Source organism: Anser cygnoides, unplaced genomic scaffold, assembly GCF_040182565.1.
Source record: "Anser cygnoides isolate HZ-2024a breed goose unplaced genomic scaffold, Taihu_goose_T2T_genome scaffold_42_1, whole genome shotgun sequence".
In the NCBI taxonomy this organism is placed as follows: domain Eukaryota; kingdom Metazoa; phylum Chordata; class Aves; order Anseriformes; family Anatidae; genus Anser; species Anser cygnoides.
The window spans coordinates 1026753-1157675 of NW_027103066.1; the positions used below are offsets into that span (position 1 = coordinate 1026753).

General features: G+C 45.2%; 6 protein-coding genes and 2 long non-coding RNA genes across 10 annotated transcripts; 5 read left to right on the top strand and 3 right to left on the bottom strand.

The window, feature by feature from the left end:
- Positions 1-290: 290 nt before the first annotated feature.
- LOC136789186 (ubiquitin carboxyl-terminal hydrolase 42-like) lies at positions 291-29840 on the bottom strand. Of its 3 annotated transcripts, XM_066989156.1 has the most exons (7): positions 29705-29808; positions 29483-29509; positions 18257-22072; positions 17696-17889; positions 17369-17488; positions 1733-1821; positions 291-1404 (listed from the first exon to the last, which is right to left on the bottom strand). In XM_066989156.1, exons 4-7 carry the CDS (start codon positions 17747-17749, stop codon positions 348-350), a joined length of 1320 nt encoding a protein of 439 aa, XP_066845257.1. In that variant the 5' UTR covers positions 17750-17889; positions 18257-22072; positions 29483-29509; positions 29705-29808; the 3' UTR covers positions 291-347. The 3 variants fall into 3 exon arrangements, with proteins under 3 accessions (XP_066845257.1, XP_066845256.1, XP_066845255.1); XM_066989155.1 differs by lacking the exon at positions 29483-29509 and having other exon boundaries at positions 29723-29840; XM_066989154.1 differs by lacking the exon at positions 29705-29808 and having other exon boundaries at positions 29483-29681.
- LOC136789178 (ubiquitin carboxyl-terminal hydrolase 42-like) lies at positions 10074-13165 on the top strand. The gene is given in 5 exon segments (XM_066989150.1): positions 10074-10109; positions 10564-10877; positions 10879-11034; positions 11036-11275; positions 12061-13165. Coding segments are annotated over 5 exon segments (1851 nt in total).
- On the top strand, positions 26486-29017 carry LOC136789189 (uncharacterized). The gene is made up of 2 exons (XR_010828047.1): positions 26486-26873; positions 28619-29017. It is a non-coding gene; the product is annotated as an uncharacterized lncRNA (long non-coding RNA).
- Positions 29841-44595: 14755 nt separating the features above from the next.
- LOC136789182 (uncharacterized) lies at positions 44596-72490 on the top strand. Its single transcript, XM_066989151.1, has 7 exons — positions 44596-44727; positions 45827-45878; positions 46010-46179; positions 51006-51200; positions 51396-51422; positions 58837-58968; positions 72359-72490. Exons 1-7 carry the CDS (start codon positions 44596-44598, stop codon positions 72422-72424), a joined length of 774 nt encoding a protein of 257 aa, XP_066845252.1. The 3' UTR covers positions 72425-72490.
- Positions 51892-54423, bottom strand: LOC136789192 (uncharacterized). The gene is made up of 2 exons (XR_010828049.1): positions 54036-54423; positions 51892-52290 (listed from the first exon to the last, which is right to left on the bottom strand). It is a non-coding gene; the product is annotated as an uncharacterized lncRNA (long non-coding RNA).
- Positions 72491-72690: 200 nt separating the features above from the next.
- LOC136789191 (junction-mediating and -regulatory protein-like) lies at positions 72691-77891 on the bottom strand. Its single transcript, XM_066989158.1, has 5 exons — positions 77650-77891; positions 77408-77434; positions 76879-76941; positions 76540-76671; positions 72691-73485 (listed from the first exon to the last, which is right to left on the bottom strand). Exons 1-5 carry the CDS (start codon positions 77701-77703, stop codon positions 73168-73170), a joined length of 594 nt encoding a protein of 197 aa, XP_066845259.1. The 5' UTR covers positions 77704-77891; the 3' UTR covers positions 72691-73167.
- Positions 77892-83497: 5606 nt separating this feature from the next.
- LOC136789183 (syncytin-2-like) lies at positions 83498-85101 on the top strand. The gene is given in 4 exon segments (XM_066989152.1): positions 83498-83953; positions 84391-84560; positions 84562-84815; positions 84818-85101. Coding segments are annotated over 4 exon segments (1164 nt in total).
- Positions 85102-96656: 11555 nt separating this feature from the next.
- Positions 96657-101978, top strand: LOC136789190 (junction-mediating and -regulatory protein-like). Its single transcript, XM_066989157.1, has 5 exons — positions 96657-96888; positions 97104-97130; positions 97597-97659; positions 97867-97998; positions 101053-101978. Exons 1-5 carry the CDS (start codon positions 96835-96837, stop codon positions 101368-101370), a joined length of 594 nt encoding a protein of 197 aa, XP_066845258.1. The 5' UTR covers positions 96657-96834; the 3' UTR covers positions 101371-101978.
- Positions 101979-130923: the final 28945 nt, after the last annotated feature.

Below are 130923 nucleotides of genomic sequence, written 5' to 3' on the forward strand. Positions count from 1 at the left end.
AGATCATTAACGATGGTTAGCTCTGGAATATGTGCAAGTAAAAAAAAAAATGTTTTAACCTAATCCAGAATGGTGTGCAGATGTGATTCGAACTACGTGGTCCAAAGCTAGTGCTCTGACACAATTCAGCAATATCTTTCCTGTCTTCACTGATCAACCTAATGATCCCCAGTCATGATCCCCAGCCAGATTATGCTATCTAAATAACTTAGAAACTATGAAAAAAACCCAAAACAAAACATGAGAAGCACCCAGAAAAGAATTAGGAAAAAAAATGCTGAGTATGCTGGAATCCCTGCTTACTTGGATTCCTTCTCTCCCTGTTTATCTTCAGACTTCTTTTTCTTCTAGAACTTCTTATATTTTTTCATGTTTTCACCACCTAAAAGCTCCTTTTCTACCTTTCTGCGTTTCCTTTCTATTTCACTTTCACTACCTTCTGCATGAGCATATTGTCTTTTTCTGTTTCCTTCTTTTGCCTTTTTCTGGCGACAGTTCTCCAAATGAGCTGACACAGGTGGAAGTGCATGTCTCTCACGCGAATGTTTTCCAGAATGTTGCTGAGCTACTGAGCAACGATGTGAGTCTGCTCTGGGTGTGCTAAAGTGATGTACATCTTCCTCTCTCAAGAGGGAACCGTGAGGCCATCTGCTTTTGTAATGATAACGCTTATGTGACCTGCTGGAGTAAGTCTGAGTCAATTTGTCAAAGTCTTTATCACCGTGAGAGAACTCTCTCTCTCTACTGGCTCCTGCTGCATGAGGTGAATAGTAATCCTTGTAATATCTACATTTTTCCCATTTCCGTGGTTCATCTTGATAGTATCTTTCTCTGCTCCAACTTCTTTCCCCTTTGGAATGGTAATATCTAGTGCTATCATGTGCTGATCTTCCTCTGCTTCGAGATCTGTACTTTGAATATTTTACTGGTCTTCTGCCATTATCAGGGCTGTTCCTTTCACTATGGAAAGATCTGTACCTGCTTCCCTCCCAATACTCCTGCTTGTGACGCTTTTGCTTAACAACTTCCGCACTCCGAGAGCACCTTCTCTTGCTGGAATGACCATCTTTTTGACTCTCCTTCTCTTCAGTAGGAGAATGTTCCCTCTTTCTCGGGTAATGCTCTTTGTCAGTTTTTTTTGTCTCGTCCTTTGTATCTTGGCATCTATCTGTAATAGCTAAGGAGGAAAGGTTTTTAGAACTACATTCAGTGTCAGACTTTAGAGAGGAAGTTTGCCGCAATTTCTCACCAGTCTCAGAAGACTCTTTGATGTAGAAAGCATTTTCTTTTGAAATCAGTTCATGTTCTTCTGATCTTCTTGGTTTCTCCTTGTCTCCACGGTCATCACATTGGTACTGTTCAAGGTATTCATCATTCTCAGTAGATTTCGGAGGTCCCGGGACACTGCACAAAATAAAAACACGTTTCCGTCTCCCTCCACCTGCTGCTCTGAGAAAAGAGGGGTGGGGGCGACGGGGGAACAGCCAATGTTTCTCCAGATAATGGAGAAAAATGGAAAAACATTCTATGAAGAAACACAAGTTCTCCGTGAGGCACCAACCTGCATCAGAGTGATATGCACAGTGCTGATCATTAGTTCTGTTCGTAACACTGCCCATACAGTACGGAATTCTACTGATTTAAATCCTTCCCTTTAATAGTATTAGTAGACAGATAGAACCGCAATGAACTTCCATAAAATCTTGTCTTAATCAGACTGTGCTCATTTTACCTTATTTCCTCTGACAAGCTGTTCAACTGGCTGGCTGTGAGGGATTCCATGATGACTTCTCGAGGGACTGGAGGTATAGCTCCAGGCATCTGCAATTAAAACGCACAAGTCAGCAGACAGAAAAAATTCTGTTTATACTGAGGACTAGTCTTGTCAGAATTTCTACATTAAATGCTAAGCAAGACCGCTTTGGGTTGTATGCATTATCTACACTTCAAAGATAACCCCAACTCACCTCCCAAAATCTACTTTATGAAACTTAAGAATTTTGATCTCAGCTCAGCTTAAGCTGACAAGTTCTAATGTCAGCTCAGCTCTGCAAATTCTAATGGCATAATATCTCAAAGTGTTACGATCAAATTTGTGCTGTGTTTTCTCAGCATTTCACCTGAATTAGGAACATGATAAACACTCCCGAATACATCATAGGTGAGAAATTCTCGATGGAGCAAACTACTATGTTTCAAGCAATCCATTTGTTTTAGAAAAGAACATCTCAGAAGGTTTAACAGGTTCAACTTGGCAAGTGGAATCATCAAGTTTCAGTCCGTTTTCTTCAGATTCATTAATTAAACTAATAGCACCGTTCAGTGGAACAGTTTTTGGCAGCTCATGCTGGGATCTTCCTTCATCAGCATTCTGACAGGAAGAATGGGAATTCTGCAATGTACAGACTACCTTTCCAACCAGAATTCCACATTGCATTGCAATTCCTTTTAAATAAGCCCTTTGACTCCTCCTCAGATTTTCCTGAAGATTCTGCACCGTAAGGGACTGTATTATCAGAGCTGAGTTTAGGATTTCCATTCACTGTTGGCTCCACAAAGATTTCAGCAGAAACTCTTTTTTTTTTTTTTTTTTGTATTTGCTCCATTTGCTTTACCGACTTTGTGATTGTGGATGAAGGAACAGCCTTGTAGAGATCTTCATCCTCCACAGCACTGCTAAGACAGTCAGGCTGTGACACAGTCTGACGAGCAGGCAATTCATTGTGAATACTGATGGTGATCTTCTGGTTTTCTGACGTATCAGTAATTGAAGGCCTGGTAATCGCCTGTTTTTGAACACAGGCCATTGGTGGTGCTGAAGATGGCCTTTTTAGGGTGACACCAGTGGTATTTGCATCCTCTTTTATGGATCCATTTCCATTTAAATGACTTGAATTCTTGAGGACTAGTCTTGTCAGAACCAATGACGGTGATTCGAGTCAGAGGTGTTTTTGCTTTGCGAAAGATAGCCAAGTACCTGACTCTGCAGAGTTCTGTAATTAATTATGTAATTAAAAGACCTTCGTGTGCTTTCCGACTCGGGGTGCTTATTGGCGCGGTGCACTGGGCATGAACCCGCGGACAACATCTGTACTCAGTGTGATGCCTACAGACAATCCTTTCCTGTTGGGACCTGCATATTTTTCTGTGCATTCAACACAAACCCTTTGGCACAACTAGTTCCCTACGCAGCTGCCAGTCCACCACTCAGTTGCACTTCTGAAGAGGAAAAGCTATTTCCATCTAACGTAGGAGCACATACTCTAAATGTCACTTAGCTGGTCATTTACTGCAGGACAAGATTTGAAAACTGTTGTTGAGATTCTGTTGGGTTTCCTGCTTACAGAAAATTTAAGTGCTAGATCGCCCTCTACTCCACTTTGTAGTGCTGCATTTAATGGAGATTCAAATAATTTCATTTGCTCCTCCGTTTATGGACAATGAGCTGAAGGAACAGGTACAGCACATTAGCCTGGAATGCCTTCCCTCCCAACCAAAGTAAACTGGAGCTGTAACTAACACAAGCAGAAGCAAGGCTTCCACGTTTTCAGCTGAATAAAGTTCCAACAAAGTCATCCTCTGGGATTTGAAGCTTACTTCAAATTACATGCCAACAACTCTTTTCCCTGAAAGGTCTTGCCAAGTTCTTACGTCATAGTAAAGTGTATACCTATAAAATTTACAGTTAACGTCTTCACTTAGTTTGTCCAATTTTTGCATTATCGCTCAGCTGTGTGCTCATTTATAAGTTGATGCATGTATACAAGCTGCTGATCAAGTCCTATGTCTTGTTTGCAATTCTTCGTTTCCTTGTTGCCAGCATATTGTAAAGCGGATCCCTGCTGCTACTTGCTCTAGAAGAAAAGGAATCATCGTTTTGGTTACCAAATACCCGCTTCTGAAAACTAGAAGTGTTTTGTTCTCTCTTCCCTTTGAATGACTCCACACCTCTCATCAGATAATGGATTGCTGACCTAGAATCAGAGAACATCCCAAGGTGGAAAGGACTCACAATAATCCCCGAGTCCAACTCCTGGCTCCACACAGGACCACCCCAAAAGCAGACCCTACGTCTGAGAGCATCGTTCAAACACTTCTTGACCCCCGTCAGGCTCGGTGCCATGACCACTGCCCTGGGCAGCTGTCCCAGTGCCCGAGCGCCCTCTCAGGGCAGCACCTGAGGCGCACGGGGCTCGGCGGGGCGGCCCGGGAGGGGAGGAGGACGGCGGGGCGAAGCGGCGGCTCCCTCAGAGCCGTCTCCCCGCCGCCTCGCCCGCACGTCGGGGCTTTTTCGTGTCGGGGCTTTTTAGTGTCGCGCCCTCGGGCTCTCGCCGCGGGCGACGTGCTGCTCCCCAGCGCGGACACCTTGCGCGCGGGGCCTGCCCGCGGCGGCGGCGGGAGGGAAACCCCAACCGCAAAGCCCTCCCGGCAGGGAGAGCTCGGGGTGAGGGCCGATCCGGCACCGACAGTAAAGACACACCGGAGGAAACGCTCTGCTTGTAGCCGTGAGCACCGCGGCCAGGTTAAAAAGGCGTCACGCTGGAGCTCCGAGTTGGGCGGCGTTCCGAGGCCGTCGTGGCAGTTGTGGAGACGGCCTCGGCTGAGGTGGCGGCTGCTGTCGCTGCTGTCCCCTCTGTCCCCGCTGTTGCCGCTGTTCCCGGCGCCTGGAGACCCCCGGCAGCCCCCTGTGACAGGACCTGTGGCCCCGGGGAGCAGGACCTGTGGCCCCCTGTGCCCGCCGCCTCGTCGGCCATCCCGGCAGCGATCCTGCCAGCACAGAATAGCTCACTGGCGTTACGTGCGTTTCAGGGTAAAGTGACGATTAACTTCTATTTCCTCGCTTGGGTGCTGCTTTATTCTTTAACGAAGCTTCAGGTTTAAAGGTTAAACTCAGTTATGTCAAGGTTAAACTCAGTTTCGTGAATGGCATCTTGGACAAAATCTTAAGCTGTGATTGACTCTCTGCTTAACAGAGGCCAAGCGTGTACCTACCGAGCAGCAGGTCATAAGTGATAAGCCCTCACAAATTAACTTGCTATCACAAAGTGACGCCCAGAAAAAGTGTATTCAAAAGCTAGGCTCATTATAGAATCACAACAAACCCATCATGACTGGTGCAGTAGACAGTGCGGTAGAGGGCGAGCCCTGGAAAGACAGAAGTAAAGTAGCAGCGAAATGCAGGTACCTTTGTGCACACGAAACAGAAAAGCGCAGGCAGTAAAGTAATAGTGTTCCATTGCTAACGCGAGCAACAATTATATATAAATCACAACCATTATCTATTAGATAATAGGTAATAATTAATAGATAATTGCAAAGCTCCAAAAATGCAATAAATAACTGATTCCCCTCAGAGAATGTCATTTACATTTTTATATTAAAAAGACTCCAGAGTTGTAATGGATTAAAATCCTACGAAAGTGAAAGAAATGGCATCAGCCACTAGTTCTGCAGAAGCTAAAAGTAATACTGATAGAGTTTGGATGGAAATTTTTACTTTGTGTGTTTAGTTTGGGGATTCCTTTTAAATCATTCATACCAGCAATTTAGTTCTTAAAGGCTGTTTCTTTGAGATTAAGTGACAGGACTTCTACTACTCTTTTCTTCTTGGAATGCTTCTTGGTATTCTTACGTCAACCAGAACCTTTGTCTCTGTCGCAGATGAGAACAATGACCACGGTTAACAAGCCCAAATCTTCAAATTCTAAAAAGCCATCTTCAAGGCGGTCTGGCAAATCCAAGAAACCGAGTACTAAAAAACTGATGTCACGCACCGCAAACTGGGGCCGGATACCACCTGCAGAAGATTCAAGCCAAGTCTCCGTGGCCCAAGGATGTGGAGGTGCTATTTATTGTAGACCCTCTGAAAATTCTAAGCCTTTTGCCCTGTCCTGGTTCCAGTTAGGACAGAGTTAATTTTCCTCATAGTAGCTGGTAGGGTGCTATGTTTTGGATTAGGATGAGAAGAGCGCTGATAACATGCTGATGTTTTAATTGTTGCAGAGCAGTGTTTACACCAGGCCAAGGACTTTTCAGCTTCTCGCTCTGTCCTGCCAGCGGGCAGGCTAGGGGTGCAGCAGGAGCTGGGAGGGGACAGACCCAGGACAGCTGACCCAAACTGGCCAAAGGGGTATTCCATACCATCTGACGTCATGCTAAACAATATATAGGGGTGGCTGGCCGGGGTGGGGGGCCGGCTGCTCGGGGATAGGCTGGGCATCGGTCAGCGGGTGGTGAGCAATTGCATTGTGCATCACTTGTTTCTTACACATTATTATTATTAATACTATTATCATTATCACTATTATTATTATTGTTATTATTATATTCCTGTCTTAATAAACTGTCTTTATCTCAACTCACTGGCTTCACTTTCCCGTTTCTCTCCCCCATCCCAGAGAGGGAGGGGGGAGGGTGAGCGAACGGCTGTGTGGTGTTTAGCTGCCAGCCGGGTTAAACCACAACATGCCCAAAGAGATCTAAGTAAGCGTGCGCTTTATCCTGCCTCCGTTTTCTTCAAAACAAAAGTAGAAAATGCAGTTCTTACTTGTTGCACTGATAGAGAACGGGACTACTGTGAATAAAGACTTCCAAAGCGATTCCCCTAAGGCAACTGAAGTGACTGACGTTACAGAAATTAATTTTGATATATTTACAGTCGACAGAGAAATATGGGGAGCATTTTGTAATGCACAGATTCATCCGTGTCTTTTCTGTTTTGCAAAGAAAAGTGTTTGATTGTTGCTATTCACAGCTTCCATTATTCACAGGTTTTTGAATGCTAACATTGCTCAGGAAAAGATCTGATATTTGTAGGGGTACCGTCATTCCTAGTTATTTGTTTTTACATTGTCCTTGCATTTATTACCATATAATTTCAAGTCTAAGTTTGTGGTTTAAGTTATAATAAGGAAAAAAGCAGTAGTTGAGGTAATCAGGTTAAAGATTATAGATGGAGAGGAACTTGGCGTTAGATACTAAAAACAGGATGGCAGTTAGCCTTGCCTTAGAAAAATTAAAATGGTTGACTAAACTTTTTTTTCCCAAAACGTTGTGTTGACCAGCCAATTTGAATTTGGCGGTATTAAAGCTGTCTGCAATAAGTTTTTCTGTTTTGGATTGTAGCTAGTTCCTCTAGGTGCTCCCGCAGAATAGTATTTTTACTATACCTATATATACTTTACATATTTACTATACCTATATATACCTGATGCCTTTCTTAGAAACAAACAAACAAAATCTCTTTTTAAATATAACTTTCTTGCAGTTGTTAATGATGGAATTGCTCCGCCACAAAGGATTCTTTTTCCACCTGAGAAGATACGTATGGATTGGCAAGAAACACAAAGTGTTGGAGTTGGCCTGTACAATCTTGGCAACACACGTTTTCTTAATGCTACTCTACAGTTTTTGACCTACAAAAAAAAAATCCAGCTTTTTTTTTTACTTTTTGTTTTTTTTTTTTTGTCTTTTTCTTTTCTTCCCTGCTATTATAGGTTTAAGAATATAGAGGAATGCGCTGATGGAAGCCATGTAAAGAGTCTCCAAATTTGCATTGGGTTTAAGCTGAAAGAATTTTATGTCTGTTTTGATGTTTCTACGTATGTGAGAAACAATTGAACTTTTGTCTAAGATGGTTTGGCAAAACAAGTTGTTAGTCAAACATCCCCTCAGAAAAGCACAGAGTGCCCGGCTCAGTTCTGTAGGATTCATGCCTGACCCCTCTAAATGAAAAATGCAGTATCCACTTCTTGTTTTTGGAAACTAAGGAAATTAGGGTGTTGAATCCAGAGCGTCCAGTAGGTTATTAAAGCAATTTAATCCCAGGTTCGTCTTAGCCTGCGGATCCTAGAAAGCAACATGCAGTGTATTCAGGATTCTCATAACTGATGTCTGAGGAAGAGAAAGAACTGTAATAGCACCTCACATCTGAATTGCATGGTCCTTCCTTAATGTGCTCTTTGAGGTGCGATCGGTTCAGTCACACATAAAGCCAGAATTTTCCGTCTTTTTGTGAGTTTAAAAGGAAAGGCCTTGCACATGTACAGTACTTTTTCCATTGCTGATAACTGTTATTAGTCTTACATATAACTCACTTTTAATATATTTTTTTATATTTTATAACTCCCTGGTAATACGCTTTCGTGAGAGATTCCTGTTCCCGCTATGCTCTGAGTTGTTGGGAAAACTTACCTTCTTCTCTGTATTAACAAACGTGACATGCAGTGCATGGGTTTATGAAAAGAAAAAAACAAACATATTAGGCAAGTAAATATTATTCAAATAGCATAAGCATGCGTGAGACATTGAAATGAGTTTGTTTTGGGGGCGAAAAAGAAGATGCTTTCAAACACTTGCCTCTGCTTGTTTTTGAGGTGTAAAAAGATGGTTCCTGCATCCAAGAGATTTACCATACACCGTTCTTCCAACGTTCTCACAATATTACTGAAAAGATTTGCAGATTTCACAGGTGGAAAGATCAACAAGGTATATTTACCGCTGTAATGCAACTTTGTCATCATGTAATGGGACATCCCCCAAAGCTGAAAGTTGTTAATATTTTCAGACAATAATTGTAGACTAACGACTGTGGCTTATTCTTTCTCTTAATATCAGTAAAGTTCCTGCTTGACAAGAAGCATATACTTTCCTCTGAGAAGGCTAATTCGTCAGAAAACAGTTCTCTGGAACTTCTAGTATTAAACGTTGCTTATGGGAAGACTTATTTTTAGTGAATCAAGAGATATATTCATATAATTCCAGTCTCTGTTTTTTGAAAGTGTTTTTCTCTGCCTAGTCCACGAAGTACTCTGATATAATTTTTCTATCTTCTTGGTCTCTCTTTAGGAGGTAAAATATCCTGAGTATTTGGACCTCCGAGCCTACATGTCTCAATCAAGTGGAGAACCACTCATCTACACCTTATAAGCGGTGCTGGTGCATCATGGTATCAACTGTCGCACAGGACACTATGTATGATACATGAAGGTAGAAGTCAACATCATTTCTAACAGGGTAAAAGTTGTGCTGGCAAACCAGTTAAAGTGTTACTAGTAGTACTGTTTCTAGGGAAAAAGATTTCATTATATGTTTATTTGACACGTGTGTATTTTATTCCTATCTGTGATTTCATTTGGAAAACATGCAATTCATCTAAAGATATCGTTGTCTTTATTTGCAGGCTGGTAATGGACTTTGGTATCAGATGAATGATGCAAAAGTAGTCCGTACTGACATTAAAAGAGTTCTTGGTCAGCAAGCTTACTTACTTTTTTATATCAGGTAATAACAAATATTAAAATGTGTTCAGAAGAGATTTACTCTCCTGTTATTGATACTTTTCTTTTTGCAAGTGTTTTTCTTTCTCTCCCAGGAAAAGATTATTGTTTATCTAATTCAGTTCTGTCTAACCTGAAATTCTCTGTCATTTATTATCTTTTGTTGCTTGGCCTTAAACTGCAGCACTTGTGTAAATTGCTGTATATGTGTTATCTGTAGCTGGCTAATTTAGAGAAGGAGAGAAATGAAGGTCATCTGTGGTGTAAGAATGAATTATCGCTCTGAAAGTGATAGTCATAGTAGGAAGACTGTTACCTACTTTTCAGTTTGTAGTCTTGGCTAAGTCTTCTGTAGAGAAGGCTTCCATATCGTATGAACTGCTCCTATAAAATTATAGGATGGGATTTAATCCAAGAGTAGGCTGAAAGAAAAACTAAACTGAGATCACTGCTCTTTTCTGAAGGCGCTATGATTTGACGCTCGGAGAACGTGCTTTTCACTTAGCAGCACCATCTTATCCCTGTTCGTTCCCCCCTGGTCAGCGGGGGGCTAACAGTAAGCAGGCTGGATTTCTGGGACCACGACTTCCTCCTCATATGATTAAGGCAATTTAGGGAAGCGGGAGGGCAGATAATGGCACCAAACAGATAGTGGGTTTGGGATTTGGTGTGGGGTTTTTTGTTTGGTTTTTGGCATCTTCGTTTTGTTTTCCTTCCCACGCTGCAGCTTCCTTCACAGCCCTCATGCTACGGCCAGAGTCATTCAAACAGTGGTTACTGCTAAATTGCGCAGCCATGCGACTCCATTATTTATACCTCCTAGACAGCTTTGTAAAGCACAGAGAGCTACACTCTTTGACAATTTAAGTAGAGTGTAGTAATCCTCGAATCATTTAAAAGAGGACTTGTTTTTCCTATCGACGTCATTTTAGCTAAGACAGGGAAACCAAATTGTCTTATTCCTGAGCACCAGAACAATTATTCCAGGCTTTTTGGGGTATGTTTAAAGGGGAAAAGCAATATATTTGGGAATAGCTTTAGGTAATGTTAAGTTGTTTGGATGGTTTTCAAAAATGATGTTAATTTGATATCAATATGCAGTAAACCAAAAGCAGGAATTAAATGCACTTATGGGACTTGCATTTATCTTTAAAGGGCAGTGTTTTTTGCTTTTTAGGTGTTAAGACCATTTGTAGAAATACTTAGTAGGAGAATGACATGTTTAAAAATGTTAAATGCAGTGTTTGCATTAATCCATCTTGCAATTTCTTCTTTTTAAATACAGAATTCAAGTCGTTTAAATGGAAATGGATCCATAAAAGAGGATGCAAATACCACTGGTGTCACCCTAAAAAGGCCATCTTCAGCACCACCAATGGCCTGTGTTCAAAAACAGGCGATAACCAGGCCTTCAATTACTGATACGTCAAAAAACCAGAAGATCACCATCAGTATTCACAATGAATTGCCTGCTCGTCAGACTGTGTCACAGCCTGACTGTCTTAGCAGTGCTGTGGAGGATGAAGATCTCTACAAGGCTGTTCCTTCATCCACAATCACAAAGTCGGTAAAGCAAATGAAGCAAATACAAAAAAAAAAAAAAAAAAAAAAGAGTTTCTGCTGAAATTTTTGTGGAGCCAACAGTGAATGGAAATCCTAAACTCAGTTCTGATAACACAGTCCCTTACGGTGCAGAATCTTCAGGAAAATCTGAGGAGGAGTCAAAGGGCTTATTTAAAAGGAATTGCAATGCAATGTGGAATTTTGGTTGGAAAGGTAGTCCGTACATTGCAGAATTCCCATTCTTCCTGTCAGAATGCTGATGAAGGAAGATCCCAGCATGAGCTGCCAAAAACTGTTCCACTGAACGGTGCTATTAGTTTAGTTAATGAATCTGAAGAAAACGGACTGAAACTTGATGATTCCACTTGCCAAGTTGAACCTGTTAAACCTTCTGAGATGTTCTTTTCTAAAACAAATGGATTGCTTGAAACATAGTAGTTTGCTCCATCGAGAATTTCTCACCTATGATGTATTCGGGAGTGTTTATCATGTTCCTAATTCAGGTGAAATGCTGAGAAAACACAGCACAAATTTGATTGTAACACTTTGTGATATTATCCCATTAGAATTTGCAGAGCTGAGCTGACATTAGAACTTGTCAGCTTAAGCTGAGCTGAGATCAAAATTCTTAAGTTTCATAAAGTAGATTTTGGGAGGTGAGTTGGGGTTATCTTTGAAGTGTAGATAATGCATACAACCCAAAGCGGTCTTGCTTAGCATTTAATGTAGAAATTCTGACAAGACTAGTCCTCGGTATAAACAGTATTTTTTCTGTCTGCTGACTTGTGCGTTTTAATTGCAGATGCCTGGAGCTGTGCCTCCAGTCCCTCGAGAAGTCATCATGGAATCCCTCACAGCCAGTCAGTTGAACAGCTTGTCAGAGGAAATAAGGTAAAATGAGCACAGTCTGATTAAGACAAGATTTTATGGAAGTTCATTGCGGTTTTATCTGTCTACTAATACTATTTAATGGAAGGATTTAAATCAGTAGAATTCCGTACTGTATGGCCAGTGTTACGAACAGAACTAATGATCATCACTGTGCATATCACTCTGATGCAGGTTGGTGCCTCACGGAGAAGTTGTGTTTCTTCATAGAATGTTTTTCCATTTTTCTCCATTATCTGGAGAAACATTGGCTGTTCCCCCGTCGCCCCCACCCCTCTTTTCTCAGAGCAGCAGGTGGAGGGAGACGGAAACGTGTTTTTATTTTGTGCAGTGTCCCAGGACCTCCGAAATCTACTGAGAATGATGAATACCTTGAACAGTACCAATGTGATGACCGTGGAGACAAGGAGAAACCAAGAAGATCAGAAGAACATGAACTGATTTCAAAAGAAAACGTTTTCTACATCAAAGAGTCTTCTGAGACTGGTGAGAAATTGCGGCAAACTTCCTCTCTAAAGTCTGACACTGAATGTAGTTCTAAAAACCTTTCCTCCTTAGCTATTACAGGTAGATGCCAAGATACAAAGGACGAGACAAAAAAAACTGACAAAGAGCATTACCCGAGAAAGAGGGAACATTCTCCTACTGAAGAGAAGGAGAGTCAAAAAGATGGTCATTCCAGCAAGAGAAGGTGCTCTCGGAGTGTGGAAGTTGTTAAGCAAAAGCGTCACAAGCAGGAGTATTGGGAGGGAAGCAGGTACAGATCTTTCCATAGTGAAAGGAACAGCCCTGATAATGGCAGAAGACCAGTAAAATATTCAAAGTACAGATCTCGAAGCAGAGGAAGATCAGCACATGATAGCACTAGATATTACCATTCCAAAGGGGAAAGAAGTTGGAGCAGAGAAAGATACTATCAAGATGAACCACGGAAATGGGAAAAATGTAGATATTACAAGGATTGCTATTCACCTCATGCAGCAGGAGACAGTAGAGAGAGAAAGTTCTCTCACGGTGATAAAGACTTTGACAAATTGACTCAGACTTACTCCAGCAGGTCACATAAGCATTATCATTACAAAAGCAGATGGCCTCACGGTTCCCTCTTGAGAGAGGAAGATGTACATCACTTTAGCACACCCAGAGCAGACTCACATCGTTGCTCAGTAGCTCAGCAACATTCTGGAAAGCATTCGCGTGAGAGACATGCACTTCCACCTGTGTCAGCTCATTTGGAGAACTGTCGCCAGAAAAAGGCAAAAGAAGGAAACAGAAAAAGACAATATGCTCATGCAGAAGGTAGTGAAAGTGAAATAGAAAGGAAACGCAGAAAGGCAGAAAAGGAGATTTTAGGTGGTGAAAACATGAAAAAATATAAGAAGTTCTAGAAGAAAAAGAAGTCTGAAGATAAACAGGGAGAGAAGGAATCCAAGTAAGCAGGGATTCCAGCATACTCAGCATTTTTTTTCCTAATTCTTTTCTGGGTGCTTCTCATGTTTTGTTTTGGGTTTTTTTCATAGTTTCTAAGTTATTTAGATAGCATAATCTGGCTGGGGATCATGACTGGGGATCATTAGGTTGATCAGTGAAGACAGGAAAGCTATTGCTGAATTGTGTCAGAGCACTAGCTTTGGACCACGTAGTTCGAATCACATCTGCACACCATTCTGGAATAGGTTAAAACATTTTTTTTTTTTACTTGCATATATTCCAGAGCTAACCATCGTTAATGATCTGTGTACCAACCAGGACCTATGGTCCTTCAATCTGAGGGCTTAAGTTTGCTGCATCTAAAGGAAGTTACATGTGCACAAAGTACCACAAAATAGCTGACATGCGGCAAATCATCCCCTGTGGTAAAATAAATAAAGTTTCCTATATGCAACAAGTGCCACATCTTTTTTTCTCTTTTTAACTTGCATGTTTCTTTCAGACTTGATGATTTGTATTTCTCTGCGCTCCACTTTGACAATGCCAGTCGCAAGCGTAACAAAAAGAGGAAAAAGGAGAAACATCAGGAAAGTGAAAGGCTTCTTGGAATACTTAGATCCTTGTTTCCAGAAGAAAACCCGGGAGAAGAAGGAAGAATCCCATCCTCCAGATGGCTCTTTATGAGAGCAATGCAGAAGTGAGGGCAGTAAACAACCTCACAAGGAAGGGAAGCCTTCCAGTGCAGGTGAAAGCAAGAAATACAGCTCCATCGCATCCAGCGAGTATATTAAAGGTAAGCGGCTGCAGCATGTTTATGGGATTCCTTTTAGATTAATCTAGAGATTATTTAAAACAGTCTTTAAATGCTTGATGACTGAACAGTCTGCTGGATATTAAAATATGTTTTGAAAAATATGTTTCAAGTGTTGTTTTTTCAGCTATGTGGGGAGAACAAATACAGTGGCTATGAATATTTTGGCTATTATTCAGAACAGCATGCGGAGGGATATATAAAATATGTAATATGTAAAAATATGTAATATGTAAAAATCCAGCTTTTTTTCTACTTTTTGGTGGTTTTCTTTTGTCTTTTTCTTTTTTTCCCTGCTATTATAGGTTTAAGAATATAGAGGAATGCGCTGATGGAAGCCATGTAAAGAGTCTCCAAATTTGCATTGGGTTTAAGCTGAAAGAATTTTATGTCTGCACAAATTATGATACTGTCATACTTCTTTGTTGTTCTACCTCAATATACATCTAATTGTTAGACTGCTGGATTTGTTCCCAGTATTGATGACAAAGCCCACTATAGATGCTGTCTGCGTTACTGGAAAATGATTTGTTTCAAAGTAAAATGACTTCCAGGTGAGGTAAATGCTGAGCATGCTCTTCCTGCCTCCTTCTTCACAGTGCTCATAGTAGATCGCTTACGTATGTATTAGTCAGATTCTCTTATAAACTCCTAGTGCGTCTCTGGAATTTTGAATTTACAGTGACTTTACGCTCTTCTCTCTCGCTCCTCTAGGCGGTTTCATCTGTTACCAGAGCTCTAGAACTATTTGTGAAACCTGAAGAGCCGGATGGAGAGAATTGCTACAAATGTAGCGAGTAAGATTATTACTAATTATGTCTTAATACTAGATATTAGTTTTACGTATTGCATGACTTAGAGCATAAGTTATCTTTTAACTTCATTTAGAAATAAGGAGACGCAGCTTTGTTGTTGTTGTTGTTGTTGTTGCTTCATTTTGTAGTAGTGGTGAGCTGAAGCAAGGAGCTATGGAGAATGATTTGGAGTGGAAGGCAGCAGCAGGTTCCTGTGAGTTGAGAATGTGAGCTGGCTCTGTGGTAATTAATGTTAGCAGCCTGTGCTGGCTCACTAAGCAGCGTCTTGCACAGCTCTTGAGCTGTGAAACCTGTCGATGTGGACTAATGTCTGAAATGAGCTCCCTTAAGCCTAACCCGTGCACAGGGAAAGCCTGTTGAGTTCAGGCGATCTCTATGCTGATCAATATGTAAGATGTTTCTACGTTTGTGTGAAACAATTGAACATTTGTCTAAGATGGTTTGGCAAAACAAGTTGTTAGTCAAACATCCCCTCAGGAAAGCACAGAGTGCCTGGCTCAGTTCTGTAGGATTCATGCCTGACCCCTCTAAATGAAAAATGCAGTATCCACTTCTTGTTTTTGGAAACTAAGGAAATTAGGGTGTTGCATCAAGAGCGTCCAGTAGGTTATTAAAGCAATTTAATCCCAGGTTCGTCTTAGCCTGCGGATCCTAGAAAGCAACATGCAGTGTATTCAGGATTCTCATAACTGATGTCTGAGGAAGAGAAAGAACTGTAATAGCACCTCACATCTGAATTGCATGGTCCTTCCTTAATGTGCTCTTTGAGGTGCGATCGGTTCAGTCACACATAAAGCCAGAATTTTCTGCCTTTTTGTGAGTTTAAAAGGAAAGGCCTTGCACATGTACAGTACTTTTTCCATTGCTGATAACTGTTATTAGTCTTACATATAACTCACTTTTAATATATTTTTTTATATTTTATAACTCCCTGGTAATACGCTTTCGTGAGAGATTCCTGTTCCCGCTGTGCTCTGAGTTGTTGGGAAAACTTCCCTTCTTCTCTGTATTAACAAACGTGACATGCAGTGCATGGGTTTATGAAAAGAAAAAAACAAACATATTATGCAAGTAAATATTATTCAAATAGCATAAGCATGCGTGAGACATTAAAACGAGTTTGTTTTGGGGGCGAAAATGAAGATGCTTTCAAACACTTTTCTCTGCTTGTTTTTAAGGTGTAAAAAGATGGTTCCTGCATCCAAGAGATTTACCATACACCGTTCTTCCAACGTTCTCACAATATCACTGAAAAGATTTGCAGATTTCACAGGTGGAAAGATCAACAAGGTATATTTACCGCTGTAACGCAACTTTGTCATCATGTAATGGGACATCCCCCAAAGCTGAAAGTTGTTAATATTTTCAGACAATAATTGTAGACCAACGACTGTGGCTTATTCTTTCTCTTAATATCAGTAAAGTTCCTGCTTGACAAGAAGCATATACTTTCCTCTGAGAAGGCTAATTCGTCAGAAAACAGTTCTCTGCAACTTCTAGTATTAAACGTTGCTTATGGGAAGACTTATTTTTAGTGAATCAAGAGATATATTCATATAATTCCAGTCTCTGTTTTTTGGGAGTGTTTTTCTCTGCCTAGTCCACGAAGTACTCTGATATAATTTTTCTATCTTCTTGGTCTCTCTTTAGGAGGTAAAATATCCTGAGTATTTGGACCTCCGAGCCTACATGTCTCAATCAAGTGGAGAACCACTCCTCTACGCCTTATATGCGGTGCTGGTGCATCATGGTATCAACTGTCGCTCAGGACACTATGTATGCCACATGAAGGTAGAAGTCAACATCATTTCTAACAGGGTAAAGCTTGTGCTGGCAAACCAATTAAAGTGTTACGAGTAGTACTGTTTCTAGGAAAAAAGATTTTCTGAAATAATCCCAAACTTGAAAATGGGATCTTGTATAAAATCTTAAGCTGTGATTGACTCTCTGCTTAAGAGAGGCCACACGTGTACCTACTGAGAAGCTAGGTGATAAGTGTTTTTGTACACTTATAAGTGGTCATTTTGTAAAGAGACTGCTGAAAAATCTGAACAGTGCTGCTGCAGAACTCTGAATGGGGGGATAGCAACTGTCTTAACTGATCTGGAATCTTGAGTTTACTTTTCAGTGGACAGGAGGAGAGTCTCTCAAGGCAAACAGAGAGAGAAATAACACTCGATACTCATGTCAACATAAATTTAATTTAATAATTAATAAATTAACAAACTAATAAATTAACAAATTAATAAATTAACAAATTAATAAATTAATAAATTTAATTTAGGCTAGTACAGCCTGTTCATTAACCCCTTGCTCCAGCAGGTTTTAGCAGTCTATTTAGCGGTTATTCTGCATCTGTTGAGAAAATATTGTCGGCATCTAATAAAAGAAAATCTTGCTAAGACATACCTAAGGCATTGATTTTATTTCCCTCTCCTTCCTCCCACCCCCTCTCCTCGTAACAGAAACCAGTGTAATTTCAAAGCAAATGAATCTATCCTGCAAAAGCACAATCAGCACACCTACAGCACTGCAAAATGCTTTTGTTGATTTATTTTGAGAACACATCTTTAGGCACTCACATCAATTTCCATGTGTCTGAATCGGCAGACATTCCTGAAACAACGACCCTCCTGCCACAGCGTGCAGACTGTCTCGTTCCCCAGAGCAGCTTCGCAGTGGCGGAAGGAACAGTTGTCTCCCTGTAACCAAAAGGAAACCAACAAGGAAAATATAGTACAGCCTCAAAAACGTCCATGCTACTGCCTCAGGTTGCTACAATTGAATTCAGAATCTATCTGGTTATCAAGTTAACCAAAGACCAGTGTGCCTCCTCCTCCTACTCTACCCCTTCCTGAAAAAAATGGAAAAAAAAAAAGAAAAGCAAAGCAAAAGAAACCCAGCCATACCTTGGTACAGGTAGAATAGAAATAGAAGTAGCAATCGTCTCCTTGTTTAGACATGCCGACAAGCTCTGATAACAAGCTCGGGTTCTCTCCACAGGGACTTCCTCTGCTCTTGGAGAGAGCTGTCTTCACCCTTGCTTGGGCTGAAAGTCTTCTACTGGCTTGTGATCAGTGAAATCTTCTTTTTAAAAGTAACCCTAAAGAAAGTACCAACAAGTGAAAAATAATGAGTAACAAGCATTTTTCCAGCTTTCTTCTGTTCATCAAATTAGTCTCTTGAGGAGAGCAATGCCTTGAAATCAGCTGTTACGTGAACTAACACAATATTAAATTAAAGTTCTGTAAAGCTGCCAGGAGCTTTGTCAGCAAGTGTTCTCTTCCACGTCCTCAATAATATGACTTGGAGCACATCTGGAAGCCTGAAAATGGAGTCACTTCTTAAAAAACCACCTGATCATACATGCAAGGCAATGATCAACTATGGCTACGAGTAACTTCTACAGAACGCAGTATGACGCATTAAATAGCATGTTCCAGTCACTGTGGGTCTTCGAGTTCACCTACCTGGACAACCTCAGCAAAGTTATCGATCTTCAAAGACTTCCAGTTAACTTCTCCTGTAGGCCGAACCAACACTGAATCCTTGAATTAATAATAAAGGGGTAGGAAGAATTTGCCTCCTCACTTTGCCAAGGGAACCTCTCATCCACAATTCAAACACAGGATGTGCTTTTAAACAGCTTATAACTAATGGAGGAAGCAAGTCCATTTGAATACTCTCTCAGACTGGAGACAGCCAGGGTTAGTTAGCTCTTCAAAAAATAAAAACAAAACAAAAAATCCACAAAACAAAACGAAAACAAAAAAAATCCAGTGCATTTAGAGATGAACTCGTGATTCAAAGTGGCTGCAAAAATGAGGATCCATCTTCCACAGCCAGACAATTTAACTTTTTTTTTTTTTTAATTCAAAATTCAGTATGTTCCAATCTCTGGTCTTCAAGATTTCTTCACCTATTAAGAAAACACAAAAACCTTTCCCCGTCTTTATTACCTGTACAGCAAAAAACACACCAGTGCATAGAAATACACAAATGTGCATACGCATACACACATATGTGTTTAGACACACACGAGGAGCGAGTGATAGAAAGTTAGCGAGAGCGACAGTGGAAATCAGAATTTTTGCCTTTTTGACGCAGAGAGCGCGTAAAAACTCTCTCATTTTGAGGGAATTAGAAAAAAATGGAGGATCTACAAAATATTTTGATGAGTATGCCTTCGAGGCTAATGCTTTATAACATGAGTGATCTGGGGGCCAGCACACAAATATGCACAGTATATGTTGTATGATATCCATATCGAGAACAACTCGTAGCCCTGATCAGACACGTAGAGTTGCAATCAATTAACAGCAGGAAGACAGCAGATCAAGGATACAGCAAGCTTTGAGAGGCAGGGGAATGCTCACTTTGCCAGTGGCATGGCTGCATGGTACCAAGAATTTTGAATTAGTTTGATTTTTTGGAAGCAATTTGTTTTCTTTCTGCGCTGTAGCAAATACCACAGGTTTGCCATCACGTGCTGTTCCCTAATCCATATATCCATCATCATCCATTGCTGCAAGATCATGAAAGGTTAGAAAAGATGACTTAGGTCCAATTTAAAAGCCAATGATTTTTCAATGACCAGAGCTGCAACAGATTTTATTTAGCCACAAGCAGTTTTTTTTTTCTGATGTGAAGTCAGATGTTTTGATTTTTTTTTAAGACACTAGATGTCATAAAACCTGCAACCAGACCAGATAAAGTTCAAATTAGAGTGATTCTGAATCCTTTCATTAAAATGCTGCACATTTCTGTGCAAATTATTTCTGACTCTTCTGGACAAAAGCGGATGAAATAGTTCTTACAAATTAATAATAAAAGGTTGGAACCTTTTACTCACACAAACACTAGTGAATTTTCCAGGAAATAGTTTTTTGGCAGGGAATTTTCCCAAATCTAAACTAAAGAGAGGAAAAGGTGGGTTCTCATATCAGTTATTGGTTTTGACTGCTTGACAAAGGGAATAAAAACAGTAGTTAAGTGCAAGGTTTCCTTCTCTTCTTTAGTATTGAGAGGAATCGTCACTTCTGACCTTTAGCACCTTCAGAAACACACTTAGTGCCATGCAGATTCCTCTGCATCTACTTCTAAAAATTACTGGTGCTCCTTAGCATGGAAGTTTGACTTGAAATCTTTTCCAGATTTAGCTCTTTTGAATGCCCAAGGAGCTCATCACTTTGCTTGTTGCCTTCCATTTTCCTGAACGGACCCAGAACGCTGTTCAGGATATGAATGGATCTGGTCTAAGGGATGGGAAGAAAGCAAAAACCAAGGATGCCTCACAGCCCTAAATGCCATAAAAAGCAGTCTCATTTTAAAAAAGATCTCAAAAGCTTTTTTTTTTTTTAAACTGACATCTGCTAACATGGCAATCCAAGTGCTGAACAGAAACCAACTGAACTAGCCCCTGAAAGCCTGAATAAAAATGAGTAACTCTGGTGCACTCAGCAGGTCTGTAATAGAAGTTGGCAAGATTTTTAGATTTCTTTTTTCTCCAGGGTGCTAGTAAAGTTTTTGCGTTACGAGATTTTGAACTCTTTTAGTACAAAAGAATTACAGATGCACTACAGTCATGGTAGCTGGGGGTCTGGAAATACATGCCAACAAGTGTCATAAATTTTGCCTTTGCCGAAGGAAGATAAATAGTCCAAAGAAAACCTGTCTAGTTTGTTTTACAGGCTTGTCTTTCTCAGTATGGAACAAACTGACCTCCCTGGTCTAACTTTCCAGTTGGCTATTCTGCCTTTCTCCTGGAGAGAAGAGCAAGAAGGGAACAAAATATTTTTGCACTCCAAAAAATGCATTAGAGAAGGATTATCACACCTACCTAAGGGTACTTTCTTGTTTGTTTATAAAGCACAAAGTATTTCTCTTGGACAGTCTCTGTTGCTGGCCTGTTTTGTGCCTTCCATTTATAATAAAGATATTAAAGATGCTTACCCCATTTTGTTTTTTTTCTAGAACAGTGTAAGCGGACAGTCGGATGACAAACAAGAAAGAACAGCATAAACTCCTTGTTCTGACCCTGCTTTTTAATCACCCAGCATCACCCCGGCTGCAAAACAGTCTCCGCTGATTTACCTGCTTGTTAAAGCACCCCACAGGCTGAAAGTGTTGTGTGCTAGGTGTCAAATTATATTTAACGGTGCATAGGTAAACCATTCATCTTCCCATGGTAGAAGCACAGAACAGCCTCCTGCTAACACAGCTCATCCTTGCTGTAACTGCTTTTAAACCTATTTGTTGGTAAGAAAAGAGCTCAGTACACCAACTTCACAGGGCAAAAATTCACATGGAAGAGCAGAAAAACCAAGAAGTGCTTCCTGAACTTCATGTTACCAACAGCACCACCGGATTTAGATCCTGGCCTGGCATCCATTTACAGTTAATGTGAAAAATGGTTATTTGTGAAATACATCACGTATTGTTTCAAGCTACAAAAAACTCGCTCCCACAAAGGAAGGACTTTTGACCTCAGCATGCAACCCCAGTTACAAATAACTTCCTATCTACCAGCGGGCCGCGTTCCCCTGGCACTCAGTCACTCTGCAGCACGGCAGCCACCTTTGTTCTAAGGATGGCAAATTCTACTTAGAAACGCTCTGTACAAGAGTGATGTTGTCCCCTTTTAACACGATCTGGCCTGCAGCACAGAGAAGGGAAAGAGGGGATTAGAGAGAGCCCAGAACCTGAGAATACAGCAGGTACAGCTGCTCCTTGCTGGCCCAAGCAACTCTATTTGAAGACGTGCCACTTCAGGGACCTGGATTATGACAATCTCAAGATCAAATCAATCTGTTCCTGAACGCGCAGATTGTCCTGGTGTTTCTGTAGCTGTCAAAGAACAATCCTGAACTGAGGCACTCATCTGATCAGACAGTGCTTCAGCACAGATTTGTCTTCAGCTTGACACATCGATATGAAGAGGAAGCAATTCTTCAAAGCAACCTCTCAAGCAGGTATTACATGTTTCAAAGACCAGAACTGGTCTCAGGCAGGGACAGATTCTCCTTCATTCAGCAAAATCAGCAGCTCAAAAATCATCAGGGACAGAGATGTAGCCAGGAATTGCTCACTGAACTTCAACATCAAGGCTCATCACATGGTTGGTACCTCTCAGTGCTGCTACCTAGAAGGCTCACCCGGGCAGGTTTCATACCGCATGTCACTCGGGTTGCACAGACACACGACACACCCAGCTGTTTCCTTGATTTTGTCTTGGAGTGAATCTCCTCTGCGTCGTCCAGCACCAAATTCATGTACTCGTCAAAGCCCTAGAAATCAGCAACAGTGGCAATTAGTTCAGCAACAACACAAACCATTGTCAGCTTTGCTGACCCAGGCTGGACAATGAAGACTAATTGTTAGAGAAGCACGATTTCTTTTTTCCCTTGGGCTAGTTTTTCTTGACAAGAAAAAATAGGATTGTGAATGAGGGAAAACAAACTAACGAGGTAACAGGGGGTCGTGCTGACACTCATGATGATGCAGCCTTCTATCCGCATGTTCACTTGCTCGTAAAGCCACACCTGGATCCTCGACCTCTGCAGAACGAAGGAGGAGAGTAATCGGGAACACAAATGTGATAAATTAGCGGCTGTTTGTTCATTGTCTTTAAAAGGAATTCAGAGAATCTGCTGAGAAGATAAGGTTTTGCAATTTATGACCTTGTTAAGGGGGAAGACTAAGCAAGTAGATAGTGGGGAGGGGGTGTTGGATAAACGTCCTTGGTAAAACAAAGACTCTGTGAAATACTGTTTGCTGCTTTACTACCCTTGAACACGAGCACAAGGCATGATCATTGAAAGAAACAGAACGAACTGCACAGCTTCAGAAGATTCAACAAGTCCTGACAAGCCAAACTTGGATGCTGACAAGCCGAACTTGGATGCTATAAAATGGCGACACTGAAAAGGGAAAGTTGCGTGCTGTGATGGAGCGGAGACTCCCCAGCCGCCCAGCGCTGTTTTGCTTGTACCTGCTTACTTAATTAATAAATTATCTTCGATAGACCAGAAAATTGCGTGGTCTCGCTTATAACAAATTTGGTGCCGTGACTCGGATGAAGGCAAATTGACTGAGGACCCTTTCGGGGGAGGCGCCCCGCCGATTTCGGCGGCCCCTGGAACGGAAAGCTTCACTCGAGCCCTTCACCGACGAACCCTAAAATTAGGCACAAGCAAATAAAACCGGTAACCCCAAGCAATCTTTGTGCACGAAGACCGAACGAAGACCCACGGGGTGGGTAAGTATAGGCCGGTGATCCGTTCGGTTGGGGTTGGTGATCCCGGAGTGCGTCTGTGTGAGACGTCCAATTGCGGACGAAGTGAGTGCGGACCCCTCAGTAGTGCGGTTCCCACATCCCACGAGGGACTGGGCCACGACAAGGGGGAAGCGGCTGTGTGTGTGTGAAGGCACTCCGGAAGATGGGACAGAAGAAGAGTAAGCCTTCTGGTCCCATGGGTGGGGTAATGCCTAGTGCTAGGTTGCCCCCTATTCCCCCAGATAGTCCACTGGGGTTAATGATTAAGAATTGGAGTGATTCCCCTTTTAGGCGGGGAAAGGATAAAGTAAAAATGATTCATTATTGTGTTGAAGTTTGGGAAGGTAGGCAAATTATTGGCCCATATCTAGGTCGTTTGAAGACTGGGTTTGTCAAGCCTTAAATGTTTATGTAAATGCAAAGGAACCTTTTTGTTTAGAGGAGAGCGAATACGTGAGCCTTTGGATTGGCTCAGAGAATCGAGTTAATCTGTACCCTCTGTACCCTTTAAAAGAAAAAGGAGGGGCAAAATTACCAATTGTGGAGCAAGAGATAAAGTACCTGGGTCACCAGTTAAGTAAGGGGACTAAGAAGTCAGACCCGGGCAGAATCAGTGGAATATTGGTTTTAGCGTCCCCGCGAACTAAAAGGCAGGTACGGCAACTGTTAGGATTGACCGGATACTGTAGACAATGGATAGAAGATTACAGTGGAAAGGTTAAATTTTTATATAACAAGCTGAATAAGGATGGATTACTCAAATGGACAAAAGAAGATGAGGAACGACTGAACAAGTTAAAGGAGGAACTAGTACGCCCCCCAGTGTTAAGCTTACCAGATTTAAGGAGGCCGTTTTGTTTTTTTTGTGAACAGCGCAGAAGGCACGGCATACGGAGTGCTGGCCCAAGAATGGGCAGGGAGTAAAAAACCTGTGGCCTATTTGTCTAAATTATTGGATCCGGTTAGCCGGGGTTGGCCAAACTGTTTGCAGGTAGTGGTAGCTGCTGCCTTGTTAGTGGAAGAAGCACAGAAGATCACTTTTGGGGGGGAAATCAAAGTAATATCTCCACACAATATATGCGGGGTACTGCAACAGAAGGCAGAGAAATGGATCACTGACGCCAGATTATTAAAATATGAAGGAATTTTGATTTCCTCTCCAAAATTAACATTAGAAACAACCTCCCTACAGAACCCTGCTCAATTTCTTTATGGGGAACCAAATGAGTCCTTAGGACATGATTGCCTCCAAAATATAGAAGAGCAAACGAAATTGAGACCTGATCTAGAGGAAGTGGAATTACCCATCGGTGAACAGATATATGTGGATGGTTCCTCGAGAGTAGTCGAGGGAAAGCAAAAATCAGGATACGCGTTAGTAAACGGGAAAACATTTGAGATAGTGGAATCTGGACCTTTGAGCCCTAGCTGGTCCGCCCAAGCTTGCGAGCTATATGCCATATTGCAGGCCCTAAAATTGTTGAAAAATAAAAGCGGTACAATATATACAGATTCAAAATATGCTTATGGGGTAGTACATACATTTGGTAAAATATGGGAAGAAAGGGGGCTCATCAATTCACAAGGAAAGGGTTTAATACATCAGGAATTGATTACCCAGATTTTACAAGCTATCAGAGAGCCCAAAGAAATTGCCGTAGTACATATAAAAGGGCATCAAAAAGGCCTCACCCCTCAGGTTAGGGGTAATAATCTAGCAGATCAGGAGGCAAAAAGGGCAGCATTAATGAGTATAAGAATTATAAGAACGAAGGAAGATTGCCCAGACTGTGGGAAATACTTAATACGTATACTTAATAGTTAATATATAATAATTAATATAATAATTAATAATATAATATATAAATAATATATAATAATACTTAATATAATACTTAATACTGTGGGAAAGACTTAAAGGAATTTCCATGTTATGATTGCTGGAGTGAATGGGGAGTTGATGGGATTGAATGCAATTGTTCTGAGGAAGAAAGCCCGCCTTATAAAAACTGCTACAAGTGCGGGCCGGCTAACTCCCTGTGGTCGAATGGACCCATTCCCCTCCCCTTACTCTGTTTCACTATTACAGAAGAAGACAAGATGACACAAATGGGGGTTCAAAAAAAAAAACGATAAAGGGAAATGGGTACTGCCTGATGGACGGGAAGTGTTACCAAAATCAGTAGCTATGAGGGTGCTACGGAGATTTCATGAACAGATGCACTGGGGTACTCAGGCGTTGGTGGATCAATTTGCCACATATTATATGTGTATAGGGATTTATAATATAGCAAAGAGGATCGTAAATGATTGCATAACTTGTCGGAGGGTAAATGCTCAACACATGAGAAAAAGGGTCCCGGGAGGAGGGCGAGAATTGGCACATTGACCTTTTGCAAAGATTCAATTAGATTTTACTGAACTTCCAAAAACGGGGCGATATAGATACTTATTAGTTATTGTAGACCACCTCACAAACTTTGTTGAAGCATTGCCTACGGCAAGGGCCACAGCTCAAACTGTGGTAAAGATATTATTAGAAAGCATCATACCCAGATATGGGGTAATAGAAGCAATTGACTCTGATCGAGGCCCACACTTTGTGTCAAAGGTATCCCGAGACACGATGAAGACTCTGGGAATTAAATGGGAATATCACACTCCCTGGCATCCTCAGAGTTCGGGAAAGGTAGAACGAATGAATGGTGAAATTAAAAAGCAACTAACAAAGCTTATGATAGAGACAAAAACCTCCTGGGTGAAATGTTCACCGCTTGCAATATTGAATATCCAGACATAGCCCCGAGCCGATGTCGGAATCTCACCTTTTGAAACGCTGTATGGTATGCCTTATGATTTAGAGATGCCATCTGATCACCCCCAGGTACAGGATATCCAATTAAAACCTTATTTAATACAGCTTATGAACCGACGGAGGGAGTTGCAAGCGAAAGGCTTGGTGGCTAGATATAGCAATCCATAGGATACAACCTGGAGATAGGGTTCTAATTAAGACATGAAAGGAAACATCTTTAACACCGCGGTGGGAAGGCCCCTATGTTGTTTTACTTATCACAGAGACGGCTATCCGGACGGCTGAGAAGGGGTGAACGCATGCCAGTCGCGTGAAAGGACCGATCCAGAAAAGCGAATGGGAAGCGGTCGCAGGCCCTGATGACTTAAAGCTCACGTTGAAACGAACTCGATAAGTATGGTCTAACTGTCTATGTATCGTAAAAAAAAGGGGGAGAGGGGACCCTGTTTGATCAGAAAAAGGTCGGGGTTACCTGAGAAACTCCCCTGAAGAACACTGCTGCTGCTGAGAAGAACCTGCACCTTGTAGTTCGCTGCAACCGAACTGACGAGCGAGGCAGAGAGTGAAACGGTGGGGAATTACGTGGCCAGGTAAAGAACTCTGGAAAATGGGCCCTAGCCTTTTTTTTTTTTTGCGATACATAGTAATGGGTACGATTGTTTACACTGTTCCTGGGTCTGCGCACCCTCACAAACCTTTTAAATGGAGCCTGATTAGATGGGAAGATCACCATGTTGTTCAGCAGATAACTACTGCTGGGGGACTGATAGGGGAGGCATCATCTATATAAAGAAGGAAGACACTAAGAGTCCCCAACGGGTGGGACCAAATCAGAAACTGTCGGGGAGTGTTTTGAGGATTCAGCCTACACAAGCTTTTAGAATGCTAACTCCTTGTTGTGGTTTAACCCGGCTGGCAGCTAAACACCACACAGCCGTTCGCTCACCCTCCCCCCTCCCTCTCTGGGATGGGAGAGAGGAACGGGAAAGTGAAGCCGGTGAGTTGAGATAAAGACAGTTTATTAAGACAGGAAAATAATAATAACAATAATAATAATAGTGATAATGATAATAGTATTAATAATAATAATGTGTAAGAAAACAAGTGATGCACAATGCAATTGCTCACCACCCGCTGACCGATGCCCAGCCTATCCCCGAGCAGCCGGCCCCCCACCCCGGCCAGCCACCCCTATATATTGTTTAGCATGACGTCAGATGGTATGGAATACCCCTTTGGACAGTTTGGGTCAGCTGTCCTGGGTCTGTCCCCTCCCAGCTCCTGCTGCACCCCTAGCCTGCTCGCTGGCAGGACAGAGCGAGAAGCCGAAAAGTCCTTGGCCTGGTGTAAACACTGCTCTGCAACAATTAAAACATCAGCATGTTATCAGCGCTCTTCTCATCCTAATCCAAAGCATAGCACCCTACCAGCTACTATGAGGAAAAATTAACTCTGTCCTAACTGGAACCAGGACACTCCTAATAGCCCTAAACCACTGGAGGTTGCTAATAAATCAGTAAACCCGGAGTACAGGATTAGAAATGAAGGAGTGACTGGGAATAACATATGGAGAATCATGAATGCTAGTTGTTGAATCAAACAAATCCAGATGTGCCTAGACCTTGCTGGTTATGTCTTGATATAAGGCCCCCATATTACGACGCCACTGGGGATCTGGGAGAGACCACCCGTTCAAACGAAACCGATCCCCCACAATGCAATTGGGGAAGGGATGTAGGAATAACATTAACGGAAGTAACTGGGAATGGCAGATGCGTAGGCACGGTCCCTGGTGAGAAGTTCCATCTATGCAATATTACAGAAAATGTTACACAATTAGACAAAGAAAAATGGTTAATAGCAGCAGATAACACCAGATGGGTATGTTCGTCTCTGGGGGTAACTCCATGCTTATCTTTGAAATTGTTCAACTCGTCTCATGATTTCTGTGTACAGGTAGTAATTATCCCAAGGATTCTTTACCATTCTGAGGAGTATATGTACATCCAACATGCTATGGCAAAAAACCACTTAAGGAAGAGAGAGCCTATTAAGGCTGTTACTTTAGCCACTCTGATGATTCTGGGGGCTGCAGGAGCCGGAACTGGAATTACCTCTCTGGTAAAACAAAGCCAAGAATTTACCTCTCTACGCATTGCTGTAGATGAGGATTTGGCCCATATCGAGCAATCTATATCAGCTTTAGAGAAATCTGTGCGATCCTTATCTGAAGTAGTACTACAAAATCGTAGGGGATTAGATCTGATTTTTCTACAACAAGGAGGACTGTGTGCAGCCCTAAGAGAGGAGTGTTGTGTATATGCTGATCATACTGGAGTAGTAAGGGACACAATGACTAAATTGAGAGAAGGGCTAGAAAAACGAAAAAGGGAAAATGAAGCCCACCAAAACTGGTACGAATCCTGGTTTAATTACTCACCTTGGCTCACTACACTGCTATCAGCTATAGCAGGACCTTTGTTGCTGCTCATATTTACACTAACTTTTGGACCATGTATATTCAATCAAATAATCACGATTGTAAAAAACCGATTAGAGGCAGCTCACCTTATGCTTGTGCATGCGAAATATGAATCTCTTGAACAGGAGGAGGATGACGCAGAAACTTTAATATTGAGCAAACAAGTGCTTCAAAAATTCATCAATGAACAAAATATGTTAGAAAAAGAAAAAGGAGGGATTGTGATAAATTAGCGGCTGTTTGTTCATTGTCTTTAAAAGGAATTCAGAGAATCTGCTGAGAAGATAAGGTTTTGCAATTTACGACCTTGTTAAGGGGGAAGACTAAGCAAGTAGATAGTGGGGAGGGGGTGTTGGATAAACGTCCTTGGTAAAACAAAGACTCTGTGAAATACTGTTTGCTGCTTTACTACCCTTGAACACGAGCACAAGGCATGATCATTGAAAGAAACAGAACGAACTGCACAGCTTCAGAAGATTCAACAAGTCCTGACAAGCCAAACTTGGATGCTGACAAGCCGAACTTGGATGCTATAAAATGGCGACACTGAAAAGGGAAAGTTGCGTGCTGTGATGGAGCGGAGACTCCCCAGCCGCCCAGCGCTGTTTTGCTTGTACCTGCTTACTTAATTAATAAATTATCTTCGATAGACCAGAAAATTGCGTGGTCTTGCTTATAACAACAAACACCGCGAGCAGTTTTGTTCTCTCTCGTGTGTTCAGAAATACCCGCTAACCATAGCCGCTAGAGCTCCCAAACACTCCAAGGAGCAACTCTCAGGGGCAGTTTCAATTAACAGTCTGACATTTTAGAGTGTTATATGACTGGGTGAATACTACACGTTTGCTGAAGAACACGTTTCCAGTCACGAGGGAACACTCCTGCACGCCCGGCTGCACGATCCCACTCCCGTTAACACGAGGGGGAAATGCCGGGCTGCGCAGCAGCCCCTTGTACCCACCAGCACGCTGCACAGCTCTCCATTCCCCACAAACCTGCCCCGAGCAACGGGTGGGAGCCGAAAACTCAGCGAGGGGGATCCCCGGACCCTCCCCGCTCCCCCCCCCCCCCCCCCCAAAATACCCATCCCCATCCCCTCCCTGTCCTCTCCCCGCGCTACTCACGCTCTGCAGGTAGCGGAAGATGAGGTTCTGGGGCGCTGCGTGAAGGGCTCAGCATGGGGACAAGAGCGCCAGGCCCAGGACAAGGCCTCAGGACAAGGCCTCAAACACTGCAACGAGGCCCCAGGGCCCCGGGACAAGGCCTCAAGGCCCGGGCCGAGTCCCCTGAGGCCCGGGCTGCCCCCCACCCGCTCCCCCATCACCCCCCGGCCGCAGGAAGGCTACGATGGGCTGCACCATCACCTTCTGCACCTTCTGGCCCTGCCCGCAGTAAGCCATGGCTGCCGCCACCTCGCTACTCCCGCCGCCCCTGCTCTGCCGCCGCCAGAAGCCGCTGAGGCCGGGCGGGAGCGCGCAAGGGACGCTGGGATGCTGGAGGACTGCGGGGGGCCGCTCTAGCAGGCCGGGAGGACCGCATCTCTATGGTCGCAGGCAGGGGTCCCTTCAACAGCTTTATTGGCAAGCAGCAAGGCTGGGGGGGGGAGGGGGGCAAGACAGCCTTAAATAAAATACAAATATAAAAAGTATTATAAATGGCTGAGCCCCAAATAGGATTACAATCAAAGTTTATAATTTATTAAACGAATAGAGGCAAGCAAGCAGCGCTGGGTGCGCCGGGAGTCTCTGCTCCCCCAGGACGCACACCTGTTACGTAAGGCGGCTGGTTTTGATGCTCCCAGGCTAATACATATTCATTACTACTTCTAGAAGAGGCAGGGTTATTAGAATTGGTTTCCGGAATCCGAAACCCTCCCAGGGGCGCCTGCGTATCAGTCTCTGGTGGTCTCTCGGGGGTTGCTCGGGCTGAAGGCTGGTTGTCTTCCTCCCAGGCTTTTGTCCTTCAATTGTCCTTCAGCTCCCCCTTCCTCCTTCTTTGGTAGCCTCTGGGCCGGATTTCAGAAACTCTAGCAACATCCCGTGCAGTAGTCAGCACTTTTCCCTAAAAACCCCTTTGTTCTCTTATCACCTAGACCCGGGCCTCAATGTTAACCCTTCAAATCCCTTAGTGACACGAATTGCTGGACCATTCCTTACAAAAGGAAGGATAAAATATGTACAGGAGCAATGGCACACGCGAAAGCCCAGCGCCGCGGGCAGAGGCAGCGAAGGTTGACGGCAGAACAGTGCTCGGTTTGAACACGGAGAGGGAAAGCGAGGGGAAGGTGGCCGAAGCCGGCCGCAGTCTCTGAGCTCTCCTCCTCCTGAATTGTTTTCTATCAAAGCCATTTCTGTCTGCGTGCGGGCACCCGGAGCCGGCAGAAGTCCCCGTGAACTCCTTCGGCAGGACGGAGGGCTGCGTGGGCTCCAGTGAGAGAGGGAGTTAGGAGAATCTTATCAAGTAGAGAGAGCGCTGACGGCATTAAACTAGGATGCTACTTAGTATCTTTGCTAACTATGGCGCATTGTGCCAATTAACTAAAGCAAGAAGCCTTGGGCCTCTTACCAAGGTCAGTCTCCTAATAAGAGTGAGCCTATCTTAAGAAACTGGTAGAAACTGGTCCTGCAGATGGACAATTCCAAGGAGCAACTGAGTCTGTGCAAAGACAAGAGGTCAACTAGCGGTGACGAGGAAGAGTCATCAATCTTCATGCCCACGACCCCCGACGACCACCACCAGAATACACTGCGCAAGCACAGATGGGAGGAGTTTATGGAAATGAGTCCTTGGAACTAAGTTTAATAAGAAGCGGGGACAGGTTATGAATATGTATAGGCGGATTGTGAAACTTCATGCATATGTAACACTTTACTGCATATAACCAAGGCAAGTTGCCGCGTCAGGCGCGCACGACTTTGGCAGGACTACCTCCCGTGCTGCCCAGCGCTGAATAAACATACCTACTTTACAATCTCACTGATTGTGGAGTCCGTTTTCCGCAAGTCACCAGCAGCAGTTTCTTCCGCAGAGGTTTTCCCAGAGCCGCTTCAAAGCTTCCCTCGCAGAGCTGGGGCGTCGCAGGGGGTCGTCAAAGCACACACACACACACACACACACACACACAGGCGTTGTTGTCCAAACAGAAAGTATTTACAACAAATTCGACAAGCGGTTTTCCTCTGCCAGCAGCAAATGCCTGAGGGCCCCTACAGCTTCACAAATCATAGCACAAAGAGCCTAAAGTTCCTCTAGAATTTAAGAAAATAATTCAAAATAGATCTGCTAGGGGAAAACGATCGCTGGTGGCAGGGTACACAATACACCCGAGTCTCAGCTCTCCTCCGCAGGGTCAGTGCCCACGCCCAAGTGCGACGCTGATGGCACCCGAACATTTGCTGTAGCAGGCAGCAGAGCCAACAGCTCAGGGGAGCAATTTTAAAAACCAAGAGGCACTTAAACCAACCCTTAATTGACCCAGTTACTGCAGGAGAGTCCCGACTACTCACCCTGGAGTCCTACTGTCACCAGCAAAAAGCACCAACCAAAGCTTGGGGGAACTTTGGTACAGCACAAGAGAAGGGAGTGGGGGTAGCGTAGCCGTATCGCAGAGCTGCTGCTTTTCACACCATTTTATCATCCCTGATAATTGAAAGTAAGGCCGGGTGGGCTGACCCCACCACCACCACTCCTGGCAGCATGTTTGGTCCACAACGCTAGAATAATTATTCTGCTCCCTCCCGCCCCTACAGCTTCATCATCTGAAAAGATTACAGTCAAAACAATGGCATACACAAATAAAAGTCAAGAGTTGACATAGTAACTCCGGGATTTGGGTATCAACTGTCCGAGAAATCAGAACACTGAAGCTTCACAATGTGCCCAACATCGAGTTGTGCCAAGGGGGGAGGAAGGAAGAAGCTTTACGTTTAAGCCTTCAGAGCATCGCTCCATCAGTACGTCAATTCACAGCCACCACAGAGTGCCGATGGACATCTTTCTGTGCCAAAAGAAACAAGTGCTTTGTCCTCTTGATATCAAAGGTAGCCACCTATAGTTACGGAACCATGCACAAGACCTTAACTCTGACCAGCAGGGAAACTTAGGACAACTGAGTGCAGATCCTGCCAATTTCTACCAGTTCAAACTGTGCTTTAAGTCTCATTGCAAAGCCTCAGTTAGTGTTGTGGTTTAACCCGGCTGGCAGCTAAACACCACACAGCCGTTCGCTCACCCTCCCCCCTCCCTCTCTGGGATGGGGGAAGAGAAACGGGAAAGTGAAGCCCGTGAGTTGAGATAAAGACAGTTTATTAAGACAGGAATATAATAATAACAATAATAATAATAGTGATAATGATAATAGTATTAATAATAATAATGTGTAAGAAACAAGTGATGCACAATGCAATTGCTCACCACCCGCTGACCGATGCCCAGCCTATCCCCGAGCAGCCGGCCCCCCACCCCGGCCAGCCACCCCTATATATTGTTTAGCATGACGTCAGATGGTATGGAATACCCCTTTGGACAGTTTGGGTCAGCTGTCCTGGGTCTGTCCCCTCCCAGCTCCTGCTGCACCCCTAGCCTGCTCGCTGGCAGGACAGAGCGAGAAGCCGAAAAGTCCTTGGCCTGGTGTAAACACTGCTCTGCAACAATTAAAACATCAGCATGTTATCAGCGCTCTTCTCATCCTAATCCAAAACATAGCACCCTACCAGCTACTATGAGGAAAAATTAACTCTGTCCTAACTGGAACCAGGACAGTTAGAAAAAGGATCACCTCGGGGTATCCAACAAGAAGAAGAGTTTTAATTTATTTATTTTTTTTTAAATATACCATAGGACTATGCAGTTCAATCATCAATCATCTTGGAAAGTTCAAGGAGGAGGTCATCCTCATCCTTCCCTGGGTCCAAGTCGAGTTCGGCTTCCAGTATGCCGTCTGAGAGTTCCCAAAGTAGCATCTCAAAATCCTCGTCTACAGATAAGGGCGCGTTGCCTGTGGAACTCAGCCGGCGTGTCCTTGCTTCTTCTAGCTGGGCAGAAGCTGAAGTCAAGCTTGAGAACGCCATCGGCTCCACAGATTCTGCCTGGCTTCCAAGATGTGCTTCAGGTCTTGGCAGAGCAAGGAAGAGAACAATCAGTATATGCCATTTCTTAACGGGAAATCCCTTTTCTGCAAACCAGCTCTTAAAACCGTAGCCAACCCCTCCTGCACTTCAATCTTACACAGGGATTGTTATTCAATTAACCCAGGGCTACATTTAGAGCCCAATATATTAGCAGGTACATTTTTCAGCTTGGGGGTTTCTCTGTGAAGCCAGAGCTCCTGGAGTCTAGCAAAGATGGTTCAGTTTTTGTAGCAAGAGGCACTTTGCCACCTTTATTAATTTTCCTGTAAAAATGTTAAGAAGTCTCCATCTGCAAATATCTGTTTACTAAGTTAGTCATTTTTCCCATGCCACACTCAGCAGAGTTTGCTCCCCAGTACAGGAAGCTGATCTGCATCCATCGCTTCCCTCTGCTCTCCCTGCAGTCCTGTCACCTTGTATGTTTGTTCGGGTGGCATTCTTGAGGACCAAAAGGCAGAGGACACTACTCATCATTTATCACCTCACAAGGAAGTAGAAGAACTTCACCTCGTCCTCATTTAGGTATTCAGACAGACCAAGAAGTCACTGGAAAGCTGTACCGACTTGCAGCGTTTAAAGAAAGAAAGTCTAATTAAGCATTCCTGCTAGCTGCTAGAAAGTGATTTCACGTGACTTATTCCTCTGATGGATTTGGGCTTTAATTATCTCAGAACCCTCCTTTTTTCCCCACATGTGACAGAACTTATGTTTCACTGGGGATGTACACTGATTAAGAAAAAGAACAAGTTGTGGTCATCACCTGTTTTGGGGATTTTCTTCAAGTCTAGTGGCTGGGACGTGCTCCAGCATGGCTGGAACAGCCTAGAAAGCAGCAAAACAGTATTTATGACCCATGGGTAAAAGGTTCCTTACTAGCTTTTTCCTCCATGCTGCTTCTCCTCTGGCATTGCGGAGCCTTAGCCAAAATACAAAACCAAGGTGCTCCTGAAGAAAGTTAATATTCACTTGGCGGTTACTAATGATCTTGTGTCTTTTAAGAACACAGCATTAATGGACAAAATCCTCCACACCAGAGAAATCACAGAATCACAGAGTACTAAGTAAATAGTGCCATTAATCTAATAAATATGGAAGGGTACTACAAGAATTCTGTAGGCAGCTACTGGATTTAAAAGGAAACAGAAGGCCTGTAGAACATTTGAGCTTTCCATCTTTTCTCCTAGAGGAGGGTACAAATTTTACAAGGGATCCATTTCTGCATTAGCCCCTGTCCTTACCACAGCTGCTTTTTTGGCTGGAGGTCCCATTGTGTCAGCATCAGAGGCAGTCCGTGGTTTCACAGCTGCTACAGCAGAGGGAAAACTCCCAGGTGCCTTACGTTTCAGTGCCTTCTTCTTGGGGGAAGCAACTTTCCCATCCCAAGGCTTCGCAAACATGTTAAAGTTGGCTAGAGTAAAAGGAAGAGAGAACTGATACAGTCTTGCTCTGCCTCATGAAAAATCCACGTTCTCTTACTCATTTCCACGGCCCCTCTACATAGTTAACTGTATTTGGCCAGCAGAATTACACTGCCATTGCCTGGATTCTCAGCAATATCTTCCACATAGTAAACTCTGTCTACCAACAATCCCTACAAAGGAACAAAGAAACTGAATAGCTACAGTAAATCATAATCCAGGACGAGGGAAACTCAGACACAGAGCGATCCCAAGTGCAAGCAATACTCTAAGACATTGTATGAAGTCTAGTAAGATTCACAAATGCTGACAGCTTTTGTATTTAAAGTCTTGCTCCCTCTAGGAAAGGAAAAGCAGCAAGTATAGTAAGACAAGAGAGTGTATGCAACTGTTGTACCAGCTTCCTCTCCCCTGCAGTGATGTCCCACAAAATTTATTAAGTTGTTCTACAAAGTCCAAATTTGTAGAATCATATTCTAGTCTCCCATTCCTGACCTAACATCTGGCTGGCAGGAGAAGAAATGAAAGAAAGCTGGGTACTTGTTTTCTTTGTGTGTTTATTTCCTCGTGTCCCATGAGACAGAGAGAAAAAGGCTACAATGTGCAATCCATGCAGCCTTTAAGCCCTCCTTATCTCCCTCACACAAGCTCATTTTACAAAGGTGATATAATCTTAACAACGAGGCCTTTGATCCTCTGTCATTTTTGACAGAAACTGGCCCCCCACATTAAGACGCTGATGCATGCTTTAAAAACACATACACGTGTCAAGTTAAGCAACACATGCCAAAGACGAAGGTGAACTTGAACTCAACACAGGGAGGACTCCATACCATAAACAGATGGCAGAAAAAAACAGAATACCAAAATTAGACTAAAAAGCCCCTCAATGTGTTAATTTTCTAGTGGGAAATACAGAATACCATCACGTAATTAATGAAAACAGACATGGTTGCATATTCTGGCCCTTCCTTGCCTTTGAACTTTGTAGCCTTAAACTCTTTTATCCTCTGCATTGAAGGAAAAAGCAAAGCAGATCCTGAGCAAATGGAACTTGCTCAATATGGGAAGCACCTCACCGGGGCAGGTATTAAAGCATCTTATTACCTGATAGCTTTGTGTTCCATAACGATTTCTGCCCTGCTGGGGCAGGTCCAGATTGTGCTGGGGGAGCTGGCACATTTCCTCCACTCTGCTGCATCCGCAGAGCTTTCTCGCGCTTTATTTCTTCCAAGGTTTTAACACGCACTTCTCCTTCTGGCTTGACTTTACCTGCCGGCTCCTTCGACTGCACTTTGCTGGGCCCGGAAAGAGTGAGCACACTCTGCTTCTTGGGCTCACCCTGAATTTTTGCCCCTGCGCTGGGATCTTTGGTTTTACCATGGCATTCATGCCCATCTCCATGGGGCACCCAGGATCATCTGAGGAACACCCAAGCACCTCCACACAGCAGCCATGCACCTCCCTGGAGAAAGCATGCGTCTCCCTGGGGCACAGAAGCGTCGTCTTGGAGCTCCAGAACATCTCCCTGCATTGTTCAAGCATGTCTCTGGAGCACCCAAGCGGCTTCCCACATCCCCAAGCATTTCAGCAGGTCACTCAAGCACCTCCCTGGATCCCACAGGCATCTTCCCCAGGTAGCCAGGCTTTTCCCAGGCATCTCCCAGAGCACTCCAGCATCTCCACAGGACACTGAAGCACTTCCCTCGTGAAGCTAAGCACTTCCGTGGAGCACCCAGGCATCACCCCAGGGCACCCAAGCACCTCTCTTAAGTTCCCAAGCATAGCCACAGGGCACTAAAAAAATCTCCTTGGATGACACAAGCATTTCCTCAGAGCAAACAAGCATCTCCCTGGAGTGCCCAAGAGCCTCTGGAGTGCCCATCCATCTCCCCAGGATCCCAACTATTCCCCTGGTGCTCGCAAGTAATTCCCTTTGCACCCAAGTATAAAGTCAGGGGAAAAAAGGGAAATCGTCCCAGGGCACCCAAGCACATAACCATAGAACGCAAGCTCTCACTTTGAGCACTGAAGCATCTCCCCATGCTATGCAAGCACCATCCTGGAGCACTCAAGCATCTTCTAGGACACAGTCTTAAACTACCAGAGGATTCATTTCCATTAGATATTAGGCATGTTCCTGGAGCACCCAGGCATGTCCCAGGGCAACCAAGGTTGAAATGGAGATTCCAGGGTGCTCCAGGGAGGTGCTTGAGTGCCCTGGGAAGAGCCTGGTGTGCCCAGGGAGCTTCTTGTCTCCTCCAAGGCTCTGCAGGGCTGATCCAGGGAGGTGCTTGTGTGCCCCAAGGCCATGCTTGGTTTCCAAAAGGAGGAAATTGCATGTTCCAGGGGGATGCTTGGTGTCACCCAGACACTGAGCAGACCTGGGGAGATGTGTGTGCGCCTCAGGAGGTGCTTGGGTTCCCAGGGGAGATGCTTCGGTGCTGCAGTGAGATGCTGGTGTTCTGTCGGGAGGTGTGTTGGTCCTCCAGGCAGATGTTTGGGTCCCCTGGGGAGATGCTTGGGTTCCTCATGGAGGCGTCTGCATATTCAAGGGAGGTGTTTGGGTGTCCTGGGGAGAGTCTTTGGTGCTCCAAGATACTGCTTGTGCGCCCCGTGGACAGATTATGTAATGAGCAAGGGAGGAGCCTTGGGGCTTTCGGAAGGTGTAGGGGTGACGTGGATTGATGCCCGTTTGCCCCAGGGAGATCCTGGGATGTCCAGGAAGATGCTTGGGTGACCAGGGAGATGCTTGGGTGCCAGATGGAAAATGCTGGCGTCCCCTCGGATGATGGCTGGCAGGAGCTTGTGCATCCCACAGAAGCTCTTGGGTGCCAAGGGAGGTGCTTCCCATCTCCAGTGAGATGTTTGTGTGCCCCAGGTGGTGTTGTGGAGCCCTGGGGAGATGCTTGCGTTCTCCACTCAGATGCAGGAGTGCTGTGGGAAGAATCTTGGGTACTCCGGTGAGGCGCTTGGGTGTTCCAGGCAGGTGCTTCTGTGCTGCAGGGAGATGCTTGGGTGATTGGGCAGAACTTTGTGTGATTAGGGGATAACTTTGTGTGCTCCAGGGAGGCTTTTCTTGTGCCCCAGGGGTATGCTTATGTACCCCGGGTAGATGCTTGTGTGCCCTGGGAATATCTTCGGGCTCTCTAGGAAGATGCTCTATTCCTCTGGGGTCACTTGGGTGCCCCAGGATGTGCATGAGTACTGCAGAGAGCAGTTTGTGTGCTCCAGGGAGGTGCTTGAGTGCTCCAAGAGTGTTGTTGAATTCCCTGAGAAGGTGTTTGTTTGCCCTTCTGAGGTGCTTGCATGCTCCAACGAGACTGCTGAGTGCTGGAGAACGATGCGTGGGTGCTGTGGGGATATGTGTGTTTCCTCAGGTGAGAAGCATTGGTTTACTGGAAACAAGCTTGTGTCCCCCTGGGAAGTGCTTGTGGACCACAGGGAAGTGCTGGGGATCCCCAGGAAGATACCTGGATGCCCCTGGAGGTGCTTGTGCACCCTGAGGAGATGCTACATTGCACGAAGGAGATGCTTGGGTGCTTTCGAGACATGCCTGGGTGCCCCTGTGTTGTGCTTTCTTGCTCCAAATCGACGCTTGGGTGCTCTGGGAATGTTCTTGGGTGCCTCCAGGAGAAGACTGTGTGCTCCTGGAATGTGCTTGAACGCCCTGAGGAGATGCCAGCATGCCCTGGGAAAATGCTTGGGTCCCCCAGGGAGATCTTTGGTCTTCAAGGGAGGTGATTGCGGTCCCCAGCAAGGTGTTTGGCTGTCCCAGGGAAATGGGACGCAGGAAATGTGTCACCCAGGCGTCACAATGGGCAGCGGGGCAGCGGTGGCTGTGTCACCCAGGCATCACAGTGGGGCCGTGACACGGCAGCCCAGTCGTGATAAAAGGCCCCTGGTTGCGGGCAGGCCCCAGTCGGGATGGAAGCCCCTGGCAGCAGGCAGCAGAGGGCAGAGCAGGGTGTGTTCTTGTGTGCCTTTGGGAGGTGCCTGGGGCCGTGGGAAAATGCTTGGTTACCGTCAGCAGCTCCATGGGTCCTCCAGGAAGGTGTTTGTATTCCCCAGAGTGATGCTGGTGCACCAGGAAGGTGTTTGGCTGACCCAGGGCAATGTATGCTTTCTCCAGAGAGCCGCTTCATTGCTGGAGTGATATTCCTGGGTGCTTTAAAGATATTCTTGAATGACCTATGCAGATGCTTTTTCAATGCTCCAGGGAGATGTTAGAGTGCTGTGGGGAGGTGCATGGGTCCTCCTGGAAGATGTTTGGGTTCCCTGGGGAGATTAGTACCTCAGGGGTATACTTGGGTTCCCGTGAAAATGCATTGGAACTCCAGGGAGATGCTTGAATGTCTTGGGGACATCCTTGAGTTGAAATCTTGAAATGTGTTGGAGTTCTCAGGGGACACTCTAGGATTCCCCGGGGAGTTGCTTGGTTGTCCAAGCAGAAACCTCTTTGCTCCAGGCAAGTTCTTGAATGTCCCGGGGAGATGCTTGTGTGCCCCAGGGAGATGCCTCAGTCCCCTCTGGAGATACTTGGCGGCTCCAGAGAGATGCTTGAGTGCTGTGCAGAGATGCTTGTTTCCACTGGGAGCATACTGAAGTTCCTCAGAGAGGTGCTTCAATGGGAACAGTAATGGTTGGCTCCTGCAATGGTATGATTTTGTTCCTGCTGGGCATGTTCCTGTGTCCAAGAGAGGTGCTTGGTTATACCAAGGAGATGCCTGGGTTGAACAATGCAGGGAGACGGTCTGGAGCTCCAAGACGACGCTTCTGTGCCCCAGGGAGACGCATGCTTTCTCCAGGGAGGTGCATGGCTGTTGTGTGGAGATGCTTGGGTGCCCCCAGGTGATCCTTTGGTGCCCCTTGGTTTGCTCACGGAGAAAAGATGGAGGCTCAGAATGATGCTTGGGCTCTCCAAGTATGTGCTTGGTTTCCCCAGGGAGATGCCTGGGTGCCACAGGAAGATGCTTGGGTGTTTCAGGAAGGTGTTTGGGTGGCCTGGGGATATGCTTGGGTGCTCCCAGGGAGGTGCTTGTGTTTCCAGGAAAATGCTCTAGGATGTCCAAGTATGCCTGGGGCAGACGCTTGGGTGCTGCACAGAGATGTTTGCATGCTCCAAGAGACACCAGGGTGGCTTGCTGAGAGACTTGGGTGCTCCAGGGAGGTTCTTGAATACCCCACGCAGGTGACTGGGTGCTCTGGGGAGATCTTTGGCTGCCTCAGCAAATTGCTTGTGCAGCACGGGGAGGTGCTTGTGCGTACCAAGGATGTGATGGGTGACACAGAGTGATGCTTGGGGATCCTGAGGATCTACCTCTCCTACCTCAGGGAGAAGTTAGGGTACTCCAGAGAGGTCTCTGCATGCTTCACAGAGGTGCTGTTTGAACGACTGAGATGCTGAAAGAACTTGCTTGGGAGCTCTGGAGGGACGTCAGAGTACCTTGGGATGTGCTTGGGTTCCCTGGGGAGATGTTTCAATAATGCTGCAGTGGGGTGCCTGAGTGCTGTGGGGATATGCGTGGGTCCTCCAGGAAGATGCTTGCGTTCTCGGGGGGTTATGCTTGTGTGCCTCAGGGAAATAGCTGTGTTCCTGGGGAGATGCTTTGCTGCTGCTGGGGAATCGTAGAATCATAGAATATCCCAACTTGGAAGGGACCCATAAGGATGATCAAGTCCAACCCCTGGCACCGCACAGGTCTACCCAAAATGCTTGGGTCCTTAAAAGGGTCATGTTTGGATGCCCTGCAATGATGCTTGGGTGCTCCAGAGAGATGCCTGGCTGAGCCAGGCAGAACCTTGTGAGCTCAGGGTGATGTTGGGATCTCCTGGAAGGTGCTGGAATGCCCTTGGATGATGCCTCACAGGTAGAAGGTAGTGCTTAGGTGTCCTGAGGAGATGCTTGTCTACTCCAACACAAGGCTTGTGTGCCCTGGGGAAAATCTCGGTGATTTCAAGAGGTGCTTATGTTCCTTGGGGAGAGGCTTGGGTGTCATGGAGAGTGCTCCAGGAAGATGCTTGTATTCCCAAGGGAGACTGGTTCTTTCCCTAGGGAGGTTCATGTCTTCTCTAGGGAGGTGCCTGAATGCTCCTTGGACATGCTCGTGTACTCTGGGGAGCTGCTTGGGTACTCCTAGTACAATAGTTGGGTGGTCTGGGGAGATGCTTGGGTGCTCCCAAGATGGGGAATGGTCTGGGGAATGTTTGGGTGCACCTTAGAGCACAAAAATCTATCCCCTCATCACACAAAGTTCTGCCCCAGGCACCCAAGCATCTCCCTGCAGCACAGAAGCACCTCCCTGCAACACCCAAGCATCTCATTGCACCTCACACAGGAACCTTCCCACCACAGTCCTACATCTGACTGGAGAACCCAAGCATCTCCCCAGGGCACCAAAACACCACCTGGGGCACACAAACATCTCACTGGAGATGGGAAGCACCTCCCTTGGCACCCAAGAGCTTCCGAGGGCTGCACAACTACCTACCAGGGTCATTCAAGTATGTCCCCGTGCTCATGCACGCATCCCCCAGGGGACACAGATACCAAAGAGCAGGAACCAAGCATCTCCCCACACCACCCCAGCATCTCCCTGGAGCCAAGCATCACACAAAAAGCACCCCAACCATCTCCCTGGAGCACCCAAAATCCTCCCTGGAGAAACAAAGCTTTACCCTGGATCAAACTAGCCTCTCCCTTGGGCACACAAGCACATCTCCTAGGGTACACAAGCATCCCCAAATAGCACTCAAGCATTTCTCTGGAGCCACCAAGAAACAGTCAGGATCACCAATCCATCTTCCTGAGACATCCAAAAAAATCTCTGCATCACCCAGCTGTCTTCTTGGAGAAACCAAGCAGCTCCCTGCACACCCAGGGAGCATCTGGACACAGCAGCTAAGAAGCCTGGGGAGCATACAGATTGTTCTTGGCATAGCCAAGAACTTCCATCGAGTAAGAAAGCAGCTCCTGAGTCCCGCGGGCATCTTCTGAGGCACCCAGGCATCATCTCTGCACTGGGATGAGCACACAAGCATCTCCTCCCCACGTCGGTTCCTGGACCATTCAGGCTCGCACTGCACTTCAGCCCCTGCTCCATCGCGCACTCACCTCCCTCTCCTGCCCTGCTCTGCCCTCTGCTGCCTGCTGCCAGGGGCTTCCATCCCGACTGGGGCCTGCCCGCAACCAGGGGCCTTTTATCACGACTGGGCTGCCGTGTCACGGCCCCACTGTGATGCCTGGGTGACACAGCCACCGCTGCCCCGCTGCCCATTGTGACGCCTGGGTGACACATTTCCTGCGTCCCATTTCCCTGGGACAGCCAAACACCTTGCTGGGGACCGCAATCACCTCCCTTGAAGACCAAAGATCTCCCTGGGGGACCCAAGCATTTTCCCAGGGCATGCTGGCATCTCCTCAGGGCGTTCAAGCACATTCCAGGAGCACACAGTCTTCTCCTGGAGGCACCCAAGAACATTCCCAGAGCACCCAAGCGTCGATTTGGAGCAAGAAAGCACAACACAGGGGCACCCAGGCATGTCTCGAAAGCACCCAAGCATCTCCTTCGTGCAATGTAGCATCTCCTCAGGGTGCACAAGCACCTCCAGGGGCATCCAGGTATCTTCCTGGGGATCCCCAGCACTTCCCTGTGGTCCACAAGCACTTCCCAGGGGGACACAAGCTTGTTTCCAGTAAACCAATGCTTCTCACCTGAGGAAACACACATATCCCCACAGCACCCACGCATCGTTCTCCAGCACTCAGCAGTCTCGTTGGAGCATGCAAGCACCTCAGAAGGGCAAACAAACACCTTCTCAGGGAATTCAACAACACTCTTGGAGCACTCAAGCACCTCCCTGGAGCACACAAACTGCTCTCTGCAGTACTCATGCACATCCTGGGGCACCCAAGTGACCCCAGAGGAATAGAGCATCTTCCTAGAGAGCCCGAAGATATTCCCAGGGCACACAAGCATCTACCCGGGGTACATAAGCATACCCCTGGGGCACAAGAAAAGCCTCCCTGGAGCACACAAAGTTATCCCCTAATCACACAAAGTTCTGCCCAATCACCCAAGCATCTCCCTGCAGCACAGAAGCACCTGCCTGGAACACCCAAGCGCCTCACCGGAGTACCCAAGATTCTTCCCACAGCACTCCTGCATCTGAGTGGAGAACGCAAGCATCTCCCCAGGGCTCCACAACACCACCTGGGGCACACAAACATCTCACTGGAGATGGGAAGCACCTCCCTTGGCACCCAAGAGCTTCTGTGGGATGCACAAGCTCCTGCCAGCCATCATCCGAGGGGACGCCAGCATTTTCCATCTGGCACCCAAGCATCTCCCTGGTCACCCAAGCATCTTCCTGGACATCCCAGGATCTCCCTGGGGCAAACGGGCATCAATCCACGTCACCCCTACACCTTCCGAAAGCCCCAAGGCTCCTCCCTTGCTCATTACATAATCTGTCCACGGGGCGCACAAGCAGTATCTTGGAGCACCAAAGACTCTCCCCAGGACACCCAAACACCTCCCTTGAATATGCAGACGCCTCCATGAGGAACCCAAGCATCTCCCCAGGGGACCCAAACATCTGCCTGGAGGACCAACACACCTCCCGACAGAACACCAGCATCTCACTGCAGCACCGAAGCATCTCCCCTGGGAACCCAAGCACCTCCTGAGGCGCACACACATCTCCCCAGGTCTGCTCAGTGTCTGGGTGACACCAAGCATCCCCCTGGAACATGCAATTTCCTCCTTTTGGAAACCAAGCATGGCCTTGGGGCACACAAGCACCTCCCTGGATCAGCCCTGCAGAGCCTTGGAGGAGACAAGAAGCTCCCTGGGCACACCAGGCTCTTCCCAGGGCACTCAAGCACCTCCCTGGAGCACCCTGGAATCTCCATTTCAACCTTGGTTGCCCTGGGACATGCCTGGGTGCTCCAGGAACATGCCTAATATCTAATGGAAATGAATCCTCTGGTAGTTTAAGACTGTGTCCTAGAAGATGCTTGAGTGCTCCAGGATGGTGCTTGCATAGCATGGGGAGATGCTTCAGTGCTCAAAGTGAGAGCTTGCGTTCTATGGTTATGTGCTTGGGTGCCCTGGGACGATTTCCCTTTTTTCCCCTGACTTTATACTTGGGTGCAAAGGGAATTACTTGCGAGCACCAGGGGAATAGTTGGGATCCTGGGGAGATGGATGGGCACTCCAGAGGCTCTTGGGCACTCCAGGGAGATGCTTGTTTGCTCTGAGGAAATGCTTGTGTCATCCAAGGAGATTTTTTTAGTGCCCTGTGGCTATGCTTGGGAACTTAAGAGAGGTGCTTGGGTGCCCTGGGGTGATGCCTGGGTGCTCCACGGAAGTGCTTAGCTTCACGAGGGAAGTGCTTCAGTGTCCTGTGGAGATGCTGGAGTGCTCTGGGAGATGCCTGGGAAAAGCCTGGCTACCTGGGGAAGATGCCTGTGGGATCCAGGGAGGTGCTTGAGTGACCTGCTGAAATGCTTGGGGATGTGGGAAGCCGCTTGGGTGCTCCAGAGACATGCTTGAACAATGCAGGGAGATGTTCTGGAGCTCCAAGACGACGCTTCTGTGCCCCAGGGAGACGCATGCTTTCTCCAGGGAGGTGCATGGCTGCTGTGTGGAGGTGCTTGGGTGTTCCTCAGATGATCCTGGGTGCCCCATGGAGATGGGCATGAATGCCATGGTAAAACCAAAGATCCCAGCGCAGGGGCAAAAATTCAGGGTGAGCCCAAGAAGCAGAGTGTGCTCACTCTTTCCGGGCCCAGCAAAGTGCAGTCGAAGGAGCCGGCAGGTAAAGTCAAGCCAGAAGGAGAAGTGCGTGTTAAAACCTTGGAAGAAATAAAGCGCGAGAAAGCTCTGCGGATGCAGCAGAGTGGAGGAAATGTGCCAGCTCCCCCAGCACAATCTGGACCTGCCCCAGCAGGGCAGAAATCGTTATGGAACACAAAGCTATCAGGTAATAAGATGCTTTAATACCTGCCCCGGTGAGGTGCTTCCCATATTGAGCAAGTTCCATTTGCTCAGGATCTGCTTTGCTTTTTCCTTCAATGCAGAGGATAAAAGAGTTTAAGGCTACAAAGTTCAAAGGCAAGGAAGGGCCAGAATATGCAACCATGTCTGTTTTCATTAATTACGTGATGGTATTCTGTATTTCCCACTAGAAAATTAACACATTGAGGGGCTTTTTAGTCTAATTTTGGTATTCTGTTTTTTTCTGCCATCTGTTTATGGTATGGAGTCCTCCCTGTGTTGAGTTCAAGTTCACCTTCGTCTTTGGCATGTGTTGCTTAACTTGACACGTGTATGTGTTTTTAAAGCATGCATCAGCGTCTTAATGTGGGGGGCCAGTTTCTGTCAAAAATGACAGAGGATCAAAGGCCTCGTTGTTAAGATTATATCACCTTTGTAAAATGAGCTTGTGTGAGGGAGATAAGGAGGGCTTAAAGGCTGCATGGATTGCACATTGTAGCCTTTTTCTCTCTGTCTCATGGGACACGAGGAAATAAACACACAAAGAAAACAAGTACCCAGCTTTCTTTCATTTCTTCTCCTGCCAGCCAGATGTTAGGTCAGGAATGGGAGACTAGAATATGATTCTACAAATTTGGACTTTGTAGAACAACTTAATAAATTTTGTGGGACATCACTGCAGGGGAGAGGAAGCTGGTACAACAGTTGCATACACTCTCTTGTCTTACTATACTTGCTGCTTTTCCTTTCCTAGAGGGAGCAAGACTTTAAATACAAAAGCTGTCAGCATTTGTGAATCTTACTAGACTTCATACAATGTCTTAGAGTATTGCTTGCACTTGGGATCGCTCTGTGTCTGAGTTTCCCTCGTCCTGGATTATGATTTACTGTAGCTATTCAGTTTCTTTGTTCCTTTGTAGGGATTGTTGGTAGACAGAGTTTACTATGTGGAAGATATTGCTGAGAATCCAGGCAATGGCAGTGTAATTCTGCTGGCCAAATACAGTTAACTATGTAGAGGGGCCGTGGAAATGAGTAAGAGAACGTGGATTTTTCATGAGGCAGAGCAAGACTGTATCAGTTCTCTCTTCCTTTTACTCTAGCCAACTTTAACATGTTTGCGAAGCCTTGGGATGGGAAAGTTGCTTCCCCCAAGAAGAAGGCACTGAAACGTAAGGCACCTGGGAGTTTTCCCTCTGCTGTAGCAGCTGTGAAACCACGGACTGCCTCTGATGCTGACACAATGGGACCTCCAGCCAAAAAAGCAGCTGTGGTAAGGACAGGGGCTAATGCAGAAATGGATCCCTTGTAAAATTTGTACCCTCCTCTAGGAGAAAAGATGGAAAGCTCAAATGTTCTACAGGCCTTCTGTTTCCTTTTAAATCCAGTAGCTGCCTACAGAATTCTTGTAGTACCCTTCCATATTTATTAGATTAATGGCACTATTTACTTAGTACTCTGTGATTCTGTGATTTCTCTGGTGTGGAGGATTTTGTCCATTAATGCTGTGTTCTTAAAAGACACAAGATCATTAGTAACCGCCAAGTGAATATTAACTTTCTTCAGGAGCACCTTGGTTTTGTATTTTGGCTAAGGCTCCGCAATGCCAGAGGAGAAGCAGCATGGAGGAAAAAGCTAGTAAGGAACCTTTTACCCATGGGTCATAAATACTGTTTTGCTGCTTTCTAGGCTGTTCCAGCCATGCTGGAGCACGTCCCAGCCACTAGACTTGAAGAAAATCCCCAAAACAGGTGATGACCACAACTTGTTCTTTTTCTTAATCAGTGTACATCCCCAGTGAAACATAAGTTCTGTCACATGTGGGGAAAAAAGGAGGGTTCTGAGATAATTAAAGCCCAAATCCATCAGAGGAATAAGTCACGTGAAATCACTTTCTAGCAGCTAGCAGGAATGCTTAATTAGACTTTCTTTCTTTAAACGCTGCAAGTCGGTACAGCTTTCCAGTGACTTCTTGGTCTGTCTGAATACCTAAATGAGGACGAGGTGAAGTTCTTCTACTTCCTTGTGAGGTGATAAATGATGAGTAGTGTCCTCTGCCTTTTGGTCCTCAAGAATGCCACCCGAACAAACATACAAGGTGACAGGACTGCAGGGAGAGCAGAGGGAAGCGATGGATGCAGATCAGCTTCCTGTACTGGGGAGCAAACTCTGCTGAGTGTGGCATGGGAAAAATGACTAACTTAGTAAACAGATATTTGCAGATGGAGACTTCTTAACATTTTTACAGGAAAATTAATAAAGGTGGCAAAGTGCCTCTTGCTACAAAAACTGAACCATCTTTGCTAGACTCCAGGAGCTCTGGCTTCACAGAGAAACCCCCAAGCTGAAAAATGTACCTGCTAATATATTGGGCTCTAAATGTAGCCCTGGGTTAATTGAATAACAATCCCTGTGTAAGATTGAAGTGCAGGAGGGGTTGGCTACGGTTTTAAGAGCTGGTTTGCAGAAAAGGGATTTCCCGTTAAGAAATGGCATATACTGATTGTTCTCTTCCTTGCTCTGCCAAGACCTGAAGCACATCTTGGAAGCCAGGCAGAATCTGTGGAGCCGATGGCGTTCTCAAGCTTGACTTCAGCTTCTGCCCAGCTAGAAGAAGCAAGGACACGCCGGCTGAGTTCCACAGGCAACGCGCCCTTATCTGTAGACGAGGATTTTGAGATGCTACTTTGGGAACTCTCAGACGGCATACTGGAAGCCGAACTCGACTTGGACCCAGGGAAGGATGAGGATGACCTCCTCCTTGAACTTTCCAAGATGATTGATGATTGAACTGCATAGTCCTATGGTATATTTAAAAAAAAATAAATAAATTAAAACTCTTCTTCTTGTTGGATACCCCGAGGTGATCCTTTTTCTAACTGTCCTGGTTCCAGTTAGGACAGAGTTAATTTTTCCTCATAGTAGCTGGTAGGGTGCTATGTTTTGGATTAGGATGAGAAGAGCGCTGATAACATGCTGATGTTTTAATTGTTGCAGAGCAGTGTTTACACCAGGCCAAGGACTTTTCGGCTTCTCGCTCTGTCCTGCCAGCGAGCAGGCTAGGGGTGCAGCAGGAGCTGGGAGGGGACAGACCCAGGACAGCTGACCCAAACTGTCCAAAGGGGTATTCCATACCATCTGACGTCATGCTAAACAATATATAGGGGTGGCTGGCCGGGGTGGGGGGCCGGCTGCTCGGGGATAGGCTGGGCATCGGTCAGCGGGTGGTGAGCAATTGCATTGTGCATCACTTGTTTCTTACACATTATTATTATTAATACTATTATCATTATCACTATTATTATTATTGTTATTATTATATTCCTGTCTTAATAAACTGTCTTTATCTCAACTCACGGGCTTCACTTTCCCGTTTCTCTTCCCCCATCCCAGAGAGGGAGGGGGGAGGGTGAGCGAACGGCTGTGTGGTGTTTAGCTGCCAGCCGGGTTAAACCACAACACTAACTGAGGCTTTGCAATGAGACTTAAAGCACAGTTTGAACTGGTAGAAATTGGCAGGATCTGCACTCAGTTGTCCTAAGTTTCCCTGCTGGTCAGAGTTAAGGTCTTGTGCATGGTTCCGTAACTATAGGTGGCTACCTTTGATATCAAGAGGACAAAGCACTTGTTTCTTTTGGCACAGAAAGATGTCCATCGGCACTCTGTGGTGGCTGTGAATTGACGTACTGATGGAGCGATGCTCTGAAGGCTTAAACGTAAAGCTTCTTCCTTCCTCCCCCCTTGGCACAACTCGATGTTGGGCACATTGTGAAGCTTCAGTGTTCTGATTTCTCGGACAGTTGATACCCAAATCCCGGAGTTACTATGTCAACTCTTGACTTTTATTTGTGTATGCCATTGTTTTGACTGTAATCTTTTCAGATGATGAAGCTGTAGGGGCGGGAGGGAGCAGAATAATTATTCTAGCGTTGTGGACCAAACATGCTGCCAGGAGTGGTGGTGGTGGGGTCAGCCCACCCGGCCTTACTTTCAATTATCAGGGATGATAAAATGGTGTGAAAAGCAGCAGCTCTGCGATACGGCTACGCTACCCCCACTCCCTTCTCTTGTGCTGTACCAAAGTTCCCCCAAGCTTTGGTTGGTGCTTTTTGCTGGTGACAGTAGGACTCCAGGGTGAGTAGTCGGGACTCTCCTGCAGTAACTGGGTCAATTAAGGGTTGGTTTAAGTGCCTCTTGGTTTTTAAAATTGCTCCCCTGAGCTGTTGGCTCTGCTGCCTGCTACAGCAAATGTTCGGGTGCCATCAGCGTCGCACTTGGGCGTGGGCACTGACCCTGCGGAGGAGAGCTGAGACTCGGGTGTATTGTGTACCCTGCCACCAGCGATCGTTTTCCCCTAGCAGATCTATTTTGAATTATTTTCTTAAATTCTAGAGGAACTTTAGGCTCTTTGTGCTATGATTTGTGAAGCTGTAGGGGCCCTCAGGCATTTGCTGCTGGCAGAGGAAAACCGCTTGTCGAATTTGTTGTAAATACTTTCTGTTTGGACAACAACGCCTGTGTGTGTGTGTGTGTGTGTGTGTGTGTGCTTTGACGACCCCCTGCGACGCCCCAGCTCTGCGAGGGAAGCTTTGAAGCGGCTCTGGGAAAACCTCTGCGGAAGAAACTGCTGCTGGTGACTTGCGGAAAACGGACTCCACAATCAGTGAGATTGTAAAGTAGGTATGTTTATTCAGCGCTGGGCAGCACGGGAGGTAGTCCTGCCAAAGTCGTGCGCGCCTGACGCGGCAACTTGCCTTGGTTATATGCAGTAAAGTGTTACATATGCATGAAGTTTCACAATCCGCCTATACATATTCATAACCTGTCCCCGCTTCTTATTAAACTTAGTTCCAAGGACTCATTTCCATAAACTCCTCCCATCTGTGCTTGCGCAGTGTATTCTGGTGGTGGTCGTCGGGGGTCGTGGGCATGAAGATTGATGACTCTTCCTCGTCACCGCTAGTTGACCTCTTGTCTTTGCACAGACTCAGTTGCTCCTTGGAATTGTCCATCTGCAGGACCAGTTTCTACCAGTTTCTTAAGATAGGCTCACTCTTATTAGGAGACTGACCTTGGTAAGAGGCCCAAGGCTTCTTGCTTTAGTTAATTGGCACAATGCGCCATAGTTAGCAAAGATACTAAGTAGCATCCTAGTTTAATGCCGTCAGCGCTCTCTCTACTTGATAAGATTCTCCTAACTCCCTCTCTCACTGGAGCCCACGCAGCCCTCCGTCCTGCCGAAGGAGTTCACGGGGACTTCTGCCGGCTCCGGGTGCCCGCACGCAGACAGAAATGGCTTTGATAGAAAACAATTCAGGAGGAGGAGAGCTCAGAGACTGCGGCCGGCTTCGGCCACCTTCCCCTCGCTTTCCCTCTCCGTGTTCAAACCGAGCACTGTTCTGCCGTCAACCTTCGCTGCCTCTGCCCGCGGCGCTGGGCTTTCGCGTGTGCCATTGCTCCTGTACATATTTTATCCTTCCTTTTGTAAGGAATGGTCCAGCAATTCGTGTCACTAAGGGATTTGAAGGGTTAACATTGAGGCCCGGGTCTAGGTGATAAGAGAACAAAGGGGTTTTTAGGGAAAAGTGCTGACTACTGCACGGGATGTTGCTAGAGTTTCTGAAATCCGGCCCAGAGGCTACCAAAGAAGGAGGAAGGGGGAGCTGAAGGACAATTGAAGGACAAAAGCCTGGGAGGAAGACAACCAGCCTTCAGCCCGAGCAACCCCCGAGAGACCACCAGAGACTGATACGCAGGCGCCCCTGGGAGGGTTTCGGATTCCGGAAACCAATTCTAATAACCCTGCCTCTTCTAGAAGTAGTAATGAATATGTATTAGCCTGGGAGCATCAAAACCAGCCGCCTTACGTAACAGGTGTGCGTCCTGGGGGAGCAGAGACTCCCGGCGCACCCAGCGCTGCTTGCTTGCCTCTATTCGTTTAATAAATTATAAACTTTGATTGTAATCCTATTTGGGGCTCAGCCATTTATAATACTTTTTATATTTGTATTTTATTTAAGGCTGTCTTGCCCCCCTCCCCCCCCCAGCCTTGCTGCTTGCCAATAAAGCTGTTGAAGGGACCCCTGCCTGCGACCATAGAGATGCGGTCCTCCCGGCCTGCTAGAGCGGCCCCCCGCAGTCCTCCAGCATCCCAGCGTCCCTTGCGCGCTCCCGCCCGGCCTCAGCGGCTTCTGGCGGCGGCAGAGCAGGGGCGGCGGGAGTAGCGAGGTGGCGGCAGCCATGGCTTACTGCGGGCAGGGCCAGAAGGTGCAGAAGGTGATGGTGCAGCCCATCGTAGCCTTCCTGCGGCCGGGGGGCGATGGGGGAGTGGGTGGGGGGCAGCCCGGGCCTCAGGGGACTCGGCCCGGGCCTTGAGGCCTTGTCCCGGGGCCCTGGGGCCTCGTTGCAGTGTTTGAGGCCTTGTCCTGAGGCCTTGTCCTGGGCCTGGCGCTCTTGTCCCCATGCTGAGCCCTTCACGCAGCGCCCCAGAACCTCATCTTCCGCTACCTGCAGAGCGTGAGTAGCGCGGGGAGAGGACAGGGAGGGGATGGGGATGGGGATGGGTATTTTGGGGGGGGGGGGGGGGAGCGGGGAGGGTCCGGGGATCCCCCTCACTGAGTTTTCGGCTCCCACCCGTTGCTCGGGGCAGGTTTGTGGGGAATGGAGAGCTGTGCAGCGTGCTGGTGGGTACAAGGGGCTGCTGCGCAGCCCGGCATTTCCCCCTCGTGTTAACGGGAGTGGGATCGTGCAGCCGGGCGTGCAGGAGTGTTCCCTCGTGACTGGAAACGTGTTCTTCAGCAAACGTGTAGTATTCACCCAGTCATATAACACTCTAAAATGTCAGACTGTTAATTGAAACTGCCCCTGAGAGTTGCTCCTTGGAGTGTTTGGGAGCTCTAGCGGCTATGGTTAGCGGGTATTTCTGAACACACGAGAGAGAACAAAACTGCTCGCGGTGTTTGTTGTTATAAGCAAGACCACGCAATTTTCTGGTCTATCGAAGATAATTTATTAATTAAGTAAGCAGGTACAAGCAAAACAGCGCTGGGCGGCTGGGGAGTCTCCGCTCCATCACAGCACGCAACTTTCCCTTTTCAGTGTCGCCATTTTATAGCATCCAAGTTCGGCTTGTCAGCATCCAAGTTTGGCTTGTCAGGACTTGTTGAATCTTCTGAAGCTGTGCAGTTCGTTCTGTTTCTTTCAATGATCATGCCTTGTGCTCGTGTTCAAGGGTAGTAAAGCAGCAAACAGTATTTCACAGAGTCTTTGTTTTACCAAGGACGTTTATCCAACACCCCCTCCCCACTATCTACTTGCTTAGTCTTCCCCCTTAACAAGGTCGTAAATTGCAAAACCTTATCTTCTCAGCAGATTCTCTGAATTCCTTTTAAAGACAATGAACAAACAGCCGCTAATTTATCACAATCCCTCCTTTTTCTTTTTCTAACATATTTTGTTCATTGATGAATTTTTGAAGCACTTGTTTGCTCAATATTAAAGTTTCTGCGTCATCCTCCTCCTGTTCAAGAGATTCATATTTCGCATGCACAAGCATAAGGTGAGCTGCCTCTAATCGGTTTTTTACAATCGTGATTATTTGATTGAATATACATGGTCCAAAAGTTAGTGTAAATATGAGCAGCAACAAAGGTCCTGCTATAGCTGATAGCAGTGTAGTGAGCCAAGGTGAGTAATTAAACCAGGATTCGTACCAGTTGTGGTGGGCTTCATTTTCCCTTTTTCGTTTTTCTAGCCCTTCTCTCAATTTAGTCATTGTGTCCCTTACTACTCCAGTATGATCAGCATATACACAACACTCCTCTCTTAGGGCTGCACACAGTCCTCCTTGTTGTAGAAAAATCAGATCTAATCCCCTACGATTTTGTAGTACTACTTCAGATAAGGATCGCACAGATTTCTCTAAAGCTGATATAGATTGCTCGATATGGGCCAAATCCTCATCTACAGCAATGCGTAGAGAGGTAAATTCTTGGCTTTGTTTTACCAGAGAGGTAATTCCAGTTCCGGCTCCTGCAGCCCCCAGAATCATCAGAGTGGCTAAAGTAACAGCCTTAATAGGCTCTCTCTTCCTTAAGTGGTTTTTTGCCATAGCATGTTGGATGTACATATACTCCTCAGAATGGTAAAGAATCCTTGGGATAATTACTACCTGTACACAGAAATCATGAGACGAGTTGAACAATTTCAAAGATAAGCATGGAGTTACCCCCAGAGACGAACATACCCATCTGGTGTTATCTGCTGCTATTAACCATTTTTCTTTGTCTAATTGTGTAACATTTTCTGTAATATTGCATAGATGGAACTTCTCACCAGGGACCGTGCCTACGCATCTGCCATTCCCAGTTACTTCCGTTAATGTTATTCCTACATCCCTTCCCCAATTGCATTGTGGGGGATCGGTTTCGTTTGAACGGGTGGTCTCTCCCAGATCCCCAGTGGCGTCGTAATATGGGGGCCTTATATCAAGACATAACCAGCAAGGTCTAGGCACATCTGGATTTGTTTGATTCAACAACTAGCATTCATGATTCTCCATATGTTATTCCCAGTCACTCCTTCATTTCTAATCCTGTACTCCGGGTTTACTGATTTATTAGCAACCTCCAGTGGTTTAGGGCTATTAGGAGTGTCCTGGTTCCAGTTAGGACAGAGTTAATTTTTCCTCATAGTAGCTGGTAGGGTGCTATGTTTTGGATTAGGATGAGAAGAGCGCTGATAACATGCTGATGTTTTAATTGTTGCAGAGCAGTGTTTACACCAGGCCAAGGACTTTTCGGCTTCTCGCTCTGTCCTGCCAGCGAGCAGGCTAGGGGTGCAGCAGGAGCTGGGAGGGGACAGACCCAGGACAGCTGACCCAAACTGGCCAAAGGGGTATTCCATACCATCTGACGTCATGCTAAACAATATATAGGGGTGGCTGGCCGGGGTGGGGGGCCGGCTGCTCGGGGATAGGCTGGGCATCGGTCAGCGGGTGGTGAGCAATTGCATTGTGCATCACTTGTTTTCTTACACATTATTATTATTAATACTATTATCATTATCACTATTATTATTATTGTTATTATTATTTTCCTGTCTTAATAAACTGTCTTTATCTCAACTCACCGGCTTCACTTTCCCGTTCCTCTCTCCCATCCCAGAGAGGGAGGGGGGAGGGTGAGCGAACGGCTGTGTGGTGTTTAGCTGCCAGCCGGGTTAAACCACAACAAGGAGTTAGCATTCTAAAAGCTTGTGTAGGCTGAATCCTCAAAACACTCCCCGACAGTTTCTGATTTGGTCCCACCCGTTGGGGACTCTTAGTGTCTTCCTTCTTTATATAGATGATGCCTCCCCTATCAGTCCCCCAGCAGTAGTTATCTGCTGAACAACATGGTGATCTTCCCATCTAATCAGGCTCCATTTAAAAGGTTTGTGAGGGTGCGCAGACCCAGGAACAGTGTAAACAATCGTACCCATTACTATGTATCGCAAAAAAAAAAAAAGGCTAGGGCCCATTTTCCAGAGTTCTTTACCTGGCCACGTAATTCCCCACCGTTTCACTCTCTGCCTCGCTCGTCAGTTCGGTTGCAGCGAACTACAAGGTGCAGGTTCTTCTCAGCAGCAGCAGTGTTCTTCAGGGGAGTTTCTCAGGTAACCCCGACCTTTTTCTGATCAAACAGGGTCCCCTCTCCCCCTTTTTTTTACGATACATAGACAGTTAGACCATACTTATCGAGTTCGTTTCAACGTGAGCTTTAAGTCATCAGGGCCTGCGACCGCTTCCCATTCGCTTTTCTGGATCGGTCCTTTCACGCGACTGGCATGCGTTCACCCCTTCTCAGCCGTCCGGATAGCCGTCTCTGTGATAAGTAAAACAACATAGGGGCCTTCCCACCGCGGTGTTAAAGATGTTTCCTTTCATGTCTTAATTAGAACCCTATCTCCAGGTTGTATCCTATGGATTGCTATATCTAGCCACCAAGCCTTTCGCTTGCAACTCCCTCCGTCGGTTCATAAGCTGTATTAAATAAGGTTTTAATTGGATATCCTGTACCTGGGGGTGATCAGATGGCATCTCTAAATCATAAGGCATACCATACAGCGTTTCAAAAGGTGAGATTCCGACATCGGCTCGGGGCTATGTCTGGATATTCAATATTGCAAGCGGTGAACATTTCACCCAGGAGGTTTTTGTCTCTATCATAAGCTTTGTTAGTTGCTTTTTAATTTCACCATTCATTCGTTCTACCTTTCCCGAACTCTGAGGATGCCAGGGAGTGTGATATTCCCATTTAATTCCCAGAGTCTTCATCGTGTCTCGGGATACCTTTGACACAAAGTGTGGGCCTCGATCAGAGTCAATTGCTTCTATTACCCCATATCTGGGTATGATGCTTTCTAATAATATCTTTACCACAGTTTGAGCTGTGGCCCTTGCCGTAGGCAATGCTTCAACAAAGTTTGTGAGGTGGTCTACAATAACTAATAAGTATCTATATCACCCCGTTTTTGGAAGTTCAGTAAAATCTAATTGAATCTTTGCAAAAGGTCAATGTGCCAATTCTCGCCCTCCTCCCGGGACCCTTTTTCTCATGTGTTGAGCATTTACCCTCCGACAAGTTATGCAATCATTTACGATCCTCTTTGCTATATTATAAATCCCTATACACATATAATATGTGGCAAATTGATCCACCAACGCCTGAGTACCCCAGTGCATCTGTTCATGAAATCTCCGTAGCACCCTCATAGCTACTGATTTTGGTAACACTTCCCGTCCATCAGGCAGTACCCATTTCCCTTTATCGTTTTTTTTTTTGAACCCCCATTTGTGTCATCTTGTCTTCTTCTGTAATAGTGAAACAGAGTAAGGGGAGGGGAATGGGTCCATTCGACCACAGGGAGTTAGCCGGCCCGCACTTGTAGCAGTTTTTATAAGGCGGGCTTTCTTCCTCAGAACAATTGCATTCAATCCCATCAACTCCCCATTCACTCCAGCAATCATAACATGGAAATTCCTTTAAGTCTTTCCCACAGTATTAAGTATTATATTAAGTATTATTATATATTATTTATATATTATATTATTAATTATTATATTAATTATTATATATTAACTATTAAGTATACGTATTAAGTATTTCCCACAGTCTGGGCAATCTTCCTTCGTTCTTATAATTCTTATACTCATTAATGCTGCCCTTTTTGCCTCCTGATCTGCTAGATTATTACCCCTAACCTGAGGGGTGAGGCCTTTTTGATGCCCTTTTATATGTACTACGGCAATTTCTTTGGGCTCTCTGATAGCTTGTAAAATCTGGGTAATCAATTCCTGATGTATTAAACCCTTTCCTTGTGAATTGATGAGCCCCCTTTCTTCCCATATTTTACCAAATGTATGTACTACCCCATAAGCATATTTTGAATCTGTATATATTGTACCGCTTTTATTTTTCAACAATTTTAGGGCCTGCAATATGGCATATAGCTCGCAAGCTTGGGCGGACCAGCTAGGGCTCAAAGGTCCAGATTCCACTATCTCAAATGTTTTCCCGTTTACTAACGCGTATCCTGATTTTTGCTTTCCCTCGACTACTCTCGAGGAACCATCCACATATATCTGTTCACCGATGGGTAATTCCACTTCCTCTAGATCAGGTCTCAATTTCGTTTGCTCTTCTATATTTTGGAGGCAATCATGTCCTAAGGACTCATTTGGTTCCCCATAAAGAAATTGAGCAGGGTTCTGTAGGGAGGTTGTTTCTAATGTTAATTTTGGAGAGGAAATCAAAATTCCTTCATATTTTAATAATCTGGCGTCAGTGATCCATTTCTCTGCCTTCTGTTGCAGTACCCCGCATATATTGTGTGGAGATATTACTTTGATTTCCCCCCCAAAAGTGATCTTCTGTGCTTCTTCCACTAACAAGGCAGCAGCTACCACTACCTGCAAACAGTTTGGCCAACCCCGGCTAACCGGATCCAATAATTTAGACAAATAGGCCACAGGTTTTTTACTCCCTGCCCATTCTTGGGCCAGCACTCCGTATGCCGTGCCTTCTGCGCTGTTCACAAAAAAAACAAAACGGCCTCCTTAAATCTGGTAAGCTTAACACTGGGGGGCGTACTAGTTCCTCCTTTAACTTGTTCAGTCGTTCCTCATCTTCTTTTGTCCATTTGAGTAATCCATCCTTATTCAGCTTGTTATATAAAAATTTAACCTTTCCACTGTAATCTTCTATCCATTGTCTACAGTATCCGGTCAATCCTAACAGTTGCCGTACCTGCCTTTTAGTTCGCGGGGACGCTAAAACCAATATTCCACTGATTCTGCCCGGGTCTGACTTCTTAGTCCCCTTACTTAACTGGTGACCCAGGTACTTTATCTCTTGCTCCACAATTGGTAATTTTGCCCCTCCTTTTTCTTTTAAAGGGTACAGAGGGTACAGATTAACTCGATTCTCTGAGCCAATCCAAAGGCTCACGTATTCGCTCTCCTCTAAACAAAAAGGTTCCTTTGCATTTACATAAACATTTAAGGCTTGACAAACCCAGTCTTCAAACGACCTAGATATGGGCCAATAATTTGCCTACCTTCCCAAACTTCAACACAATAATGAATCATTTTTACTTTATCCTTTCCCCGCCTAAAAGGGGAATCACTCCAATTCTTAATCATTAACCCCAGTGGACTATCTGGGGGAATAGGGGGCAACCTAGCACTAGGCATTACCCCACCCATGGGACCAGAAGGCTTACTCTTCTTCTGTCCCATCTTCCGGAGTGCCTTCACACACACACAGCCGCTTCCCCCTTGTCGTGGCCCAGTCCCTCGTGGGATGTGGGAACCGCACTACTGAGGGGTCCGCACTCACTTCGTCCGCAATTGGACGTCTCACACAGACGCACTCCGGGATCACCAACCCCAACCGAACGGATCACCGGCCTATACTTACCCACCCCGTGGGTCTTCGTTCGGTCTTCGTGCACAAAGATTGCTTGGGGTTACCGGTTTTATTTGCTTGTGCCTAATTTTAGGGTTCGTCGGTGAAGGGCTCGAGTGAGGCTTTCCGTTCCAGGGGCCGCCGAAATCGGCGGGGTGCCTCCCCCGAAAGGGTCCTCAGTCAATTTGCCTTCATCCGAGTCACGGCACCAAATTTGTTATAAGCGAGACCACGCAATTTTCTGGTCTATCGAAGATAATTTATTAATTAAGTAAGCAGGTACAAGCAAAACAGCGCTGGGCGGCTGGGGAGTCTCCGCTCCATCACAGCACGCAACTTTCCCTTTTCAGTGTCGCCATTTTATAGCATCCAAGTTCGGCTTGTCAGCATCCAAGTTTGGCTTGTCAGGACTTGTTGAATCTTCTGAAGCTGTGCAGTTCGTTCTGTTTCTTTCAATGATCATGCCTTGTGCTCGTGTTCAAGGGTAGTAAAGCAGCAAACAGTATTTCACAGAGTCTTTGTTTTACCAAGGACGTTTATCCAACACCCCCTCCCCACTATCTACTTGCTTAGTCTTCCCCCTTAACAAGGTCATAAATTGCAAAACCTTATCTTCTCAGCAGATTCTCTGAATTCCTTTTAAAGACAATGAACAAACAGCCGCTAATTTATCACATTTGTGTTCCCGATTACTCTCCTCCTTCGTTCTGCAGAGGTCGAGGATCCAGGTGTGGCTTTACGAGCAAGTGAACATGCGGATAGAAGGCTGCATCATCATGAGTGTCAGCACGACCCCCTGTTACCTCGTTAGTTTGTTTTCCCTCATTCACAATCCTATTTTTTCTTGTCAAGAAAAACTAGCCCAAGGGAAAAAAGAAATCGTGCTTCTCTAACAATTAGTCTTCATTGTCCAGCCTGGGTCAGCAAAGCTGACGATGGTTTGTGTTGTTGCTGAACTAATTGCCACTGTTGCTGATTTCTAGGGCTTTGACGAGTACATGAATTTGGTGCTGGACGACGCAGAGGAGATTCACTCCAAGACAAAATCAAGGAAACAGCTGGGTGTGTCGTGTGTCTGTGCAACCCGAGTGACATGCGGTATGAAACCTGCCCGGGTGAGCCTTCTAGGTAGCAGCACTGAGAGGTACCAACCATGTGATGAGCCTTGATGTTGAAGTTCAGTGAGCAATTCCTGGCTACATCTCTGTCCCTGATGATTTTTGAGCTGCTGATTTTGCTGAATGAAGGAGAATCTGTCCCTGCCTGAGACCAGTTCTGGTCTTTGAAACATGTAATACCTGCTTGAGAGGTTGCTTTGAAGAATTGCTTCCTCTTCATATCGATGTGTCAAGCTGAAGACAAATCTGTGCTGAAGCACTGTCTGATCAGATGAGTGCCTCAGTTCAGGATTGTTCTTTGACAGCTACAGAAACACCAGGACAATCTGCGCGTTCAGGAACAGATTGATTTGATCTTGAGATTGTCATAATCCAGGTCCCTGAAGTGGCACGTCTTCAAATAGAGTTGCTTGGGCCAGCAAGGAGCAGCTGTACCTGCTGTATTCTCAGGTTCTGGGCTCTCTCTAATCCCCTCTTTCCCTTCTCTGTGCTGCAGGCCAGATCGTGTTAAAAGGGGACAACATCACTCTTGTACAGAGCGTTTCTAAGTAGAATTTGCCATCCTTAGAACAAAGGTGGCTGCCGTGCTGCAGAGTGACTGAGTGCCAGGGGAACGCGGCCCGCTGGTAGATAGGAAGTTATTTGTAACTGGGGTTGCATGCTGAGGTCAAAAGTCCTTCCTTTGTGGGAGCGAGTTTTTTGTAGCTTGAAACAATACGTGATGTATTTCACAAATAACCATTTTTCACATTAACTGTAAATGGATGCCAGGCCAGGATCTAAATCCGGTGGTGCTGTTGGTAACATGAAGTTCAGGAAGCACTTCTTGGTTTTTCTGCTCTTCCATGTGAATTTTTGCCCTGTGAAGTTGGTGTACTGAGCTCTTTTCTTACCAACAAATAGGTTTAAAAGCAGTTACAGCAAGGATGAGCTGTGTTAGCAGGAGGCTGTTCTGTGCTTCTACCATGGGAAGATGAATGGTTTACCTATGCACCGTTAAATATAATTTGACACCTAGCACACAACACTTTCAGCCTGTGGGGTGCTTTAACAAGCAGGTAAATCAGCGGAGACTGTTTTGCAGCCGGGGTGATGCTGGGTGATTAAAAAGCAGGGTCAGAACAAGGAGTTTATGCTGTTCTTTCTTGTTTGTCATCCGACTGTCCGCTTACACTGTTCTAGAAAAAAAACAAAATGGGGTAAGCATCTTTAATATCTTTATTATAAATGGAAGGCACAAAACAGGCCAGCAACAGAGACTGTCCAAGAGAAATACTTTGTGCTTTATAAACAAACAAGAAAGTACCCTTAGGTAGGTGTGATAATCCTTCTCTAATGCATTTTTTGGAGTGCAAAAATATTTTGTTCCCTTCTTGCTCTTCTCTCCAGGAGAAAGGCAGAATAGCCAACTGGAAAGTTAGACCAGGGAGGTCAGTTTGTTCCATACTGAGAAAGACAAGCCTGTAAAACAAACTAGACAGGTTTTCTTTGGACTATTTATCTTCCTTCGGCAAAGGCAAAATTTATGACACTTGTTGGCATGTATTTCCAGACCCCCAGCTACCATGACTGTAGTGCATCTGTAATTCTTTTGTACAAAAAGAGTTCAAAATCTCGTAACGCAAAAACTTTACTAGCACCCTGGAGAAAAAAGAAATCTAAAAATCTTGCCAAGTTCTATTACAGACCTGCTGAGTGCACCAGAGTTACTCATTTTTATTCAGGCTTTCAGGGGCTAGTTCAGTTGGTTTCTGTTCAGCACTTGGATTGCCATGTTAGCAGATGTCAGTTTAAAAAAAAAAAAGCTTTTGAGATCTTTTTTAAAATGAGACTGCTTTTTATGGCATTTAGGGCTGTGAGGCATCCTTGGTTTTTGCTTTCTTCCCATCCCTTAGACCAGATCCATTCATATCCTGAACAGCGTTCTGGGTCCGTTCAGGAAAATGGAAGGCAACAAGCAAAGTGATGAGCTCCTTGGGCATTCAAAAGAGCTAAATCTGGAAAAGATTTCAAGTCAAACTTCCATGCTAAGGAGCACCAGTAATTTTTAGAAGTAGATGCAGAGGAATCTGCATGGCACTAAGTGTGTTTCTGAAGGTGCTAAAGGTCAGAAGTGACGATTCCTCTCAATACTAAAGAAGAGAAGGAAACCTTGCACTTAACTACTGTTTTTATTCCCTTTGTCAAGCAGTCAAAACCAATAACTGATATGAGAACCCACCTTTTCCTCTCTTTAGTTTAGATTTGGGAAAATTCCCTGCCAAAAAACTATTTCCTGGAAAATTCACTAGTGTTTGTGTGAGTAAAAGGTTCCAACCTTTTATTATTAATTTGTAAGAACTATTTCATCCGCTTTTGTCCAGAAGAGTCAGAAATAATTTGCACAGAAATGTGCAGCATTTTAATGAAAGGATTCAGAATCACTCTAATTTGAACTTTATCTGGTCTGGTTGCAGGTTTTATGACATCTAGTGTCTTAAAAAAAAATCAAAACATCTGACTTCACATCAGAAAAAAAAAACTGCTTGTGGCTAAATAAAATCTGTTGCAGCTCTGGTCATTGAAAAATCATTGGCTTTTAAATTGGACCTAAGTCATCTTTTCTAACCTTTCATGATCTTGCAGCAATGGATGATGATGGATATATGGATTAGGGAACAGCACGTGATGGCAAACCTGTGGTATTTGCTACAGCACAGAAAGAAAACAAATTGCTTCCAAAAAATCAAACTAATTCAAAATTCTTGGTACCATGCAGCCATGCCACTGGCAAAGTGAGCATTCCCCTGCCTCTCAAAGCTTGCTGTATCCTTGATCTGCTGTCTTCCTGCTGTTAATTGATTGCAACTCTACGTGTCTGATCAGGGCTACGAGTTGTTCTCGATATGGATATCATACAACATATACTGTGCACGCTTGTGTGTATAGATATGTTTATCCTGTACGCATGTACATATGTATGCATATTTGTGTGCTGGCCCCCAGATCACTCATGTTATAAAGCATTGGCCTCGAAGGCATACTCATCAAAATATTTTGTAGATCCTCCATTTTTTTCTAGTTCCCTCAAAATGAGAGAGTTTTTACGCGCTCTCTGCGTCAAAAAGGCAAAAATTCTGATTTCCACTGTCGCTCTCGCTAACTTTCTATCACTCGCTCCTCGTGTGTGTCTAAACACATATGTGTGTATGCGTATGCACATTTGTGTATTTCTATGCACTGGTGTGTTTTTTGCTGTACAGGTAATAAAGACGGGGAAAGGTTTTTGTGTTTTCTTAATAGGTGAAGAAATCTTGAAGACCAGAGATTGGAACATACTGAATTTTGAATTAAAAAAAAAAAAAAAGTTAAATTGTCCGGCTGTGGAAGATGGATCCTCATTTTTGCAGCCACTTTGAATCACGAGTTCATCTCTAAACGCACTGTTTTTTTTTGTTTTTGTTTTGTTTTTTTTTTTTGTTTTGTTTTGTTTTTATTTTTTGAAGAGCTAACTAACCCTGGCTGTCTCCAGTCTGAGAGAGTATTCAAATGGACTTGCTTCCTCCATTAGTTATAAGCTGTTTAAAAGCACATCCTGTGTTTGAATTGTGGATGAGAGGTTCCCTTGGCAAAGTGAGGAGGCAAACTCTTCCTACCCCTTTATTATTAATTCACGGATTCAGTGTTGGTTCGGCCTACAGGAGAAGTTAACTGGAAGTCTTTGAAGATCGATAACTTTGCTGAGGTTGTCCAGGTAGGTGAACTCGAAGACCCACAGTGACTGGAACATGCTATTTAATGCGTCATACTGCGTTCTGTAGAAGTTACTCATAGCCATAGTTGATCATTGCCTTGCATGTATGATCAGGTGTTTTTTTAAGAAGTGACTCCATTTTCAGGCTTCCAGATGTGCTCCAAGTCATATTATTGAGGATGTGGAAGAGAACACTTGCTGACAAAGCTCCTGGCAGCTTTACAGAACTTTAATTTAATATTGTGTTAGTTCACGTAACAGCTGATTTCAAGGCATTGCTCTCCTCAAGAGACTAATTTGATGAACAGAAGAAAGCTGGAAAAATGCTTGTTACTCATTATTTTTCACACATTATATTTTCACCCACCCTGGCAACCCCCAGCGGGCCCCCGGGCGCCCCGGAGCATCCACCGCGGCAACCCCCGGCGGGCCCCCGGGCGCCTAGGCCGACCCACCCCGGCGACCACCAGCGGGCCCCCGGGCGCCCCGGAGCATCCACCGCGGCAACCCCCGGCGGGCCCCCGGGAGCCCCAGAGCTCCTGTTTTTCAGTTATCCCCCTATTTGCATACTGACACATTTTTCTCTTTCTCCTGCTACTGCACTTAACCTGAGCACCAAAGCTTTCCAGTACAACCAGGGACTTTCAGCATAAAAGCATGTTTTGAACAGAAGAAGGCAGCACCAGCAGGCTAACAGGGGTGAATTGTCTTCATTCTTGCTTAACCTTCCAGTTTAGGAGTAATGAAATCAAAACAAAAGCATTAATTATTACCTTCCTCTGTAGACAGTGTCACAGTTCTCACCACTGTCCGGACATTTTCCTTTTCCGGAGCAGGAAAAATCAGAATCGACGGGAGGAAGAGAAGATCTTGAAGGACCTTCTGTTCAGAGCAAGCAAAACATAAGGAAGTTTACCAAACATAACAAACTATCGCAAAGAACAAAGAACTTTAATTATTCATTACTGTCAAACATACAGTGACCAGAGCATGTAAATAAGAGAGGTGACTAATTTGCCTCTGGTTGCCCTTGGAATTCCCATCTAGAATACCAGCCGGCTGAGAATCAGGTTGCTCGATGCCCCCAGCTAAAAATGGAGGTCTCTCCCTCAAGCAGCTCCCAGCCACCATCACCTGCCATTCTGAAGCCAATAAAATTTCACTTCTTTGGCAAATAGTTGTATTCACCAAAGCATAGCCAGCTACCCGGTATTACTGGGAGAATTTTTTTTTTTTTAAAAAAAGAACATCAAACAGGATGAAGGTGAACAGGGTAAGAAAGCAGGGAATATTAACTCACCACCATGTCTCTTAGTTTTTTCCTTCATTTTCTGCGATTTGATTTCTTCAAGTGTTTTTATTCCAAAATTCAGACCGTCCTCTGAAAACAGAAAACAGTTAATGAGACTAAGGCTTAGAGGCGCTCACTGAGGACCACAGATCCTCAGGCTTCTTAGTGCTCAGGAACTTTCAGAAGTATTTAGAATAAACCCCGTCAACACTCCTCACAAGTGAAAGAACCATAGAATCAATGGCATTTTGCCCCTCCTTTCACCCTTCAGGGTAAAAATTGTAGTTTTAATTTTAATCCATTTACACGATATTAGATCCCTCTATCGTTAGATATGGCTTTCAACAGTGGTTGCCAGGCTGCACGTGCAGCCATTTAAACTCCATGCTGTGGCCCTGTTTTGTTCTCCAAAAGGAAAGAAAAGGAGTTCACCTTTCTGACCCAATGGGCACATGATGGTATTAGGTAGAAATGAGATCATGGAAATAACCGAGTCCATTCAGCACCCCTACATTCTGTTGTGTTTTTACGCCACATTGCTTTCGAGTTAATTGTCAAGTTCTCCTTCCGATTTATCCTACTACAGGTGCCGGAATACCTTGTTTAGCAGTAGTAGCACTGGCTTTCCGAGTGGAAATCATCCGTAATCCATTTTGGCCTTCCTCAGCTGGTTGCTGGACGGGAGTTTTAGTTTCTTCTCCTTCCTCAGAAAGCTGGTCTGAAGGGGAAAAATCTATTCAGTTATGCATAGACCAGATTGTTCGTGATTATGTAGCTCATGCAATGACACTCCAGTCCATGGTTCCTATAAAAAAGCTTTTTTTTTTTTCTTTTTTTTTTTTTAATACAGCTACACTGACCTGATGAACTCGTAAGTAGACTACCCTAGGACAAAACATCTTGGACTCTAGATTCTCTCTGCAGCTTTAACTACTACACAACATATTACTCTTCAGACAGAAGAAAAAGGAATTTCCTTCCTAGTTTCACATAGAGCTTTACACAACAGACCAGCTAAAGCCAAGAGTGGTTCTAAGCTTTCCTCCAACATTTCAGGTTCTGTCCACTGACCGCCAGACGAAGCCACCAGCGACCTGACCAGACTGCCTGCCCTATCGCTAGTCAGACCTCAGGTCATCTGTGATTTATACATTCATTTACAGCACAAAGTCCTTCCAAGAACCAAAACATGCTCACCATCATCATCTTCGTCATCATCTGCAGCATTGATTACAACTGGAGGGTGTGTAGGGCTTGGGACATTTTCCGAGTTTTCCACTTTCATCACCCCCCTTAGCTATGGAGAGGCATTGGACCGGACAGAAAGTTTGTTTTGCTGCAGTGACATCTGAGCCACTTTCAAATCATCGTCCGCGGACTCAGGCAGACTTGGCAGTGTAGCTAGAGGAAGAGGAGGATCATCAGTAATATGGCAGTTTAAAACTTTGACCACAATGCACGAAGATGGTAGGTAAGGCAGATATAACCTGCACAGACAATTAATTCAGCATCTCCTTTTGCCCATCCCGTCACTGTTTACACCGTGAACAATGACTTCCCTTCAAACAACAACACATCTCCCTACCACCCAGCAGAAGATGAAACAACAGAAAGCAAACTGCAAGGCAAATATCACACAAAGCAGAGAGAAGCTGAGCATGAAAGCAGAAAACAAATACCAGCAGTACACCAGCAGGACACTTGGTTTAGCTGACCACCTAGGACTGCAGACCTTTTCCTGCACTCACAAATGAACGGTTACCTGATGTCTCCTACAGTATTGGCACCCACTAAGTAATATTCAAAATTAATTCCTCAATACTTAAAGAAAAGGGACCTAAACTCACTCTTGCTTGGTGGTAAGAAGACTCCATCGATGTAACGTCCCTTTGTGTGATGAAAAGCACAGTTGGCTTTCTGACAGCCTACTGGCTGGTTCTCCCAGTAGCAGGGAATCTCACTGCGCTTTTTATGAAGACAGAAAGGAAGACAAGCTCGTGATAACATGCACCTAAGGTTTGCAAAGAGATGCACAGTTCCGGATCATGACCGCGATAGGGCTGTCACAATACAGTGCTGAAACATCATTCCAAAGGTCAGTTTATCACTTAAGTATAGTATTTCCGGACATAGTCACAAAGTTTGCAGAAGCCGTAACCACTATGCACGTTTAGCCTTGTCATCATTCAGTTTGAGAAGACAGGCACTCTCAGACATCAGTTTAGGGTGGGTTAAACTAATACACCTAGGATTATACTAGGATTATTCAGAGGGAAAAACAACATCTTAAATTGCCTAGGTTAACTCTATCTAGAACTACTTCTTGGAGACTTCGTTCTCCTGCACCTTTAACTTTCCCCACTGCTTCCTGCCCCAGGCAGCTAGAACAGCATTATCTGAAGGACTCCAGGACACAAGAGACCTGATAGATCATTATCAAGCCTGCTCTCAGGAGGCTAGTACAGCCTGTTTATTACCCCCCTGCTCCAGCAGGTTTTAGCAGTCTATTTAGCGGTTATTCTGCATCTGTTGAGAAAATACTGTCGGCATCTAATAAAAGAAAATAGGTACAGGTAGAATAGAAATAGAAGTAGCAATCGTCTCCTTGTTTAGACATGCCAACAAGCTCTGATAACAAGCTCGGGTTCTCTCCACAGGGACTTCCTCTGCTCTTGGAGAGAGCTGTCTTCACCCTTGCTTGGGCTGAAAGTCTTCAGTGAAATCTTCTTTTTAAAAGTAACCCTAAAGAAAGTACCAACAAGTGAAAAATAATGAGTAACAAGCATTTTTCCAGCTTTCTTCTGTTCATCAAATTAGTCTCTTGAGGAGAGCAATGCCTTGAAATCAGCTGTTACGTGAACTAACACAATATTAAATTAAAGTTCTGTAAAGCTGCCAGGAGCTTTGTCAGCAAGTGTTCTCTTCCACATCCTCAATAATATGACTTGGAGCACATCTGGAAGCCTGAAAATGGAGTCACTTCTTAAAAAAACACCTGATCATACATGCAAGGCAATGATCAACTATGGCTATGAGTAACTTCTACAGAACGCAGTATGACGCATTAAATAGCATGTTCCAGTCACTGTGGGTCTTCGAGTTCACCTACCTGGACAACCTCAGCAAAGTTATCGATCTTCAAAGACTTCCAGTTAACTTCTCCTGTAGGCCGAACCAACACTGAATCCGTGAATTAATAATAAAGGGGTAGGAAGAGTTTGCCTCCTCACTTTGCCAAGGGAACCTCTCATCCACAATTCAAACACAGGATGTGCTTTTAAACAGCTTATAACTAATGGAGGAAGCAAGTCCATTTGAATACTCTCTCAGACTGGAGACAGCCAGGGTTAGTTAGCTCTTCAAAAAATAAAAACAAAACAAAACAAAAAAAAAAAAACAAAACAAAAACAAAAAAAAACAGTGCGTTTAGAGATGAACTCGTGATTCAAAGTGGCTGCAAAAATGAGGATCCATCTTCCACAGCCGGACAATTTAACTTTTTTTTTTTTTTTAATTCAAAATTCAGTATGTTCCAATCTCTGGTCTTCAAGATTTCTTCACCTATTAAGAAAACACAAAAACCTTTCCCCGTCTTTATTACCTGTACAGCAAAAAACACACCAGTGCATAGAAATACACAAATGTGCATACGCATACACACATATGTGTTTAGACACACACGAGGAGCGAGTGATAGAAAGTTAGCGAGAGCGACAGTGGAAATCAGAATTTTTGCCTTTTTGACGCAGAGAGCGCGTAAAAACTCTCTCATTTTGAGGGAACTAGAAAAAAATGGAGGATCTACAAAATATTTTGATGAGTATGCCTTCGAGGCCAATGCTTTATAACATGAGTGATCTGGGGGCCAGCACACAAATATGCATACATATGTACATGCGTACAGGATAAACATATCTATACACACAAGCGTGCACAGTATATGTTGTATGATATCCATATCGAGAACAACTCGTAGCCCTGATCAGACACGTAGAGTTGCAATCAATTAACAGCAGGAAGACAGCAGATCAAGGATACAGCAAGCTTTGAGAGGCAGGGGAATGCTCACTTTGCCAGTGGCATGGCTGCATGGTACCAAGAATTTTGAATTAGTTTGATTTTTTGGAAGCAATTTGTTTTCTTTCTGTGCTGTAGCAAATACCACAGGTTTGCCATCACGTGCTGTTCCCTAATCCATATATCCATCATCATCCATTGCTGCAAGATCATGAAAGGTTAGAAAAGATGACTTAGGTCCAATTTAAAAGCCAATGATTTTTCAATGACCAGAGCTGCAACAGATTTTATTTAGCCACAAGCAGTTTTTTTTTTCTGATGTGAAGTCAGATGTTTTGATTTTTTTTTAAGACACTAGATGTCATAAAACCTGCAACCAGACCAGATAAAGTTCAAATTAGAGTGATTCTGAATCCTTTCATTAAAATGCTGCACATTTCTGTGCAAATTATTTCTGACTCTTCTGGACAAAAGCGGATGAAATAGTTCTTACAAATTAATAATAAAAGGTTGGAACCTTTTACTCACACAAACACTAGTGAATTTTCCAGGAAATAGTTTTTTGGCAGGGAATTTTCCCAAATCTAAACTAAAGAGAGGAAAAGGTGGGTTCTCATATCAGTTATTGGTTTTGACTGCTTGACAAAGGGAATAAAAACAGTAGTTAAGTGCAAGGTTTCCTTCTCTTCTTTAGTATTGAGAGGAATCGTCACTTCTGACCTTTAGCACCTTCAGAAACACACTTAGTGCCATGCAGATTCCTCTGCATCTACTTCTAAAAATTACTGGTGCTCCTTAGCATGGAAGTTTGACTTGAAATCTTTTCCAGATTTAGCTCTTTTGAATGCCCAAGGAGCTCATCACTTTGCTTGTTGCCTTCCATTTTCCTGAACGGACCCAGAACGCTGTTCAGGATATGAATGGATCTGGTCTAAGGGATGGGAAGAAAGCAAAAACCAAGGATGCCTCACAGCCCTAAATGCCATAAAAAGCAGTCTCATTTTAAAAAAGATCTCAAAAGCTTTTTTTTTTTTTAAACTGACATCTGCTAACATGGCAATCCAAGTGCTGAACAGAAACCAACTGAACTAGCCCCTGAAAGCCTGAATAAAAATGAGTAACTCTGGTGCACTCAGCAGGTCTGTAATAGAACTTGGCAAGATTTTTAGATTTCTTTTTTCTCCAGGGTGCTAGTAAAGTTTTTGCGTTACGAGATTTTGAACTCTTTTAGTACAAAAGAATTACAGATGCACTACAGTCATGGTAGCTGGGGGTCTGGAAATACATGCCAACAAGTGTCATAAATTTTGCCTTTGCCGAAGGAAGATAAATAGTCCAAAGAAAACCTGTCTAGTTTGTTTTACAGGCTTGTCTTTCTCAGTATGGAACAAACTGACCTCCCTGGTCTAACTTTCCAGTTGGCTATTCTGCCTTTCTCCTGGAGAGAAGAGCAAGAAGGGAACAAAATATTTTTGCACTCCAAAAAATGCATTAGAGAAGGATTATCACACCTACCTAAAGGTACTTTCTTGTTTGTTTATAAAGCACAAAGTATTTCTCTTGGACAGTCTCTGTTGCTGGCCTGTTTTGTGCCTTCCATTTCTAATAAAGATATTAAAGATGCTTACCCCATTTTGTTTTTTTTCTAGAACAGTGTAAGCGGACAGTCGGATGACAAGCAAGAAAGAACAGCATAAACTCCTTGTTCTGACCCTGCTTTTTAATCACCCAGCATCACCCTGGCTGCAAAACAGTCTCCGCTGATTTACCTGCTTGTTAAAGCACCCCACAGGCTGAAAGTGTTGTGTGCTAGGTGTCAAATTATATTTAAGGGTGCATAGGTAAACCATTCATCTTCCCATGGTCGAAGCACAGAACAGCCTCCTGCTAACACAGCTCACCCTTGCTGTAACTGCTTTTAAACCTATTTGTTGGTAAGAAAAGAGCTCAGTACACCACCTTCACAGGGCAAAAATTCACATGGAAGAGCAGAAAAACCAAGAAGTGCTTCCTGAACTTCACGTTACCAACAGCACCATCGGATTTAGATCCTGGCCTGGCATCCAGGATGCACGGTCTGCAAGCACTGCTGCGATGTGGAAGTGCCAAGGCAGGTTTTTGGCCTGCCCTGACTAAAACACTTTTTTTTTTTTCTTTTACAAACAATACAAAGAGTGTGCCAGGTATGCTGTAATGCCCGTGTGCCTGGTCAATAGAGGATATCCAAACAACAGAGGCGCTTGTCCTAATTTCTGGCATGAAAACACTTTTACAGCATTCTTTTCACAAAGAAACCCCTCTCTATCTTCTCCAATGCTCCAGGACCTGCTGCAGCTGCAGCGGCTGCGCTGGTACAACCCGCATCTTTGACAAATCTTTTCAACAGTTCTGCTTTACCTCGGCACAGTTGAGGTCACTCCTCTTCCTCTTCCAGCTGAGGAAGCAGCTTGCAGGCTCTGCCACACGGTCGGTGCAGAAGCGAAAGCTGGGAACACAGCAGTCAAACTCTCACTGCTAACGAAGCCACCAGGGCAGAGGGCTGACACAGACCCGCCAGAGGCGAACCGTACCCGCTCTCCCTCCCGGCTGCGAGGCTCGCCGCAGCAGCCCCGACCCGAAGCGCTCACAGTGCTTTCCTTGGTGATGTCACCGATGAGTCAGAGTCCCCAGATGAGCATCTGCCTTGCCACTCTTTAATGTTGGTCTTGTTTTTTGTTTGTTTGTTGGTGTGTTTTTTTGAAACATATGCAGGTTATGGTAAACCTTCAGGTAAACCACAGATCAATGGGGAAGAAGTCCCACACAAGGGAAGGCCGTGCTTTTCTTCCAGGCAATGGCGCATGCTTTAACATGCTGCATTCGACAAAGAAGCTCTCTCCATTTTGCGCAGTGACAACAGGCACAACTGCAACACACGCAGGTGAAGGCAGCACCTGCAGTTCCCAAACCCTTAACCAATTTTTAGATAGCACCAATTTTTATGTAGTGGCTTTCCCTTCATCCATAACCCCTTTTTTCCTTTCTTTATATCGGGTGGCTCTCCTCCATTGTTCTCTCTGTCATTTTCCTCCCCAGTGTCTGAGCAGGCACTGGGAATCATTTCCAGAGGAAGGGTACTGCTGAAGCTACAACATTTACTCTCAGGGAAAAGAGAGTATGTGAAAGAATACAATTTTTTTTTTTTTTTTTTTTTGTGATCAGAAAAACGAGGGGACTGGTTGTCCCAAGTCAGCTGGGGAACTTCTCTTTGGTCGATGCATCAAGCAACTCAGCTCTCTTGGGGAAACTTAAATAGAACAGACAGATCTCCAAACGGATAAAAAAAATGAATCAAACGATAAAAACCCAGCCGACACATCTGATACCCCAGCTTATTGAACAGCACAAGGGTTTAATCTACAGGCTCTGTCCAAAGCAGCAAGAAGTGACAGATTTAATCCAAACCAGTTGCCCGCTCTCGCTCTCTGATCTGGAGATGTTATTTGATAAACCTGTCACTGCAGCAACAAAGGGCTGCAATTGTATGCAAAATCTCCAACACCCTCCTTAGCACCCTGCTAGCTCAAGGACTCTGTGGGGCTTCCGTGCCCTGGACGAGTCCACCCTGGCCACATAATGCAGATGTAATGGTCAAGAAAGCACATATCGTTATCGAAACTTATCAGATCCACAGCAAAAAGAAAAGCCCACGCTTCTATATTTCTCCTCCTTCTCCATTCACAGAAGGAAGAGACTGAAAACAAGCAGATTTGTGGTTTGCAATTGCAGTTAATGTGAAAAATGTTTATTTGTGAAATACATCACGTATTGTTTCAAGCTACAAAAAACTCGCTCCCACAAAGGAAGGACTTTTGACCTCAGCATGCAACCCCAGTTACAAATAACTTCCTATCTACCAGCGGGCCGCGTTCCCCTGGCATTCAGTCACTCTGCAGCACGGCAGCCACCTTTGTTCTAAGGATGGCAAATTCTACTTAGAAACGCTCTGTACAAGAGTGATGTTGTCCCCTTTTAACACGATCCGGCCTGCAGCACAGAGAAGGGAAAGAGGGGATTAGAGAGAGAGCAGAACCTGAGAATAATCTCGTGTTTTCAGAAAGTATTTCGTGTGGTTGAGCAGGGTTTTGCCCATCACGCAGAGTGCAGGCCGCCTGGTATTACACGTTTCAAAGACCAGAACTGGTCTCAGGCAGGGACAGATTCTCCTTCATTCAGCAAAATCAGCAGCTCAAAAATCATCAGGGACAGAGATGTAGCCAGGAATTGCTCACTGAACTTCAACATCAAGGCTCGTCCTTTCCATATTATTATTAGTAGTATTCCTGTATTTTTCTTTTGTCCCACAGATCAATCAACTCTGCAAAGGTGGAGGGAAGCAGCTGGAGAGAACAATTAAAGAAGATGCCACATAGTAAGGCAAACATTAAGGTAGAGAGATCTGTACCACGTGGTAGCCTCACCTCCTGGATTCGTTTGCGGGACTGCTGCAGTGACTCGCAGAAAGCTGACTCCACAATCAGTAAGATTGTAAAGTAGGTATGTTTATTCATCGCTGGGCGGCACGGGGGGGTAGTCCCACCAAAGTCATGCACGCCCTAACGCGGCAACTTGCTTTGGTTATATATAGTAAAGAGTTACATATGCATGAAGTTTCCCAGTACGCCTATACATATGCATGACCTGTCCCCGCTTAGTATTAAAATTAGCTCCAAGAAGTCATTTCCATAAACTCCTCCCGTCTGCACTTGCGCAGTGCCTTCTGGTGGTGGGTGCTGAGGGTCATGAGGATGAAATAAGATGTCTTCATCAGAGTTGAACTTTTCACCTCATCTCCTTGCGCATGCTCTCTGAGGCCTTGGTCACAATCTGGGCCATAAGGTTGGTTTGGTCCGGTTCTCGGGGTCCGAGGGGCTCCTGTTATCTCGAAGCCTTGCATGTTTGGCATTCTTTATCTTGTCCTTTTGTGAACAGTCCTCCTTATCTCTGAGCCCTTGGTCAAAGTCCGAACCATAAGGTTGGTTTGATCTGGTTCTTGGGGTCCCAGGGGCTCCTGCTATCTGGAGGCCTAAGCGCAGCACAGGCACAGTACATCGCAAATATAGCACATATTAAGCAATGAGTGTTGCCTACATATTCATTCTTAATCAATCACTCTCTAATTTCTAATCCCATGTTTCAGTAGCACCTCCTCGTACCCCTTTTGTCTCAGCTCACTCAGGCTCTCATAATACTCTTCAGGATTGTCAGCCTCAGCGAAGAGCACCTGCAAAAGTATCTTCCAGCTGCAGGTATTCAAGCTGTGGACCAAGTAAACTTGCAGCTTGTAACAGAGCGCATCCATCTCCTGCTCAGATCGCTCCGGGGTTCCGAACAGCACCGTCCACATGCCCGAGGGCTCCTCGGGGAACACAGACAGGTAGTGCTCCAGCTCCAAGTTCACCGAGCACAGCTGCTGGTACACTGCCCGCAAGTCCTGAAAAGAAAAGAGACCGGCTCAGCTACACCCCTCCTCCGCGGACTCGGTGTCGGGAGCGGCCGGCTCGGCTGCCTGTAGCAACGAGGGCAGCAACGAGACGGCCGCCGCCTCCTTCCTCAGCTCCAGCACTTCCATTTCTTCGGCGGCACCTCCCGCCCTAGGGCCCCGCGGCGGTCTCTGGGCTGGGCTGCTCTTGGCGCGCAGCTGGCTCTTGGGCAGCACCTCGGCCCCCATGCCCCGCTCGGCGAGGGGACGCGAGGAGTTACGCGGTAGGCCGGAAGAGTCCGTGCCCGAGGCCGGGCTCCTGCACACCGTGGGGCTGCTACCTTCGGGGGCGACTCTAGACTCGGGGCCGGCCGGCCTGCTGCGGCGGAGCTCGTATGAGCCACTGCGCTGACACTGCACCGTGCAGTTGGGGCAGGCGATGGCGAACTTGCCCTTGATCTCGTTCCAGGCCACGATGAAAACAAACTTGTACTTCTCCCGCTCCTGGAAGACGCAAGGCCTCATGGCCACCCAGTCAGCCTCTAGCATCTCCTCCAGAGCAAAGACAGACATGGCGATACACGGCTTCTCCCCCACACCCCTCCCGTCCCATCAGCCGCCCCCGCCTACCCTGCTACACACCAGCCAGCCACGACCCCATGCAGCCCCGCTTCACTGACCACCATCAGCCATCTTAGCGGAAAGGAAGCCAAGGTAGGATGCACTGAATCCCCACTGAAACGACGAGAAAGAAAAAAACAAAGCCGAAAACCTCTCCACGCAGTACCCGCCACACGCCCACTGCCAAGAAATCCCACTGCCACCTCCGGTCACCCACCCGCCGCCACAGCAGACAACGCCTAGCTTCCCCCACGCGAGTACTTCACACAAATCGTATGGGGCAGAATCTATTTACAAGCAGTGGTGACGCTGCGGCAACTCAGTGCTGCCCCCGCCCAGCAGCCCTCCAAGGCCCCACCCCTTCGCCCTGCCAGCCACCTTCCACATGGACTGGCGTCCAGCCACACTTGTGACCTTCCGCCCTCCCTCCTACAGGGGTGAGTGGAGGGAGGGTAAGTGTCCCGCCTCTTCCTTTGGACGTATAATACGGGTCGTTCAGCTACTGGACGTAGCATGCTGGGAAGGATATGGAAGGGTTGTGGTCGCCAGTGGGTGGGGGCAGGGCGTGGTGTGGTTGCTTGCTGTGGTTTAACCCTGGCAAGCAGCTAAATGACGTACAACCACTTACTATCTCCTCACAGGGGGATGGGGGAGAGAATCAGAAAAAAAGTAAAAGGTTGAGATAGAAACAGATAAATAAGAAAGAAAAAGAAGGGAAAATAATAATTATATATATACAAAGCAAGTGATGCACAATGAAATTTTTCACCACCCACTGACCAATGCCCAGTCAGTCCACCCCTGGCCAACCCCTCTAGTTTTTATTGTTCAGCATGATGTCATACGGTTGAGAGAGGGAGTTGGGAATTGGGAGAATCTTATCACGTAGAGATAGAGCGCTGACAGCAGTAAACTAGGATGCTACTTAGTGTCTTTGCTAACTATGGAGCATTGTGCAAATGAACTAAAGCAAGAAGCCTTGGGCCCCTTACCAAGGTCAGTCTCCTAATAAGAGAGTGAGCCTATCTTAAGAAACTAGTAGAAACCGGTCCTGTGGATGGACAAGAGCCAAGGAGCAACTGAGTCTGTGCAAAGACAAGAGGTCAACTAGCGGTGATGAGGAAGAGTCATCAATCTTCATGCCCACGACCCCCGACGACCACCACCAGGAGACACCGTGCAAGCACAGATGGGAGGAGTTTACGGAAATGACTCCTTGGAACTAATTTTAATACGAAGCAGGGACAGGTTATGAATATGTATAGGCGGATTGTGAAACTTCATGCATATGTAACTCTTTACTGCATATAACCAAGGCAAGTTGCCGCGTCAGGCGTGCACGACTTTGGTGGGACTACCCCCTGTGCTGCCCAGCACTGAATAAACATACCTACTTTACAATCTTACTGATTGTGGAGTCCATTTTCCGCAAGTCAGTTTGGCGAGCCAGGCAGGAGACTCTCTGCTCGGCTGCGGAGCGGACGCCCCTAGGTGCACCCCGAGTATTTTCCTCGGAGGAGTCTCCACTTTCAGCCGCTCACCGCGGGAGCAGACAAGGACCTCCTGAAGCCGCAGACAAACGGTATGTTTTACAGTACAGGAAGCGCCTGCAAGTCATATGTGTGGCCGGGGCAGCTGGTAAATCGTGCAGAGACATCTGGCGTGCAGCATAGTCCCCATGTGGGAGGAGGGTACCCTACAGGCTGAGCGATAGAGTGGTCATGGGAGATTTGGTGACCGATGGAGTAGCCGCTAGCGATCTTGGGAGTAGATCGAGCAAATCCAAGGTTACCGCTGCATCCCAGTTTTGGGAGCCAGGATGGACCTGCTAATGACTGTATACGAAGCAGGAGAAGGGTAAGCGGGCCTCTCAAAACTGAAGCACAGAGAAGGGAAAGAGGGGATTAGAGAGAGCCCAGAACCTGAGAATAATCTCGTGTTTTCAGAAAGTATTTCGTGTGGTTGAGCAGGGTTTTGCCCATCACGCAGAGTCCTGTTCCTGCCAGCTGCCCCACACTTACAAGTCCCACTCAGGCCACCGTCCCCGTTCCAGCAGCACGCTCTCCCTGCTGAAAACCCCAGCACTGGGCGCACATCGTTGCTTCTGTCCACCAGCAGGTGGTAAATAAACACTGCCGCTACTGTGGCTCCCTGCTTTGACTCAGAGATCACAGCAAGTGTGAGAATTGCCGAGGGCCACTGGCTTTAGATGTAGCTGAAAGGAGCTGTGACCAGACTCCTCCAGCCAGTGCAGGCCACCCGGTATTACACGTTTCAAAGACCAGAACTGGTCTCAGGCAGGGACAGATTCTCCTTCATTCAGCAAAATCAGCAGCTCAAAAATCATCAGGGACAGAGATGTAGCCAGGAATTGCTCACTGAACTTCAACATCAAGGCTCGTCACATGGTTGGTACCTCTCAGTGCTGCTACCTAGAAGGCTCACCCGGGCAGGTTTCAGACTGCGCGTCACTCGGGTTGCACAGACACACGACACACCCAGCTGTTTCCTTGATTTTGTCTTGGAGTGAATCTCCTCTGCGTCGTCCAGCACCAAATTCATGTACTCGTCAAAGCCCTAGAAATCAGCAACAGTGGCAATTAGTTCAGCAACAACACAAACCATCGTCAGCTTTGCTGACCCAGGCTGGACAATGAAGACTAATTGTTAGAGAAGCACGATTTCTTTTTTCCCTTGGGCTAGTTTTTCTTGACAAGAAAAAATAGGATTGTGAATGAGGGAAAACAAACTAATGACGTAACGTGGGGTCGTGCTGACACTCACGATGATGCAGCCTTCTATCCGCATGTTCACTTGCTCGTAAAGCCACACCTGGATCCTCGACCTCTGCAGAACGAAGGAGGAGAGTAAACGGGAACACAAACACCGCGAGCAGTTTTGTTCTCTCTCGTGTGTTCAGAAATACCCGCTAACCATAGCCGCTAGAGCTCCCAAACACTCCAAGGAGCAACTCTCAGGGGCAGTTTCAATTAACAGTCTGACATTTTAGAGTGTTATATGACTGGGTGAATACTACACGTTTGCTGAAGAACACGTTTCCAGTCACGAGGGAACACTCCTGCACGCCCGGCTGCACGATCCCACTCCCGTTAACACGAGGGGGAAATGCCGGGCTGCGCAGCAGCTCCTTGTACCCACCAGCACGCCGCACAGCTCTCCATTCCCCACAAACCTGCCCTGAGCAACGGGTGGGAGCCGAAAACTCAGCGAGGGGGATCACCGGACCCTCCCCGCTCCCCCCAGCCCCCCCCAAATCCCCATCCCCTCTCCGTCCTCTCCCCGCGGTACTCACGTTCTGCAGGTAGCGGAAGATGAGGTTCTAGGGCGCTGCGTGAAGGGCTCAGCATGGGGACAAGAGCTCCAGGCCCGGGAGAAGGGCTCCAGGACCGGGACAAGGCCTCAGGACAAGGCCTCAAACCCTGCAACGAGGCCCCAGGGCCCCGGGACAAGGCCTCAAGGCCCGGGCCGAGCCCCCTGAGGCCCGGGCCATCCCCCACCCACTCCCCCATTGCCCCCCGGCCGCAGGAAGGCTACGATGGGCTGCACCATCATCTTCTGCACCTTCTGCCCCTGCCCACAGTACGCCATGGCTGCCGCCGCCTTGCTGCTCCCGCCGCCCCTGCTCTGCCGCCGCCAGAAGCCGCTGAGGCCGGGCGGGAGCGCGCAAGGGACGCTGGGATGCTGGAGGACCGCGGGGGGCCGCTCTAGCAGGCCGGGAGGACCGCGTCTCTATGGTCGCAGGCAGGGGTCCCTGCGCCAGCTTTATTGGCGAGCAGCGAGGCTGGGGTGGGGGGGAGGGGGGGCAAAACAGCCTTAAATAAAATACAAATATAAAAAGTATTATAAATGGCTGAGTCCCAAATAGGATTACAATCAAAGTTTACAATTTATTAAACGAATAGAGGCAAGCAAGCAGCGCTGGGTGTGCCGGGAGTCTCTGCTTCCCCAGGACGCACACCTGTTACGTAAGGCGGCTGGTTTTGATGCTCCCAGGCTAATACATATTCCTTACTACTTCTAGAAGAGGCAGGGTTATTAGAATTGGTTTCCGGAATCCGAAACCCTCCCAGGGGCCCCTGCGTATCAGTCTCTGGTGGTCTCTCGGGGGTTGCTCGGGCTGAAGGCTGGTTGTCTTCCTCCCAGGCTTTTGTCCTTCAATTGTCCTTCAGCTCCCCCTTCCTCCTTCTTTGGTAGCCTCTGGGCCGGATTTCAGAAACTCTAGCAACATCCCGTGCAGTAGTCAGCACTTTTCCCTAAAAACCCCTTTGTTCTCTTATCACCTAGACCCGGGCCTCAATGTTAACCCTTCAAATCCCTTAGTGACACGAATTGCTGGACCATTCCTTACAAAAGGAAGGATAAAATATGTACAGGAGCAATGGCACACGCGAAAGCCCAGCGCCGCGGGCAGAGGCAGCAAAGGTTGACGGTAGAACAGTGCTCGGTTTGAACATGGAGAGGGAAAGCGAGGGGAAGGTGGCCGAAGTCGGCTGCAGTCTCTGAGCTCTCCTCCTCCTGAATTGTTTTCTCTCAAAGCCATTTCTGTCTGCGTGCGGGCACCCGGAGCCGGCAGAAGTCCCCGTGAACTCCTTCGGCAGGACGGAGGGCTGCGTGGGCTCCAGTGAGAGAGGGAGTTAGGAGAATCTTATCACGTAGAGATAGAGCGCTGACGGCATTAAACTAGGATGCTACTTAGTGTCTTTGCTAACTATGGTGCATTGTGCCAATTAACTAAAGCAAGAAGCCTTGGGCCCCTTACCAAGGTCAGTCTCCTAATAAGAGAGTGAGCCTATCTTAAGAAACTGTGAGAAACTGGTCCTGCGGATGGACAAGAGCCAAGGAGCAACTGAGTCTGTGCAAAGACAAGAGGTCAACTAGCGGTGACGAGGAAGAGTCATCAATCTTCATGCCCACGACCCCCGACGACCACCACCAGAATACACTGCGCAAGCGCAGATGGGAGGAGTTTACGGAAATGACTCCTTGGAACTAATTTTAATACGAAGCGGGGACAGGTTATGAATATGTATAGGCGGATTGTGAAACTTCATGCATATGTAACTCTTTACTGCATATAACCAAGGCAAGTTGCCGCGTCAGGCGTGCACGACTTTGGTGGGACTACCCCCTGTGCTGCCCAGCACTGAATAAATATACCTACTTTACAATCTTACTGATTGTGGAGTCCGTTTTCCGCAAGTCAGTTTGGCGAGCCAGGCAGGAGGCTCTCTGCTCGGCTGCGGGATCGACTGCGGAGCGGACGCCCCTAGGTGCACCCCGAGTATTTTCCTCGGAGGAGTCTCCACTCTCAGCCGCTCACCACGGGAGCAGACAAGGACCTCCTGAAACCGCGGACAAACGGTATGTTTTACAGTACAGGAAGCGCCTGCAAGTCGTACGCGTGGCCGGGGCAGCTGGTAAATTGTGCAGAGACATCTGGCGTGCAGCATAGTCCCCCTGTGGGAGGAGGGTACCCTACAGGCTGAGCGATAGAGTGGTCACGGGAGATTTGGTGACCGATGGAGTGGTCAAGGGGTATTTGCTGACCGATAGAATCAAGGGGGATTTGCTGACTGATAGAGTAGCCGCTAGCGATCTTGGGAGTAGATTGAGCAAATCCGAGGTTACCGCTGCATCCCAGTTTTGGGAGCCAGGACGGACCTGCTAATGACTGTATACGAAGCAGGAGAAGGGTAAGCGGGCCTCTCAAAATTGTGACAAGGTTATCTGGGTAATATTTGCAGCTGCTGGAGGGATACTAATTGGAGCGTTGATAATTGTATGTCTTATTTGTGGATGTCTGGGTATCTCATGTTGAAAGCATTTGTGTATGTGTTTGAGACAAAGTATTGTTGTGAAGTGAATTACTCCACAAGGAACACGGCCGGAGACGATCCAAACAAGTTTGGTTATTGTTTTAAGTGATATATTCTTGTGGTATGAGCGAGAAGTGCAAGGGGCCTCTCTGTGTGATTGCGTGATTGTGCTGTGTGAGTGAGACGCAGCATTGCTGCGAAGCGAGTGCGGCGTTCCGATCCGCGGTTCCGTATTCTCTGCGAGGGGAGCCGCCGGAGACAAACGAAATGCATGACAGACCGAAAAGAAGTGCTGTCTTATCCAAGTGTTGATTGGTGGTGCCCAATATACGGGCCCGGCGGTGCATCTCGTAATCCTATTTCGTTCTTAAATGTTTTGAGTCTGACAAGGAGGAAGGTGGGAGCATGATCTAAGTAACAGTTTAAAAGTTTTGGTATATTCGCAGTGGTGTTTGGTCAGTTTCCCAAGTATGGGGGGAGGGGGGCCCACTGATTATCAAAGCGGTAGAATGGAGAGTCACTTCTTTGGTAGTTCGGGCCTGAGCCCTGGGAATTTGGTAAGAAGGGGGAGAGCGAATTTGTTTAGGCCTCAATACCTTTTAAACCCCCATCTTGATGGATACACAGGAGTGATTCCTTGTTTTGTGTGGGCTTACTAACAAAGTGCATGAGAAAAATTGGCATTCGTCTTGAAATTCGGTCCTGTTGAAATGTAAATTTTGTGGAAAAGGTGTTATTGTTTGTCTAGAAGACGGAAGGCTGAGTGCTTCAGGTGTTTTCCCGAAGCCCTGTGGATTTATGATTGGAACGGGGCTCATTAAGAATCTGAAATAGTAAAGTTTGTATGTGGAAAGAAGAGTTTAATCCCAGAGAATTGGGACATCTGGGAAGAAGATTCGGAAAAGATAGTAAAAACCTGCAATAAAAAGGTTTGCGTGGAAACTGAAACAAGGGACAGTAACTAATAAGGAATAGTAATAAATAAATAAATAAATAGGAATGGGAAATCAAGGAAATGGGTAATATCCAAAACAAAGCCGTTTTAAAGAAAGCCTCATTGGGTGCATATTGGCACATTGGAAAGATATTGTTAGAACTGGGGGCTCAGAAAGCAAGAGGACTTTCATTAAGTATTGCAATCAATGGTGGCCACTATATAAGCTAAATGGCCACTTTATGGATCAATCGACTATAACAGTGTCTTGCAATTAATGTTGTTTTTGAGGAGAGAAGGGAAATAGGATGAAATGTTGTATACTGATATGTTGTTTCAGCATCTTGGAGGGAAAAGGTATGGAATTAAGTCGGCCCCTGACTGAGCCTTCGGTGCTGGCATTAGAAAAGTACAGGCTGGAGAAAGATAAAGGAAGTATTTAAAGGGTTGTTGAAGGTGTTAAAGGTGTGGCATGTAGTATTTGACAGAGCTGTTTGAAGCTGAATGAGCAGGGAAAGAGGATGTAGGAATGTTAATAGTTTCGTCTCAACCCGAGGCTGAGATCTCAAAATCACAGGCGTGAGCCCTCTGGGGCGGAGGGACCGTGATGGGTCCGAGAGAGTTGTCATAGAAACAGAAAAGCAGCTAACTCTTAAAACAACCTGAGTTCCTGTGTGAGCTCAGATTGCCAATGGCACCGCTCAGGGAACTGTCAACGATTGCATTCCCCTAACCGACCCCCCCACTGAGACCCTAATCACCCCGGAAATACCAAAATCTGGTTAAACTGGGAATTGAGAATCTGTCCCAACAAGGTCCAAAAGAAACCCCTATGGAGTTTTTGAATTTTTGGACCAACTTTGAAATGCAATGAGGAGAAAAAAACCTAAAACAAACAGACAAAAATTTGGACCTGGCTTCAGAAAACAAACAGAGGCAATTGGCTAGCCTCTTTCTAGGGCAATCGGCCCCTGATATCAGAAAGAAATTGTCTTAGGCTGCAGGACAAACTTACAACAGTCAGGAATGACGGGGACCTGGGGCATCTACCCTAGCAGGTCCACCAGTTGAAATAAAGCTAGGAAACGAAGACAGAGGCTTGAATTTTTGTTGGTTACGGGAGCTTCTTTCTCTGTGTTAATTAGTCTGTAAATGTAATAGGAGCAACTGGCCAACAGGAAAAGGTGGTGTTTTTTGTTTTTTTTTTGCAATGCTTGAAATTTAAATTGGGAAAAATGGTTGGAATTACATACTGAGAAAAACAGTCAAGTTTGGTTCATGGTACTAGATTTAAAGGGTGCCTTTTTCTGCCTGCCCGTGGCAACTGAAAGCCAGAAACTCTTTGCCTTTGAATGGGAAAAATCCTAATAGAGGACGGAAAACTCAGCTTACTTGGACAGTGTTACCACAGGGGTTCAAGAATAGCCCCACCATATTCGGGAAATAACTAGCCTGTGATCTTGAAGCTTGAAAGTCCCCTTCGGGAAAAGGGGACACTGTTGCAATACGAAGAAGAAAAGGAATGTGTATAACGGACTATTAGGTTACTAATTTTTTTCGGCACTAATACTGTGAACCCAGCCTCTTTCCTTAGTAACAGAGTTTCCAGATTACCCATTCATGATTGCATCAAGACCATGGACACCATATACTCCAGCTGACCAGACCTAAAGGATACACCCCTAGAAGATGCGGAGGATTGGTATATAGATGGCAGCAGCTTCGTCCGCCACGGACTTCGCCTCACAGGATATGAGGTAACAAACATCAGCCCAAAAGGTGGATATCATCGCCTTGATTAGAGCTTTTGAGCTGGCAAACATTTGGACAGATTTGAAATATGCCTTTGGTGTGGTGCATGCACACAGGGCAATTTGGAAGGAGAGAGAGGACTTTTATCTTCCTCAATTAAACATGCAGAAGAGATACTGAAATTACTCCAAGCGGTGTACCTGCCTACTAAAGTTACGTCAAGCAGGGGATACTGATAGCGAAAGGGGAAATAGATTGGCTGATGCAGGAGTCAAAGGGGTGGCAGAACGGGCATCTGAGAGTCAAATTCTGGCACTAGTACCAAGAACAGAAAATCGGGCATTAACAAGAGCTTTAGAAAATGAAGTAGAATATTCTAAGATGTAAATGGAAAATGTTACCTGCAGGTTTAACGTCAATAAATGACGGGAGAATTGTGATACCATATTAAATTGAATGGTAATTGTAGAACATAATAAAACATGCTGGGGAGCTGAAGTAGTATAAGAGTTTTTAAATAGAAAATGGATAGGGCCTAATTTGTATACCATTGTTAGACAGGTATAAAAGTAATCAAGCTCCAAACAGTGGCAAATTATTTTTTTTGAACTCCCAAGAAAAGGGGGGTATCAGTATTTACCGGTATTAACTGACACCTTTTCAGGATGGCCAGAAGCATTCCCAACTAGAATAGCCAAGGCTCGGGAGGTAATTAAGATACAAGAAATAATACCATGTTTTGGAGTTCCAGCAACTCTATCCTCTGACAGGGGACCACACTTTATCTCAAGAGTGGTACAAGAAATTAGCCGCCATTTGGGTATAGACTGGCAAATTCATACTCCAATATCGCCCTCAGTCGAGTGGCCAAGTAGAAAAAATGAACCACTTAATCAAACAGCAAATTGTGAAACTGGGAGAAGATGCAAATTTGGTCTGGCCTCAGTCTCTTCCTTTAGCCCTTTTGCGTATACCAAGGGCAAAGGAAGGGTTAAGCCCCTTTGAAATCTTATATGGACGACCCTATGGAATACAAAGAGGGATATCCATGCAAGCTGGGGATGAAATTATGACCTCCTATATGGTGGCCTTAGGTAAACAGCTCGATGAAATTGGACAGCATGTGAGTGGGACTCGGGGTAGAGGGTTTGATGGACCAGTGCACAATATACAACCTGGAGATTATGTGTATGTAAAGTCTCTTGCAGAGAAGACCTTGAAACCACAGTGGGAAGGACTGTTCCAGGTCACAGCGACAAGAATCAAGGAGCAGAATGCCTGGATCTATCACACCAGAGTGAAAAAGGCACCCAAGACCCCATGGAAGGTTACTCAGGTGCAACCTGGAAGGTTACATTTCTCACAGTCTTAATGGTATCATTGGTCAAGGAAACTGAACAGTGGGTGCACAATACCTATGTGAAACTCACCCAGGCAGTGAGTGATAGTTTCAACCTTTCTGACTGTTGGGTGTGCACAGTGCTGCCTAGAGGCAACCTAGAATTCCCCGTATGGGGCATACGCAGTATGAATTGGACATTGACCTTTGCGCACCCAAGAAATGGAACATGTCTGTTTGGCAAGGATGATCGTGAACATCTAGGGGAGAGATTTGAACTACTCCCACATGAAAATCTTAACATATACACCAGATGCTTAAACGATAAAACCTCATGCGTAGGTACAGGTCCACTTAGTTATTTAGCCCAGGAACCTGACAACTGTAGTATGGCAAAATATGTAGGCTTACTAAAATTAGAGATTATGGTGTAGGTGTCAACGAACTCAGGATCTCACGGCCTCAATTTTCTCACGCAAATCTGCAAGCTACAAAAAGGATTCTATTGGCTATGTGGAGATGATCATGCTAGAAAAAGCTTACCCTTAAATTGGAAGGGTCATTGTATTGGGGGCTATCTTAGCCCTCAAGGGGGTGTATTCAAATAACCCCTTCGTGATGAGACCCACGAGATTCCATAGTTTTGTAAGGTGGTTGATTCCATCTCTGGGAATAAGTGAATTAGAAAAAGCTGTCATAAATATCTCAGCCACAGCTGATGCTCTTTCGGCATTACAGGAAGAAATTTCCTCCCTACACAAAGTAGTGCTTCAGAATAGGATGGGATTAGATATACTTTTAGCCAAGGAGGGAGGATTGTGTACAGTCATAAACCAAACTTGCTGTGTATATGTCAACAAAAACAGATTGAGACTGACCTGGAGAAGATTTGGGAAAAGAATAAAATTTTGCATGCAGTAGCTCAGGATGATACATCCTGGGGATTTACAGACTTGGTAGAAAAATTAACTTCCTGGTTGCCAAACCTAACCTGGCTGAAACAGCTGTTAATCACAGTAATCGTGGTCGTGGTTTTGTTCATGGTTCTTTGTGTAGTGATCCGATGTACCTTATGGTGTTTTAAGAGTAACGGAAACTCCTACAGTGAGTGGAAAAAACCAACTCAGACGGAAACTGGAGTCTAACAAATATTTTGAAAGAGTGACAGATAGAGAAACACTATATAGAACCTAGAAATAGTAAAAGAATTTACTAACTTTTTAGAAAAGGGGGGACTGAGAGAGGGAGTTAGGAGAATCTTATCAAGTAGAGATAGAGCGCTGACGGCATTAAACTAGGATGCTACTTAGTGTCTTTGCTAACTATGGAGCATTGTGCCAATTAACTAAAGCAAGAAGCCTTGGGCCCCTTACCAAGGTCAGTCTCCTAATAAGAGAGTGAGCCTATCTTAAGAAACTAGTAGAAACCGGTCCTGTGGATGGACAAGAGCCAAGGAGCAACTGAGTCTGTGCAAAGACAAGAGGTCAACTAGCGGTGACGAGGAAGAGTCATCAATCTTCATGCCCACGACCCCCGACGACCACCACCAGAATACACTGTGCAAGCGCAGATGGGAGGAGTTTACTGAATAAACATACCTACTTTACAATCTCACTGATTGTGGAGTCCGTTTTCCGCAAGTCACCAGCAGCAGTTTCTTCCGCAGGGTCAGTGCCCATGCCCAAGTGCGACACTGATGGCACCCGAACATTCGCTGTAGCAGGCAGCAGAGCGAGCAGCTCAGGGGAGCAATTTTAAAATCCAAGAGGCACTTAAACCAACCAGGCATACTAAGTCTATCTTTAACAAACTTTGTAACCCCATCCCTGGGAGAGGCACGCACTGAGTGCTGCCCAGCCGGGGGGCTCTGGCTTCCCCTCCAACTCCCGGAGTCCTTCTTTGTGGGTCCTGCATATGACAGTGGGACCCTCCCATACGCTGTTTTTTGTTTGTCCCTGTTCTTATAGCCTGTCCCTATTCATTCCTTTTTTGTTTTTGTCCCTGTTCTGTTAGGCTGTCCCTGTTCCTGTTCTTCATGTCCCTGTTTGTTTTCTTCAGGTCCCTGTTTATTTTCTTCATGTCCCTGTTCGGGCGCCATTTGTGGCATAATTACCACACGGACACCAGGGTTCTTTCAGGATCAGTTACTGCTACCTCTTTATTGATGACATAACTTCAACTCTCTCTTACTGAGGGCATAACTTCATCTCTCAGAGTGAGGGAACAACTTCATTCTATCCCTTATATTCAGGACAGGCGCCCTTCCAATACCATTCGCCCCACAGCAGTACCTTTCCACTAACTATTCATTGGTCAACAACTTTGCCCTGCAACAGCAAACACCCAGCAACTTCCATGCCTTAAGGGCTGGAGAACAAGCAACCCGAGACAACAAGGTGTCTCCTGAATCACCCTTCTTTGTTCCCTCTCAACTCTTTAAATTCCTGATGGTCTCATCCTTAAGAGTCTGATGTTATCACCAACCATGGGGCTTGTTGACCCCCATGGCCACATTCCCACAATGCGGGGATACCAGCAGTTAACTGTATTGGAGGCTGAATTGAGTCTAACTGGGAATGAGTGGCAAAAGCACCATATTGTGACTGGCCCAGATGCTCCGTGCATCCTTGGCATAGGATGCATCAGGAGGGCTTTTGGCATAGCTGCCTTGGAGACAGAGGACATTAAACAGTTGTCTACCTTGCCCGGTCTCTCGGAGGACCCTTCTGTTGTGGGGTTGCTGAGGGTTGAAGAACAGCAAGTGCCCATTGCTACCATAGCTGTGCACCGGCGGCAATATCGCACCAACCGAGACTCCCTGAGTCCCATCCATAAGCTAATTCGTCAACTGGAGAGCCAAGGAGTGATCAGCAAGACTCATTCACCTTTTAATAGTCCCATATGGCCAGTGCGAAAGTCTAATGGTGAGTGGAGACTAACAGTGGACTATCGTGGCCTGAACGAAGTCACGCCACCACTGAGTGCTGCAGTGCCGGACATGCTAAAACTCCAGTATGAACTGGAATCAAAGGCAGCCAAGTGGTATGCCACAATTGATATCGCTAATGCATTTTTCTCCATCCCTCTAGCAGCACAGTGCAGGCCACAGTTCGCTTTTACTTGGAGGGGAGTCCAATTCACCTGGAATCAACTGCCCCAGGGGTGGAAACACAGCCCTACCATTTGCCATGGACTGATCCAGTCTGCGCTGGAGCAGGGGGAAGCTCCTGAACACCTGCAGTACATCGATGACATCATTGTGTGGGGTGACACAGCAGAGGAAGTTTTTGAGAAAGGGAAGAAAATAGTCCAAATCCTTCTGAAGGCCTGTTTTGCCATAAAACAAACTAAAGTTAAAGGACCTGCACGAGAGATCCAGTTTTTAGGAATAAAATGGCAAGATGGACGTCGTCAAATCCCAATGGATGTGATCAACAAAATAACAGCTATGTCTCCACCAACTAGCAAAAAAGAAACACAAACTTTCCTAGGTGTCGTGGGGTTTTGGAGAATGCATATTCCAAATTACAGTCTGATTGTAAACCCGCTCTACCAAGTAACCTGTAAGAAGAATGCTTTTGAATGGGGCCCTGAGCAACGACAAGCCTTTGAACAAATTAGGCTAGGCTAATGACTTGTCAAGGCTATGACTTGGTTGCCATCACGGAAACGTGGTGGGACCACTCTCATGACTGGAGTGCTGCAATGTCTGGCTATAGGCTCTTCAGAAGGGACAGGCAGCACAGAAGGGGTGGTGGTGTGGCTCTCTATATGAGAGAGTGTTTTGATGTTGTGGAACTTGAGGCTGGGACTGATAAGGTTGAGTCCCTATGGGTTAGGATCGGAGGGAAGGCCAACAAGGCAAGCATCCTGGTGGGGGTCTGTTATAGACTGCCAAACCAGGATGTGGAGACGGATGAAGAGTTCTACAGGCAGCTGGCAAAAGTTGCGAAATCGTCAGCGCTTGTTTTCGTGGGGGACTTCAACTTCCCAGATATATCCTGGAAGCACAACACAGCCCAGAGAAAGCAGTCTAGGAGGTTTCCGGAGAGCGTGGAAGATAGCTTCCTGACGCAGCTGGTTAGAAAGCCTACCAGGGGAGGTGCCCCGCTAGACCTTCTCTTCACAGTGACAGACTGGTGGGAGATGTGGTGGTCGAGAGCTGTCTTGGGCAGAGTGACCACGAAATGGTTCAGTTCTCTATTCTTGGCGAAGTCAGGAAGGGGACCAGTAAAACCACTGTCTTGGACTTCCGGAGGGCAGACTTTGAGCTGTTCAGGACACTGGTTGGAAGAGTCCCTTGGGAGGTGGTTCTGAAGGGCAGAGGAGTCTAGGAAGGCTGGGCACTCTTCAAGAAGGAAATCTTAATGGCTCAGGAGCGGTCTGTCCCCATGTGCCCAAAGATGAGCCAGCGCAGAAGAAGACCAGCCTGGCTGAACAGAGTTGTGGTTCGAGCTTAGGAGAAAAAAGAGGGTTTATAATCTTTGGAAAAGAGGGCGGGCCACTCACGAGGACTATAAGGCTGTTGCGAGGCTGTGCAGGGACAAAATTAGAAGTGCCAAAGCTCATCTGGAGCTCAATCTGGCTACTGCTGTTAAAGATAACAAAAAATGTTTTTACAAATACATCAACACCAAAAGGAGGACTAAGGAGAATCTCCATCCTTTACTGGATGCGGGGGGAAACTTAGTTACAAGAGATGAGGAAAAAGCTGAGGTGCTTAATGCCTTCTTTGCCTCAGGCTTTAGCGGCACGACCAGTTGTTCTCTGGATACCCAGTCCCCTGAGCTGGTGGAAGGGGATGGGGAGCAGGATGTGGCCTTCGCTATCCACGAGGAAATGTTTGGTGACCTGCTACAGCACTTGGATGTATGCAAGTCGATGGGGCCAGATGGGATCCACCCGAGGGTACTGAGAGAACTGGCGGAGGAGCTGGCCAAGCTGCTTTCCATCATTTATCGGCAGTCCTGGCTATCGGGGGAGGTCCCAGTTGACTGGTGGCTAGCAAACGTGACGCCTATCTACAAGAAGGGTCGGAGGGTAGACCCGGGGAACTATAGGCCTGTTAGTTTGACCTCAGTGCCAGGGAAGCTCATGGAGCAGATTATCTTGAGTGTCATCATGCGGCACTTGCAGGGCAACCAGGCAATCAGGCCCAGTCAGCATGGGTTTATGAAGGGCAGGTCCTGCTTGACAAACCTGATCTCCTTCTATGACAAAGTGACGCGCTTAGTGGATGAGGGAAAGGCTGTGGATGTGGTCTACCTTGACTTCAGTAAGGCTTTTGACACCGTTTCCCACAACATTCTCCTCAAGAAACTGGCTGCTCATGGCTTGGACTGGCATACGCTTCATTGGGTTAAAAACTGGCTGGATAGCTGGGCCCAAAGAGTTGTGGTGAATGGAGTCCAATCCAGTTGGAGGCCGGTCATTAGTGGAGTCCCCCAGGGCTCAGTACTGGGGCCAGTCCTCTTCAATATCTTTATCGATGATCTGGATGAGGGGATCGAGTGCACCCTCAGTATGTTTGCAGATGACACCAAGTTAGGTGCATGTGTCGATCTGCTCGAGGGTAGGAAGGCTCTGCAGGAGGATCTGGATAGGCTGGAGCGATGGGCTGAGGCCAACTGTATGAAGTTCAACAAGGCCAAGTGCCGGGTCCTGCACCTGGGGCGCAACAACCCCAAGCAGAGCTACAGGCTGGGAGAAGAGTGGCTGGAAAGCTGCCTGGCCGAGAAGGACCTGGGAGTACTGGTTGGTAGTCGGCTGAATATGAGCCAGCAGTGTTCTCAGGTGGCCAAGAAGGCCAACAGCATCCTGGCTTGCATAAGAAGCAGTGTGGCCAGCAGGTCTAGGGAAGAGACTGTCCCCCTGTACTCGGCTCTGGTGAGGCCGCACCTCGAGTACTGTGTTCAGTTTTGGACCCCTCACTAAAAGAAGGACATCGAGGTGCTCGAGAGAGTCCAGAGAAGGGCGACGAGGCTGGTGAGGGGTCTGGAGAACAAGTCTTACGAGGAGCAGCTGAGGGAGCTGGGCTTGTTCAGCCTGGAGAAGAGGAGGCTCAGGGGCGACCTTATCGCTCTCTACAGGTACCTTAAAGGAGGCTGTAGCGAGGTGGGGGTTGGTCTATTCTCCCACGTGCCTGGTGACAGGACAAGGGGGAATGGGCTAAAGTTGTGCCAGGGGAGGTTTAGGTTGGATATTAGGAAAAACTTCTTTACTGAAAGGGTTGTTAGGCATTGGAATGGGCTGCCCAGGGAAGTGGTTGAGTCACCATCCCTGGAGGTCTTTAAGAGACATTTAGATGTTGAACTTAGTGATATGGTTTAGTGGAGGACTTGTTAGTATTAGGTGAGAGGTTGGACTGGACGATCTTGGAGGTCTCTTCCAAGCTAGACGATTCTGTGATTCTGTGATTTTCTAAAGCTTTTCTTAATGCCCGATTTTCTGTTCTTGGTACTAGTGCCAGAATTTGACTCTCAGATGCCCGTTCTGCCACCCCTTTGACTCCTTTGACTATCACTCACTGCCTGGGTGAGTTTCACATAGGTATTGTGCACCCACTGTTCAGTTTCCTTGACCAATGATACCATTAAGACTGTGAGAAATGTAACCTTCCAGGTTGCACCTGAGTAACCTTCCATGGGGTCTTGGGTGCCTTTTTCACTCTGGTGTGATAGATCCAGGCATTCTGCTCCTTGATTCTTGTCGCTGTGACCTGGAACAGTCCTTCCCACTGTGGTTTCAAGGTCTTCTCTGCAAGAGACTTTACATACACATAATCTCCAGGTTGTATATTGTGCACTGGTCCATCAAACCCTCTACCCCGAGTCCCACTCACATGCTGTCCAATTTCATCGAGCTGTTTACCTAAGGCCACCATATAGGAGGTCATAATTTCATCCCCAGCTTGCATGGATATCCCTCTTTGTATTCCATAGGGTCGTCCATATAAGATTTCAAAGGGGCTTAACCCTTCCTTTGCCCTTGGTATACGCAAAAGGGCTAAAGGAAGAGACTGAGGCCAGACCAAATTTGCATCTTCTCCCAGTTTCACAATTTGCTGTTTGATTAAGTGGTTCATTTTTTCTACTTGGCCACTCGACTGAGGGCGATATTGGAGTATGAATTTGCCAGTCTATACCCAAATGGCGGCTAATTTCTTGTACCACTCTTGAGATAAAGTGTGGTCCCCTGTCAGAGGATAGAGTTGCTGGAACTCCAAAACATGGTATTATTTCTTGTATCTTAATTACCTCCCGAGCCTTGGCTATTCTAGTTGGGAATGCTTCTGGCCATCCTGAAAAGGTGTCAGTTAATACCGGTAAATACTGATACCCCCCTTTTCTTGGGAGTTCAAAAAAAATAATTTGCCACTGTTTGGAGCTTGATTACTTTTATACCTGTCTAACAATGGTATACAAATTAGGCCCTATCCATTTTCTATTTAAAAACTCTTATACTACTTCAGCTCCCCAGCATGTTTTATTATGTTCTACAATTACCATTCAATTTAATATGGTATCACAATTCTCCCGTCATTTATTGACGTTAAACCTGCAGGTAACATTTTCCATTTACATCTTAGAATATTCTACTTCATTTTCTAAAGCTCTTGTTAATGCCCGATTTTCTGTTCTTGGTACTAGTGCCAGAATTTGACTCTCAGATGCCCGTTCTGCCACCCCTTTGACTCCTGCATCAGCCAATCTATTTCCCCTTTCGCTATCAGTATCCCCTGCTTGACGTAACTTTAGTAGGCAGGTACACCGCTTGGAGTAATTTCAGTATCTCTTCTGCATGTTTAATTGAGGAAGATAAAAGTCCTCTCTCTCCTTCCAAATTGCCCTGTGTGCATGCACCACACCAAAGGCATATTTCAAATCTGTCCAAATGTTTGCCAGCTCAAAAGCTCTAATCAAGGCGATGATATCCACCTTTTGGGCTGATGTTTGTTACCTCATATCCTGTGAGGCGAAGTCCGTGGCGGACGAAGCTGCTGCCATCTATATACCAATCCTCCGCATCTTCTAGGGGTGTATCCTTTAGGTCTGGTCAGCTGGAGTATATGGTGTCCATGGTCTTGATGCAATCATGAATGGGTAATCTGGAAACTCTGTTACTAAGGAAAGAGGCTGGGTTCACAGTATTAGTGCCGAAAAAAATTAGTAACCTAATAGTCCGTTATACACATTCCTTTTCTTCTTCGTATTGCAACAGTGTCCCCTTTTCCCGAAGGGGACTTTCAAGCTTCAAGATCACAGGCTAGTTATTTCCCGAATATGGTGGGGCTATTCTTGAACCCCTGTGGTAACACTGTCCAAGTAAGCTGAGTTTTCCGTCCTCTATTAGGATTTTTCCCATTCAAAGGCAAAGAGTTTCTGGCTTTCAGTTGCCACGGGCAGGCAGAAAAAGGCACCCTTTAAATCTAGTACCATGAACCAAACTTGACTGTTTTTCTCAGTATGTAATTCCAACCATTTTTCCCAATTTAAATTTCAAGCATTGCAAAAAAAAAACAAAAAACACCACCTTTTCCTGTTGGCCAGTTGCTCCTATTACATTTACAGACTAATTAACACAGAGAAAGAAGCTCCCGTAACCAACAAAAATTCAAGCCTCTGTCTTCGTTTCCTAGCTTTATTTCAACTGGTGGACCTGCTAGGGTAGATGCCCCAGGTCCCCGTCATTCCTGACTGTTGTAAGTTTGTCCTGCAGCCTAAGACAATTTCTTTCTGATATCAGGGGCCGATTGCCCTAGAAAGAGGCTAGCCAATTGCCTCTGTTTGTTTTCTGAAGCCAGGTCCAAATTTTTGTCTGTTTGTTTTAGGTTTTTTTCTCCTCATTGCATTTCAAAGTTGGTCCAAAAATTCAAAAACTCCATAGGGGTTTCTTTTGGACCTTGTTGGGACAGATTCTCAATTCCCAGTTTAACCAGATTTTGGTATTTCCGGGGTGATTAGGGTCTCAGTGGGGGGGTCGGTTAGGGGAATGCAATCGTTGACAGTTCCCTGAGCGGTGCCATTGGCAATCTGAGCTCACACAGGAACTCAGGTTGTTTTAAGAGTTAGCTGCTTTTCTGTTTCTATGACAACTCTCTCGGACCCATCACGGTCCCTCCGCCCCAGAGGGCTCACGCCTGTGATTTTGAGATCTCAGCCTCGGGTTGAGACGAAACTATTAACATTCCTACATCCTCTTTCCCTGCTCATTCAGCTTCAAACAGCTCTGTCAAATACTACATGCCACACCTTTAACACCTTCAACAACCCTTTAAATACTTCCTTTATCTTTCTCCAGCCTGTACTTTTCTAATGCCAGCACCGAAGGCTCAGTCAGGGGCCGACTTAATTCCATACCTTTTCCCTCCAAGATGCTGAAACAACATATCAGTATACAACATTTCATCCTATTTCCCTTCTCTCCTCAAAAACAACATTAATTGCAAGACACTGTTATAGTCGATTGATCCATAAAGTGGCCATTTAGCTTATATAGTGGCCACCATTGATTGCAATACTTAATGAAAGTCCTCTTGCTTTCTGAGCCCCCAGTTCTAACAATATCTTTCCAATGTGCCAATATGCACCCAATGAGGCTTTCTTTAAAACGGCTTTGTTTTGGATATTACCCATTTCCTTGATTTCCCATTCCTATTTATTTATTTATTTATTACTATTCCTTATTAGTTACTGTCCCTTGTTTCAGTTTCCACGCAAACCTTTTTATTGCAGGTTTTTACTATCTTTTCCGAATCTTCTTCCCAGATGTCCCAATTCTCTGGGATTAAACTCTTCTTTCCACATACAAACTTTACTATTTCAGATTCTTAATGAGCCCCGTTCCAATCATAAATCCACAGGGCTTCGGGAAAACACCTGAAGCACTCAGCCTTCCGTCTTCTAGACAAACAATAACACCTTTTCCACAAAATTTACATTTCAACAGGACCGAATTTCAAGACGAATGCCAATTTTTCTCATGCACTTTGTTAGTAAGCCCACACAAAACAAGGAATCACTCCTGTGTATCCATCAAGATGGGGGTTTAAAAGGTATTGAGGCCTAAACAAATTCGCTCTCCCCCTTCTTACCAAATTCCCAGGGCTCAGGCCCGAACTACCAAAGAAGTGACTCTCCATTCTACCGCTTTGATAATCAGTGGGCCCCCCTCCCCCCATACTTGGGAAACTGACCAAACACCACTGCGAATATACCAAAACTTTTAAACTGTTACTTAGATCATGCTCCCACCTTCCTCCTTGTCAGACTCAAAACATTTAAGAACGAAATAGGATTACGAGATGCACCGCCGGGCCCGTATATTGGGCACCACCAATCAACACTTGGATAAGACAGCACTTCTTTTCGGTCTGTCATGCATTTCGTTTGTCTCCGGCGGCTCCCCTCGCAGAGAATACGGAACCGCGGATCGGAACGCCGCACTCGCTTCGCAGCAATGCTGCGTCTCACTCACACAGCACAATCACGCAATCACACAGAGAGGCCCCTTGCACTTCTCGCTCATACCACAAGAATATATCACTTAAAACAATAACCAAACTTGTTTGGATCGTCTCCGGCCGTGTTCCTTGTGGAGTAATTCACTTCACAACAATACTTTGTCTCAAACACATACACAAATGCTTTCAACATGAGATACCCAGACATCCACAAATAAGACATACAATTATCAACGCTCCAATTAGTATCCCTCCAGCAGCTGCAAATATTACCCAGATAACCTTGTCACAATTTTGAGAGGCCCGCTTACCCTTCTCCTGCTTCGTATACAGTCATTAGCAGGTCCGTCCTGGCTCCCAAAACTGGGATGCAGCGGTAACCTCGGATTTGCTCAATCTACTCCCAAGATCGCTAGCGGCTACTCTATCAGTCAGCAAATCCCCCTTGATTCTATCGGTCAGCAAATACCCCTTGACCACTCCATCGGTCACCAAATCTCCCGTGACCACTCTATCGCTCAGCCTGTAGGGTACCCTCCTCCCACAGGGGGACTATGCTGCACGCCAGATGTCTCTGCACAATTTACCAGCTGCCCCGGCCACGCGTACGACTTGCAGGCGCTTCCTGTACTGTAAAACATACCGTTTGTCCGCGGTTTCAGGAGGTCCTTGTCTGCTCCCGTGGTGAGCGGCTGAGAGTGGAGACTCCTCCGAGGAAAATACTCGGGGTGCACCTAGGGGCGTCCGCTCCGCAGTCGATCCCGCAGCCGAGCAGAGAGCCTCCTGCCTGGCTCGCCAAACTGACTTGCGGAAAACGGACTCCACAATCAGTAAGATTGTAAAGTAGGTATATTTATTCAGTGCTGGGCAGCACAGGGGGTAGTCCCACCAAAGTCGTGCACGCCTGACGCGGCAACTTGCCTTGGTTATATGCAGTAAAGAGTTACATATGCATGAAGTTTCACAATCCGCCTATACATATTCATAACCTGTCCCCGCTTCGTATTAAAATTAGTTCCAAGGAGTCATTTCCGTAAACTCCTCCCATCTGCGCTTGCGCAGTGTATTCTGGTGGTGGTCGTCGGGGGTCGTGGGCATGAAGATTGATGACTCTTCCTCGTCACCGCTAGTTGACCTCTTGTCTTTGCACAGACTCAGTTGCTCCTTGGCTCTTGTCCATCCGCAGGACCAGTTTCTCACAGTTTCTTAAGATAGGCTCACTCTCTTATTAGGAGACTGACCTTGGTAAGGGGCCCAAGGCTTCTTGCTTTAGTTAATTGGCACAATGCACCATAGTTAGCAAAGACACTAAGTAGCATCCTAGTTTAATGCCGTCAGCGCTCTATCTCTACGTGATAAGATTCTCCTAACTCCCTCTCTCACTGGAGCCCACGCAGCCCTCCGTCCTGCCGAAGGAGTTCACGGGGACTTCTGCCGGCTCCGGGTGCCCGCACGCAGACAGAAATGGCTTTGAGAGAAAACAATTCAGGAGGAGGAGAGCTCAGAGACTGCAGCCGACTTCGGCCACCTTCCCCTCGCTTTCCCTCTCCATGTTCAAACCGAGCACTGTTCTACCGTCAACCTTTGCTGCCTCTGCCCGCGGCGCTGGGCTTTCGCGTGTGCCATTGCTCCTGTACATATTTTATCCTTCCTTTTGTAAGGAATGGTCCAGCAATTCGTGTCACTAAGGGATTTGAAGGGTTAACATTGAGGCCCGGGTCTAGGTGATAAGAGAACAAAGGGGTTTTTAGGGAAAAGTGCTGACTACTGCACGGGATGTTGCTAGAGTTTCTGAAATCCGGCCCAGAGGCTACCAAAGAAGGAGGAAGGGGGAGCTGAAGGACAATTGAAGGACAAAAGCCTGGGAGGAAGACAACCAGCCTTCAGCCCGAGCAACCCCCGAGAGACCACCAGAGACTGATACGCAGGGGCCCCTGGGAGGGTTTCGGATTCCGGAAACCAATTCTAATAACCCTGCCTCTTCTAGAAGTAGTAAGGAATATGTATTAGCCTGGGAGCATCAAAACCAGCCGCCTTACGTAACAGGTGTGCGTCCTGGGGAAGCAGAGACTCCCGGCACACCCAGCGCTGCTTGCTTGCCTCTATTCGTTTAATAAATTGTAAACTTTGATTGTAATCCTATTTGGGACTCAGCCATTTATAATACTTTTTATATTTGTATTTTATTTAAGGCTGTTTTGCCCCCCCTCCCCCCCACCCCAGCCTCGCTGCTCGCCAATAAAGCTGGCGCAGGGACCCCTGCCTGCGACCATAGAGACGCGGTCCTCCCGGCCTGCTAGAGCGGCCCCCCGCGGTCCTCCAGCATCCCAGCGTCCCTTGCGCGCTCCCGCCCGGCCTCAGCGGCTTCTGGCGGCGGCAGAGCAGGGGCGGCGGGAGCAGCAAGGCGGCGGCAGCCATGGCGTACTGTGGGCAGGGGCAGAAGGTGCAGAAGATGATGGTGCAGCCCATCGTAGCCTTCCTGCGGCCGGGGGGCAATGGGGGAGTGGGTGGGGGATGGCCCGGGCCTCAGGGGGCTCGGCCCGGGCCTTGAGGCCTTGTCCCGGGGCCCTGGGGCCTCGTTGCAGGGTTTGAGGCCTTGTCCTGAGGCCTTGTCCCGGTCCTGGAGCCCTTCTCCCGGGCCTGGAGCTCTTGTCCCCATGCTGAGCCCTTCACGCAGCGCCCTAGAACCTCATCTTCCGCTACCTGCAGAACGTGAGTACCGCGGGGAGAGGACGGAGAGGGGATGGGGATTTGGGGGGGGCTGGGGGGAGCGGGGAGGGTCCGGTGATCCCCCTCGCTGAGTTTTCGGCTCCCACCCGTTGCTCAGGGCAGGTTTGTGGGGAATGGAGAGCTGTGCGGCGTGCTGGTGGGTACAAGGAGCTGCTGCGCAGCCCGGCATTTCCCCCTCGTGTTAACGGGAGTGGGATCGTGCAGCCGGGCGTGCAGGAGTGTTCCCTCGTGACTGGAAACGTGTTCTTCAGCAAACGTGTAGTATTCACCCAGTCATATAACACTCTAAAATGTCAGACTGTTAATTGAAACTGCCCCTGAGAGTTGCTCCTTGGAGTGTTTGGGAGCTCTAGCGGCTATGGTTAGCGGGTATTTCTGAACACACGAGAGAGAACAAAACTGCTCGCGGTGTTTGTGTTCCCGTTTACTCTCCTCCTTCGTTCTGCAGAGGTCGAGGATCCAGGTGTGGCTTTACGAGCAAGTGAACATGCGGATAGAAGGCTGCATCATCGTGAGTGTCAGCACGACCCCACGTTACGTCATTAGTTTGTTTTCCCTCATTCACAATCCTATTTTTTCTTGTCAAGAAAAACTAGCCCAAGGGAAAAAAGAAATCGTGCTTCTCTAACAATTAGTCTTCATTGTCCAGCCTGGGTCAGCAAAGCTGACGATGGTTTGTGTTGTTGCTGAACTAATTGCCACTGTTGCTGATTTCTAGGGCTTTGACGAGTACATGAATTTGGTGCTGGACGACGCAGAGGAGATTCACTCCAAGACAAAATCAAGGAAACAGCTGGGTGTGTCGTGTGTCTGTGCAACCCGAGTGACGCGCAGTCTGAAACCTGCCCGGGTGAGCCTTCTAGGTAGCAGCACTGAGAGGTACCAACCATGTGACGAGCCTTGATGTTGAAGTTCAGTGAGCAATTCCTGGCTACATCTCTGTCCCTGATGATTTTTGAGCTGCTGATTTTGCTGAATGAAGGAGAATCTGTCCCTGCCTGAGACCAGTTCTGGTCTTTGAAACGTGTAATACCGGGTGGCCTGCACTGGCTGGAGGAGTCTGGTCACAGCTCCTTTCAGCTACATCTAAAGCCAGTGGCCCTCGGCAATTCTCACACTTGCTGTGATCTCTGAGTCAAAGCAGGGAGCCACAGTAGCGGCAGTGTTTATTTACCACCTGCTGGTGGACAGAAGCAACGATGTGCGCCCAGTGCTGGGGTTTTCAGCAGGGAGAGCGTGCTGCTGGAACGGGGACGGTGGCCTGAGTGGGACTTGTAAGTGTGGGGCAGCTGGCAGGAACAGGACTCTGCGTGATGGGCAAAACCCTGCTCAACCACACGAAATACTTTCTGAAAACACGAGATTATTCTCAGGTTCTGGGCTCTCTCTAATCCCCTCTTTCCCTTCTCTGTGCTTCAGTTTTGAGAGGCCCGCTTACCCTTCTCCTGCTTCGTATACAGTCATTAGCAGGTCCATCCTGGCTCCCAAAACTGGGATGCAGCGGTAACCTTGGATTTGCTCGATCTACTCCCAAGATCGCTAGCGGCTACTCCATCGGTCACCAAATCTCCCATGACCACTCTATCGCTCAGCCTGTAGGGTACCCTCCTCCCACATGGGGACTATGCTGCACGCCAGATGTCTCTGCACGATTTACCAGCTGCCCCGGCCACACATATGACTTGCAGGCGCTTCCTGTACTGTAAAACATACCGTTTGTCTGCGGCTTCAGGAGGTCCTTGTCTGCTCCCGCGGTGAGCGGCTGAAAGTGGAGACTCCTCCGAGGAAAATACTCGGGGTGCACCTAGGGGCGTCCGCTCCGCAGCCGAGCAGAGAGTCTCCTGCCTGGCTCGCCAAACTGACTTGCGGAAAATGGACTCCACAATCAGTAAGATTGTAAAGTAGGTATGTTTATTCAGTGCTGGGCAGCACAGGGGGTAGTCCCACCAAAGTCGTGCACGCCTGACGCGGCAACTTGCCTTGGTTATATGCAGTAAAGAGTTACATATGCATGAAGTTTCACAATCCGCCTATACATATTCATAACCTGTCCCTGCTTCGTATTAAAATTAGTTCCAAGGAGTCATTTCCGTAAACTCCTCCCATCTGTGCTTGCACGGTGTCTCCTGGTGGTGGTCGTCGGGGGTCGTGGGCATGAAGATTGATGACTCTTCCTCATCACCGCTAGTTGACCTCTTGTCTTTGCACAGACTCAGTTGCTCCTTGGCTCTTGTCCATCCACAGGACCGGTTTCTACTAGTTTCTTAAGATAGGCTCACTCTCTTATTAGGAGACTGACCTTGGTAAGGGGCCCAAGGCTTCTTGCTTTAGTTCATTTGCACAATGCTCCATAGTTAGCAAAGACACTAAGTAGCATCCTAGTTTACTGCTGTCAGCGCTCTATCTCTACGTGATAAGATTCTCCCAATTCCCAACTCCCTCTCTCAACCGTATGACATCATGCTGAACAATAAAAACTAGAGGGGTTGGCCAGGGGTGGACTGACTGGGCATTGGTCAGTGGGTGGTGAAAAATTTCATTGTGCATCACTTGCTTTGTATATATATAATTATTATTTTCCCTTCTTTTTCTTTCTTATTTATCTGTTTCTATCTCAACCTTTTACTTTTTTTCTGATTCTCTCCCCCATCCCCCTGTGAGGAGATAGTAAGTGGTTGTACGTCATTTAGCTGCTTGCCAGGGTTAAACCACAGCAAGCAACCACACCACGCCCTGCCCCCACCCACTGGCGACCACAACCCTTCCATATCCTTCCCAGCATGCTACGTCCAGTAGCTGAACGACCCGTATTATACGTCCAAAGGAAGAGGCGGGACACTTACCCTCCCTCCACTCACCCCTGTAGGAGGGAGGGCGGAAGGTCACAAGTGTGGCTGGACGCCAGTCCATGTGGAAGGTGGCTGGCAGGGCGAAGGGGTGGGGCCTTGGAGGGCTGCTGGGCGGGGGCAGCACTGAGTTGCCGCAGCGTCACCACTGCTTGTAAATAGATTCTGCCCCATACGATTTGTGTGAAGTACTCGCGTGGGGGAAGCTAGGCGTTGTCTGCTGTGGCGGCGGGTGGGTGACCGGAGGTGGCAGTGGGATTTCTTGGCAGTGGGCGTGTGGCGGGTACTGCGTGGAGAGGTTTTCGGCTTTGTTTTTTTCTTTCTCGTCGTTTCAGTGGGGATTCAGTGCATCCTACCTTGGCTTCCTTTCCGCTAAGATGGCTGATGGTGGTCAGTGAAGCGGGGCTGCATGGGGTCGTGGCTGGCTGGTGTGTAGCAGGGTAGGCGGGGGCGGCTGATGGGACGGGAGGGGTGTGGGGGAGAAGCCGTGTATCGCCATGTCTGTCTTTGCTCTGGAGGAGATGCTAGAGGCTGACTGGGTGGCCATGAGGCCTTGCGTCTTCCAGGAGCGGGAGAAGTACAAGTTTGTTTTCATCGTGGCCTGGAACGAGATCAAGGGCAAGTTCGCCATCGCCTGCCCCAACTGCACGGTGCAGTGTCAGCGCAGTGGCTCATACGAGCTCCGCCGCAGCAGGCCGGCCGGCCCCGAGTCTAGAGTCGCCCCCGAAGGTAGCAGCCCCACGGTGTGCAGGAGCCCGGCCTCGGGCACGGACTCTTCCGGCCTACCGCGTAACTCCTCGCGTCCCCTCGCCGAGCGGGGCATGGGGGCCGAGGTGCTGCCCAAGAGCCAGCTGCGCGCCAAGAGCAGCCCAGCCCAGAGACCGCCGCGGGGCCCTAGGGCGGGAGGTGCCGCCGAAGAAATGGAAGTGCTGGAGCTGAGGAAGGAGGCGGCGGCCGTCTCGTTGCTGCCCTCGTTGCTACAGGCAGCCGAGCCGGCCGCTCCCGACACCGAGTCCGCGGAGGAGGGGTGTAGCTGAGCCGGTCTCTTTTCTTTTCAGGACTTGCGGGCAGTGTACCAGCAGCTGTGCTCGGTGAACTTGGAGCTGGAGCACTACCTGTCTGTGTTCCCCGAGGAGCCCTCGGGCATGTGGACGGTGCTGTTCGGAACCCCGGAGCGATCTGAGCAGGAGATGGATGCGCTCTGTTACAAGCTGCAAGTTTACTTGGTCCACAGCTTGAATACCTGCAGCTGGAAGATACTTTTGCAGGTGCTCTTCGCTGAGGCTGACAATCCTGAAGAGTATTATGAGAGCCTGAGTGAGCTGAGACAAAAGGGGTACGAGGAGGTGCTACTGAAACATGGGATTAGAAATTAGAGAGTGATTGATTAAGAATGAATATGTAGGCAACACTCATTGCTTAATATGTGCTATATTTGCGATGTACTGTGCCTGTGCTGCGCTTAGGCCTCCAGATAGCAGGAGCCCCTGGGACCCCAAGAACCAGATCAAACCAACCTTATGGTTCGGACTTTGACCAAGGGCTCAGAGATAAGGAGGACTGTTCACAAAAGGACAAGATAAAGAATGCCAAACATGCAAGGCTTCGAGATAACAGGAGCCCCTCGGACCCCGAGAACCGGACCAAACCAACCTTATGGCCCAGATTGTGACCAAGGCCTCAGAGAGCATGCGCAAGGAGATGAGGTGAAAAGTTCAACTCTGATGAAGACATCTTATTTCATCCTCATGACCCTCAGCACCCACCACCAGAAGGCACTGCGCAAGTGCAGACGGGAGGAGTTTATGGAAAGACTTCTTGGAGCTAATTTTAATACTAAGCGGGGACAGGTCATGCATATGTATAGGCGTACTGGGAAACTTCATGCATATGTAACTCTTTACTATATATAACCAAAGCAAGTTGCCGCGTTAGGGCGTGCATGACTTTGGTGGGACTACCCCCCGTGCCGCCCAGCGATGAATAAACATACCTACTTTACAATCTTACTGATTGTGGAGTCAGCTTTCTGCGAGTCACTGCAGCAGTCCCGCAAACGAATCCAGGAGGTGAGGCTACCACGTGGTACAGATCTCTCTACCTTAATGTTTGCCTTACTATGTGGCATCTTCTTTAATTGTTCTCTCCAGCTGCTTCCCTCCACCTTTGCAGAGTTGATTGATCTGTGGGACAAAAGAAAAATACAGGAATACTACTAATAATAATATGGAAAAATATTTAAAGCTTTGAGAATATAAGAAAACTAGGCTTAACCTTTCCAAGGTCTCTAGGGCCAGGTTTTAAGAAGGTGAAGATTTTCCTAGCCATCTAAGCATGGCTTATTTGATTTTGTGCAACTGAATGTAGATGTTTGTGAACAAGGATCTGATGGCTTTGGCAAGGTCTTGCAATCAGATTGTTGTTGTTGTATTGCTTTGCACCAGGATATGTTGGATTCTGTTGTTTTTTTTTTTTCCCCTCCTTGTTTAATGGGAGCAGCAATTTGGTATTTTGACAGTACAGTTTAGGCACTTGAGGCCAATAAATTCTAGTTTCCTACAGGCTTTGGGTACTGAATCTGGTATTGCAAGTGAGATGATGTTTTCTAGTGGAATTGGAGTAATTACAACTTTTGTTCAGCTGGTGGATTCTTAAGAGTTGGGATTTCAAAAAGCAAGCTATCTGGTCTTATCAAGTAATTAATATATTGCTAGTATCTGACAAGGCTTGAATGTTTCAGGACATGCCATCTCACTTCCTGTTACCTTATTCTGTTTAGACGAAAGTAGTTGAGGTTGATTCTGCCAACTTCTAGCATCAGTGTGCAAGACTTTTTTTTTTTTCCACATCTTCGTATAGTGAGGACCCAGAATCTCCCAGTAAAAAAGAAGAATTTCATGCTTGTTTTTATGCTTCTGTGGCCTTGGTCTACAATGTACCAAGATTATGTAAGTGTGACTGTGTATGAATCAAGTTATGGATTTTTGCAAACATCTAAATTCTGTTGTACGGATATAAATTGTTTGATTGCTTCAGCTGCTCACATATATCCTACCAGTGTTGTGTGTTCAGAAATTTGTGGTGATAAACGTTTTTTCCTCTCCAAGATGGAGTATGAGCATATGTGTTTGCTGTTTGTTTTGATGGTATAGATGGGAGTCTTTATAGGATTTGGGCTCAGCTTTTCTGTAGTGACTTGTTACAGAGTATGAGGAAAAATTTGTTGGTGATGTAGTTGTTATAAGGGCATCTCAGTGTAGCATTGTCAGGTACAAGCTTCTTTCCAAACTTAGAATATATCTATCAATGGCTGTATGTCCAGGTGGAGGCCGGCGACAAGTGGTGTCCCTCGGGGGTCTGTCTTGGGACCGGTGCTTTTCAATATCTTCATCAATGACATAGATGATGGGATTGAGTGCCCCCTCAGCAAGTTTGCAGATGACACCAAGCTGAGTGGTGCAGTTGATACAAGAGAAGGAAGGGATGCCATCCAAAGGGACCTGGACAAGTTTGAGAAGTGGGACCACGTGAACTGAATGAGGTTCAACAAGTCCAAGTGCAGGGTGCTGCACCTGGGCCAGGGCAATCCCAGGCATGAGTACAGACTGGGAGAAGAACTCATTGGGAGCAGCCCTGCTGAGAGGGATTTGGGGGTTCTGGTAGATGAGAAGCTCGACATGAGCCAGCAGAGTGCATTTGCAGCCCAGAAGGTCAACTGTATCCTGGGCTGCATCAAAAGAGGAGTGGCCAGCAGGTCAAGGAGGGTGACTGTGCCCCTCTCCTCTGCCCTTGTGAGGTCCCACTTGGAGTACTGCATCCAGGTCTGGAGCCCCCAGTACAAGAAAGATGTGAACCTGTTAGAGTGGGTCCAGAGGAGGGCCATGAGGATGATCAAGGGGCTGAAGCACTTCTCCTATGAAGAAAGGCTGAGAGAGCTGGGTGTGTTCAGCCTGGAGAAGAGAAGGCTCCGGGGAGACCTCATCACAGCCTTTCAGTACTTAAAGGGGTCTTATAAAAAGGATGGAGAGGGACTCTTTACTCGTGTAGATAATGACAGGACAAGGGGGAATGGTTTTAAACTGAAAGAAGGGAGATTTTGATTGGATGTTAGGAATAAGTTCTTTATTCAGAGGGTGATGAGTCACTGGAACAGGTTGCCCAGAGAAGTTTGGGATGTCCCATCCCTGGAGATGTTCAAGACCAGGCTGGATGAAGCCCTGAGGCAACCTGATCTAGTGGGCGGCATCCCTGCCCATGGCAGGAGGGTTGGAACTAGATGATCTTTGAGGTCCCTTCCAACCCAAGCCATTCTATGATTCTATGATATATCATTGTGATTTTTTATTGTTATTTAAAGGGCTGAATTAATACTTTTTTTTTTGTATGCTACTGGTAATTAGTCTAATAGTCTTCTGCAGTAGTCCAAAGAATAGTTCAAAGAATATGCAAGTGCATTGTCTTCCACTTTTTTTTTTTCTTTGCATGAATGTTTGGGAGCATGTGCTTAGATTCACTTGGCCTTTAGCTCAGCACTTTTTATAAGGAGCTGATCAGGGCAAGAGAAGCTAAATGTGTGGAGTTGAGGAACCAGGTATCAAACTCAAAATGCATGGTGTTTTTGAGGAAACACTGATTCAGAATTACTGTGGAAGAACTATCTGTTTGTTGGGGAATCCATCCAATCTTGTATTTGTTAGCACCAGTACTATGAACAAAAAATAAATTGGTTATCTGTAAGCAATGCAAGATTTATCCATAAAGGTCTTTAAAATACAACATCTTATTCTCTGTTAGTGTTCAGAACCTGGTGCAGACAAAATGACAGCATATTTGTATATTTGACTACAGAGCAACCTTCTTTTGCCATAGTAACCAATCTAGCAGCGTACCTAAAGGTACAGCTGTACTTCAGGTCACTGTCCACTGTGTAAATCAATCCTTCCTTAATTGAAGGTAGTTCATATTTAAGAAAATAAGCCAATTGAATGAGCCCTTTTGGCTCTCAGATTTCTTTTTTTCTTACATGGTCCATAATGTTTTTCTTTTAAGAAAATACTAATATTGTTTGTCACTGTAATTCTAAGCAAGTGAAGCAATAGATGAGTATTGCTAGGTATTTCTGAAATGAAGATTTTTTTGATACTTTCAAGTAAAACCTGTTGATTCATTGTTTCATCTTGCATTTTAATTTACTGTTCTACCTGTACTTGAAGTATGCATGTTAGCTGTTGGGAATGTCATAATCCTGCATTTTTAAATGATTTTTACCTCTTGATAGAACTTTTGGTGAAAGGGGGAAGGGAGTGAGCAGCACTGGCAACTGAAATAGTATGAAGGAGCATGATAGATATAGAGGGTTTTCATTTATGTAGTTGTGCAAAATACGAGTTTAGAACTCTAAGACTTTGGGTAAGCATTTTAAAATATGCTTCTAAGGTTTATAACTATTTCTTTTTCCAGGATAAATTTTTCTGTGCAGTTATGTTACTTGATAAGTGCTTGCAGTTTCTGTTGAGTACGGTCTTTGGGGTAGAGAAGCAAAGTGAGCAACAAAACCTCTTTTGTTCATTGTTTCAGCATGCCCTACTTGACCATCTGTTGCTTTCCATAATTTATACTCCAGTTCATTTTCACAGCAGTTAATAGCTGTTGCTTTTTTGTAAATAGGAATTTTTATCTTTGTTTCAACTATAAACCTTTAGTAAGCAAAAAGAATTTTGCAAGTAGAATCAGGTCCAAAATGAGGAAGAAAAATAGTTGTAAAGGAACTATATGACCTGGAGTTAAAATTGCAAATTACCCAGAAGAAATTGAAATTCTGTGTATGTTTAATTATTTTGATGAAATTATTAAGTCTGGAATAATTTATGAACAGTTAATTTATGTTAAAGTAAAAACTTGTATCTAAAGGAGTTCTGCCTCATTTTTGCAAATTAACACACTTGTGTGGAGCCCTTGTTCATTAAGTTTATGCCTGTTTAAAAAAAAATAATAAAATTCCTCAGGTACTCAGCTAGAGGACTGAGCTCCCAAATAGAGACATGATACAGAATCAGTTAATGACCAGATAAACAGATGCTGATGTTTCAACAGAAAGGATGCTACTGAATCCTTATTTGGGATTCCAGCTTCTTGGCCAGTATTTACAAAATTTTATGGTTCGAGTCTAGAAGGCTGAAGAAGTTCTCTTCTGTACTTTCCTTACTGCCATTTTCCTGGCTATTATAACATGGGAGGAGTTTTTCTAGGCGAAGTGTACATGCTTCTAATTCTTCTTAGTATAGTAATATCAAAGATGATGTTTTTTTTTGTCATTGCTGTATTGGAAGAAAGCTGAATGTAGACAGTTTTTACTGGATAAGAAATGCTGTTAGTATAAACTATAATTAAGATGGTTTGGTGGCTTAGTCATGCCAACAAACATATTCAACTGTATGCTTATCCTTTTAACTTGCTCTTGCAGAGCAAGTTGTGTGCGGGAAGCATGTTACATGCCTACTTCATCTTTGAATTAATGGTACCTGTGACTCTCTCTCTGTTCCTTAGAGCTCTCAGTTGCCATGGCAGACAAATTTGGCGGATGATAGTCTATAGGATCTTGAATTCCAGTTATTAAACTAGTCAGAGGATTGCTTTCATTTTCTTGGTGCTCTGTAAAAAGCAAACAAATAAAAAACCCTATGAATTCTCATATCTGCAGGAAGTCTGTTGAAAAACTATTTTGCATCTCTGTTGTATGTGTGTTCTTTTGAAATGTTTTAATATAAAAGCTCGGAAGTGTTCTTTATGCATAATTAAATTCTAAAGAAATTGAGAGCATCTTATTTTCTGTGGTGAACTTAAGACTGCCTTGGGAGTGAGAACCTACTGATATTTCTAATCTACTTCCCCTGTATTGTGGAATATTTCGTTAAGCACCAGAATAGCCCTGAGAGTTTTAATTTTCTGTTGATTGGCTTCATTTTATTTTGATTCAAAGGGCTAGAAAGGTTAAGAAAACTTAACATCAAAATATCTCATCTATTTTGTAACAACTTGTTAGTAACAACTTGTTACTTGAGTAACAACTCATCTATTTTGTAACAACTTGTATACGAGAAGTATATTTTTTTGACAGAAAGCTGTATTATTTATTTTCTTAAAAAAATGTATACATTCTGATTTAAATTACTTGCACAGCTTTAGCAGGGAAGGTTTTTTTGTTTTGAATGAATGAAATATGATTGTCAAATTACACCTTGATAAGGAATTGGGTCCGTTATAAATAACAAAATTTCACATTTGTTGCTTTCTGAGGGTGCTTTCACATATTTCTATTTATATCAGAAAAGCTAAATAATAATCTTTTTTTTCCACTAAAATATTAGAACAAAACAATGTTCACGATGATTTTGGTAACTAGGATAATTTCATGTCCTTGATTCTGATCATGTGCATTCAGTTCTAAAATAAATCTGTATATGGTAGGTAGTGGGGCACTGTACCAAAAATGTAAGTTTACCAGGAGTAAGCTGGCCTGTTTTCTCTTCAGTGATCTACTGTTAGGCACAGTGTGATTTAAAGAGTGGTTTCAACATCAAACTGTTAAATAATACAAAAAAAGTATTGTGTTCCAGTAATGCAAAAAAAATACATACTTTGTTCTGTTCATGTCAATAGGAAAAAAAAAAGTTTTGGAAATCCAACCTATTCTTGTTTGAAGGCTGTTTTTATGTTCTTATTAGTTGCAGCGGTAACAGTGGTTTCCAGTAAAACTGTTTTGATTCACTTCTGAATACTTGGTAAATAAGCTATTTAAGTACTGTACCAGTAGTGCAAGTTAGCACTAATGAAAATGTCAACAGCTGTAGAGTATGCTCTGTAAAACAGGTAACCAGTCTCCAAGTAGGTAACCAAACAGGTAACCAGTCTCCAAGTAGGAAACAGCTACATGACTAATAGTACTCTGGCTAGTACTTCTGTTACTGTCCAAACGAAGATCTTTTCTCAGCATTTATCCTTTGCCAGCCATCACCTTTTTATTGATCTAATTTGCAGTTGGAGTTATTGCAGTTACTTTTTCTGTTGTTATAAACTAGTCTGAAGTTAATATATTTCAAAGGCTTGGCGTTTTAGAGGTTTGAGTCAGGTTTGAACTCCCTTCTGCAAGCATTAAACCAAATAGTGAAGATACTGCGATACATTTTCAGATAAGCATAATTTACCACCCCTTCTTTGCAAATAATAATATAAAAAAATTCTAAGTCACATGGATGTTTTGCTTTTCAAAGTGTTTTAGTGAAATGTGTTCTGCATATGTAAATACATGTTACAAGTTAAACACTTCATTATGATATGATGCTACTGGAAGATGGGGAACTAAGGTAGGGAGGGCTTACATGACTTGAGATTCTGGGACCCTTATAGTAGCAAGGATAAATATTGCAGCAACTTAACGGTATGCTGGACTCCCAGTTGCTCACAGTCTAAGATTTTATTACATACATTTTTAAAATACATGCTTTAATATGGCTTCTAGGAATTCAGTATTTAAAGGACGCTAGACCACATTGCCACAGTATTTGCTTCTCTCTTCAGTCTGTGAGTCTTTTAAGCTCTAAGCAAAATAATTGAACTTTTAATTGGAAATTTATCTTGAACCCTTCTTCCATTTGATATCTTCCTGACTAAATGTTTGTTTTTTCTAATGCCCTTTCATTTTACTGCTGTTTTATAGGTAGCAGTTAATTGCTTGTTATTGCTTGTGATTGTAGCTTAATTAGGCTTTTGGCTACTATGTTTTTATTTGTCAATTTTTTTTCTTCCAGTCTCAGTAGGATACTTGTTCTGGATTTGAAGTAATATTCTCTTATTTCCCCCCAAATCCACTTATGGCATATATTTGTCCTCAGTAAATTTGCAGATGGCACAAAACTGGGGGGAGTGGCTGATGCACCAAAGGGTCATGCTGCCATGCAGAGGGACCTCAACAGGCTGGAGAGGTGGGCTAACAAGAACCTTATGAGGTTCAACAAGAAATGCAAAGTCCTGCACCGTGGGAGGAGCAACCCCAGGCATCAGTACCTGCTGGGGGCCGCCCAGCTGGAAAGTAGCTTTGCAGAAAACACACGGGAGGTCCTAGTGGATGCCAAGTTGAACATGAGGGAGCAAAGATGCTCTTACTATAAACAAAAAAGCAGGTTTGAGACCACCTGATTAAACTAAACAAGTACAAGTCTATGGGGCCTCATGACATGCATCCCAGGGTCCTGAGGCTGGTGTTGCCAAGACTCTCTCCATCATATTTGAAAAGTCCTGGCAGTCAGGCAAAGTCCCTGGTGACTGGAAAAAGGGAAATATCACTCCCATTTTTAAAAAAGGTGGAAAGGAGGACCCGGGGAACTAGAGAGCAGTGAGCCTCACCTCTGTGTCTGGGAAGATTATGGGACATATCCTCCTGGAGGCAATGTCAAGGCACATGCAAGACAAAGAGGTGAGCTGAGAAAGCCAGCATAGCTTCACCAAGGGCAAATTGTGCCTGACCAGTCTAGTGTCCTTCTGTGATGGAGTGACTGCATCAGTTGACGAGGGTAGACTGACTGACATGATCTACCTGGACTTCTGTAAGGCCTTTGACATGGTCCCACCTGTCATCCTGATCTCCAAATTGGAGAGAGATGTGGATTTGAAGGGTGGACCATTCAGTGGATAGGGAGTTGTCTTGAAGACTGTACCCAGAGACTGGTGGTCAATGGCTTTATGCCCAAATGGGGGCTGGTGATGAGTAGTGTACCTCAGGGGTCTGTCTTAGGACCAGTACTGTCTAATATCTTCATCAATGACATAGATGATGGGATTGAGTGCCCCCTCAGCAAGTTTGCAGATGACACCAAGCTGAGTGGTGCAGTTGATACAAGAGAAGGAAGGGATGCCATCCAAAGGGACCTGGACAAGTTTGAGAAGTGGGACCACGTGAACTGAATGAGGTTCAACAAGTCCAAGTGCAGGGTGCTGCACCTGGGCCAGGGCAATCCCAGGCATGAGTACAGACTGGGAGAAGAACTCATTGGGAGCAGCCCTGCTGAGAGGGATTTGGGGGTTCTGGTGGATGAAAAGCTTGACATGAGCCAGCAGTGCGTGGTTGCATCCCAGAAGGCGAACTGCATCCTGGGCTGCATCAAAAGAGGAGTGGCCAGCAGGTCAAGGAGGGTGACTGTGCCCCTCTCCTCTGCCCTTGTGAGGTCCCAGTTGGAGTACTGCGTCCAGGTCTGGAGCCCCCAGTACAGGAAGGATGTTGATCTGTTAGAACGGGTCCAGAGGAGAGCTACAAAGATGTTCAAGGGGCTGCAGCACCTCTCCTACGAAGAAAGGCTGAGAGAGCTGGGGCTGTTCAGCCTGAAGAGGAGAAGACTCTGGGGAGGCCTTATTGCACCTTTTCAGTACTTAAAGGGTGCTTATAAAAAAGATGGAGAGCAACATTTTGCTCAGTCAGATAATGACAGGACAAGGATTATTGTAGCTGATAGCAGCAGTAGCTGAGACAATAGGCTTCATTGCTGCCAGCTGTCCTAGCCAATTTATTGCACTGATTTTCTGCCTGGTTCTTAGGGAAGGGTTTGAGAAAAGACGTAAACCTTGAAAACTTTCTGTTTCAGTTTTGTGAGAGATTTAGTCTAAAGACTTTTTAATAGGCATCCTACTCACGTAAAGGAACACAGCTTATTCTAAGGTTGGAGCATGGTGAGCAAGTTTGTTTCAGAGATGCTTTCCATAGTTCATAGTAAACTGGTGATAATGTAATTTCACTGTGATTTCTCTGGCTGATGTAGAGGCTGGATTGAGAAGCAGCAGAGGGAGCTGTCTTATATTTAAAAACACCCCCAAAAAGCAGCTGACCCAATGCAGGACTGTCATGATCAAGGGACATGAATCCAGAAATGGACAGTACACGTTCCTTGGATTTCAAAGGCAAAGGTCCCTTTAGCACTCCAGGGGAATTAAAAGGCAAGCTCAGAAGAATCATGGTACAGTACTGCATTACTGTGTTACACAGTATACTTGAAAACCTTCAGCATCTCTGTGTGTTACATGTTATTTGAAACAAATCTATATAATTATTTTCCCTTGCTCCTTTTTCTGCTTCATAAACAAAATATGAACAGCAACAAATCTCTTGCACTTCCTCATTCTTTTTCAATGTAAGGTGTTGCTACATAAAAACAGGAATATTAAAGCACTCTAAGTAGATAAAACATCATACAAAAACTGTGCTTTTACTGACATGAAAGCACAAAATTACATATGCCACAGGAGGATAGTTCTCCACACCCTTATTCCCAGTTTCTTTGTGTGTTACTTAGAAGACTTCAACAGTGAACTTAGCACTGATAAATTAAACCTATTGATTTGAGAGTTGGCACTTGCAAAAAGTGTTTGTAATAATAATGTGGAAAAATCCATTAGAACTTTCTTAATAAGCAAGTTGGCCTGGAGTTTGATCATAATATACTAAATCAAATTTCGTAAGACAAAAGATAGTATGCAATAATAATTCCCTTTCCCTGTCCTTCAGTTTGCGACACATACACACACAAGAAATAAATGATATCATTTCCCCTCCCTCAACACAACAGTTTCACTAGATGTGAATGTACTACTTAATATGCTTATCGTGATTTAACCCTACAATTAACATTAATAATTGCATGGTTATCCCTCCTTGTTATAAACTGCTGTTTAAATTTCACAACCACCAAAGCAGACTTAGTGCAGTTTTGTAGGCCAGGCTATTGTATTCTTCAGCAAACATAAACAAATGCTTCAGGCCTATGCAGCCAAAATCAAACATGGGAGGGTTGGGTTTGGTGGTTGTTTTTGTGGGGTAGAATTTTTTGGGTTTTTTTTTGGCATCTTTATGTGAACTGATTGAATGTAAGGGCTATAGAAAAAGCTTAACACAATACAAAGGAGAAATCAGTTTCATGGTCACAGGACAGGTCAGAATGATTCAGAAACATTATGATGCCTTTTTATTCCATCTCTATGGTGCTATTCTAAAGGGTCATTTACAAAATCAGTTATAAAAAGCAGGGTATAAGCTATGATTTTTTAACGCTCTTTCTACAAGAAAAAGATATCTCTAGCTGCTAGTTACAGTGCTCTATACAGCTATTTTCTGTTAGATAGTCTGATTACTGCAATTTGAACCAAATCTTATAAGACTGTTGATATCCTGGGTCTTATGAAGTGATGAGGGCTGCTCTGATGTTTTGAATACTCCTAAGTCTTCTGAAACCCAGAAGTCAGGGATGCTCCCCGGTGGGTTGCAATGCACAAATGCAAGGCTGAGTGCTCCATAAGATGAGTATTGCTGTTGTTAGCTATTAATATATTTAGATAGAATTGTATTTGCAAAGACAATGAATGATTGCCATTTTCTCTGGTTTAGTGACCTAGGGATGCAAAATTCGCTGTTAGCTAGAGGACTTCTTCAGCACTGGCCTTTCTCATAGCTAGCATGGTGTTGCAAATACTGCAAGGGTCAAAAATTTCACCATACTACAGATCTGAGTATTTCAATGTGTGGAAGTTGGCCCTCTGCAGCAAAAATGTCTTAAAGCATATAGCTATCAAGTCTTACTTTGAGTCTTGCAAGGCTCAGGCTGATGTTTTGCCCTGGATCAAGATCTTAGCTTTAGCAAACTGTCAAACAAAATAAAAAAAAAAATAAGACATTTTTGCTGTATGGAATCACCACATAATGTTCTTCTTCAGCTTACAGTACTCCTTAAAAAAATACACGATACTGTGCCTGCTTCTTTCACTTGTTTGTTTTGTATCATTTTAGATCATGGCTGCGGTTCATTATAATTCTTTCCCACCTATGTTGTTATCATGGCTGTATGAGTGACTTCCACTTTGGGCTGGAAAAGATGTACATCTGTCTTTTCTCTGTGTCAAAACAGACAGATAATTCTGCAGACACACAGGAATAGTCTGCAGGGGGAGGAATGCTTCTGTCTTCCTGATTTTTTTATGTGAACCCTTTTTCATCCCCATCCTTTTATAGCAGGCTCTGTGTGAGCTTTTAGTTGGTTCTTCATGATTCACTGAAGACCCTACTGCTGAGTATATCTTCTGAGTTATAAGAATCACTGATGATCTTTAAAAAACGAAGAGTAAGAGCAAAATTCTCCCCAGTGAACTCTTTTTCTGCACATTCAGATCAGAGACCTTCTTCCAGCACAATAGAATATTTTTCCATGAAGTGCATAAGGCTTTCACAAGCCCAGAAAGACCCTTCTCAAGTGTGTGATTAATGCACCATCCCCACATAAGGAATTAGATATCCTGTTTCTGACACACAGACTCAAAACAATATTAATCCATACAAAAAGCCTCCCATTTGCTGAAGAAGCTGTATTGCTACAGCTGTATTTTTTTTTTTTTTAGTTTGGGGAGTTTACGTCACTGTTTACTCAAATTAGAAAAGGGCAGCCTTAGTCACAGTGGGCCAGATTTCTTTCAGCCTTCAACATATCCTGCAATATTTTCATCTTTTTCCTTCTCTTCGAGATTTACTTTAATTTGTAATCATATTTCTGTCCATCTACAGAGGAAAACAAAACAAACAACCCAGATTACGCTGTTCGGTTCAATTTGTCATATTTTTGCTTCTGTTTCACAGTGTAGTCTTTGATGATGTCTCTCAGCTTTTGGAAAGAGAGAAAATGACGGACAGATTGAAAAACGGTGTTTCCAAAACAGGGCAACTGGTTGAAAATCCAGGAAAAAAGGCAGTAATGAAACATTTTAAGTTGTCTGAGAAAAAGAACAGGGAGAAGTGCTGAGAGCAGGAGTACTGAACTGGGGAAGGATCCATATTTTCTGCCAATGATTTGTCAGTTTTCAGTCCTGCATTTTCACCATGTCAGTGATGCAGAGATGTCCAAGCAACACATCATACCCTAGGACAAATTATCAACTGGGAGAGGTTTTAGCAGCATTACTGTTCATTCCCGTACATCTGTTCAAGAGCATAGAGGTAGAAGCAAGGGCTGCCCTGCAGAGATTTTGGAGTCCCTATAACTGTATTAAAGAGTACAGCTATCAAGCAGGAAGGATTGTTTCTGAGCAAGGTACAAGAGGAGCTGCTTTAGCAAACAAATCTTTTCTTATTTTATTCTGTGCACCTCCAACTCTGGTTTACAAAGGAAATCCATTTGGCACACAAGGTACTGGGGGCATTGAGAAGCTCAGATGGTTTAAAAGTTGCCAGTACTTGCGGACTTGGGAGACAGTTTTCTGAACAAGCTCTTGGCTCCAGCCAAAAGTCCACACCTGTGACTGAAAGGACCATTTTTGCAGCCAAAATAAAGTAAGCAGAAGGACTGTCTTTTAATAATGACAGTGCCACAAAGAAGAATGAAAAAGAGACCTCACCTCAGAAACAACAACAACAAAAAAAAGTCTGGAATTAGAATTTTTATACTTTTCTATTTCTCACACCACAGCCTCTCATTTTTATCCTCGGTATCTAATATACGTGGTTTCAGAAGGTATTTGGGGAACATTAAGGATCTAAATCCCATGTCAGTGTGGCAGGGAGAGCCAGTAGATAGTGGTAGGTGATATGATGGAACAAATATCAGTCCACATCCCCCCATATTTGACAGCACTAGCCATGCATTTACCTCTTCTTTATTTCAGAAAGTGGTCTCAGAGGATCAGAAATACCTCTATTGACCATGCCTGGGCAATTTATTTGTATTTTGTGGCAAAGATTTTCCCACCAATCTATGCTCTGCTTTATGCATCTCACTTTCCTATGGCAAAGTTCCTCTGGTACTTATGTAGCTGCAAGATGCTTCATAGCTGCAAGATGCATAGGGCAGAATAATTCTACTTGATATTAATATCAAGTTCACTCTTTGTTGTTACATCTTTTTCAGATCCGTTATGCTGGTGCTGCTGACTGTTCAGTCCAGTTTATGTTCTATCAGCCTATCATTCACCGATGGAAGGAAACTGATTTTTTCCCTTGTTCAGCATCCTGTGGAGGAGGTAACAACTTACCATTGTCTTCCAGAAACAGTTATTTGCATGCAAGATCTTTTCCAGCTTTTGAGATGAGATTTAGACCCTTAAAATAGGTAAAAATCTGTGCATAAATGTAGTTATACCTAAAGAAGGGAGGGATGTAGTAACAATAGTAGTAGCCTTTGCATTATTTAGCATCATACTAGCTCTGTACGTTATACATATGGATATCCACATGATTGCATGTCATGGTACAGCTGTCAAACATAAAGGGCTCGTGGGATTTGGGCCCACTTTGGAATCACAGGATATGTCCTTTCTCCATTTCCACCTATCCCCACCAGCAGCTTTATTTCTCTGACCTGAAACTGAATGCAAGAATCTCAGCGCCCAAGAAATTTCAGCTTTTCATTTTTCTTTTTGCTTTAGGCTTCTGAGTTTATGTTTGACAATACTGGTTATCCTCAGTTTCCCACTACACATGGTAGTAGGGAAAGACATATTTGTTCAATGTCTGCTAGATTGCGCTTGCATTTTCAGGGTATCTGGAGAAGATACCATCTAATAGGATGCATGCAAGTTTTTGCATTACATGTTAACATATTCTATGACAAGTCAGTAGGAGTTCTGGAACTACGGAAGTCATCAGTATTAGTGACTACTCATCTTTTGATCCAGCCTTTGCCAATATAAATTCCAATAAGAGCAATAACATCAGCAACAAGGTGAAAGACAAGCTGCAGTTTTCAGTAGATGGTAATAATGCACGATGATATTGCTATGTGTAAGTTTGGCATGATGATTTTTCCTAGGAAGTTATGCAAATTTACTATTTTACTTTCTGGTTATATTTTTCTACTTCTTGTTCTGACAATACTAATTAAATTTGATACAAGGGGAATAAATTATTGCTGGTAAACCCACAAAAGAAGGGTAACACTCCGTTTCCTCTTGGAGAATTGGGATCATTCTGGAAATAAGAGATTGTTGGTACAGTCTTACTCTTGTGGTGTCCTATGAAGAAGACACAGAAAGAAGGGAAAGAAGGAAAAGATTCTCTCTGGATCAGAGAGAAAAGCAAGACAAACATTTGCAGGTTAGGTATTTGAAGTGTAAGAGATATAGACACCCACCACACAGAGAGGCAGAGCTTCTGGTATCTAATGATGTGTCCCATGTAGGACTGCAAATTCTCTGGGCACCTTGTTGTGTTCTGTTTGTTTGTGGTTTGGTTTTTTTTGTTTGTTTTTTCTTTGCTTGTTTTTTGTTTGTTTGTTTGTTTTTTCAGAAGTGACCTTAAAAAAGTTATTCCTCATGTGTATTTAATCATTTTTTTTCTTCCTGAATCATGTAATTTACCTGTAATTCCATCAGGTCAGGACCACTGCATTTTTGTGCAGTGTAACGAATGTTACTGCAATGTGGGTGTTAACTAGTATCTACAGCTACTTGAATTCTTAATTACATTGTCCTATGGACCTACAGTTTGCTAAAGATTCTGCTCTAGAATCCAAAGATTCTACTTTCGTCAATTGTCAGTGTATATACAGGCTTTAAGCAAGCTGATCACATTTAGTCATGTGTTCTAGAACTGGTGGTGAGTCCCTTTTGAAAGACTTAGAGTGCGTGAAGTTGTTCTGTAAATAAAGTTGTTGTTTTTAATCTGATCTGTAAAACTGTAGCTGTTTTGTCCAAAATCACTGATATTTTCAGTTAGGCTTATACATAACCAAAACTTACATGCATTTCAGACAGAGACAGGAAAAGCACTGCATCACATGTTATTTCTCCCACTTCATATTGCAGGTTATCAACTGACTTCTGCTGAATGCTTTGATTTGAGAAGCAACCGGATAGTAGCAGATCAATACTGTCACTATTACCCTGAAAATATCAAGCCAAAGCCAAAACTTCAGGAGTGTAATTTGAATCCTTGTCCTGCAAGGTCAGTCAGCTCTAATTTTAAGAGTTCAGCTTTAAAGACATCAAATACAGTAGGAAAATATTTTATTGCTACTGTTTACTGAGTAATTCAGCCTACAGCATACTTCAAACTTTTTCTTGTCCTGAGGTTGTGCTGTATAGAAAAATATCTTTGTTTAGCACTTGCACTTTGCTAGGAGTAGTTTGAAATTGGTTGTTTCTTCCCTACAGATTGCTTTTTCCTTCTTCAAGCATTATAAAGTGTCAGAAAACAAATTGACCATCATCAACATGACTCTTAAGTGTTAGTGAGATGGAGTTAAAATGTTGCTGGAAAATGTCTGTCATCACAATGAGAGGCTTTTGTTTGTTTGATTGATTATTTTTACATTTTCTGCTTGATAAAAAGTGTACTTGCAGTCATGACAGCTTGTAAAACAGTAACACAGGAATTTGCTATAATTTGGGCTTGCACACAAGACCCCTCTCTGCTCCCCTGCCAAACATTTTCGTCAGAAGATTAATAGTAAAAATATTAAGATCATGGAGTCAGATTTCCCGGTTATAAGAGGAGGAACAAAACCACAAAAAGGACCAGTCCTTTGTTGCACTGACTGATTCCCCTGAACTTCAGTGGAAGTCAGTCTGTAACCACAAGCATTTATTTGTGTAATCTAAACCTCTTGGTCCTCTTGTGTGGCTTTGCTAAAAGAGAGCTGAGGGCAGCCCAGGAAGCATGCACACAGGGATACCCTAAAGCCATTTACTTACCTGCTCCTTTGCCTCTGGAGTAGTTTTGTGCCAAGTCTGATAAAGAGATGTCCTGGTTCCAGTTAGGACAGAGTTAAGTAGCTCATAGTAGCTGGTAGGGTGCTATGTTTTGGATTAGGATGAGAAGAGCGCTGATAACATGCTGATGTTTTAATTGTTGCAGAGCAGTGTTTACACCAGGCCAAGGACTTTTCGGCTTCTTGCTCTGTCCTGCCAGCGAGCAGGCTGGGGGTGCAGCAGGAGCTGGGAGGGGACAGACCCAGGACAGCTGACCCAAACTGGCTAAAGGGGTATTCCATACCATCTGATGTCATGCTAAACAATATATAGGGGTGGCTGGCCGGGGTGGGGGGGGACGGCTGCTCGGGAATAGGCTGGGCATCGGTCAGTGGGTGGTGAGCAATTGCATTGTGCATCACTTGTTTTCTTACACATTATTATTGTTAATACTATTACCATTATCACTATTATTATTATTATTGTTATTATTATTTTCCTGTCTTAATAAACTGTCTTTATCTCAACTCACAGGCTTCACTTTCCTGTTTCTCTCCCCCATCCCAGAGAGGGAGGGGGGAGGGTGAGCGAACGGCTGTGTGGTGTTTAGCTGCCAGCCGGGTTAAACCACAACAGTCCTTTTGGCGCCCAACGTGGGGCCCGAAGGGTTGAGATATCGACAAATCTGACCAGAGTGTGTTAAACTAAAATTGGTATAAGTATTGGACCTGCTTAATAGTTGCTAGTCACGATGTTGATTGCCTTAATCTCCAGTCTGCTGTACCTGTATTCCAAATTGAGTTTTATGGTGCGTTACTTTCTGTATGTGCTCCCTGTTGCACTGTTTATCCTTTCCGGGCCCTGGTTTAAGATTGTTATGGTACTGTGCGGTGTAGCAATGGCTTATGAAATGATGAAATATCTGGTCACGACTTTAACCTGGTATTTGTACTCAGCACTGACGTCGACTCTATACTTTGGAACCCATATCTCGGAAACTATTAGCAATTACACCTATTGCCTGTTTTCGTTAGGGAGCCAATCTGTGAAGGGGACAGGGGAAGACATGTTTCCCTACCTGTTCACTCTCCCTTTCTCCTTCACCACCACCCTCTTATCCCCCGAGTTAGTTACGGTGGTTCTCCGAGATGTTGAATATCCTTGGGATACTCAGACCAGCCTGCTCTTGTTGTTATGTCTCCTGAATGCGTTTCAGATTTTGTGGAGGGTTAAACAACTACTTAGGAATCTCATCCGGAGATCTGTCTTGAGGCGGGATAGTTGCGAGTGGCAGGGAGTGTGGGAGGATATGGGCAGGTTTCTAGAGCAGTGGTCACCTCCAGTGTTTTGGACATTCACCCCTGAACAACTGCAAAATCCTAAAAAGCTGGCAGAATGCTTGAAAAAAAGGTGTCATGACTCTGGCAGTTCCAAAGTGACACAAATCACTGTAGCATGCTGGGGTCTGGCTTGTGCCTATCGAGCTGCAATTGATGCTACTAGCAACCTAGTTCCAGCTCCTGCAGCCGCTCCAGCTCCTGCAGCCGTTCCAGCTCCTGCAGCCGCTCCAGCTCCAGCCCCTGCAGCCACTCCAGCTCCAGCTCCTGCAGCCGCTCCAGCTCCTGCAGCTACTCCAGCTCCAGCTCCTGCAGCCGCTCCAGCTCCTGCAGCCGTTCCGGCTCCTGCAGCCGTTCCGGCTCCAGCTCCTGCAGCCGCTCCAGCTCCAGCTCCTGCAGCCGTTCCGGCTCCTGCAGCCGCTCCAGCTCCAGCTCCTGCAGCCGTTCCGGCTCCTGCAGCCGCTCCAGCTCCAGCTCCTGCAGCCGCTCCAGCTGCAGCTCCTGCAGCCGCTCCAGCTCCAGCCCCTGCAGCCGCTCCAGCTCCTGCAGCTGCCCCAGCTCGTGCAGCTGCTCCCACTCCTGTGGCTGGGTCAGAGAAACGAGCTGTAGCAGTGCAAGTTGACCCCGCAGAGGGTATTCCAACCCCTGTGGCAGACCCTGTGTCTGGGTCAGAGAAACGAGCTGTAGCAGTGCAAGTTGACCCCGCAGAGGGTATTCCAACCCCTGTGGCAGACCCTGTGTCTGGGTCAGAGAAACGAGCTGTAGCAGTGCAAGTTGCCCCTGTAGACAAGGTGAAAAAATGGTATAGAGGCTCAGGTCGTTTAAAACGCAGACAGTCTTCTGCTAAGTCTGGGCGTAGTGAAGACGAGGCTGGGCCATCAAAGGTGCAGGAGACTGAAGATGAGGATGAGGATGGCGAAAAATCAACAGTAACTACCCGGACTCTACACCGGCCATCAAAGGTGCAGAAGACTGAAGATGAGGATGAGGATGTCGAAAAATCAACAGTAATTACCCGGACTCTATACCAGCGTGAGCTACGAGATGTGCGAAAAGATTTTGGTCACTGTATAGGCGAGCAGCTTGTCACCTGGCTGCTCCGGTGCTGGGACACGGGAGCCAATTATGTGGAATTGGAGGGCAAGGAAGCCAGGCGGCTGGGATCCCTTGCTAGGGACGCATGCATTGACAAAGCAATTGGAGATGGAGCACAATCTCGCAGCCTCTGGAGGCGTCTCCTGTCAGCTGTGAAGGAAAGGTATCCCTTCAAGGAAGAACTTGTATGTTTAACAAGCAAATGGACCACCATGGAGAAGGGAATTCAGTACCTGAGGGAATTGGCCGTACGGGAAGTAATTTATAAGGACCTAGACGACGCACAAACATCCGCAGATCCAGATGCAGTCCGGTGTACACTACCCATGTGGCGGAAGTTTGTACAGAGTGCCCCATCATCATATGCCAGCTCATTGGCAATACTAACCTGGAAAACGGAGGAGAATCCCACAGTGAATGAAGTGACTAAAATACTCCGGCAGTACGAAGGAAATCTCTCCTCTTCCCTAAAGGCCTGTGTCTCAGCTGTGGAGAAACTCTCTGAAGAGGTCCACCAACTTAAAGAGAATTTATCTTCCCCTCCACCTGAACGAACCAGTGTCCACCAGCTAAAAGAGAATGCTTTGGAGAAACTTTCTGAAAAGATCCACCAACTTGAAGAAAGATTATCTTCCCCTTCACCTGAACGAACCAGTGTCCACCAGCTAAAAGAGAATACCTTGGAGAAACTTTCTGAAAAGATCCACCAACTTGAAGAGAGATTATTTTCCTCCCCACCTGTACAAACCAGTGTCTCAGCTATTAGGGGTAAACGTTCATCTATGCAAGGAAGACAATATGGTGGGCACACACACCGCGCCACCCTGTGGTTTTACCTACGTGACCATGGAGAGGACATGAGAAAATGGGATGGAAAATCTACTGCGACCCTAGAGGCACGGGTACGTGAATTGCAAAGGAAAACAATTGGGAAAAAGGAGTTCTCTGAAAGGTTTGCTGCTCCAACTTCCAGCAGGCAGTCCTTTAAACACAGAAATGAAGATTCTGACCAGGACTAGAGGGGCCCTGCCTCCAGCCAGGGGGAGGAAAGGGACAATCGAGTTTATTGGACTGTGTGGATTCGATGGCCTGGCACGTCAGACGCACAGAAGTATAAGGCTTTGGTAGACACCGGTGCACAATGTACTCTAATGCCATCAAGCTATAAAGGGCCAGAGCCCATCTGTATTTATGGTGTGATGGGGGGATCCCAGCAGTTAACTGTATTGGAGGCTGAAGTGAGTCTAACCGGTATTGAGTGGCAAAAGCACCGTATTGTGACTGGCCCAGATGCTCCGTGCATCCTTGGCATAGACTATCTTAGAAGAGGATATTTCAAGGACCCAAAAGGGTTCCGCTGGGCTTTTGGCATAGCTGCTTTGGAGACAGAGGACATTAAACAGTTGTCTACCTTGCCCGGTCTCTCAGAGGACCCTTCTGTTGTGGGGTTGCTGAGGGTTGAAGAACAGCAAGTGCCGATCGCTACCACAACTGTGCACCGGCGGCAATATCGCACCAACAGAGACTCCCTGAGTCCCATCCATAAGCTAATTCATCAACTGGAGAGCCAAGGAGTGATCAGCAAGACTCATTCACCTTTTAATAGTCCCATATGGCCAGTGCGAAAGTCTAATGGTGAGTGGAGACTAACAGTGGACTATCGTGGCCTGAACGAAGTCACGCCACCACTGAGTGCTGCAGTGCCGGACATGCTAGAACTCCAGTATGAACTGGAATCAAAGGCAGCCAAGTGGTATGCCACAATTGATATCGCTAATGCATTTTTCTCCATCCCTCTAGCAGCACAGTGCAGGCCACAGTTTGCTTTCACTTGGAGGGGAGTCCAATATACTTGGAATCGGCTGCCCCAGGGGTGGAAACACAGCCCTACCATTTGCCATGGACTGATCCAGTCTGCGCTGGAGCAGGGGGAAGCTCCTGAACACCTGCAGTACATCGATGACATCATTGTGTGGGGTGACACTGCAGAAGAAGTTTTCGAGAAAGGGAAGAAAATAGTCCAAATCCTTCTGAAGGCCGGTTTTGCCATAAAACAGAATAAAGTTAAAGGACCTGCACGAGAGATCCAGTTTTTAGGAATTAAATGGCAAGATGGACGTCGTCAAATCCCAATGGATGTGATCAACAAAATAACAGCTATGTCTCCACCAACTAGCAAAAAAGAAACACAAACTTTCCTAGGTGTCGTGGGGTTTTGGAGAATGCATATTCCAAATTACAGTCTGATTGTAAACCTGCTCTACCAAGTAACCCGTAAGAAGAATGCTTTTGAATGGGGCCCTGAGCAACGACAAGCCTTTGAACAAATTAAGCAGGAAATAGTTCATGCAGTAGCCCTCGGGCCAGTCCGGACAGGACCAGATGTAAAGAATGTGCTCTACACCGCAGCCGGAGAGAATGGTCCCACCTGGAGCCTCTGGCAGAAAGAACCTGGGGAAACTCGAGGTCGACCCCTGGGGTTTTGGAGTCGGGGATACAGAGGATCTGAAGCCCGCTATACTCCAACTGAAAAGGAGATATTGGCAGCATATGAAGGAGTTCGATCTGCTTCGGAAGTGGTCGGTACTGAAGCGCAGCTCCTCCTGGCACCCCGACTGCCGGTACTAGGCTGGATGTTCAAAGGAAGGGTCCCCTCTACACATCATGCAACTGATGCTACATGGAGCAAGTGGGTTGCACTGATTACTCAGCGGGCTCGAATAGGAAACCCCAGTCGCCCAGGAATCTTGGAGGTGATTATGGACTGGCCAGAAGGCAAATACTTTGGGATATCATCATAGGAGGAGGTGGTTCGTGCTGAAGAAGCCCCCCTGTACAACAAGCTACCGGAAAATGAGAAGAAATATGCCTTGTTCACTGACGGGTCCTGTCGTATTGTGGGAAAGCATCGGAGATGGAAAGCTGCTGTATGGAGTCCTACACGACGAGTTGCAGAAGCTGCTGAGGGAGAAGGTGAATCGAGTCAGTTTGCAGAAGTGAAAGCCATTCAGCTGGCTTTAGATATTGCTGAACGAGAAAAGTGGCCAGTTCTCTATCTCTATACTGATTCATGGATGGTAGCAAATGCCCTGTGGGGGTGGTTACAGCAATGGAAGCAGAACAACTGGCAGCGCAGGGGCAAGCCCATCTGGGCTGCGGCATTGTGGCAAGATATTGCTGCCCGGGTAGAGAACCTGGTTGTAAAGGTACGCCATGTAGATGCTCATGTGCCCAAGAATCGGGCTACTGAAGAACACCAAAACAACCAGCAGGTGGATCAGGCTGCTAAGATTGAAGTGGCTCAGGTGGACCTGGACTGGCAACATAAAGGTGAATTATTTATAGCCCGATGGGCCCATGACACCTCAGGCCATCAAGGTAGAGATGCAACCTACAGATGGGCTCGTGATCGAGGGGTGGACCTGACCATGGACACTATAGCACAGGTTATTCATGACTGTGAAACATGTGCAGGGAGAGAAAGAAAAGAAAGAAAGAAAAGAAAAAGAAAGAAAGAAAGAAAGAAAGAAAGAAAGAAAGAAAGAAAGAAAGAAAGAAAGAAAGAAAGAAAGAAAGAAAGAAAGAAAGAAAGAGAAAGAGAGAAAGAGAGAAAGAGAGAAAGAGAGAAAGAGAGAAAGAAAAAGAAAGAAAGAAAGAAAAACAAAGAAAGAAAGAAAAACAAAAAGAAAGGAAGGAAGGAAGGAAGGAAGGAAGGAAGGAAGGAAGGAAGGAAGGAAGGAAGGAAGGAAGGAAGGAAGGAAGGAAGGAAGGAAGGAAGGAAGGAAGGAAGGAAGGAAGGAAAAAAACTGTCCTAGCCAAAGAAGAGGGATGTTTTAAGGGATCTCTGGGACTCTACCCAGCTATGGAGAGTTTCTTCCCAGACCAGGTATAATGGCTTTAGACTACATAAGCATTAGCAGAGAACAAACCTGTCCAAGCTCAAAGTGGTTTTTAACTCTTCTGTAGATCATTAAAGTTCTTTGACTTTTCACAACTGGAGATAACATATCTTCATCACTGAAGATACATTTAACCAAAGTGTATGGACATTTATACTTATTCTCTCTGGTAAATGCATTTTTAATGGCAGCTCCGTTTGCAAGCAATCAAAGGCAGAAATGTTAACATACAGTTCACAATTTGAAGTGAAAATCTCCCAGAATTAAGAAGTGGAAATATCAAGTCTCAAAATCTGATATTATTTCAGCAGTATTGTGCATTCTTTAACTTACATATTTTATCACGCATTTCATTAGAGTGCCTTAAGGATACAATATTAAGAATGAGCTTTATTAAGGCTTTGTGGAAAGTATTTCCTGTTGAGCATGTACTCAGAAAAGATTTTTCAACATAGAGATTGCTTTCCCACAATGCAACCAGACCATTTTTTTCTTTATCAATGTTTTGTCAAGTTCAATATCTGGCTTCTTTTGTTCTAGTGCATTCCACAAAGAACATATATTTAATTGCTCAGGCAATTTAAATATATTAATAGTTTCAATTAGAAACTTTACTACAATGAAGAAACTTTACTATAATAAAGTTGTTTGGTTTTTTTCCTCAGTGGTTTTCTCAAAACAAAAAACGTCTTTGAATTTTTTGAAACTAATGTCAGTAAGGTCTGATCAGGTAAGAGACATAAATATGAATGTCTCAGAAAACATGATTGCTGAAAGATGCAAATTAATATGGAACCTGTCTTTTAGATCCTCCATGGTATCAATGAGAAAACAATTTTATGTATTTTTTTCTGTAAAGACTAAGCTGATTTTTTTCTTTTTTTTTTCTTTCTTTTTTAAATACAGTTTTGAGTCAAGTATGCAATTTGCCTCTGAAATTTATTCTAAGGATATTTTCCATACTTTTCCCAACAATTTTAAATGACATGCTTAAATGTTAGGACAGACAACTGCATAGTACATGGAGGGAAACAGAGAAAAAATAGCTGCTGGACAGATGTCAGGAAGTAATTTTTGTTTTATATAAGACATAGCAAGGCAAAGTTGTTGATATAAAAACCCTGAGGGGAAGGAGAGTCATTTAGAAGCACAGCTATGCCATCCCAGGGTACAGGCAGTAACAAAAGGAAATTGGCTTTTTGGAAACATCTTCACAGAGTGCCAAATTGAAAATGATTATTTTCAAAAGTGTCTTTAAAAAGAATTCAAGAATCAACAACACAGACAGAAAACCAGAGGAAATCTGTGGTAATTTCTGGAATCTCGGTGCTTTCTTACGGTCAGGAAGAGGGTAGGTGAAGCAGAACAACGGGGTTGGGACTATGAGTGAGGAGGCGTCTCAGCTCTGCAGTGCGTTTGCTGTGTGTCAGCCACTCTGCTCCTCCAGTATAAAATGAAGATGATAATTTTTTTTCCTGGCAAACCCAGTTTCAGTGAGGCATAGATGATTAGTGGTTGCTGACTGTTCTTATGATGTGTCAGTGAATGCCACAGAAAATAATTGTGGAAGACCACAGTGGCATTGAATAAAGCAACCAAGGGTTACTGTAGGAGGGGTTACATTACAATTTTCAGCAAAGGGCAGAGTGAAAGAAGAGATAAAATGAATACCAGGACTATCATGTAAACCAGCAATTAGTTGTCTCTTTAGGCTTACTGCTCAGAAACTTTTTACATTATTGTGCTCATTATGGCAATAACTAAATATTGCTGGCATTATAATTAGCAAAAAGAAAAATTGGGGCTGAATGATTGTGGAAATAAAAACTTTTTTTTTTTTTTTTGCAAACCCAGTTTTTCACATACTTAGAGGAGAAGCAGGTTACATCAACATTATCTAGTGTACCCCCTCTTCGATGTGGCAAAATCCAACATTTCAGGAGCTCAATGAATTGCAAGTCTGAACTATTCAACACTTCACAGGGTGGAGAGTTTGGGGGAGGGATTTTGGCTGTCATCAGCTGGTATCTTCTAATGAAAGGCGAAAGGATTATTTTTCTGCTTTGAGAAAAAGTCTGTTTAGACTTGACTTAACTGGATGTACTAAACACACAGAACAAATCTCACGTGCTGTAAACTGAACATACCATTCCTTTTATAATTCAAAAGCATTCCTCCAAAAAGAAATTTTCACAAAGATGTGAAAGGTTTTTATGCCACTCACCATTCCATGATACCCTCTGGAGCAACATCATTTCTGCCTCTAGATTTCATCTTCATCTCTGAGGTCACGTTTCCAGCAACATTGTTCTGTGTTTTTACCAATGGGATCTATTGTTTATGTACTGCCTGTCTCTGCAACACATTCATGTGGGATTCTCTGAGTCACATAATTCTAATGATGTTTTTACCAGGACATTTCAACATTTCAATACTGTGTAAAGACTTATAAAGGCATCTTCAGCAAAGATTCTAATTTCATGCAGCAGCTGTCTCAAAAACTTCATATTAGCAAGCTTGTAACATGTGGGATTCTTTTTATCACTTTGCAGTAAATGCCAGTCTGATCTACACAGGCATAAATCCTAGTATTTACCCAGAGCACTATCTGTAAGCCTACTACCAGAAATAATGTTAGTACCTCTGGAAAAAAATTAAAATTAAAATTAAAAAAAAAAAAGGAAAAATCTCTAGCTCAAGCAAAACTTTACACCCAATGATCTAAAAGAATTCTCAAACATGAATAGCTTGTGTAGTCCTGCAGCAAAACTGCAAACTCCTTTTCCTCCCATCAAAGTTTTTCTTTTGGCGTTCTCACTTAACTATCACAGAACATTCTTACCTAACACCACATCTAGCTGGTGCCAGAGGCAGGCCTGAGCAAAAAGAAACTTGAATTTAAATAAAATTTTACTTTTTTAATTGTTAATTTTTAGCTGATCTAACAAGAACAATGCAGTATAAGTCAAAGAACACAAAAGTCTAGGATATTAATCCAGAGGATTGAGAAATCCCTTCATAGCATAAGTCGTCAGTGATCCTAAGGTCCAATACACTTAGTGAAGTGAAAGTATATACAGTTTATTAGCCAAAAGTGTGCATGATAACTTTTATACACTTCATTCAAGAGAAAAAGAAGTAGCAATGAGTAAATATGTATGATTAAAAGGGCAACACTAAGTATCCTTTTAATCAGTAACAAAAGTCTCCTTACTTCATTACAAATTGGCAGCTGAAGCAGAAAATTGCCAATTGTATAATATTTAGCTTGTTATCAACTTCTCTAACGGTATTAAAGTAGACAGCAATTAAGACACAAGTATTGCATCAGTGCAGTGTTCCTATTTTCAATACATTATTTTTGGAAAATGAATGAAACCAGAGTGCTGGTATGTTTCTTAAAAGATGGGCAGCACTCTATGATTTACACAGTAGCAGCCATAGATCTGCAATGATGAGAGGGGTCTGAGATGTAATGACTCATTTATTGCTATTGCCTTCAAGTGAGACATATGAAAGATTTTAATTTTGTTTTGAATACTCTTTCACATAAAATGTCCCACATTTACTGCAGATACTGGGCTTTTTGACAACATCCCAGCTTTTTGCATGGATGTAGAACACTGGTCATGACAATGCCCTTTCCAGATCTTTGCCTCAGGCAAATGGTCATTTCTGTGGATTTGCATTCTTACTTAAATTCTTAATTTGTTACAGGGGGTTTAGAAAGACTTTCTGTCTTGCAGTTTTGTCTGAACTTTGTTTGCCTCTAATTGCTGGATCTGGTCTGAAATTTCACAGCCAATCACATACATATGAAAGTTCCTAAAAACAGAGAGGCTCATCAGCTAGAAACAGCAGTTCCATGGGGAGATGAGACATGAAGGTTTTAAAAACAGAAGGAGAGGGAAAAAGAAAAAAAAAGCAAAAAAAAAGCAAAAAAAAAAGCCTTTTGCACCAGCATGGCTGAATTTGCATGTGCTAGAAACTAATACCAATAGATACTGGTATTAGCAAAAAGTGTGCTGCCTGCAAATGAGAGAGCACAGTCAATGTCAGTCATTCCATTTGTAAATGTAAAGGGTGATACTTTGACAAGATAAAAAACTACAGAGGTACTACCTAAGCTCCCGGAGCCAAAGTCATACATTATGTACAGGAAATGGGGAAGAATTTTAGTATGCAAAAAACAGTTCAAAGCAGCAGGAAAGGAATCATTTGGTAAGTCTTTGGGAAGACTAAAGACTAAATTGGAACCAGTGATACATCAAGTAGAAATGGCAGCATATATGTCTCTAGATATAGATGTAGCTGAAGAATGAGCTGACAGCACTGGCAATGTTTTGATAGTTTTAACTAGGGTCAATTGAGTGCAAGAGTAGAGTAAAGATGAGTTGCAGGTACTCCTAATGCCTAAAGAAGTAATTTTATTCTCAAGACAAATAGGCAAAAGCTAGAATTACTGGGTAGGGCAAAAGGCATTTAAATTAAGCTAGAAAATAATTTTGTCAGAACAGGTAGGGAGGGTGGGCCAGGAAGCATCCATCAGAGCATTAAAACACATGAATAGTAGAGCAAATTCAGGGGATAATTTATATTAAAGAAAAACACAAAGGCAGAAACAAGCTGTTAGGATGCATCAGATAACAAACCACAAAGTGGGAAAATAGGTCTTGTACTGTAATAAATATCAGATACAGATATCTGTCTGTCCAACATGAAGTTATAGGAAAACAATCTATTTTTGTTAAGTCCTAGAAGAGACCTGAACTGCAGCAAGTAGTAAAATAGTCACTAAAAGACATTTACAGTGGATATCCCATTGTTAATAAAACTAATTTCTGTCCTTGTATCAATCATTCTTTATCCATACCACCATAAAATATTAAACAGAATATAAAAGGGAGAAAATTTTCAGAAACATTACAGTCGTGCTACAGGAAGGAAGCATTTTCGCTGCTTCCAATTGATAATACCTATTTCAAGTTCTGTAAAGAAATTAGTCTTTAGCAACCTATGCTAGTGATAAGTAAACTATGTTTTTTAGAATTTCAAGTCTATATACCATGAAGAAGTCATTTATCATAAAGATGAGATACTGTGCTGAACAGACATACTGTCTAAAGTGTGAGGTTTCTAGAGGTTGACATAGAAGTATAGCTTTCTCAGCAATCCTTCATAAATTTAAGTAGGTTATTTAAATATCCATTGAGTCCATTTAAAAATGTTTAGGTAGTGAACATTGGCTTTCACCAGTCTACAAAATGCTAAGAATACATAAAAACATTAAAGACAAAATACATGGTGGTTCTTCAAGTTCCACACTGATTGAGTGTAATATCATGAGCTAATTGTAAAATGATCTATACCTAAAGGATTAAGCACAGTGATCAAGAAAACAAAAATGGAATTCATACTGGCTGAGAATTACAGTACCCACTACCTGCAAAAGTAGGCATTCAAAAATAAATGTTGCCAGTAACTAAGGTTAGTAGATGTCATCAACCCTAGCTCTAAATAGAAATAGTGGTAATTTTACAGAGTAACACATGGAAAATCTTAACAGGTACCATACTGTTAAGTGTCTCAATATCTGTTTCTCAGGGCAGAAAGTGATCTTGTAGCAAAAGGTGATAACATCTCACTGTGGTATCTTCACTGAGCACTGTGCAAGGAGGGTGCAGTGTCACACACCTTAGTGCCAGGATTTGTAGTGTTAAATTGGAGACTTTTTCACAAGCCTGTCCAGTGATAATCACAATTCTCTGGGGGTTTCTGGCTTGGATGCTAAACCCATGCCTTATATGATGAACTTTTTCAGGTCTTCCAAGTGTTCCCTCCCTTTCACTTCATGAATTAGCTGTCCACAACCAGCTTACCTGCTTCAACTTTTTATTATTATCTACCAATTGCAGTTAATATCCTAAGCACACTTCAGGCTGTTTCTTAGATGGTATAGCCCCTGCCCTAATCATTGATTCTCAAGTCTAGTACATTTCAGCAAATGCCTAAACCTTCAGTGTATGAGTCCCCATGAGGAAGTAGGAGGAGGTGTTCCAGTCAATAGGGAGTGTGGGCAGCCCTGCTCAGACCCCCATGCCTGGCTCAGCTCAGCGGGCTCCTGACCCAAGAGCTGTGGGCATGAAGGAGAGGGAGGCAGAAAGGGCTGTCCAAGAGAGGATCATTGGGGAGCTACAGGAGAAAGGCGACTGAGCCTGCCATTTGTGCTAAGGGGGTAGCTGGAGGAGGAGATGGAGCTACAAAGGAAGACAACACTGAACATGACTTTCAAGGAAAGCTGCTGCAGGCACCCGTCCCAGGGGAAAGCCAAATGTTTGCGGAGATGGCAGACCTGGCTGCTGCACACCCACCTCTGGCATGTGGAGTTCCTGTTCCAGCTGGACATATGCCTTGGAACAGCAATTGTACTGAAGCTGCCAGCACTCAGGAGGAAAACAAACAAATCTGTAGAGTATGTGACACAGCTTGTAGGTCGGAGAGACATGAGAGATTTCAGGCATGAGAGACACAACAAGTCTTCAAAATTGCTTCATGCTCCTGCTCCTGCCAGAGCAAGTTTTTTCTGGGTGTTGTGTGAATTAGTCCTGTCTGCTACTCCCACATCAGCCAGAAATTTCAGTATAGTAGGAGAACTATTATTTGCTCTGCTCTTTTAGCACATTATACTCATCGCATTGTCTGAGTAATGAACAGTGATCAAATCCTGTATCCTAGATCTCTTCTGTATTTTTGTAGGATTATGATGGATTGATAGGTTCATGGAATTTAAGCCACGCTGTCCACTTAAAAAGTACATGATTCACCAAAGTCATATGTGAGGGTTTTGTTTTCTTTTTTATAAAGTCCACTTAGGTCTGCTTTTTTTGTG

Coding starts and splice junctions, on each gene's coding strand:
- LOC136789186 (XM_066989155.1), bottom strand. CDS start 17,749: ATGTCTAAACAAGGAGACGATTGCTACTTCTATTTCTATTCTACCTGT. Junction 1,822..17,368: donor TCAGACACATGGAAATTGAT/GTGAGTGCCTAA, acceptor TTTTAATTGCAG/ATGCCTGGAGCTATACCTCC. Junction 1,405..1,732: donor AGCTTGTCAGAGGAAATAAG/GTAAAATGAGCA, acceptor TATTTTGTGCAG/TGTCCCGGGACCTCCGAAAT.
- LOC136789182 (XM_066989151.1), top strand. CDS start 44,596: ATGGAGATGGGCATGAATGCCATGGTAAAACCAAAGATCCCAGCGCAG. Junction 45,879..46,009: donor AGATATTGCTGAGAATCCAG/GCAATGGCAGTG, acceptor CTTTTACTCTAG/CCAACTTTAACATGTTTGCG. Junction 46,180..51,005: donor CAGCCAAAAAAGCAGCTGTG/GTAAGGACAGGG, acceptor CTGCGACCATAG/AGATGCGGTCCTCCCGGCCT.
- LOC136789191 (XM_066989158.1), bottom strand. CDS start 77,703: ATGGCGTACTGTGGGCAGGGGCAGAAGGTGCAGAAGATGATGGTGCAG. Junction 76,672..76,878: donor GGATAGAAGGCTGCATCATC/GTGAGTGTCAGC, acceptor GCTGATTTCTAG/GGCTTTGACGAGTACATGAA. Junction 73,486..76,539: donor GCAGTCTGAAACCTGCCCGG/GTGAGCCTTCTA, acceptor TTTTCTTTTCAG/GACTTGCGGGCAGTGTACCA.
- LOC136789190 (XM_066989157.1), top strand. CDS start 96,835: ATGGCGTACTGTGGGCAGGGGCAGAAGGTGCAGAAGATGATGGTGCAG. Junction 96,889..97,103: donor AGATGATGGTGCAGCCCATC/GTAGCCTTCCTG, acceptor GCAGCGCCCTAG/AACCTCATCTTCCGCTACCT. Junction 97,999..101,052: donor GCAGTCTGAAACCTGCCCGG/GTGAGCCTTCTA, acceptor TTTTCTTTTCAG/GACTTGCGGGCAGTGTACCA.